This window comes from Crotalus tigris, unplaced genomic scaffold (assembly GCF_016545835.1).
Source record: "Crotalus tigris isolate CLP2741 ecotype Arizona unplaced genomic scaffold, ASM1654583v1 scf7180000019784.587516, whole genome shotgun sequence".
Taxonomy (NCBI): Eukaryota; Metazoa; Chordata; class Lepidosauria; order Squamata; family Viperidae; genus Crotalus; species Crotalus tigris.
Genome location: NW_024097706.1, coordinates 22,135 through 133,119, shown reverse-complemented (window position 1 = coordinate 133,119; position 110,985 = coordinate 22,135). Strand labels below are relative to the sequence as shown.

General features: G+C 35.9%; 1 protein-coding gene across 4 annotated transcripts; it reads left to right on the top strand.

Moving 5' to 3' along the window:
- The first annotated feature begins 2,197 nt into the window (after window positions 1–2,197).
- DMXL1 (Dmx like 1) lies at window positions 2,198–107,598 on the top strand. 4 transcript variants are annotated; one of them, XM_039364527.1, is made up of 45 exons: window positions 2,198–2,558; window positions 8,832–8,957; window positions 10,429–10,506; window positions 12,102–12,180; window positions 13,656–13,782; window positions 16,192–16,258; window positions 17,723–17,898; window positions 20,166–20,352; window positions 20,575–20,740; window positions 21,573–21,785; window positions 25,589–25,830; window positions 25,927–26,581; window positions 26,834–26,955; window positions 28,796–28,885; window positions 35,172–35,274; window positions 37,741–37,857; window positions 38,559–38,783; window positions 39,097–40,746; window positions 41,665–41,775; window positions 42,287–42,456; window positions 43,947–44,044; window positions 47,608–47,773; window positions 50,416–50,668; window positions 51,266–52,332; window positions 52,910–53,101; window positions 53,314–53,390; window positions 56,061–56,188; window positions 58,270–58,518; window positions 59,611–59,724; window positions 68,355–68,530; window positions 68,908–69,041; window positions 70,537–70,622; window positions 71,639–71,840; window positions 78,319–78,436; window positions 79,239–79,301; window positions 80,930–81,016; window positions 82,434–82,555; window positions 85,523–85,664; window positions 87,810–87,870; window positions 90,590–90,717; window positions 92,238–92,330; window positions 92,847–92,938; window positions 94,759–94,811; window positions 103,882–104,099; window positions 104,713–107,598. In XM_039364527.1, exons 1-45 carry the CDS (start codon window positions 2,472–2,474, stop codon window positions 104,935–104,937), a joined length of 9,135 nt encoding a protein of 3,044 aa, XP_039220461.1. In that variant the 5' UTR covers window positions 2,198–2,471; the 3' UTR covers window positions 104,938–107,598. The 4 variants fall into 4 exon arrangements, with proteins under 4 accessions (XP_039220461.1, XP_039220460.1, XP_039220457.1 ...); XM_039364526.1 differs by lacking the exon at window positions 59,611–59,724 and adding an exon at window positions 87,505–87,555 and having other exon boundaries at window positions 2,203–2,558; window positions 38,625–38,783; XM_039364523.1 differs by lacking the exon at window positions 59,611–59,724 and adding an exon at window positions 87,505–87,555 and having other exon boundaries at window positions 2,203–2,558.
- Window positions 107,599–110,985: the final 3,387 nt, after the last annotated feature.

Here is a 110,985-nt window from a genome sequence, read left to right as displayed (position 1 = left end):
TACTTCCATTCTACTCTATACAAAATATTTTTCAAAAGGCAGGCACAGCCACACTTCTCTGTGCATTAATGATTCATCTGTGGAGATGGTTACCAGCATCAAATTCCTGGGTGTGCAGCTAATGAGTAGGCTGGCTTGGTCGCTCAACAGCGAGACACTGGTGAAGCAGGCACAGCAGCACCTGAATTTTCTGCGTCGCATGAGAAAAGCACATCTTCCTTCTATCCTTACCACTTTCTATAGGGGAATGATCGAGAGCATCCTGTCATACAGCATCACAGTCTGGTTTGGAAGCATCACTGCTTCAGACAAGAAGGCAGTGCAGAGAGTGACGTGGATGGCCGAAAAGATCATTGGCACTTCCTTCCCATCCAGGACATAGCACAGAAGTGTTGCTTGAGCAGGGTCCATTATCTTCACAAGCTATTTTCCTTGTTACCTTCTGGGAGCAGGCTTCGTGGTATCCGTAGCAGAGCATCCACATTCAGCCATAGTTTCATTCCGTACAGCTTTAACCTTGTGAACTCTCAAGCTTCCTCCTTCTGTTATATATTCAAGATGGACAGTATTTAATATTTATTTGTTATGTATATGTAGGGGTGTGGGTCTATACATATGTTGTATATACTATGTTTAGGTATGTTCATGTATGTGTTTCACTTTGAGAGCGGGCAACTAAATTTCATTTTTGATGTGTGCCGTTGTGCCCACAGTAAAAAAATGACAATAAGGTTATTTTATCTATCTTATCTTACTGTCCTGGAGATTAAAAAAAACATAGCTTAATTTTATGTCTCCATAAATTTCCTTTTCTGAAGCTCCCTAAACAGAACTGTTCAATATGCACAGTACAAAATTCCTAGATTTCATTATCTCATCAAATAAATCTGAAATTACACACTTCACTATACAAAGACATGATTTCCTTTTTATGTCTTAGTATGATATTGTGACCCAACTGTGTGGCTTAACCAAGGTTTATGACTTACGACTGTGTTGTGAACCAGCCAATTAGGTATATATTCATTAAGGTTAAAACCATGGGTTACATTGCTGTGTAAACATAGCCTGGTAGTAGCCTGGTTTCAGTTAGTAAAATTAAGGCAAATTTACTAACTGAAATTATAACCAAAATTGTAATCTTGTAGTTGTTTACTATTGATATGGGAATCCCACTAAGAACTATATGTGAATCACATTTAGGATGCAAAGATACTTACAGCCTGAAAGATCAGATACTACAAATAGGTAGATGTTCCCTCCCATATTTACCTGTTTCCTCACTATATAGACTAGCCTTTCTCAATTTTATAATCTCTGAATACGTCAGACATTAGCACATGTAATTATCAGCTAAAATGGTTGGCTAGGTACGGAAAAATTGACAGCCCACACATACATTTCTAAATAAAATGAGAAAGTATTTCAATTTTCTTTTAGCATTTGCAGTACAATATTTGATTTTTATCCCACCTTGTTTATAAACAACTCAAATGTGATGAATATATCTAATACTCCTTCCTCCTATTTACCCCACAATAACCCTGAGATGTGTTGGATTGAGAGTTCAAAATCAATACCTAACCAGAAACTTACAAGTGCTATGAATCCGAGTAGTTCTCATCTATTTAGTTTTTCAGTAACGTTGTAGCAGACTTAATATAACTCATTTGCTAATCCCAACTAACAGTACACCCATTATACCTACAAAAATAAGCTCCACTGAACTCAATGGGGTTTATTTCTAAGTAAATACGTAAAGGATTGAATATAGGAGGAAGAGAATTCCATTTGTTCTCGCATTATGCCTTCCTGGGTCCTTTGATGTGAACATTGTAACTTTATCGAAATGTAATGGTTCTCACGCTGCACGGAACTAAACTAGCACTGCTATTGTCATACATTTTATCCACTTCACGCGCCTTAATCTGACGTTCATCCTAGAAACAAAAACGTATCAACGCAGATGCACCATAAACTTGTCTTGCCACCTTCACCGACGGCCAAGTGCTGTCGTAAAATATCGCCGCATGTCAATACTACGCATGTCTCAGAGCCCATCCACCGTCTTTCAAAAGAGCGCATGCGTGTGCCTGCTGTCATCCAACCTAATACTGTATGTTAGAGAAAGGGAAAACAAAAATGTTTGTCTGTTAAGGGGGAGACGTCATTGTTTCATTGATCTCGCGATGTTTCCCTTCATGAGTTTTCGGAGCATCCGCTCGGAGTGAGGCCGCCGGAGGAAGGCATCTTGAGGCGGAAGGAGAGCTCGCGTGCGTGGTTAGCCCGAGAGAAGCTCTTGATCTGCCCATGGCGGGGAGGCGCCTCTGAGATGGCCCGCCCCACACTATGTGCGCCGGTCACCTCCTCCTGAGAGACTGATCAGCGGCCGAGTAGCTCACAGAGCCTCGGCGGTGGGATCAGGCGGCTGCGTGGCCGGCCGGCCTGGTGCGGGAAAGGACGGTTCCGCTATGAACCTGCACCAGGTGCTAACGGGGGCTGTGAACCCCGGGGACAATTGCTTCTCTGTGGGAAACGTCGACGGCCACCCATTCACGGTGAGTCTCTGCCTCCCTGCCGGGGCCGGTAACGGATTCCTCCTGTGTCTTCTTCTCGGCTCCTGGCAGGGTTTGGCCTCAGCCTGCGGGGAGCCGGTTCGCAGGCAGCTGGCGTCGGGATGACGTTGGCGGAGATGGAAGGGTGGTGCAGCAGGTGCCTTTTTAATGGGCGCGCGACCTGTCCGTGCGGTGGCGGTGCCCATGTTAGTTTTAAAAACGGGGGGGGGGGGGAATGAATCCTCGTCCTTTCTGTGCTAGGAAATGAGGCTAGTTTGGGAAGGCTTTAGTCCTTTGGTTTCCTCCCTGTCATCCTTTCCCATGTCAGTATTTTTGTTCCTATTCATCCTGAAATCGCCCTCGCTAAATCAGATAATCTAACAGCTGAATACTTCTCCACGCCTAATATAAATATATGAAACATGAATATCAGATTGAAGAGGAGGAAGAGGTACTAAAACTCGAGTTTGTTTAGTTTCTAGCTTCCTTATATCCAGAAAGGAGAATGCTATATGCTCAGACTCATTTTCTGAGTTCACATGATATCCTTTTAGATTATAAACTAATAGACCAGCTTTGCACAAGTACTAGGCTAAATTATCTGGCAAGTTTGTGATTCACTAGCTACATTCACAGTATGCTTAATCTCCAAGCCTGTGTTAAGGAATAGTAGCTGTTACATAGTATGCTATGTCCAAACCAGTAAATCATATTATGGCTTAACATACTGATTTGTTTTACACAGCATGTCAAGCAATGGCTAGGTTTCCCACTGCATTCTCTAAACAACTTATTTCCATTGTAATCTAGCACAGGGTATTGAGTATATGAATCGCTGCATCTTGTGAATACAATTTCTCTCTGTGTGACCCCAATCATTTTATTTAGTCTGATTCTCTATGTCCAAAGACTGACTTATGGTTCTTTATTAAGTTTGTAGTTTATATTTATTTATAATTCATTCTAAGGCCCCTGAAACTCCTTGAAATGACTCTTGGTGTTAAACAGAATTAAAAACAAACAATATCAAACGTGAAATAAAGCAAATGTCCATTAAAAGCTTTTACAGGTGGAGTCCACATCTGTCAATATTGTGAGGTAGTCCAGACAAGAAGCACAACTAGAAGTACCAGCTCTACTATATTGTAAAAATACATTAACAGATTGTTGCCAGTCTGAAAGTACACTTATCTCCCATTACCTTTATAGCCCAAGAAACTATGAAAAATTCTTTCTGAGATGTTTGCCATAGCCAAGTTCTTTTGCTGGCTAAGTCATTGCTTATCTGACCATTGGCCCTGAATATGGATCTTCCCCCTGCCTTCCAGGTCTTTCCTACATGCCATTACAAAACCCCACTTTAGCTTAAAGCTTGGGAAAAGACTCAGTTTCGAGATATGTTTAAGGGGAAATATGCCATTAAATCTGGGGATGCTGATTCAAAGGCAGGTGTCATGATGCAACCAGCATCTCTCATCTTCCATAAAATGAAATTGCTTCTTGGATGAGACTCAGAGTATGCTGACTCTGTCTGATTTTCAGAATGGTCAGAAATAATGGGAGAATTACGGTAATAACTAGGCCTTATGTTAAGGGACTTTGTATATAAGAAGCAACAATTTGAATGGCACCCATAAGCCTACTGGTAGCCATTGCAGCTTTTGCAGGGAAGGTGTTATAAAAATGTACCATTTATTCTTAAGAATAAATGCAAGGGAAGAGAATAGATTTAACACTTCAATAAGATATAAATCAAGGGCAGCACAAAATCACGTATCATCTGTACAGTATGAAAGGTATATACTAATCTCACTGAAAAATTGCAGAATTGCAGTTTATTAGGGAGTTACTTATTTGTTCAGTAACAAATAGACATAGTGATGCTTGAAAGCTACTAGAACTATATTTTCAGTGTTTCTTACATAAGAAATCTTACATAAGATTTCATTTAAGTCTTTATTTGCTTCTTTGTGAAATTGTATCCAGTAGTGAAATAATTCATTAGCAATGCAAGAATATTGCTTATATAGGATAGACAGCAATTATCTTTGTATGTTATCTTAAATATTGGCTATGTAGAAAGAATAACTGTTGCAGTTATTCCTCTTAGAGTAAAATTAGATGGTAGCTGCCAGTATATGCTAATTCCTATTTATCTCTAAGTTGTATAGATTACTATATATAGAAATTGAAAGTGGGATCTTGTGCTTTGGAGAATGTTAAGAATCCTCTACCAGATTTTTATTATGGCGTCATCTTGTATTTTTCAAGCAGAGAAAGAACCTGACAGATCTTGAAGAACCAGTATTTTACGAGCTGAGCTATTGTTTACCAAATAATCCAAGAATATTTAATGTCAACAACTATTATTGATGGGAATACAAGGAAGCTTTTACCTCAGTAATTGCACTTTTGCTTCAGGTGCCTCGGAGGGCATTCTCTTTATTTTAGGTAGAGGTTCTGTTGTGTCTTTCTATTTTCTTTCTATTCTGATAAATTTCTAATAGTACACGCAAAAAGGTAAATATTGCAAGGGAAGAGAATAGATTTAACACTTCAATAAGATACAAATCAAAGAAGATAAGTAAGCTAGTAAATTCAGTATAGTCGGCTATCACCTCAACTGAGAATTACTATATGAATTACTGTAGCTTTAATGTAGAACTGGTCTAAATTGGGTTATAATGCTCAAGATCTCAATATTTTCTAAATGTAATAGTTTAAAGGCTATATATTGGTGATGGCCATATATCAGCACTGCAGCAATGGCCTTGGTAGTAGCCTGGAATAGGCATGTGGGGAAGGCTTTGTATTGGATTGCTCCTATGAATGCTTTCTCTGTGCGGTGATCTTGGGGTGCTCTTTAGTTTTCTCAAAGCTCCAAGAGATGAAACACAGAAACAATGTCTACCGAGCATGTGAGAGCCCATATTCAGACCTATATCATAGCAAATAAGGATGGCAAAACATTGCTATTTCTCCACCCTTGTTGCATCTCCCTATAGCTGCCAGCAGCCCTGTTCAAATGAACCATTCCCTATTGAACGGGTAGGAGGATATAGGAATATTTTTAGGACCATGCTAAGGAATATTGCTATCCAGCAGGGTTCCTCATATTCTCTCAAAAGTTGGACTCGGATTGGTTAAGTCCTATTGAGTTGCCAAGGAATAGTCTTGTGATATTAACTGGACTGAGTATGATTATGTTATGTCCAAGGAAATGAAAAAAGATCCTTTCTCAATCCAGCTATCTATTTATTAGATTTTGGCCACACTTGGTATATTAAAACAGCCAGAAGGTAACTGTGGAATGGGTTCATCCCGTTCTTTTGATTCTTGAGACAAGTGTGAGCCCACCAGACTTGAAGAAAGTAGAGGTATGCCCCCTCCTGAAGAAGTCATGACTGGGCCCTTTCCTTTTGGAGAATTATCAGTCAGTTAATCAGTGGAACAAGTTGCCTCCAGAATTTGTGAATGCTACAACACTGGAAGTTTTCAAAAAGAGATTGGACAACCATTTGTCTGAAATGTTATAGGGTTTTCTACCTATGCAGGGAGTTGGACTAGAAGACCTCCAAGATTTCTTCCAACTCTGTTGTTCTGTTCTGTTCTATTCTCCAATCTTTCTGGTGAAGGTTGTGGAAAAGGTGATTGGATAATAATCAGAGAGGATCTTGGAGGAAACAAATTATATCTGTTTCAGTCTGATTTCAGACCAGAGTATAATACAGAGACAGCATTGGTTAAAGGTCTTTGTCAGAGCCAGGATAGCGGTGGTGCCCTCATTGTAATACTCCTTGATCCTTCCTTAGAAGTCAGTTCCAGTCAGGAGAGGGATTATGTCCGCAGCTCCTCACTAGTGGGGAGCCTGGTTTAGCTGCTCTTCTTGCCATAATGTAATCTTTAATGTAATAATCTACGTTCAAATATCAATGTCTGAATGGTTTTGTTCTTCATCATCTCCCAGTGATGCTATAGATATCTCCTTTGTAGTTTCATTTCCCTAACCTTTTCAGAAAGCCCACTGGGATTGATGAACATGGTGAAGCCATATGAGCACAATCTGATTCAAGACTCCTATCACATATCCATTCCAGGTGAAATGTAAAGCCTCTGGTAGAACTGTGCACCAGTTCCCCAAGAAAAATCCCGAGATGCCTTTGAAGCCCATTTAAGGCCATTGATCACCTTGAATGGACTGAACAGGAGTACCGTGTTTCCCTGAAAATAAAACCCAGCCTTCCTTCCTTCCTTCCTTCCTTCCTTCCTTCCTTCCTTCCTTCCTTCCTTCCTTCCTTCCTTCCTTCCTCCAAAAGAGGCACCACATCTTATTTTGGGGGGGGGTGTCTTTTACACTGACCTCTGGCACCGACAGCTCCGCCCAGCCAGCCCACTTCTTCTGTGGCATCCCCTGGTCTTTCTGGAAGGCCTCTGACTGCAGAATGCAGGCTGGGGGACGCTGCAGAAGAAGTGGGCCGGCGAGGAGAGGCAGGCTGCAATGGTAAGTGGGTGCGGGGCATGTGGGGCAGTCCCACCCCCCCAGCCTCACCCTAGCTTGATTTTTAGGCATGCGCCTTGCCCCCAAACTGGCTTATTTCTGGGGTAGAGCTTATAAAAGGCCCACTGCCCAAAATCAAACTAGGGCTTATTTTCCAGATAGGTCTTGCTTTCGGGGAAACATGGTAGACCATCCCTAGGGCTGGTGACTGCTGGGTCCCACATCAAACTAGATCATATTGTGACCAGCTTTAAGTTGAAGGCATATACCAGTCCAGTATCTGATTTTTTTTAATATAAAAAGTACTGTGTTTCAATGGTTAGATGGCCTAAACATTAATATTTGAACGTAGATCTTTTTGACTTTTATATTTTATTGGGTTCTATTTTGAAATGTTAATTTATATTGCTGGTCCATGTATTTTATGCCATATGCTACATAAATAAATAAATATAATGAGCAGGAAGTCCCACTTCCCTGAGCTGATCAGCTTATGATAAACAATTACATGGCTATAGAAGTGATAATTGTTTATTGAATCTTGAGATTGCACATAATTCTTCTAGTGGTCTGACTTTAGTAGACCACAGTAGAATACAATGTTTTGTAAATGTAGTAGAAAATAGTTTGATGTTTCTTTTTCTCTTCCTTGTTAAGTAGTTGGATCCAATGGCCGATGGCAAATAGGAAAATGTATAGAATGTGTTATATGACATCTCTGTCATGAATTTTATTTTGAATGTATATATACTCATGCATATATGTGTGTATATATATAAATATATATACATTATTTGTATATATATATTATTTGTATAAATGTGGTGTGTGTGTTTAGGTGTATGCAGTGTGTTTAGGTGTGTGTGTTTAGATGTATGCAGTGTGTATCTTTCTGTATACTACTAAAACTCTTGTGTCTGTAACCTTTAACTGGACAAAACAGTACATCATAGGGCAAAATATTTTGAACCAAAGTACCTCAGTGGGCTAACTTACAAAATCCGGGACCCATGACTTCTGTGGAAATGAAATTTGGCAAATTTTATAAAGCATTTTCTGGCATAAAATTATTTTAAAACCATTTATGATGTAATAGAAAATGTCATAAAACTTTTCTTCTGGGTCAACTCTTGATGTTGGACTGTGCTGTATAGTTTAACATGGGCTACTTTCAAGGCAGATCGATGTCTGAATATCTCCCTGGATTTTTAAGAACTTTTCAAGTATATTATAAGCTTTGCCATTATTGAAGGCACTGAGGAATCTTTTCAGAAATGTATCACTGAAATGATAATCCAAGGGTCACGGGTGTGTAGTTGCATTTATAAAAGGACAAAACTAGTCATTCATTATGGCCTGATGATCAAGTGATATGTAAAACCACAGGAATATATGCTCAAATAGTCCCTCCCTCCCTAGTGAGGATCATAAATCTCCAGTGTGAAGACATTTCTTATAAAACAGCTCTATCTCAAGTCTGAGAGTTCATATAAGAAAAGTGTATATGGCTCATAGATTGTAACATTTGTCCTTTATAATTATATCTTAATGAAATTCCTGAGATAAAAATTAAAGGTATTCTGGGAGGAAACATATAAAGTGGCTATCTACATAGCATCTGAAAAACCTTTTTATTCATGTTAATGATAGATTATTGTAATATTCTTTTGCATTATAAACATGACTAAAAATATATGCGCAATTTGATATTATTCCTTTTTTGGGGTGTTAACAAAAAATAAAAAGGACAAACTCAATTTTCCTTTTTTTCCCTGTAGGCTTATGCATCAGGATGTGACATTGTGATATTGGGGACAGATTTTGAAAGATTACAAATAATTCCTGGAGCAAAATACGGAAATATACAAGTGGGGTGTGTAGATTGTTCTATGCAGCAAGGGAAGGTAAGTAATAATGGTACTTAGGTTATATTCTAATTTGCTGTACAATATGATTATAATAATGACATATCAAATTCTGTAAGTACTTGCCATTGGGAGTCATTCACATGGATCTATCTATATATCTATCTATATATATATCTATAGGTATATTTATATATACTTAAGTAGACTTAAATGGATAAATATACTTAAATAGATAACAATTTATAGCAATTGAGTACTCAATTATATTTGTGGCTTCAGATGTCTTTATTAATAATTTATGTATTTATTTATTTATTTATGAGACTTATATACCGCTTTAAGTGCAAGCACTCTCTAAGCGGTGTACACCAGTAAGCAATGTATATATATATTTACATTGCCCCCAACAATCTGGGTCCTCATTTTACCTACCCCGAAAGGATGGAAGGCTGAGTCAACCTGAGCAAAGTGAGGACAAAAGTGCTTCACCACCTTGGTTTTCAAATTACACTGAGACAAAGATTTTTGAGTAAGCCAAAATGGCTGAGTGCATGCAACATAAGCCAAAACCAAACATTGATATTTAGATTATTTAGTATTAATTTAGCTTCTTTTAACATTTTAGTGCTTTAATTTTTTTCAAGCAAATCAATATTAATACTTCAAAACCAGGAAATTTAATTTTATTAATCAATTTTATTTTTAATTTAATTTTGTTCCAGTTAAATGGAACTTAAATATTTGTGGTTTCTTTCCTCTATAGGTTGAATGTAAATTATCACTGGTTTCATTTCAGATTTCTCAAAAGTTATTTTACTACTTGATAGTATGTTGTTTACAGTTTTTCCTTTCAGTTTATGGTACTTTTGTGCTTATTGTATTTACTTTAGATTCTGTGTTATTTGGATGGAATTATAGTTGGCATTTTAGGTCATATTGTATATCGATCATTTAGAATCACATTTTTTCTTGTATTTAATTTTTACAATATATCTTACTACATTTTTCCAATGATTCTGCAAAAATAGCATATGCAATATGTTTTTTAAAAATCAAAGCTGCCTATGAAATAAATTATATGCAAAAGCAGAAGTGAATTCAAGCATCAGCATGAATTTTGGGCCATAGTATTGTGTACAATGTGAAATGAAAGGACTTTTGTTTCTCCATTTATGCTTTAAGGTCCGTTGAAGAAATTTGCATTGATGATTTGATTATTTCAAATTAATATATTAAAATATTTTTTCAGTTTCCTAAAAATGTCTCAGTCTGCTTATTAAACTATTTTTACTATTTTTCATATATAGATATAGATGTATATTGTTTGCCTTTATTTTGTACGCCACCCATAGTCATACTGTTCGAGCTGGACTGTCTTGTAAATATTATAAATAAATCTTTTATTGGCTGATGTTCTTTCAGCCAACAGGACATGACTAAATAAATGTCTGTGTCATATGAAATGGAGATTACAAAAACTACTGACTTAAATTGCAATTTGTTTTAGATTGCAGCTGCTTATGGAAATGTAATTTGCATCTTTGAGCCAGTCAAACATCTAAAGCAGAAGAAGAATCATAATTCTGTAAGTGATTCATCTTTTCTGTCATATTAATTAATTATATACATAATGTTATTTGCTTTGATTATTTCTGAAATCTAGTAAACTTTGGGTTATTAACAGTTACACAGATTTTCCTGAAATCATAATAGAGTGCATTGTACTTAAGACATTAAGAAAAGCTATATTGTTGACTTCAGTTTAAGTTAATGTTTACATGGAGTTTTGGTCAGTCTAATTTATTGATTTTATCCAACATTTGCACTGTTATTTAATAGCAACCGATGGCCATCAGTCCTGAGGCTAGCTTTAGCTCCCATGATTAAAATTTTTATGAGCTACTAGGCAAAATATATATATATATATTATAGAAACCATCCAATTAGCACCAGGCTTTTGTAAAGTGTCTGAAAAAAGTCAGTTTTCTTACAGTAATTTGGTAAAAAAAGAAAAAAGTAGAGTTGTTTGCTGTGTAAATTAAGTTTTTATTCAGACTTAAAGGTAAAAATAATATTGAAAGGAATTAATTTTGTAATGATTACATAGACAGTTTTCATAGCTACCATATGGTATATAATGCTGACTTTAGCATTTTTTTCCTTCTCTGCCTATAGTCCTGGAATTTCCAGCTAGTTTTTCATCAAAGGATTAATTTGGACAGATTACAAGTAGCATTCTAGGAAGTGAAAAGTTTAAGTCACATTTGGTATGACTGACTTATCTTAATATTAAAATGACTGAACATTTTAACCATTTATGTATTTATTCCATAAAAGAGTATTTCTGAAAGTACAAATGACCTTGGATTACAAAGCACTGTGTGATTTATGCAACTGTAGTGTCTTTCATGATGCAATACTGATTATATTTTCAATTACATTTCAAAATTAATTGTCCACATAATGAGTTTCAATGAATTTGCTTGAAAAACACTAAAACAAAATTAGAGTTTTTCAGAGGGAGAAAAAAGAAACCAAAGCCACATATACTAGTATAAAGTAACATGTAAGAACTGAAGATGAATATTTTCCATGTTTACTCATTGAAGCTAGCTAATTGGAGGAAATGGACACTTACCTCTTGAATTGCTTTATACAAGTTTCTTGTTTAAGCAATTCAGGAAATAAGTACTAGCTTGAATGAATATAACTGACACATTATGAAACAAAAGGAACATTACAGCACAATCTTTCATGCTTCATACTGTAAAAAAGTTTATTTAAATCAATGCAACCTATTCTAGGATCAATATATATTGAATTAAAATGATCAAACTTTGCTTTTAATAAGGTTTGTTTTGTGGAATAGATTAATATTTTGTATGATACCTGTTTCATGAATGATCTGCTGTGCAAATCAATAGTTTCTACTTTGCATTGTTAAACTTGGTTTTAGTGTTTTTCTTTCCATAATAATGGCTAACCAGATATATAGTTTATTTCCATTTATACTAAATGTTTACTTTAAAAAGGTACAAATGTTTAAAAACATTCTTTGCCATATTAGTATTCTGGTTTGATAAAAATACTTCTGTTAGATTTATTACAAAGTTCAGCAACAGTTTCAGCTGATTATATGCTGGATTTAAGCATTTCATGTTGTGTTTTATGTGATTTTAGGGATTATCTTATCAATGGCAGAATTCAGATCAGATTTGCTTGGAACATATTGTACATAATTTAACCTGGGATCCCACAGGTAAGGACAGATACTTTGCTTAGTTTTCTCTCTGATCTAGTTCCATTTTAAACATTTCTAGTCACTTTTTAGTATATTTGCAGATGCTCTAAATCAGGGATGTCAAACTGCCGACCCGAGGGCCGGATGTGTCATGAGGAAACTACGCCCACCCCATTGCCGGCAATGGGGAAAAAGCTCCAATATGTCACGCGACGTCACATGACGTTGTGAGTTTGACATGTCTGCTCTAAATTATCAAAGCAAGGCAAGAATATATACTCACACAATAGGACATGCATATGTATATGTATGTATTTCTTTTAACTGTTTACTATTAGCTTACTTTCAATTTGAGATTTCCTCCAGTTCTATAAATTAAAATAGCTCTTCTACTATATAAAGCTATACAAAAGAAAAAGTTAAAATCCATAAGTTAAAAAATTACCAGGAGCAGTTTACTTGTTCATGAAGTATGTGTTCATTTTCAATTACTCAAGTTTTTTAGTTCAGATCTCTCACTTTCTTCACTGCTATACACAGAGACGTTGGTGTTCCTTTGTGTTGTAAATGGATTGTTTTATTTATTCATTTTTATTTTTATCCGATAAAATTATGGTATAATTAAATTATTTTATTATTTTTATAAATAACTAAGGCAATGAACATACCTAATACTACTTCCTTCTATTTTCCCTTCTACAATCCCATGAGGTGGGTTGGGCTGAAAGAGAGAGTGACTGTCCAAGGTCAACCAGATGACTTTCATGTGTAAGGTGGGACTAGAATTTAGTCTCCCAGTTTCTAGCTTAGTGCCTTAACCACCAAAGTGTTATTTATTTACTTAAATATTTTAAGTGTTTATGATGCTTTAGAAGTTTAATTACAGGAAGAGAATATTAGGAAAGTTGGATGTAAAGACTGCAAAATATATATCCGTAAAATAAGCTGGTATTTATATTATTTTAATATATATGTGCTTATAGTGGCATCTTGTATACTATATATTGGAATTTCAGTGCTACTTTATCAGTATTTTAATTTGTAAAAATCCTTTCATTTTTATATTCATATGAGGTAATCTTTTACTCAGGGTTATACTATACATCTGTTTATAAGGCACCTAAAAATTAAATATAATTGAATATGTTATAGTTAAAGCAGTCACATTTTGACAGAATCAAACTATCTTTTATTTTTTTTCCAAATGGTAACCAATATAAATAGAGATTCACATTCCCATTTCATCTAATTGATTATAGTCTACAATTCAAACATTTCCATGGGACAAAAAGGAATAATTTTTAAAGTGATGTTCATTTGCTAGTTTTTTAAAATGTCTGTTCGTCTATCTAACATCTATCTACAGCATGGTATTCTTCATGGTTTCATAGTACATAGTTCAGAGTTTTCATCTAAATATCTTGAATTCCATAGTGGCTTTTTGTCTTATTAGAGTTAAACAACTCTTGTGCTTTTTAATTTGAAAAATCTAGGTTCTCGTCTATTGACTAGTTCCAGTTGTTTACAGCTTTGGTCTAATGTCAGTTTTGAAAATCTATCAGAAGATGAAAATCATGAAAAAGCTGATTCTCAAAACTGGAGAATCATCTGGCAGAGCAAGTAAGAAATATATAAATATTGCCTTAATCATATTTTTAAACTTGATCTGTAGTTTCGTGTAAGATAATATATGTTGCATTTTATAAAATACAGTGAGAAACAGCATTTTATCTTTTAACCTGTAATACTAATAGTTTAGTTTTGTAATATCTCTGAACACATGCATGAAACATTTTTGTTTCACTGTACAAAAAGCAGTGAATTACAGTAATAATAATAACAACAACAACAATACAAAATATCCATTAGAAAGTTGGGGATATCCTAAGATAGAAAGCCCTAAGAGAATCTATTGATCCAACATACTGTTCAGAAGAGGAAGGTCAAGATAAAAAGGTTCAATAAGTAACTCAAGATGCTATAATAGGAATCTTTAAAGGAAGATTCTACTACTATTTCAAGGAAGAAGAATATTCCACAGTGTACTCTGCTTATTTATATGCAAATAATAAATGAAATAATATCTGCTTTTATCTCAGAGAAATGCGTATCTATAACTGCTGTAAGGCATATTACCAATCTTGGCATAAGCAGGAAGACCCCACAGTTTTTGCAGTTGATTGAGGTCTGTAACAGCAAAAGCAGATAATCAGATTTTGTACTGCCATATTGCCTAAGGCAGCAGCCCCAAACCTTTTGGGCACCAGGGAATGGTTCTGTGGAGAGAGGTTTTTCCACGGTCTGGAGGAGGTGTGCCTGCATCCCACAGATGGGGCTTCGCTTGTTTGCACAGCCTGGTGCTGGTCCACGGACCAGGAGTTTGGGACTCCTGGTTTAAGGTTTTAATATATCAAAAGCAACAACTTGAACCTGACTTGGTGACTGATAGCCAGTACAGTTGCTCCAGCAGGTACACATTGTGCAAGGCTAGGTACTCATAAGGCAAATAGCTACTGTGTTTTGCAACTTCCAGAAGAAGAGGTCAATACTAGTATGTGAACCATAGTAACTGGGCTATGCATCTTCAACAAAGGACATACAGTGATTGATATCCCTTCAATAGGTTCTTCTGACCATGAAAGTCATTCTAAGGAAAGTAATGACTTTTAAGAGCAGCCCCAACTATATGCCTCTCATTTCTGAGGCTGGGCAAACTTCATTCAGAATGGGCATTATTGAATCGTAAGATCTTCATCTTGTCCGGATTCAGTCTCAAATTTCAAACTGCCTCTCTATGTTCACTGAACACTGTTCAGAAAATGCAGTCCCTATCCCAGTCCAGATTTATAACGAAGTAGACCCAAATGTCACCAGCATTTTCATAACCCTTATTTGCAAAATTCCTGACATTTTGTCCTGATAGCTTCACATAAATATTAAAAACCATCAGAAACTAAATAGTGTCCTCTGTCAACCCATAGTGTATTGTAGCTGTCAAAATGCAAACATACATTTATTCAGTATTCAGATTTTCTGAGGCCACCCTGGAAGTAGGAATTGGACTACTGTAACATAGTAGCCCCAACCTTTGACACATAAGAGATGGTACAGGAGAATATAATGACTAAGTGTATCAGAAGATGCTGAGAGATTAATAGAATCAAAAGAGTTGCATTCCTTCTGTTGCTCCTGCAGGAAGTCATCTGTTATGCCAGCCAAAGCTGATTCTATTCAGTTCATGAACTGAGACTGAAAAGACTTAAAATAATCTGTATCTTACAAGAACATTTTCCAATATATAGATATTGTTGCTAAGAATGTTGTCTTTAAAAACTTCTGTTTTGTGACTGAGAGATTATTGAAATAATTGGTTATGGAGAGACCATCTTCAGTGTTGTACAGGTCATTGCCTCCCTTATAGCTGGGAACACTGCTTCATCACAAGAATGTTTTCAGCCCTTTCTCATTCAGATAGTGTTCATTTAGCGACTGCTTTGCTTAGGGATCATTCACAGTAAAGACAGTGATAAAAAGTAACTTTACAAGCAATCATTGCATTTATGATCTTCACAAATCTATAAAGGAAAAGAAAGCTGAAATAAGATTGTAAGTATAGTCACAGTTTCATTAAACAGCCACTTTATTTAACAACCAAGTTGCCTGCCCCAATTGTCACTAAATGAGGGCTACCTGTAAACTGTCTTTGGTTAGCTAAAATAAGCCAAGATGCACCCAAAATAGATGGATGGATGAAATTTATTATAGATTGATCTGTGATGTTCTCATGATGAGTCAAAAGGCCATGTGGTAGGCTAGATCTTTAGTTAACTCCACATATTCAGACATCAAAATATGAAAGAAATTTCTTCAAATTAGATCAGTTGCATTTGACACTTAAGTATGTTCCAATCAGAAGCAATATTTATGTTTATGGGAAAAGTGATTATATTCAAAAAGTGTCTAACAAATTTGTCACAACAAATTATTAAGGTTTTGAAATCTCTAATTACCATGCTTTCCTTTTTATAGAACTGCTTCTCAAGTTCATCTAATGATGTTTTCACCAGATGGAGAATTTTTTGCTACTGCAGGGAAGGTATGATATGACTTCATTTTTTGTTTCAATTCATATCAACTTTTTGTGTAGAACAGTTTTATAATAGCAATAATAATAATGGTGAAATAATTGTAGTAGTAATATATTCAAAGCTTTAGTTAGAAATAAAGTAGCAGAAAAAATAAATCAATTGAGGACCATAACAGATTTTTTTCTCTGTGTGAATTATTAATAATAATTTAAAAAGTAAGGAAAAAATAGAAAAAAATATGCTCTAAATTCAACAATACTACCAAATACTAACATTGAAAGTGCTCTTCCTTGCCCCTATGTCAAAAATTATAAAAACTGAAACATTGATAAAACAATAAATCATTCATATTGTAGTTTATAATGCAATCAAATATAAAATACACTATATTAAAATAGAATCCATTCTCTTCAATAAACAAAACCTACTTACAAGTGCATGTAAGAGTGGTAGCAGTAAAAAGCTGTGATCAGTTATTGAAACACTACAAAAATACTGAACAAGTAGTATGACCACTTAGTTCTGATGTCTCAGCAACCCTGTGGTCATATGATCGTGATTCAGACACTTAGCAACCAGCTCACCCTTAACAATGGTTGCAATATCTCACAGTCATGTGATTGGCATTTGAAACCTCCCCAAGCATCTCCTACTCCATAGTGTGTGCGTGCAACCACAGGACCCTTCACTTGCCCTCCAATACTGCACATCCATCCATGCTTGTGTGACGGTGTAAGAGCATTTTCCCACACTCTACAGCAGGGATGTCAAACTGCTGGCCCGCGGGCCAGATGCGTCATGCCAAAACCGTGCCCACCCCATTGCTGGTAATGGGAAGAAAGTCACAACACATCACATGATGTTGCGAGTTTGACACCCATGCTCTACAGCATCACAGCCCTACCTGGCTATGCTTACATAGTGTCACGAAAGCCATTTACATGCCCTCACCTATTTTGCAAAGCCACTCCTGGCTGAGCTACACTTGTGTGGTATTTCAGCTGGCCTTACACAGCCTACAACATTCTAGAGCAGCTATCCCTGGCCTGGCCATGACTGTATGACACCGCAACCGCCATTTATCTGCCCTCCAATCTTGCAAGAACTTGTTTCATATCAGCAAATCCATTCACTTCGCTTGTGGGAAGTTGCAAGAAAATCCTTTCTTAACAACCCACAATCCACAAGGCAAGGAGGGACTAAGTGATGAGGTTACATAACATTGTGCTTATAATTGCATTGCTTAGCAATGGAAATTCCAGTCTCAATTACTATCCTTAAATGTGGATTACTTATATAAGTAATTTCTTGTCATTTTCCTTTCATAAATAGAAATGTTACTGAATTGGACTATAGGCTAGTACATTTTATAAAAAATAATAGATTAAAAAGTGAATTTATGCTATGTTACAGTTGAAAAAAGTTATGTAGAAACTACAGAAATTAAATATATCATTTATTCTTTTATACAGGATGATAGTCTTGTAAAGGTGTGGTATAACACTGATTGCTGGAAATCAGTAATTGCATCACAACATACAGCACCAGAAACCACCATGCAGGAACTCAATTTCTCATTTATTTATCTGGTTCATCCTCGGTCCGTTGACGGTTTTTCATGGCGAAAGACAAGCAACTACATGCCACGGTAAGAATAACTACAAAATAAATAACATTCAGTAAATAAAAGTTGTGATTTCTTTATATTTTCATTTATATGATGTATATATTATAACTTATATTTTCTCTAGCATATGAGCCTGTGCACATGCACATTACTTATCAAACTTCTGCACCCAGGCACATAGAACATTAAATTATTCCAAAATAATAATAATAAACTTAACACCAAAAACCTCATGGCTCATGAGTAGTCCTGCACAAGCTTGCTACTTCAGTTTAATTGCATCAGCAAAATTGTTTGGTGTCACCTCAGTGCAGACAGAGTGGAAGCTCCAGTCTTTTTCCTGCTTTGGAATTGGAGGACTAGCTAGTGACATGTCTGGCACAAGCTCAGAGCTTCCTATACATGAAGAAGTGCCCTCTTCTAAAAAAGGTTTAATTAATTTCCAACTTTCCTCTAACAAATGTTTAATCAAATTCTGTTTAGTTTCAAGCCACATGGTTCAAAATAGCTATTATTTTTTAAACTTTTTTTTCCACACACAGCATTAAAGGGAACATTGATTGTAACCAGTGTGGTTTAATTAGACATTTATGATCAATTAATGCCTTATACCTTTAGAATGAACATATATATGTAATCTCCGACTTACAGCTGGCCGTTAGTGACTGTTCAAAGTTACAACAGACTTCCTCAGGACTACTTAGGAGTCAGAATCAAAGTTGTAATACCCCTTCCTGCAGTGACACGATTTCATTTAGGGCATTCGGCAACTGGCCCACATTCATGGCCACATGCAGCATCCTACGGTCATATGACTGCTTTTTTGTTGTCAGTCATTGTTTATCTGGTCTTTTTGTTTCCTTTTTAGTTTTTTTATTGGCACTTTACGTTGTGCAAATGTGGTTTATATATCCATGTGTGTAGGTTATCTCATAATAAAAACAACAATAATTCATCTTTCTGACTCCTAATTCTTAACTCAGAACTTAGGTTTCCAGATTCACACATTCATTGGGAACTAGCAGTGTGTATATTAGAAATCTAGAATGTACAAGTAGCCCTTGACTCACTACTGTAATGTAGCCTGTCCATTATGATTCCAAGTTATGAAAGTCATTAAGCAAGGTGCCCATGTGATCACCTTGTTTAATGTCCCCAATTCCTGCTGTCCCCATTGTCATTAAGTAGGGTACAGGTGCATCAAAGTTGTGGAAAGGCCCAAAGCTGCACTGCAGCACCTCTCCAGCTCACATGTGGCCTGTCCTGGGCCTCCTAAGGCTTTTCCCAACTCCTGAGGCATCCCATGCTTTACTTCTCATATCACTGGGTCCCACATACCCCTTTCCACTCCCTCTCATAGTTTTGGTCCACTTCCTTTTTCCATAGGTACCCTTTGAAAAATAGTTGCTCCACCACGTAGCCTTGCCAAGTAGAAAGTGTGGTACTGTCCCAGAAGCAGGCACCATTTTGAGCAGTCTAACATGTTGTTTGGAAAAGAGTCAAGTGATCTGCCCCTTAGCTTCCCTATAGAATACAGAGGCCACATGGTTCCTTTCCAGAATTGGTGCCATTTTGAAACAGCCACAATTTTGTGCAGCCACTCCCAAAACTTCGCCTGCTTCTGAGACAATGCTGCACAGTTTCCATGTAGGAAGCCATTCAGTGGAATGGTTGTTTTCCACAGGGTATCAATGGAAAAGTTATGTGACCAAGCTGTAACCGGAATGGGGAAGAAGATGTGGGATCCAGCAGGGTAAGATGGAGGGGGAGATAGATGGGTGGTCCTCTTCAGCGTCCCTGTGATCAGTCATAAGGGTGGGCAGGTTGCCAAGTGCCCAATTTTTTTCAGGTAACCATGGGCGCGCTGCATAACTTCATGTAGGGGTCTTAAGTCTCTTCCTTCAGCGCTGTTGTAATTTTGAATGATCTCTGAATAATCAGTCATAAGTGGACAATTATATGCATGCACTATTATCTTTTTATGAATTCATTAAAATGAATGACACTTTTTATATTTTTTTTGTTTTTTATACTTTGAACCTGCTTGGATTCACTCAGTTGAAATAGTATAAAAATATATGTGATAAATAATAAAATAATAATAAAAGAAAACTGCAATCCTGCATTAAGCATCAATAATGTTTCCAAGAGGTTTTTAAGCATCTGTTGCTTAAAATAATGTATATGAAATCGAAGTATGTAATATTGTAATAACACTGAATAGGATTCAAAAATTCTCTTTCTGAAATTTATATTTTCTTTTTGCTTAACCTGGCTTTCTTTCCTAGTGGTGCTGTGTGTAATGTACTGCTGACCTGCTGCAAAGATAATATATGCCGTCTCTGGGCAGAGACTCTGTTGCCTAACGATAGCCTCTTATATGAAGGTGGATTTAACCATTGGCCTGAGCCAGTGAAATTAAATAACTTTAAGAGGAATGCTTCTAGCAAAGAAAGCATGAAAAATGCTTTAGAGGTAAGAAGTGACATCTACCAGATATTAATAATAGATAAGTCCTGACTTGAATATTTAGTTTGTAAATGAGTTTTTAATCTGTATTTTTAAGAAAGGTAACTATCCAATCCTATAGTATATAAATATAATAAGAAGATTCTTTTCAGAATTATGCAGATGTGTAGAAAATATTTTTCTGCATTTCATTGTGTCATATGAACAATATATTCCTGCTCTCAACAGTTAAATCTAAGACCTTTCCGACGAGGAAGAAGAAGATCAATAGCACTTGCACATACTGGATACTTGCCCCATCAGCAAGACCCTCATGTAGTTCATCGAAACAGTCCATTGCAGTCAAATGCACTTTGCCATTTCCATATTGCTGCCAGCATTAATCCAGCCACAGGTGATTAAGAATAAGCAGACTTAATTCTAGGATAAGTGGGTTCAATTTAGATTTATCTCTATAAAGCACACTATACTATAATGTTTACAAATACTAAAATTATGCTGAAAAAGAGAATATAATTTTAAAGTTGTAAAACCATTCAAAATGTTGCTTTGAAAATTCTCTGTCCTACTGTACCAGTAATTATTAATAGTATTTATGATTGCATTTATTGTGAATTGTTTCATTGTGATTTTATGGATGGTTTTAGCTTCATGTATTGCAAGTGAATTGAAGAGGAATTTGTAGCAATGATACCTTAACATTTAGTAACTTTTGTTATAAATCTTCATACAGATTCATATGAAAAAATGTGTCAGTTTAGTTTTTAAGGTAATTAGTTTAAGGTAAATAGCAAATTGGTCTACTAAAAATCAGTAACCTCACCCAAATGTGTAGATGTAAATACATCAGTATATTCTTTTTTTGCTAAATACTAAATGAAATTATACATTTTTAGATTGCTTTGTTTGGCTTAATTAGCTCCTTCTAAAAGTCCTTTAGAACTTTGCACCAACAAATATGTGTAACACCATTAGTCCTAATTAATTTATTTTTAAAAATAAATTATCTTTTATGTATGCTACTTATGTCTAAAGATTTGAGCCAACGTAGATATAAAGAGCGGGGTCTGATAAATTACTGATTAGTTTCTTTATACCTTCTGCTAGAAAAGAAAAGTATTGGTCCTGTAATCTCTTGTATATGTCTCTTTATGACGTGGTCTATCTACAATGTAAAAATAATTTAAATGTGTGTTTCTGAACAGAATGTATATTTTTATTTGTAGACATTCCCTTGCTCCCTTCTATCATGTCTCTGAGTCTTAATGAAAGTGAAGAAAAAAGTGGTCCTTTTGTTGTGCATTGGCTAAATAATAAAGAATTACATTTTACCCTATCAATGGAGGTTTTTTTACAACAATTTAAAAGAAATTTTGAGCATATTTCCTCGGAAGCCAGCAGTGAAGAACCTAATCAGATGACTTTCAGATCTGATGAAGGTAAAATGCATATTGTTATCTTCTCTCACTGTTTCAAGTTGAATGGAATAATGAATTGGTTCATGTACACTGGCTATTTTAGAATCTGAAAATATTTTCTATATCTTACATAGGGTCTTGTGACCTAAGCAGTATAAACATTTATGAATTATTTATTTATAGAACTTATTTCAATGCTTATATAATGATTCTAGGCATTTCACAAAAAAATAATATAAACAAAATGAGCCTTTCCATCAGGTGCCAGATCAACCCCCCCCCCCATGGTCAACCTAGCCCATTAGGGGAAGAGCTAGATGTTCATAGCCTTCCAGAAAGTTAAAGATAGGAATCCTTTGCAGGTCAGGTAGAAAGCTATTCTAAAAGGCTGGAGTGGCTACTTTGGATGTATGCCTACAAGATCCCATCAAATGACAACATTTAATAGTAGAGATCTGGACCATACCCATAAAGAAGCTGGCTCTGTGCCATATAGGGCTTAAATGTAATAACAAAATACTGTATTTAAATATTTAATCTAGCATAGTAGTTTTTCTAAGATCACTGATCAGCATTTGAAACAATATTTGTAAGAGACTGCAAAGGTATCTAAATAAAATAAAAACATACATTTTCTGGAAAATTAATAGAAATAAAGAAAATACTTCAGACTACTTAACATAGATAAAATACTAAAAAACACAAATAATTAAAAAAAAATGATAAATCAGGGGTCTCCAAAGTTGGCAATTTTAAGATTTGTGGACTTCAATTCCCAGAATTCCTGAGTCAGCCATGAAGAAGTACTTCATGAATAAAATGTTAACATACTGATTTACTGAGGTACTAATTGCATGAGTGTCTGTGAAACTTTATTATGGTTAGTAACAAATGAGATTAAAAGAAAGGTAAAAATATAAATAGAATAAGAAATTTGGTATATTTTTGACGTTCAAAAATTATGAAAAATTTTTCCTGTGTTAAATAATGGTGGCCCAAAGAATTTTTTTGGCTCTCCTGAAAATGTTGGGATTCTTGTCATACAGTAAAAGCAAATTAGATAGTTCTTAGAACAGGTGGAAATTCTTTTTTTTATAATATATTTTATTAATTTTTTAACATGGTCACCTTAATATTCGGTAAACAGTGTGTTGTCTGGGTTTACATTTAAAAAACATTCGCTAACAATTGGTTTCTATGATCTATAATCCACATAATAGCTTTACTTGATTTCCTCTTCTTCCCGTAATGTTCTCTTTTACCAACCTTAAGTTAATACGATTCTTATTGTTTTGATAGATAACAATTGAATATAACATTTTTCTAATATTTCCACAAATAATAATCACATCAATATAATATTTCTTTTCTATGTAGTCATTCTGGTTGCCTCATCATAGATCTCGTTTACAGTTTTTGTTTACATTTGTTTTCGCCGCAATATTCAAGACGTTCTTACTAGTTAAGATTTTCTCAAAGTTGAATACATTTAGATATTTGATTCTATTTTTTCTCATGTAAACCATCCCATAACTGTTACCTTACTTAAGGAATAAATAAGACTAAAAAAAAAAAAAGAGAGAGAAAGAACAAGAGTAAAGAGGGATAGTATACTACTATCAGATAGTATACTACTGAAAGTCCAGGTTTCCCCTAAGCTAATACATATTTATTTCCAAAATCTTTCCATTCTTTTTTTATCATAATTAAAAATATATTTAATCTTTAAATATTCCATTTAATAAATCTAGTCGTCTAGTATTTTAACTCTTATTCAAAACATTTTTTAATCCATTGTAATTTTCTTAAAATTAATCACATTTAAATATCTAAAATATGTCCATATATATATATAAACCATTCTAACTCTTTTATATTACTCATATCAAGAAATAAGAGAAGAAAAGAGAAGAAAGAGAGAGTGCTATATTATTTTAGGGACTCCTCTCTCTTAAAGTAAAATTCATATCCAAAATCTTTCTATTACTCTAATCATATTCAAACAGGTGTTTCTTTTTTAAATATTCTCTCTGATAAGTCCCAGCATCTATTTTCTTAATTTTCACTTTGGCCTTCTTTTGTCCAATACCTTTAATCAATATGTTCTGTTGCATCAAAGAGTCTTTCCATATTCTTGCGGGTGTCACTGTAGATATAAAAAATAAGTCAAGTACAATATCTTTGTAAGAGGCATTTGCTCTTTCATGTTGTTGAAAATCTTTCTTTTTCTCTCTATCTCTTATCATTTTTTGTCTCTCCAGTTTTAGTGGTATTCCTGATGTCTCTGCAATCCATTTTGACCAGTCTTTTTCTTATCCTCAAACTTGTCTTGTAGTCTTAAAGTATAAGTTACCTTTTCCAAAACCAATATTTCTTGTATTTTTTTCCACTTGGTTAAATCATACTTCTTTGTTGTGTTATGTTCCATCTTTGAATCTCTATCCTCAAATTTGTGTTCATTTATCTGTTTTATCTGCTCCTTCTCTTTTATTATTTCCTGAGGATTTTTTTGTTGTAAAGTTAAATTGGAGATGAATTGGTGTATGTTTTCAAAGTTATTTTGGATTTCTTTGTGGTTTGAAGTCATTGTTTGAATTAATTACAGCATCTCATATGTCTCCTCTTGAAAAGTATTTATTTTTTCTTGATAAGTTCTTTCTGCAAGTCTCATTTTCCATAGTGGTCAAGAATCAAGGTATTCTTTTCTCTGCAAATAGTGTTAGAGTCATTGTTTAGTAGATATTTATAATCCAAAAAGGTTTCCTGAAGTTTATAATCCTCTCTTTGTCTGCAACCCAAATTGTTTTCTTTCTTTTTTTGTCACAGCTGTTCTCTATTGTTATAGCTTTGAAGGTCACAAGCACAGATTAGTTTTTTCCAGATTTTGCCAAGTCCTGTATAAAAGCGATAGCTGTCATAGTCTTTATCCACCACTAGATGTCAGCACCAGTTTATTTTTCAAATTATCAAAATAGAAAATTGCCTTTAAAATAAGAATCTTAACCATTCAACAATTCCAAATTTAGGTTTTATATTCATTTCATTTCATTTCTGTATGTTTTGGTCCTCCGTAAAAGGTTTAATTCACCGCTTCTGTTAGTAAAAGGGTGAGGCAAAAATCCCCCTCCTTCACGTTAGGAGGTTTTTTGCTTCTTGGGAATTTTTTTTCCAGGAAAGTTAAGGATAGAGAAAATTGATGATCTTACCCAGATTTAAACGCACTGTTTACAATCAGCTTAAAATGGTGCTTTTGACTTCGGTTGCTTGTAGCTTGGGCTAGACTCTGAAGTTAGGCTAGCCTTTCTTCTGTTGGTTTCTAGAAGGCTTCTGCTGGACCGATCGGGTCGACTGCCATCTCTCCATGGTCCGCAGGACTTCCTCCTCCTTTGCCGCCTTTTCGGGGCGGCTTCTGGCCCATTTAGGGTTCCCTAACAGGAAGAAATTCAGCCAAAGGGCACAGAGCCCCGAAATCCCTTGGCTGCTGCGCTACTGCACAAGACCAGAAGTCAGAACAGGTGGAAATTCTTAACATGTGAAGTTATGAATAAATCTTCAATAGAAAATGATTTCCTACACAGCATGGCTTCATTGGGCAAATAAATACTACCCTAACAAAGGGTTTTATGAAATGAAATGTAACATTTTGAATTCTATAGTTATTTCAAGAAGAATGTTTAATCATATCTAACTAATTTATATCTACCGGTAATTATGGTGATGTCTTTTGCTAGGATTGTTTCAGAGAAACTCAAAAACCCTCTTACCCCTAGATTTAAGTATGTTTTGATTTATAAACCTCTTCACTTTTTATATAATTCTACTAGAAACTGATGACAGTAGAGAAGAACATAGAAGAAATCAAGAACAGAAAGAATTTCCAGTTTTAAATTCAAGCTCCATTCCCTTGTCTTCAAATGTTATTGATCATGAAATTGAAATACAATTAGCTGAATGGAATAAAAATGCAGACATGCTGTTTAGTATTCATCCTATGGATGGATCATTGCTCGTATGGCATGTTGATTGGCTAGATGAATATCAACCAGGCATGTTTCGTCAAGTACAGGTACTACAAATTTCCAGGTACTATGTATTTAAAAATATAATTGTTTTGGAAGCTTGATTCTGAACTTTCTCTCTCTTCTTTTAAAAATATTTTTAGGTGTCATTTGTTTCAAGGATTCCTGTTGCCTTTCCTACTGGTGATGCAAATTCACTTTGCAGAAGTATAGTGATGTATGCTTGTACAAAAAATGTTGACCTTGCTCTTCAGCAAGGCAAACAAAAACCATCTAGCCTTGGTCGCTCCTGCTCTATGTTAATTTCCTCAGGTCATAATAAATCATCCAACAATGTAAAGCTGAGCATCTTCACCCCAAATGTTATGATGATTTCTAAGCATGCAGATGGATCTCTAAACCAATGGCTAGTCAGCTTTGCAGAGGAATCTGCTTTTTCAAATGTTCTCAGTATTTGCCACAAATCACGGTACTGTGGACATCGTTTCCATCTTAATGACTTGGCTTGCCATTCAGTACTTCCATTGCTACTCACAACCTCTCATCACAATGCAGTGAGGATACCAGTTGTTGATAGCACAAAAGAGATATCTCCAGAACATCAAAATAAAAGTTCTGCCTGCGCATCTCAGGATCTTACTGCTGTTTACAGTGAACTTATCCTCTGGAGAGTTGATCCAGTTGGCCCACTGTCTTTTTCTGGTGGAGTTTCTGAACTTGCAAGAATAAATTCTCTTCATGTATCTGCTTTTTCAAATGTGGCATGGTTGCCTTGCCTCATACCTAGTTACTGCTTAGGTATGTTCTCTTCCTTATAAGTAAAATTGGTATATATTATAGAAAATAATCTATGGTTGTACAACATTTACAGGAGATTCTTGGGGATTCTCATATAATATTTGTCAGCAACTCCTTTAAACTGCCTCTCTGAAGCATGTTCAGATATGTACAGCTACATAACCTTTATTAAGCTCTTCATATCTGAAAAAAACATAGGATGAAAGTATTAGAATTCTTTTTTTAGAGTTATATTTTTCTAATTGTCTTTAGATGCATACTGTAATTCACCAAGTGCTTGTTTTGTTGCAAGTGATGGACAACATTTGAGACTCTATCAAGCCATAATAGATGCCAAAAAGCTACTCTGTGAACTGTCAAATCCAGGAATTTCTGTAAGTAAAGCCCAACTACAGTCGTAATATTGCCAGATATACTTATTTTACCTATCTGTTCATTTAACCAGAAAATTAATTTTGATTTATGAGAAATATTTTCTAATCTCAGAATCATAGAACCTCTGAAGAAACTACCATATCTTTTTCTTGAGTAGGATAGGTTTAAATAAATGGAGACTTGGGCAATGTTGCATGAGTATATTATTTTAGGCATCTTAACCATACTGTATTACTGCTGAAGTATATAATCTGTAAACCACCAATGTTGAAGTATGTTCATCATGATCATTTCAAGAGTAAGAATATCTTTAAAAACTTATTAAAGTGTATTAAGTACAAGGAGAATAAATTGCTATCATCGTATAATTTTATTTCCCAGTTCCAGTATTTCATTATTAGCAGAATTAGTGTCAGTGTTCTATTTTTATTTTTTAAGGATAGACATTCTTAATAAAATCATTTTGATTTTTTCAAAAAGACAGTGAGTAGTCTTATAATTGCTTAAACTATGAACTAAAAACTGTCATATATAAAATTAATTAAAACCATTATCAACAGTAGTGGGTTTAATTATTCTTATTTCCCAGATGATTTGCTGCCTTCACAGACTTTGAAAATTTAGAATAAAGTTAAATATATTACATTGTGCCTGAGTTAATTGTTTATTTTAATTTTCATTTCCAAATTCCATCAAAAGTGGAAGTTTAATGCAGAGAAGGAAAGATGACCTGATACTCTTGATGCCTGCCAGTTTGTTAGTTAACGTGATTTTTTTTTTTGTAATACAAAAAGGAAGCTGTTATCAACAACCAGTATCATCTTTACTTACAAGAATTTCTGTGGGATCCAGATGGGTCTCATTACCATTCTTAAAAATAATATGCTCCATGAATGACTGGAGCTAAGGTTTGGAAGGTTATCTGTATACCTCTCTGCCAAAAATAACTCCAAAAAGTTCTATTGAATTATTGCAGTGTAGCAGTTTGCCTTCCGCTAAATGAATACTTTCTGATTTGTTCATAATAATAGTGACATCTATTTTGTAAAATCACTTTTATACTCCATATATACTCACCAGTGTAAAGATACTACACATTCTCATTGAAGGCTACTTGCTAAAAATCTGCTTTGAAAGTTTACCTTTTGCAATAGTGGCACATACCTTTTTCCCTTTTTTCTCTTCTCTCTTACCTTCTCTTTCTAACACTCTCTCTGGACAAAAGCATCTTGAAGGTGGTTTTTTAGGAATTAAAATTCTTGAACATTATCTTATTTTATATGTTCAATTTTGCTGCTGCTCAATTCTGGGCAGTGCACAAAATTAAAAAGTAACATGAAAACAAAATTCAGTAGAGAAGATAGGAGTATCCAGCATCACCTCAATGTCTGTTAGAATCCATTGGAGTTCGGCAACTATAAATTTAAATAAATAAATAGGTTTTATAGCCTTCTGGTTATAGTCAAGTAAAAAAGAAAAGAAAAGGCAATTATGGTTTGTCCTTGTTTTTATAAGGTAAAATGTGATTGTATAAGGTAAATTGTGATTTTACTTAATCTATGTTTAATTAGTTGATTAAATATTCCATGATGTGCAAAATACTTTATTCATTTTGATTCACTTAAGCATTGCATACACAAAACAAAACAAGAAGCAAATAGGTCAATAAAGTTAGTTTTGTTGCTATAAGGAATTACTAGGTTGTTGGTACAAAAAGTAGTTCCTAATAATATACTATGGCTAATTGTATTAAACAGAGTCAGTAAATCAAAATGAAGAAATTAGTGAAATTAATATAATTACATGACAATTAATTACTGGCTTTGTTACTAACTGCAGAAATACGTTGGCAAATTTTTTAACATCATAAGTCAGCAATCTACAGCTAGACCTGGTTGCATTGTAGAACTGAATTCTATTACAGAGCTGGTAAGTATTACCATTATTTTATCTCATTATGCTTTATTTCTTCAATAAAATATTGATGAATAAAAGCCAGCAAAAAACAATGTTAGCCAAGTGTTTATTTTATTTTTTTAATATACATTTGATTGTTTTTTTTAAATTTTAACATCAAAGTGCTCAGGAAAACACCGTGGTGAAAGGGTAATCAATCATAACAAAACAAGTCATATATATATAAAACTAAAAAAATACCTTAAAAAAAATTCTCCCCTCTATTTCCTCACATGATATAACAAATTTAGTTTAATCTATTTCTTCTTAAAATTCAATCAATCCACAGAATCATCCCTAATATTACATCTACATAAATCACTCCTGCTTTTAAGCTCCACTAATTTCAATTAAAATATTCCAATTGATCTTAAACATATTAATAAAATTTTGGGTATCCCTTCTACAACACACATAATATTCCAAGAATAACATTTTAATATTTTCACATATATCCCATCTCTTAATTTAATACATCATTAATTGATACCCTTTCTTCTCTTATCATAGATCTCTCTAATTTTCTGCTATTACAAAATAGTTTGCTATATAAACTGAGTAAAAATAACAAAAAAAATCATTTCGACCTGTTAGGTAAAATTTAACTCTCAACCAAATTAACTATCGTATCTAAGACAAACATATTATTATACCAATTATTATCTTACTGCTTTCATTTACTTAATTAGATTGTCAAATCAATCCAAATTTCTAAAGACTTTTTGACCCAATAATTAAAATTTTAAATCACTCTGGCTTTTTTTCTATACCAAGCTGGTTTCCGTAATGTCGTTTCTATGTTATCAAATCTCAATATTTGAGTACTAATGTTTATCAACAAATCGATCTGATCAAAATTCTCTTCCCCTTCTTCCAGTATCATATATGCAGTATACCCCATTTTATTCTATATTATAATTTCAGCTTGATTATCCAGGTTGTCATAACTTTCAATCAATCGCGTCTGGCTATCAATTCCTGTTAATTTTGGCAATGGGAGAACTTCATTTATAGTCATTATTTTTATCTTTGAAGTTCTCCATTTGTACATAGACTTGTGAAATATCCTCCTCTTAGTAGTTAGTTGATTTATAGAGTAGTTATTTAAGGTCTCAATCTGGGATTTTGGGTCCAGAATTTTTCTAAAGTTCAATTGATCAGTGAGTTTTTCCATCTCAAATTGTGTACACTGTTGCATATAAGCTTCTTCCTGGCCTGTAGATTGGTCTTTTAAAATTTGGGGCTCAGCTTGTGATTCTAGAAGATGGTCTTTAGTTTTTCTCCATGACTTCATCTCCTCTGGCATTTCCAATATTTTTTCCAATATCAGCTCATAATCCAGTCCAGAATTCAATTGATCAGTAACTTCTTCTTCCATCTCAGATTGTGTATACTGTTGCATATTGGCTTCTTCTTGGCCTATAGGTTGATCTTTTAAAGTTTGAGGCTCAGCTTGTGGTTCTGCAAAATAACCTTTCGTTTTTCTCCATAACTTCATCTCCTCTGTCATTTCCAATATTTTTTCCAATATCAGCTCATAGTCAAGCTGTGGGTAAAAGTCTTCTATTTCCATAGTAAAAGAGTCTTTTAAAGTTTTTGTGGAAACTATATTTATTAAGAGTCCATATACATCCGCCTCCACAATTTTTAAATCACAAACACAACCCACAGCTGTTTCCAATCCTTTATCTTTTTTTCTTATTAATTCCTGAAGTAGTGTTCTCCAAACACTATTTTCGCCACAAGATGTCCTCAGTAAGCTACAGAAAGCTTTTTCTTTGCACGTTAAAAGCCTTTATCTCATTAAGAATGACAACGAAAGAGACAGAAAAAAACAAATATCTTCAGTATAGTAAGTAAAATAATGCTCTAAATTAGGAATCTTTCCAGGGATGCCCAATATCCAAAAGGTTCAAAATATAATAAGTGCTGTTCTATAGTTTTGTTTAAAGTATTATTATAATTATTATTATTATTATTATCAATCATCGCACAGTCAGCCAGATGTTCAGACTGGATTTGGCATTTTGTCTACCTATCGAGTCCTTACCCAGGACCTGGGATAGGCAGATGTGGATGTTTGATGGTATTACAGATATCGTCGCAGGATGGAAGCAGTTCCTAATAAGGCCGCCTTTTGCAATTGACTAATAGCGAATTTGTCAATGCCAATGGTGTTCAAGTGGTGCTCCAGTTGTTTTGGGATTGCACCCAAGGAGCCTATGACTATTGGTACTACCCTTGCTTGCTTTTGCCACAGTCTTTCTATTTCTATTTGTAGGTCTTTGTATTTTGTTATCTTCTCCAGTTCTTTCTCTTCTATTCTGCTGTCTCCAGGCACTGCCACGTCCACTATCCAGACTTTTTTGTCTTTCTTATCGACAATTGTTAAGTCTGGGGTGTTATGTTGCAGGTGCTTGTCTGTTTGAATTCTGAAGTCCCAGAGCAGTTTAATTTTATCATTTTCTATGACTTTCTCTATTTTATGATCCCACCAGTTTTTGCTTACAGGCAAATGATATTTTTTGCAGATCTTCCAATGCACCATTGTTGCTACTTTGTCATGCCGCTGCTTGTAATCAGTCTGTGCAATCTTCTTGCAACAGCTTACCAAGTGGTCCACTGTTTCTTCAGCTTCTTTGCATAGGCGGCACTTACTGTCTGTTGCTGTCTTCTCAATTTTGACTTTATATGCATTTGTCCTTAAGGCTTGGTCTTGTGCAGCCAGAATTAGTCCCTCGGTCTCTTTCTTCAATTTTCCTGCTCTTAGCCATTGCCAGGTCTTATTATTATCTGCTTTCCCAGCTATTTTTTTAATGTATTGGCCATGTAGTGCTTTGTCTTCCCATGCCTCTATTCTGTTCTTCATTTGGTCTTTCTTGTAGGCCAGTTTGGTCTCTCCAGTAGTTAGTAAGCCTTCCTGATATACTAATTTCAGTGCATCTTCATCATTGTTCTTCAGATATTCTTCCAAAGCCATTTTTTCTTCTTCAACCATCTGATGTACTTGTAGCATTCCACGCCCACCTATTTGCCTTGGTAGATAAAGTCTATCAATGTCACTGCGTGGATGAAGGGCATGATTCATTGTCATTATTTTTCTGGTCTGCCTATCCATTGCTTTTAGTTCTGCTTGAGTCCAGTCCACTATTCCAGCTGTGTACCTAATGACTGGGATTGCCCAGGTGTTGATTGCCTTTATGGTATTTCCTCCATTGAGTTTGGATTTTAAGATCTTCTTCACTCTCTTGATGTATTCACCTCTAATCTTTTTCTTGACTTCAGTGTGCTTGATGTTGTCAGCTTGAAGGATACCCAAGTATTTGTAGTACTCTTCCTCATCCAGACTCTTAATGTTATTTTCGTGGGGCATCTTGATTCCTTCAGTTTTCACTATTTTTCCTTGTTTGATAGTAAGTGTGGCACATTTGTCCAAGCCAAACTCCATTACAATATCTTGGCTATATATACGGACAGTGTTGAGCAGCGATTCTATTTCAGATGATGTTTTTCCATACAGCTTCAGATCATCCATGTAAAGGAGGTGGGATAGTCTAGCAGATGTTTTTGATGTTTGATAGCCATGTCCTGAGTTATTCAGTATTGTTGACAGAGGAAACAGTGCAATAACAAATAGTAATGGTGATAATGAATCTCCTTGAAATATTCCTCTCTTGATATTAACCTCTCCCAGCTTTTCACCATTGATCTGCAACTGTGTCTTCCATTGTGCCATCGATCTTTGCACAAATTTTCTGATGTTTCTACTGACTCCTGTTATTTCTAGGCACTTGATTATCCAATCATGTGGCAGAGAGTCAAATGCCTTTTTGTAGTCAATCCATGCCACATTCAGGTTGGTCTTCCTTCTCTTGCAGTTTTCCAAGATCATTTTGTCTATTAGGAGTTGATCTTTTGTTCCTCTGCTATTGGGGCGGTTTCCTTTCTGCTCAGGTGGAAAGAGATTGTTTTCAACTAGATGCTGTTGTACTGCATCAGCTACCACACCAGTTAGTAATTTGAAGTTGTTGGTAAGCAGGTAATTGGCCTGTAGTTACCTGGTGTTGCCCCTTTTGCTGGATTTTTCATTATTAGGTAGGTTTTCCCAGTTGTTAGCCACTTTTCAATTTCTCCTCCTTGTAGTATATTGTTGAACTGCTTGGCAATGAGTGGGTGTATAACAGTTAGATGTTTCAACCAAAACCCATGCAGTTCATCTTCACCTGGTGCTGACCAATTTTTGATTTTCTTTGCTCTTTTTTCTACCATTTTTGTTGTTATTACTAGTTCTTTCATTTCAACTTCTGTTTTATTTGCATCCACCTCTTTTAACCAAGCCGCATCCTTGTTGTATTTCTTTGGGTTATCCCATATCTGCTTCCAGAACTGCACTGTTTCTTCCTTGTCAGGTACTGACTGATTCCTTGCAGTTTCTCCATTGATGGATTGGTAGAAACGTTTCTGATTGGATTGAAATTGGAGGTTCTGCCTATAGTTTGCAATTCGAGCTTCATATCTACTGATTTTCCTGGCTATAGCTGTTATTTGTTGCTTTATTATTTCCAGTGCTTCCTTGATCTTCCTTGTTTCTAAGTGGTATTTCTTGATTAGGTATTCTTTGGTCTTCTTGTTCTTCAGCTTCTTTTCTTTCATCTGTTCTAGCTTGCTTGCATGTGATCTTAACTTGCTGATCTTATTTTCTAGTCTAACCTTCCATTTTTCTGGTGCACTGTTTGTTTGTTTTTCTTTTTTGTTGATTTTACATCCCAGGTATTCTGTTATAACTGCAGCTGTGCTGTACATTAGTTGGTTTGTTTCTTGCAGTGAATTGGTGCTTATACTTGCTATTGCAGTATTTGCATCTTTTAATGCTTGTGCTAGCTGTTTCTTTGGAACAAGCTTCAATGCAGGCAGCCTTATTCTGTTGTTTTTGTGCTGTTCTAGATGCTCAGTTATTCTTTGTTTCAATTCTTTTATTTCTTTAGTTAGAGGGTTTTGTTCTTCCTGAGGAAGAGGTGCCTGGTTTCCAAATGAGAACAGTTGTATATCTCTGCTGGATTCCTTCACTGCCAACTCCCCCTGGTTTGCCTCTACATTCTGAATTACTTCTGGTAAGGCTTTGATTTCTTTGCCCTGGGTAAACCTTTGCAGTTCGTCCAATTCTGTTTCTGTGAATACTTTATTTCGTGTTATAAATCGGCGTTGATCTGCTAGTCTCTGTTCTGTTATTTCTGATTCTGGATGCTGTTCTTTCCAGAATTGGTGCATTCGTTTTAGATATCCTCGTCTTGTTGGACTTGATCTGTAGTAACAGATCATTATTTCTTTGTTTTCCATCACTGTGTATCTGCGACGGGTAAACACCTTTTCTTCCAGTAGTTCTGCAGCTGCTGGCCCTGGTTGCTCAGCCAACAGTCCTGAGTCCTGTAACCCATTTTTCACCAGATATCCAGGAACTCCAATATCTAGCGCGGACCTTGTTAACCCGGGCGACGTCCGAGCCGGTATGGCATTCTGAAATTTACGTCTCACCATATTTTTTATGGGAGAGACACTCTTTGTCTGACTCCTCTGATGAGACCTGTCCAGTATGGTTGAACCTCTGGCATAGCTCTCATCTTCCTCAGAGTACACAAGCCCCACAACCACGTCAAGGTAGTGCCTCACTGGGGGATTATTATTATTATTATTATTATTATTATTATTATTATTATTATTATTATTATTCCTCAAACAGACTGAAGTTGCTTTTTTAAAACAGGGAAGTCATCCAAAAAGCAAGCTCTTTGCAGGAAAAATAGTTCAGAATGGAGAGAGGGAGGAAGGGTCTCACCCGGATTTACCACGGTGGTTCTTTATGCTTAGATGATTTTCTGACTTCAGCTAGCACAGCAAAGTGATCGGCCATTTTACTGACCGATCTTCTCCATTGGCCCTACGGAGTTAGCTCGGACTGTAGGGGGAGCCGCTGCTCCATGGCAGCCGAGCAAAAGCCTCCTTGACGGTGGTCACCCCTCTAGGGTGATTTAAGATCCGCATAAGTGTCTACCGGTAGAGAGAAAACAGCCAACAAAGAGCGACAGCTCTTTGTATGGCTGAAAGTGCCATGATCCGGAAGCGAAAGTCCCCAAGTGTTTATTGTTAGCTAAGTATTTAATATTTTATATCATAAACTAATTAACTTGAATCTTTTTTTTACTGTATTTAGATTGTTGCCACTCTGTTTATTATATTTAAAATGTACCTGTTTTTAATTTAGCATGGTGAGAAAATGCAGCTACTTCATGTTTTTCAAGAAGATTTCATTACGAATAAACTTGAGAATAGATTCTCAGAAAAAGAGGCAATACTACTTGATCCTGGTAAGTATAATGTATAAAATGTATTGTGTAATAAGCACTTTGGCTTGTAACATTATGTTTGTAGTAAAATAATACATTTTATAATCAGATACAGACATTTCTTTTTCTACACTAAAATATGAATAATTTAGATACAAATAAGAGTTTTAATTCTACCTTTTCTTTGAAATGGGAAAGTGTTGATATATACAATTTGATCCCTAATTTTAATTGCTGTGTTTTATTTTTAGATTTTATAACTTGCAATTTCTCTTGTGCACTTTGGGAACAGAAAGATAGAAATTTTAATAATATAAATAAATTTTTTCACTTAAAAAAGATTCAATATCCTAGATATTAGGCATGTCTGTCAAAGATTTCCTCCTTCCTAAGTTCATTTTTATTCAAACAACATAGAAAAAGAGTCACACCAGGCAAATATTACCAAACTCAATATGTTATTCTTATGTAAAACTGCAATAATTATCAACAAGAAAGAAGGATGTATGGGTGTGAGCCTAACCAAATAGAACAATGAGAACAGAGAGGATTGTACAACTTCTGATTAAAAATTAAATATGTCATTGTTAAAAATCCTTGAGTTGAAAAGAAAAGAAAAGAATTTCCATGGGAGGAGAAGGAGGAGTTGTCCTTCTGGGACAAATATCCATTTTTAGTTGGTGCCTTGCTATATAAGTTTTATGTTTATGAAGAGTTTATTATGAAGGAAACTTCAGAAGTTGCTTTTGTCTATAATCTGAAATAGTACAATCATTTTATCCTCCCTCTTACCATGTGCTACACATTAGTCAAAAATGAGAAGTATAAATAGGAAGAAGCAACTGATTTTCCTCTGAATGTAAATATAGACATACCCTGTGCTGCAGGTTGCTGCTGTTAGTGTTTTTAAAATTGGTCCAACAGCTACAGCAGCTCCTTTCTCAAATCACATTGACTTCTGGACTAAATTAAAGATAATGCTCTGTGCATAATTAGAAAATTATCAGATTGTTATCAGTTTTAGCTGCAATCTCAATGCAAATTTCATGTAGCAGCAAAATATGCTAAGCCACGAATTGTTTAGTTGTGATTTAGAATCTTATAGGCAGGCAATGTAGCCAATTCATACTTTGTTTTCCTTTAATCTCACTTGCTCTATATCCAATTGGTATTATAAACTTATTTTCAGCATCAAATGATATTTATTATGTTTTTTTACATTTAGTGCAAATGTGGGATTTGGGTTTTTATGTGGAAAATGTTTTTTGCCTGAGTATTTCTGAGAGCATTTGTGATCTCTATGTGTTCAGGAGTTAATTATTTTAAAGGTTTATGTTTTAGCTTTGCAATTTAAAAATAATAAACATAGAAACAAAAAATTTAAAACAGTCTCAGCCACTTTGGGTCTGACAGTTTGTGATTGTACCTTTGAAATGCTTATGTTGTTTTTGAACCAGTTGCACTTTTCTCATCTATATCGTTTATAGTTTTTAAAAAAAAACATTTAGAAATATACAAAGGGAGTAACATGGGTGAAATTTTATTTTATTTTTCAGTGTTGGTCATTGAACTCTATATCAACTATTTCACAACCCTTAAAGTAGGCCCTGCATACAACATAACATAATAATATTAACCATCTGTGAGGAGTTCATACATTAACTTTAACAAGGCCAATTTTCACTAGATAGAGTTCTGTTTAATAATGTTAATTTGATAAATTTAATCTAATCTGATAACGGACATTAAGTCCCATTGATGCCTTTGGACTACTGTAGTTGTACCACTAGTTCCAAGAAGACTTTTGAATTATAAACTGTAGAGAACTATAATTACTGTTGTAATTTCAAACAATAACAGTATTCCAATATCTCAGGGGCTGCCATAAAGAAGAGGGAATTAAGCTATTTTCCAAAGCACCTGAAGGCAGGACAAGAAGCAACGGGTGGAAACTAATCAAGGAGAGAAGCAACCTAGAACTAAGGAGAAACTTCCTGACAGTGAGAACAATTAATCAGTGGAACAGCTTGCCTCCAGAAGCAGTAAATGCTCCAACACTGGAAGTTTTTAAGAAGAGACTGGACAGCCATTTGTCCGAAATGGTGTAGGGTTTCCTGCCCGAGCAGGGGGTTGGACTAGATGACCTCCAAGGTCCCTTCCAACTTTACTACTATTATTATTATAATCACTAAACAATTTGTTATAAGTTGAAGACTACCTGTAATTAAGTTCTGATCAGTATGAACATGTTTCCAAATGCAAGTGCTAGATTACAGCTTCTGAACAGGATTATCTGTGTCTTCAAAAGATGACTATCTTAAATAAACTAACCTGAATGTTCTTGACAACATGTGATTAAATCTGTAAAAATTCGATAATTTCACATATTTAAAATTGGCATAACATACAAAGGAGCAACAGTAAACAGCTGGAGAAATTCTTAATTGCTGTGTTGTACTGAATTTTTTTTTTTTTTTTTTTTTGCAGGATTTCAGAAAAATGGATTTTCTGAAAAATTTTATTTAATTGTAATTGAATATACTCAAAACTGCTCACTGTTACATATGTGGAAATTACATTTGAAATCCCTGCCAGTCTCAGTGGGTATGTTCTAAATATTTGTAAAATATATGTAAGAATTTATACAATATGTTTCTTGAATAATGTATTCATTTGGTAATTGTGGGATAAGTTCATTAAGTATTTATTATTGAATTTCTCAGTTCCATGTTCTATAACTTCTGAATTCTTTTTCAAATACACATAAGTATGGTTTTTAACTGTTCTTTGTCATTGTCGCATAAATTTTACACATTTTGACTAAAGGCACAGGCAAATTATTAATAAAGTAAAATAATATTTCAAAACTCTTTCGTCTCTAAGACTGAATAGACAATGTATACATTAGTATTTGGTGGTGCACTCAGTGCTTTTTTTGTAAAAAAAAAAAAACAAAAAACCCTCACACATATCATACAACCCGCCATGCTACCCTACAAGGTTCCATCCAAAAAAGGTGCCAGAACTCTGTTCTGGGTGTTCAGTGACAAAAAAAAACCTTGGGTGCACTAATCCATAAGAATTAGAAAGTAAAAGGTTATTATAAGCATGTAGAATCCCAAAAGTGCCAATCAAACTTCCATATAGAAAGAGGTAGTAATGAAAGTAGTAGAAGTAGTAGAAAAATAAATATGTTGATGTAAGCACAGAATTTAGTTATTATTGTAATTTCAGAATAACTTGAAATTTCATAGACCTGATTGTATTTTAAATAAACATTAGATAAAATATCCCAATTTTTGTAAATGAAAAAATATCTCCTACGGCTTCTGAAACAGCATCTCAAGAACAACTATATTCTCCTTCTCCAGACCAAGAAAAGCTTCACAGTTCCTTCACAAAGAAATACCAAGTTTGCAGAGATAATCTTCAGAGCACCAGCCAGTTAGTTCTTTCTTCAGAAATTGTCTATAGTCAAGAGTTGAATTTACCAGAAGGAGTGGAGATAGTAAGCATTAAACCATCAGCAGGTTTGTAAATTAAAAAACAAATAGAGTAAGAGGAAATTATGTATTAACTGATTTTCATCTAAGCTTTTCTTCAGAGTTTTCCTTAAATCTTAACAGTAATTTGAAAGCCTAATATTTAAATAAAATTAATATAAAAACAGCTATTAAACTGCTTTAAAGGTTACGCCATGTTACAACAGTAAACTGTTGGATTTATAAACTAAACTTTGCTCTTTTAAGTTTTGACAAAATTGCTTAAAAATCTCATATTCAACTGATTTTTTTCCTCTAAGGATTCTATTCTATTCTAAGGATTTTTATTTTTTAATCTTAGGTCACTTAAGTTCTTCTTCAATTTATCCAGTCTGCCAAACTCCTTATCTTCTTGCAACACTTTGCTCAGATGGGAAAGTTAGGTTTTGGAGGTGTAGAATTACACAGGAAACCGATGTATTATCCAAACCAGAGAGTACTAAGAACAGTGCTACATATGTATGGGAAGAATGGCCATTGCTTATTGAAGATGGACATCTTAGTAGCAGTGCTCTTGAAGTGTCTGGTTTACCTCTTGAAATTAGCTGTGCTCATACAAATCGTTTAGCTGTGGCATACAAGCAAACACCATCCCAAAACAGTAATTCTCAAGATTTTTTTGTGAATGTTGGTATTTTTGAATGTGAATCTTCAGGAGGCTCTTGTTGGAACTTGGAACAAACGCTTCATATAGATGAACTAAACCTAACATTGGATTCTCTGAGTGTCAATAGTAGTTCAGTGGCAATAGGAAATAAGAACTTAACATCCAGAACAAAGCATTTGGTTCATTTAGACTGGATGTCTAGGGAAGATGGCTCTCATATATTAACAGTAAGCATTGGTTCAAAGCTTTATATGTTTGGTCAGTTGGCTGGGAAAATACAGGAACAAAGTGCCAAGGAAATGCTTGTACTGCCAGTATGGGAAAATGCTAAAACCTCTTGTACATCTAGATTTATACTGTTACGATGTGTGGACTTGGTCTCATCAGTAGAGGGGTCACCTCCTTTACCAGTTTCTTTGTCTTGGGTTCGTGATGGCATCCTTGTAGTTGGGATGGATTGTGAAATGCATGTTTATTCTCAATGGCAGCCATTTTCAAAGCAAGATCCCATTACTGCAGACTCTTACAGTGGTAGTACACCATCCATAACAAGTTTAGTTAAACAAAGCCAGTTGTATGGTGTTCCCCCATCAAAACGAACATTAAACAGATCCATGACTAGCTTTGCTCAAAAACTTGGTGGGAAACGAACTGTATTTGATCTGTCACTGGAGATGGAAGATTCTGGTCTTTTTGAAGCAGCTCATTCATTATGTCCTACTTTACCTCAGTATCATCCTGTGCAACTTTTGGAACTCATGGATTTAGGGAAAGTACGTAGAGCAAAGGCCATTTTATCTCATCTAGTCAAATCCATTGCTGGAGAAGTTATTGCTATAAATGATCCCTGCCATGAGAAAAGGTACCGTTCTCTCTCAATCTGTGCTAGTGGGAGCAGTACAAGAGACCCTATGACATTTAACAGATGTGTAATAACAGACTATACAGAAATAGATTCTGTTCCACCTCTTCCTTTGTATGCATTGCTTGCTGCTGATGAAGAATGTTCCTATGCTTGTACTGAAAAGTCAAATACTCCAAAAAACTCTAACAAACATGTGACTGATGAAAATTATGAGGATCTATTTCAAAATTCCAGCCTGTATACAGATGAACTAACTACAATTGAAGTAGATGAAGATGACAAAAAGCCAAAAGTTATTGATCTTTCTCAGTATAATCCAACTTACTTTGGACAAGAGCATGCCCAAGTTCTTTCTCGGCACTTGCTTCACTCTAGCTTACCAGGACTTACCAGGATGGAACAGATGCTATTGATGGCTTTAGCTGATACAATTGCCATTACCAGTACTGATATAGGAGAAAGCAGAGACAGAAGCAAAGGTACGTTTTGTAATAACTAATCCATATTTTCTTTTTAACAGTCCTGTCTATACTTAACTTACCAAATAAATAAATAAATCTTCTAAACCTTATTAGATAGCACTGTTAATAAAGAATACATCAATTAATTATGAAGGCTACTGGCCTATATGAAATTTAACGATATACAGTAGACTAAATTTGGTAATTAGAACTGTAAGCCACACAAAATCACAGGTTGAGATATAGAAATTCAATAAATAAATAAAATGTATTTGATTTGGGAAGTACTCAAAGAAAATTAATACTGTAGTTTAATTAAAAGACACAACAACAACAACAACAATAATATAATAAAGTGTACATAATAATAGAGTTGGAAGGGATCTTGGACGTCTTCTAGTCAAACCCCTGCTCAGGCAGTAAACCCTATACCATTTCAGAAAACCCTATACTATTTCACACTAATATGATTCTCTAAATTCTTTTTCTACCTGTGTTCCATAGTTACTGTTCTTTTTAGCATTAAGTTTGCTACTTCCTAAGAAAGTATTTTACAAATAGAAAGATTTTGTTTAAAGGTTTGAAGTTTGAAAACTAGAAGAGCTACCTTTTTATCTATATGGACTGCAAATTTCCATATACTGCAATAGTTACGGGGCAACCTTTACCTTCACAGCAACATTTTCTTCTGAATTTAGTAATATTGATTTTAAATAAAATAAAATAAATATTGTAGGGCTTTATTTGTCTGCTATAATTATGTTACTAAATATTATGTTAATTGTTGATTGCTTTAAAATCATTTGTTACCCATTCCCTATATTATGAAACTATGTCTAACAAGGCTTAAAATATATAAATAATGGAAAATATGGCAAATGATCATAGACTTTTGTTTAAAGAGTTTCATTTTGTAGACTGAATCTTCATTCATAGGAGGAGAAACACTTGACGAATGTGGTTTGAAGTTTCTTTTGGCAGTTCGTCTTCACACTTTTATGACAACGTCTCTGCCACCTGCTCACAGAGCTCAGCTACTACATCAAGGTAATACTTTCTTCATTCTGTGAGACACTAATGCAAAACAGAACAATATTTTAGACATAACTAGGATTGTTTCTGAACAAATGTGAGCTTCTGAGATGGAAAACCTTTGGAATAGTGCTGATAATGAAGAGATGCAATGAACAATTGAATATTACAGGTTTTTCTGACTGTTAACTCCTTTGGCTCTAGGAGAGGATCATTAATTCTTGTGGGTGTAGGTGTATCTTTAAACAGTTAAGTACGGACCTTAGTTTTTGTTTTAATTTTGGCATACAGGCTTAAATATTTTGTGTTTTACAACTTTTTAAGTGTACCTATTTGCAAGTAATTAATCATGCACATAAATTATGATGACATGATTTTTTTTGTATGCTACTTCATGTCACCAACTTCTTTTTTTAAAAAAATTAAGTATCAGAAAAAGAATCACTAAATATTTTAAAGGTAATATATTTTATTTTATCAATTATAACATAAATAATTATTTCATAATTATTTGTGATTATTTCAGGTTTGTCTTCAAGTCATTTTGCCTGGGCATTTCACTCTATTGCAGAAGAAGAACTTCTAAACATGCTTCCTGCAATACAAAAAGGTGATCCAACATGGTCCGAACTTAGAGCTATGGGAATAGGATGGTGGGTTCGAAATACCCATAATTTGCGCAGATGCATTGAGAAGGTAAAGACAGTTTATAACAAACTAGGTTGTATCTTGCTATATGTTTCATTTAGATATTAGAGTGGATGATATATTTTTCAGATTTTTTTAAGCAGAATGTTTTTTTTTAAATATGGATTAGAAAAAAGATTGAAAAGGAATGTTTCCATGAAATAGCTTCCCATGAGCAATTTTTCTACCTTTATTACTGTTGGCTTGTATATAGTTCATCTTCTGTAGTCACATATTATAATTCTAATATAATTATACAGTATCGCTGCAGATAATATTTTTGTCTGCCAGTTTTACACCTGTTGATTAATATTAAAGGAACATATGTGACAAACACTTTGCCTTTAACAAAACTGAAGTTTGCACTTGAACTATTGACATAACTATATCTGACTTTATTTTTATAAAGAGAGAGATAAAGTAGAAGTAGTAAGTAGAAACATAAATTTTAATTATTTTCAATAGATACATTTTTAAGAAATGGCAGTGAACAACCAGATGAACTAAAGAGGACTTAATATTTTTACTCTTAAAGTGATTCACCCAATGAATTTTGTAAAGTAAAAGTACTGTTCTTTTTGTTAAGCTTGATTTCTGATAACTACATGGACACAGCCATATTGTTTCCTTAACATCAGTACAGAAAAATTGTACTGTTTGTTCCAAAATTCTAATCTACATCCCCAAATGATTTCCTTTACAAGTAAAAACAAGGTGTCACCTGCTTATAGTCAAATCCAAACAAAGTGGACAAAGTAGTGCTACCTGCTGAGATTTCTTACTAGAGTGTCCTACCTAGATAGTTGAAGGAGAGACATACACCTTTTGAACAACCCATTCATGATTTTTCTTAACTTATATGGATATAGAATCTGCAATGTTTACTATGCTTAATTTTTTTAAGCAGCAGAAATGTTAATTGGATTTATTTTAGTAAGATGTTCAACTATTCCTAGATTACTTCAGGTCAGTTAGTGCTCCCCCTGACCAGATATGGAGTCCTCAGCAATTTAAGTACAAGATGAAAATTATAATTATAAATTATATAAATTTATATAACTCTGATGGTAGGTTTCAAAATTACCAGGCATGAATGTATTCAGAGCAAACTTTTGCTTTTCGTATATTTATATCACCCCTTTATTTAAGCAATAGCAGAGTAGCTATGAGCTATTAGAAACTGCATTCACAGGACTGCATGAGATTTCATGCAAGCAGTTGATCAAGGGAAAGGTGTTCTCTAATTTTATATTAAGCCTGAAATCCGAGAAGCTTGCTAGAAGATAAATCTCTTATCCACATACAATATAAAATTTATTTTTTATAAATAATGGTTTCATTTCTAAAGGAAAATCATATATGTTTTATAAATAGAGTTGGTTTAGCTATTTCTGTATATTAAATATAAATTATTTCAGTAATTGCTCAGAATTTTTTCTGAACGTAACTATGACAAAATACTACATTTGTAACCACAGCATTTACTATTATCCTTTCAGGTCGCTAAAGCAGCCTTTCAAAGAAACAATGATCCTTTGGATGCAGCCATTTTCTATCTTGCAATGAAAAAAAAGGCTGTAATTTGGGGACTATACAGGTACAATTTTATAACAGAATTTAATTCAGTACACATTACAACTAGTTTTCTTGCATTCCTACTACTTGGTAGAAGTAATAGATATTCCAGTAGTACATAAAGGATATTAAGGAACAATCTAGAGAGAGAGAGAGAGAGAGAGAGAGAGAGAGAGAGAGAGAGATGATAAATCTATTGAGAGAGAGAAGTTGTTCCTTAATGTCCTTTATGTACTATGAAATACCTACAATGTTTTTCAAGCTCCTCAGGATCTCAATTCTTGAACTCAAGTTAGCTTAGAACTACTACATAATTTATATCAACACTGCTGGGCCCTTTTCAGGGATATAATAATATAATATGACATGACATGACAATATAATTAATATAATATAATAAATATATAGTTCCTCCATGTTCATAATTTCTAGCCTGATGCCTTAACTACTATATCAAGCTAACTCGCCATTGTTAACTACATGCTTCTTCCAACAGTAGACAAATGTTTTACAGCTATCAGAAAAGTACTCCATCTTTTGGCCCTGTCTGTTCTTTTTACATGCTTTCCTCCTTTACATGCTTTGAAACAACAATGAGCAAAGTTCAGAAGTACAAGATGGAAATTTAACTGCAATATGACTGTATTTCATGAGCAATCCATGAGGCATTTCCAAAGTTGAATTTCATCCTCTTCAGCTGCTAGAGTTCCCCAACCTTTTGGGCATCAGGGACCGGTTACATGAAAATTTTTATTTTTTAAAACATACAATCATTTATAAAAATACAATAAAATTTTAAAATAGAGAACCCCCCCTTACCCTCCCTCCCACCCCCACCCCCCCTCCCTTCACTTCCCAGAGCAGAATACAGGGTTAAGAAAAAAAAAGAAAAAGAAAATTATAATAATTAAGAAAAAAGAAAAAAAAAGAGAGAAAGAAAAAAAATATCATAATTAACCTTTAACTCCATAACTTATAAAACAATTCTCTATAATATTTGATATTCATTCATAAAATAAATAAAACTTTTTAATTCCATATTTTTTCTGAATATAATCTATCCACCTTCCCCATACAGTAATATATCTTTCTTGTGTATGATCCTTTAAATAAGCAGAAATTTTTGCCATTTCTGCAAAACTAGATACTTTAAATATCCATTCTTCTAAAGTAGGCAAAGAATCTTTCTTCCAATATAGACCTACTAGTAACCTTGCTGCAGTTAATAAATTCAACATCAAAGTAGTTTCTTTTTCATTTAAGTCAACAAAAATACCAAGTAAAAATAGTTGAGGAGTAAACTTTATCTTCTTTCTAAAAATCTTTTGAATGTTCCACCAAATCATAATCCAAAAAGCCTTTACTTTTTTACAATTCCACCAAATATGAAAGTATGTCGCATCATTATTGCCACATCTCCAACATTTGGGCTGTATGTTGGAATACATACAAGATAATTTTTTAGGATCTAAATGCCATCTATAAAACATTTTATAAAAATTTTCTCTCAAATTTTGAGCTTGTGTAAATTTAACATTTCTTATCCAAATTATCTCCCATAAATCCAATGAGATCGGCTCCTGTATATTCTGAGCCCATTTAATCATACAATCTTTAACCAATTCTGTTTCCGAATCTAACTCTAATAAAACATTATATATTCTTTTTATATGAGCCGGACCTTGGTTTTTAATCTGAATAACCAATTGTCTATCTTCTAGTGTTATTCCCTCTTTCTTGTCTACAGTCCATCTATCCATTATTTGTAAATATTGAAACCATGACTGTAGAATATTTTGCTGCCTTAATACATCTAGGGATTTCAAATGCCAATTCGAACCAGAACAAATTAACAATTCTTTATATGAAATTTTATCAAAATTTGTCCCCTTAGAGGTTCCCTCAATTGCATGTCTGGGAATCCCCCAGATAGGTATTTTATAATTTAATCTATAATAATACTTCTTCCAAACACGAAGTAAAGCATTCCTCAAAATATGTGATTTAAAAGTCCGATCAACTTTCTTATTAAAAATTAAATATGCATGCCAACCATATATTAAATCCCAACCTTCCAAAAAAAGAATATCCATATTTGTTAAATTAAGCCAATCACTCAACCAAGTTAGGGCGGCTGCGTCATAATATAATTTCAAATTGGGTGCCTTAAGTCCCCCTCTTTCTCGAGCATCCTGTAATATCTTAAATTTAACCCTTGGTTTCTTCCCGGCCCATATAAAATTATTGATACCCTTTTGCCATTCCTCCAAATTTGCCTCTTTTTTAAGAATAGGTATCATCTGAAACAAAAAAAGAAACTTTGGTAGAACATTCATTTTTACAGCTGAAATTCTCCCCAACAATGACAATTGCAATTTTTTCCAATCTATTAAATCCTTTTGGACTTTTGCCCATAGTGGTTCATAATTGTTCTTGTACAATTTTCCATTTGAAGCAGTTAGATATACTCCCAAGTATTTAACCTTTTTTACCATCTGAAAACCTGTGGCTTTAATCAAACTTTCCCTTTCTTTAACTGACATATTCTTAGATAATATCTTAGTCTTATAATTATTAACTTTAAAACCAGAAACATTCCCATACTGTGTTATAAGTTCTAATAAACCATCAATCGCCTGATTCGGCTGTTCCAAAATTAAAACCAAATCATCCGCAAATGCCCGCAATTTATACTCATTCTTCCTTATCTTTACACCCTTAATTAACTTCGATTCCCGAATCTGAATCAATAAAATTTAAACCGGTTACATGGATAGGGGTTTTTCTATGGACCAGAGGGGGCATGGTTTTGTGTGCTGCCTGCATCCCATGGATGGGGCTTTGCTTGTGTGGGCCAGTTGCTGGTATGCCACGGCCCAGTCCACAGACCAGGGGTTGGGGACCCCTGTGCTAGACAATCCAGGTTTGATGCCAAGCAACTTCCACATTTTTACTCGAGGCTGTACTTTTGTAGCACTAATAGAAATACAATATAATAAAAGGAAACAATTAGATATAGAACTTCAACTAAAACACAGGCTATCTGCTATCAAGCCAGATATGAGTCACCATATACAAAACAGAAACAGAATAAACAGAATAATCCTCAGTGATACTAAAGAGGTTTCTATGGAGGAACCTACTTGGAGGGGTGCATAAAATTTCAAGTGATAAATAAATACTTAAATTTGGATTGAAATGTTAGAATCAAAGTTTCATTTAAAAGAATATAAATGAAAGGAATGGAAAGACATAAATGAATGTGAAGTCCCATACTCTTAAGGACCAGAATATAGGGGCTTTGTTTACCTGGGCAGTCCTCCCAGCTTCAAAATCTTTTATCAAGGCGTTTATAACTACCAAAAGTTTGAAAAGCATTATTTTATGTGCCTTATTTTTAACATGGCATTTCATATGAGTATTTTTATTGTATCATAAGCAGAGTACCCAAGTTAAATATTGGTCATTTCTAATTGCACATGTAGAATTTTAGCAGCAGCTTGATTTTAAAAATTTGATAAATATAAATTATTCCTTTCTTTCTGTACATCATGACTTAATAGTTATAAATGATTACATTGGCAGGTCCCTAAAAGATACTAAAATGACACAGTTCTTTGGAAACAATTTTACAGAAGACAGATGGCGTAAAGCAGCACTGAAGAATGCTTTTTCACTGCTAGGCAAGCAACGTTTTGAACATTCTACAGCATTTTTTTTATTGGCTGGTCACTTAAAAGATGCCATTGAGGTAAGTAATATGTTTTTTTAGATTATTGAAAGAATTTACAATACATCTAATCATGTATTTACACACACTCGTTGTTTTAATAGTATAAGCAGATTTGAATGTTATGGATGAAGTCCAGTGAGATTCAGTAGTCTGACTACAAGAACAGGTATATGCTTATTAGCATCATCTAAATACGGTTCTGTCAGATATGAATATAAATATTATAGTACCGTATTTTCCAGCGTATAAGATGATTTTCTAAACCATGAAAATCTTCTCAAAAGTTGGGGGTCGTCTTATACGCCCAGTTGCCTTATATGCTGGAAAATACGGTACATCAAAGCAAGCTCCCCCGTATCTTGCGCCCCATGCTCCTCACCCCTTGGTGCGGGGATTGGCTGTCTGGATGAGAGTTTAAGTGTCCCACGCAGCCAAATAGCCCTAGAAAAGTGTCCCTCCGAGAAACAGCCGGGAGGAAGGGGCAAGGTTGGAGTGTTGGCGGACCAATAGTGGGAGAGAAGCGCTGGCGGAGAGCCAGCCAAGTAAGAATGCCCATGTTGGGTCAGTGGCGGGGGCTTCCCGAGAAGAAGTGCCCCTGTCCCCCTTGCTGCCGAAATGCTGCTCAGCGCTCGCAGAAGGCCAGCGATTTCACAGAAGCATCTGCCTCTTGGGCAGGGATCCTGCCCCTCCCAATCTAGGGTGGTGGAGGGAGGCGGTGCAAGCGGGGCTTTTCCTCCCCCGGGGAAATCCCCTCAGCCACCAGCCTCTGCTCGGGTGGGCTGCAGGAGCAGCTGGTGGGAGCTGGCGGGCTGCGCAGTGTGCCGCTTCCTCGGGGTTGACCACACCTAGTGCCGTCGCGCTGAGCACCAGAAGCCCTGGGATCCCGACAGACGGACACTCAGCGTTTCCTCCTCCATGCTCCTCCTTCTTTGGAAACTTGCCGTTGTGGCTGGTGCTCTCACTGTGCACATGACAGAGCGATCCGCCCGCAGGGTGTCGTCACGGAAGCAGTCTGGCAGGCCTCCACCGACAGACTTTAGGATGCGCCACCTTTGCCAGCCTCACCTGGCGTGGGCAGCCTTGGGGGTTGGGCAAGTGGCAGTAGAGGGTGTTTTCAGATCTCACGGAGAAAATGGATCCAAAGTCTCTACCTGTTGGACAGCTGGGCTTGGTTAGCACTGCAACCTGCTTTCCTCCTCCCTCCCGCTCTCCTTTAGTCCTCCCTGATCGGCACCTGGAAGAATGACCTCAACTCCACCATGGAGATCAACAGCGTCGGTAACACGGGGGTGTTCAGCAGACTCTACAAAATGGCAGTCTTGGCCTCCGACAATCCCATCGGGCCATCCCCGCTGCAGGGCATCCATTACCAGGGGCCCCAGACAACCTTTGGCTTAACCGTCAACTGGAACTTCTGGCTCTGCCAGAAGGCCAGGATTATGTTTTGTGTGTTGGGGGGGGGGAATTTCACCTCTGATGGTAGAATATTCTGGAGGGGGCACAGCAGAAATCTTCTCCTGGAGCCCAGCAGCAGAAATTCTTTGGTCAGTGGGATCCAAATTAGGCTGCTTCCACTTGAACGAGAGGGGCCAGCTAGTCCCATTGGGGTGAGGCAGTTCCTCATATACTGCAAAGCTTCACAAGTGCATCCCCATGCTTATTATGGGATGTTACCCAGCTACATTTGTCTTCAGCAGATCAGGAACAAGCGATGAAATATAATGAAATGCTAATGTGTTTAAGACTTACATTACTTTTATTAGAAAGTTAAGGTACCCATATTTTCCGGAGTATAAGATGACTTGCTAAACCATGAAAAACTTCTCAAAAGTTGGGGGTCGTCTTATATGCCCAGTCGTCTTATACGCCGGAACATACAGTACACTTAAACTGATTGAAAACAGGAATAGCCTTGTCCAATGTCTATACAAAACAAAAGGAGCTGAGAATACTATAGAATGCTAAACTATGTTTTAATACAGAATGGAGAAAAGGACGAATTTGCAATCTAAGGGGCCCTGTATTGCAATATTGTAGGCTAACTCTGCTCATAGCCTGAAGTTTGATTGTGGTTGATTCAGTCTTCTATCCTTCTGAAGTTGGTAAAATGAGGAGCCAGGTTGTTGGGGGCAGTATGCTCAGAGAGTGCTGTAAAGCACTATGGAGTGGTATATAAGTCTAAGTGCTATTGCTATAGGCTGAGTATAATTGTGATGCCATCAAATCAAGCGTGAGCCATCTTACTTAAGTAAGCCTATGTACTATTTTAACAGCTATATATGAAAAACAACACAATAAAGCGGGAAAGGTGCATAAGAGGGTAACCAAAATGATATAGGGGTCTTGAACATTTTTCCTATGAGAAAAGGCAAGCATATCTGGGACACTGGGGAAAAGGGGGTAGGAGAAATTCATGAAGGATAGGTCTCTCAAGATGAAGATGCAATGTTATGTCTAGGCTGCAAGTATCATGCCCCCAAAAACCAGTAGTAAAGGAACAACAGCAGAAAAAGGTTAAGCCTCCATATTATCTGTAAAAATACTCCAGAGGTATCTGGATTGCTGCATACATAATCCTGAACTAAAATAAGCCTGTGTTTCTTATTTCTGATTGGATCTTTTTTTTAAAAAAACAACACTCCTTTGTTTGTTTTAATTAGGTCTGCCTAGAGAAATTAAATGATATTCAGCTAGCTCTTGTAATTGCAAGACTATATGAATCAGAATTTGAAATATCTGGTACTTACAAATCAATTCTTCAGAAGAAAATTCTGGGAAGTAAGCCTCATTCCACTGAAAGTCCATCAAAACCACATTTTGATCCTTTTCTCCGAAGTATGGCTTATTGGATTTTGGAAAAATATGGTCATGCTCTTGATACTCTTTTAAACCATCCCATTTTGAATGATGAAGGTAAGCTGAGGCAATTTAAATTTACCTTTGGAATATGTGCATGTTAAATTAGCTTTAAAATGTTAAATAAACTCTTCTAGTAGTATGTAATATTGTACATATTGTCATGGGTAGTTCTCATGTATGGTGAGGAATTGTGGCCTCCAAACCAACTAATGGTGATTTTGAAATGATTAAGTGTCATCTAAACGAAGGACACTACTTGAAGCACAAAACATTATAGGTACTGATTTCTCTCATTAGCTGAAGTTTGTTTTTATTATGTTTATTAATATTGTTATCCCAAAGCATCATCTTGAAGCTTTCTGTGATTATTGCAACAATTAATGTTAAGGAATCATACTGAGATGGAATAAAATATAAGAAATATAGGGAAAAGACTTAAATATTTCATGATAAATCATTTTGTCACTTTAAGAAGCAGAGTAGATATATTGAACAAGATGATTAGACTTTTTGTGTTCTTACAATTCAATGGGAATCTGTGTTGCCTTAGGGTATAAATGTTGTGTCATAATATTGATAGCAAGACAATATCTGATTTATTTCTTTTAAAAAATAAATTTTTCGTTATTCTTTCATGTGATATTTTTATAGATGAAGGAAGCTTCTCAAACTGTAGCCCTTCGGTATTCAATTTTTATAATTATCTAAGGACACATCCTTTATTGCTGAGACGCCATTTTGGGTCTTCTGAATTATCTTCCACAAGGATATGTGTAACAGGAGAAAAAGGACTTGCAGATGAAATCAATTTAGAGGAAAGAAAATTATTCTTTACTGCAGCATATACTCATTTGAAATCTGGCTGTCCGATGTTGGCTTTAGAAGTATTATCGAAGATGCCTAAAGTGGTCAAAAAATCAAAGTGTTTAAGAAGAACATTTAGTTTAAGGAACACTAGTAAAGAATATTCACCTTCTTCTCCAAAGCCGGTAGAATCAAAGGATGACCAGTTTTTCAGTACTGACAGGACAGAACCAGTACTAAATGGTTTAGGGCCATTATCAGATGTTTCATCAGACAAATATTCAAATTCTAATGCTTTGTTTGATTGGAGTCAGCCAGCTGCAGTCTTCCAAGATGACCCATTGGAATTAAAATGGGACAGTGACAAAGATGAGGAAAGTGAGGATTCTTGCCTTGTAATGAAACCTTTGCAGAAGATAGCAGGTGAAAAAACAAATGAAGTTAGTTGCTGCACTGAATCCTACAGTTCAGGAAGTGAAAATGATGTCTTAGCTTCATCAGAAGACATCATTTGTGTACAACTGAAATTTAGGGCATGCCTGAAGATTCTTACAGAGGAACTTCGAACATTATCCACTGGCTATGAAGTAGATGGCGGAAAATTAAGATACCAGCTATATAATTGGCTTGAAAGGGAGGTGGTAGCCCTTCAGAAGACATGTGAATACAATATTGAAGCAGATGATTCTCAGGCAGAAATCATCCCACTAATCGGTGAAAATTCTTTAAATGAAAGAACTGAAGACCTGTCAGATATACAACTAAAAGAAAATATTCAAAGAAGACACTGGCTTATAAAATACCAGTCACTTTTGCGAATGTTTCTTAGTTACTGCATCCTCCATGGATCTCATGGTGGAGGCTTGGCATCTGTACGAATGGAACTCATTTTGCTTCTGCAAGAATCCCAACAGGTAAATAGAGGGGGGTTTTTCCTGATTGATTGGCCTTGGCCTTAAATATTAATACATAATAATTGAAATAAATTACTAGCCAACTATTTTTAGCTTATACCAATTTAATCATATATTTCTGGCCCTACACCTAGAATGCTTGATTGTTTGAGCTATATCTTTATAATTTTGTTTTCAGAGAAAAACCAGTAAATTCCAGATTTTCTCTTTAAAAAGGTTTTAGGTTCGTACTTCCAGTATTTGAACTTCCAGTTTTCTAAAAATGGAAACTGAAGTGGAAGTTTGGGGGAAAAAAGCTTAGTAGAGCAACTAATGAAACCTTGGCCTAGAAAAATCAAAGTCATGCAGCCTGTTAGTCACTGGACCTAGACTTTATTGTAATTTAAACAAACATTTCCCCACAAGAAATTTGGATTCCTTGTTTTCTTCCACCTTTACTGACATTTCTGGGTGATAAAAGAGAATTATTCCAATTAACATTGTGTCAATGTGTATGTGTGGGTATAGAAGCAAACTCATCTTTGTAAGAAATTTGAAAATCAAATTATACTCTTTATTTTCCATCCTATTTATAAAGGAATTTTCAGAGCAATCGTATAGTAATATTGTATCTGAGCAGAGTGCAATACCTCTTCTTTTTGCCTGTACCGCAAGTGCCAAAACGGTGGTGGCCAATCCATTATTGCATCTTAGTAACCTGACACATGATATACTACATGCTATCATTTCTCTTGACTCTCCGCCCCATCCAGATGTACAGAATAATCAGGCAAGTATTTATAATTTGACAGTCTTTTACTGAACTTTTTTTTAAAAAAATATTACATTAATTACTATAATGATGGCCATATTAATATTTATATGTATATTGGGAGTTGTTTACTTTATGTTTAAATGAATAGCTTTCTCGAGCAAGTAAAATGAAAACAAGGGATTCAAGATAATCTGAATAATTTTGTCTGAAATGTGTGTTTCTTCCAGATACAGGTAATGCACACATTAGCAGCATCTTTATCAGCTTGCATATACCAGTCTCTCTGTGGGGGTCATAACTGCAGGTAATTTTTATTTTTCCCTTCTATCAGGTACAATCAAAATTTGGTATAAAAATGCATAAAATGTTAACCTCTTATTATATCTTTGCTTGTACAGGTAGTACTTGACTTACAACAGTTCATTTAGGGACTGTCCAAAGTTACAACAGCATTGAAAAAAGTGACATGACCATTTTTTCACAATTACAACCATTGCAGCATCCCAGTGTTCATGTGATCAAAATTCAGATGCTTGGCAACTGGTTCATATTTATCACCATTGCTGTGTCTCAGGGTCATGTGATCACCTTTTGCAACCCCTGACAAGCAAAATCAGTGTGGAAACCAGATTAATTTAACAACTGGGTTACTAAATTAATGATTCACTTAACAAGAAAGAAAAGAAAAGTCATGGCAAGAAAAGTCGTAAAATAGGACAAAACTTATTTAACAAATGTCTCACTTAGTAACATATATTTTGGGCTCAATTGTGGTCATAAATTGAGAACTACCTGTATTCTTCAAAAATGGGGTTAGTTATTCTCTGATAATCTAAAGTACTACGACCTCAATATAAGAAAAGGTGTAATTCAACAGCACTATAGTTAATGTATGATATGATATTCATTAAAGATTATTACCATTTTTGTCGCCTGTATCTTCATCTCCACATTACATTTTTATAGTTTGGGAATCAATATTCGTATTTAACTAACTATAATACTGACAAATACATTTATTTTAGATTGTTAGCTTAATCAGGGTCTACTTATCTAATGTTAAATTGGCTAACTTAGTTAAATTAGAAATATAAGAAAAGCTAAAAAATTCTCAGATCAGACATAAAAAGCAACTGATTAATGAAGTAGACCTGGCTCACAGATATCCCATGCTGATTTTTTCTCATAATTAGACTTCGCTGTTTCCTGATCGCTTCTGCTAATATCATATTACTTGTATTAGAAATCATTATGTATCTGAGAATTGACAAGCATGTGGAAGGGTCTTTATTCCATTTCTAGTTTCTTCTGATAAGGCTGCAAACATTGTCTGAAAGTTGAAATAATTATATTGCCAATATAGGATTAGGTGTACTGGCTCACTCAAACATAGTTTGAATCTGCTTGTTATTTGCTATTGAAGAAATGAGATGTAAAATTCATACATTTCAAGCAAACATATAAGCTGGGAATTTTTTTTTTCTTTTTGTGACGTTTTACAAAGCAGTATGGACCAGCTTATTAAATATTTTCTTTCAATCTGCTTGGAAAATGTTCTTAACAAAGGATTAAGGTTCTATGTCATAACTATGAATAACATGAGCAAATATTAATACAAATTTGGATTCTTTTATTTCCTAATATTTTGACAATTTCACAAGAGATTTCATGAGATTTAGTATTTTGAAGGTTATTTAGGCTGTAATGTGAGAGCTCATTTGATGCAGTGGTTAAGGCATAAGACTAAAAACCAGAAGATTTCTGATCCTGCCTTAGGCACAAAACCAGGCGGATAACTTGGGGCCAGTCACTTTCTCTCACCCCTAGGAAGAGACGATAGCAAAACACCTTGCCAAGAAAACTGCAGGGACTTCTCCAAGCAGTCTTCAAGAACAATCACAATAAAACAGGAAAAAAACAGCTGCCATGTAACTATAAGATTAGTTGTCAGTATTTTAGGGCACAGTTCCCTAACCTGTGGGCAACAGCCCGGTACCGAGCCGTGGTCTGTTGGCTACCAGGCTGCGGGAATGGCTGGTGAGTGTTTGCACGTGTGCATGCGCCCTCCCCATTTGCCCTAGTGCCACCGCGTGGGTGCCAATGGCCCCATTTATGTGTGCATGGGACGCTAGCACCACTGCCAGCATCATGCTGGCACTAGCAGCCTGTTTGTGCATGCGTGCATGCGTTGCCGCCACTGTGGGTGCTCATGGCCTGATTTCACAGGCATGTGGTTGATAGGGCCACTGCCATGCAGGTGCCTGTTTTGCACATGCATGCACGCATGTGCGCATGTACATTTTCCTGTTCCCTTTCACTCCAGGCCGCCAACATGGAAAGGTTGGGGAGCTCTGTTTTAGAATTCCTGCATAATAAATGTGTGTACGGAGAATAGGGGTCCCCAAACCTCGGTCTGTGGACTGGCACCAGACTGTAGTATGCCAGCAAGCAAGCCACACAAAAAAGCAAAGCTCCATCCTCAGGATGCAGGCAGTATTCAAAACCATATCCCCTCTGGTCCGCATAAAAACCTTTCTCCATGGCATTGGTCCCTAGTGCCCAAAAGATTGGGGACCTCTGCTGTAGAACCATCCATAATCCTATTTCTACATGACCATTTCTAATGCCATCTTTCTCCACAAAAGTGAAGAAGAAGCAAGGAAGTCCAAAAATTAAGTCAGATACTTTATGTTTCTGAATGTTAAGCTTCCCTGATCTTAGTAATAGTTGTAAATCACTAATGTATTCAGTAATCAATCTCACTTTGAAGCTGACTTTAAATAGCAGGTTGCCTAATAATAGATCATAATGCAAAAATGTAGCTCTTTAACAGCTAATGTTATTAACACTCTTGATTAGAATATGTATAAAATGGCTAAGCTAAGTAAAATGTGATTCACCATTATAGTCAAACAAAATACCTGAAAATCCATCATTAATTTTTACAACTTTTGTTGTTGTTTTAAAAAAATAGTTTATTGCAAGCAAACCAGTTCACTGGAATGATTTATCAGACATTGCTGCTCTCTCATCGGCATTCTCTAAGAACAGCAAGTTCAGATGAAACAGTAACACCAAATACTACACCAGCTCAATGGCCAGGTAATCGACATTTAATTTTTTTCATGGAGTTTTGAGCTGCCTGGCTTCTTTGAAGTACAGTATATTGTTCTGTGTTACAACAGTACATTTAAAATAGTTTCCTTTCCTGTTTCTTCTTCTAGTATGACCCTCTGGCTATTAGTAATATTTTCTTCCACTTTAGATTGAATACAGTATTAGATAACCTCATGGTGATTAATGGTCTTTAATAATTAAGTCCTAATTCAAAGATAAATATAAGGCATAATGTGATTGTTTTTAACCTGCTTGTTTAGCTATTTTGGGGTGTATAGTTAAGTTTAATTTCATTCAAATTAATTTATCTAAAGCCTGTTCTCATTAAGTTTAACCAGATTCACCAAGCTAACAAAATTCCCTCTGCCTTGGCTAATGAATAATTATGGAAAAAAAAAACCTTTTGACTTTAGTATTCACTATGAATGCAGCCCATGACCATATGCAGCCCATATACAGTACAAAGAGATATTTTAATTTGACTTATTGTGTCCTTCAGAACTAGAAGTATGATCAAGATGAATTCTGGTGAAAAGCTTTTAATATGAGCCTGTAATCATGATTTTGTTCTTGGTTAAACAACAATAGTTACGATTTTCTATATTATCTAAATGAATGAAAGTTGGGTTATTTCATCCATTTCCTTTGACATTGCGATAGTGAGCATATCAGGTCAATTTTTTAATCTTCAATAACACTGAGAAAGTCAGATGATTTTAAATGATTTTAAAAAGAGAACTTAAGATATGGAATTTTGTAGTTCGAAATAAAGCATAAGTCATAATAAAATGATTAATAAATAAAAATTGTTAAATCATAATAAAGGATATTTCAGAAAGAAAAAGAAAAACTCCAACTATTGCATATAAATTTAAATCAAGAAATAATTTGTGCTCTGTGGAGAAAAAAGCAATCACTTAAAGAAGTTCAACACAGCATGGTATGTTTCTCTGTTTGGGAAAGAGTGTAAAGAATGCTCAGAGAGTTTATAAGAAACCTGGAAACATATTTGAATCTCCAGGAAATCCTCTTTTGTCCCACCCACCACCCAGTGTTTCTTTAATCTTGGTATGACTTTCAGATTTGTGGATTTTGACTTCCAGAATTCTCAGTAATGGTCATATTGTCTGGGAATTCTGGAGGTTAGTTAATACATCTGCAGTTGCCAAGATTGAGAAATGGTTGAAATGAATATTTGTATAAATGTGTTTATTTCTTAGTGATATAGGTAGGCATGAGATACTGTTTCTTGTTGGCCAACTTTATTTCTGATGTCACCACCAAATAAGCTGGTCACCACCACTCTGGAGTCTTATTAGATATTAGTTATGATTTAAAGTATACCAGTTGAAACTAATATTACATTGTTGGGATTTTACAGTACTAATTTCTTAATTCTGTCACTCTGAGTCTTAATTTCTTTATGCATATAGAATCTCCTGGCAATTGCTGAATGACAGGCTTTCTAAGGTGGCAAAACACATATTTATGTATGTGTACATGTATTTTTATCCCCATTTCACTTTTCACAAGGTTAATCATAATTTAAAGCAACTCCACAATTTATTAACAATTTTTGTTGAATGTAAACTAAAATTCATAACCAAGATGGAAATATGGGTGATATAAAGTACATAAATGCACAGTTTAAAATTGTAATATAGATGTTCCCAGACAACATGATTCAATCTCTGATTTAGTATGTAATAAAAATGTGAAGTTATTTGCATTATTTATAGGAAAATTGCTTTATTACAATATATTGGTTTAGAACTACAAATTTAAGAATTCATTTTCATTTGTGAAGAAATATTTTGGGAGATGGGACTATTATGTTAAATATATTTTCTTCAACAGACTCTAGACCACTCATTCCCATTGATTTAGATTTGATTGTAGTTTTCACTTCAGGATTCATCAAAGAGTCAGTTAGCCTAAAAATCTTACACTAATATTATCAATGTCTCTTTATAGTTCTTTAGTGTTCCTGGAGATAATTGCAAATGGTTTCTCTTGTCTTTCCTTTTATGTGATTTATTACTATATGGCACTTCCTGTCTATCCAGGAATAATGGATTTAATACAATTACTGAATCAAGCTGGAGAAGAAGCTCAGTCTGGAATCACAATTTTGCTCTGTGAAATTCTTACGGCAGTCTACCTTAGTCTCTTCATTCATGGTCTAGCAACACATTCCAGCAATGAATTATTCAGGATTGTGGCCCATCCCCTTAATGACAAAATGTGGTTTGCTGTCTTCGGTGGTGGTGCAAAGATTCCCAAGAAAGGACCAATTCAAGAAACAACCAAGATGGGTTAGTACATTCCATATTTTTTCTTTATGTAAATATTTACCGAACTCAATTTCTTTCTAGTTTTTATACTGAATATGTTATCAGGATAGCGTTGTGGCTCAGCAGTAAAGACACTGCACTTGTTGGCTGGAAAGCTGGCAGCCTAGGTTCAAAACTCTTGTGCCACATAATAGGGTGAATTCCTCTCCTTGCCCCAGCTCCTGCCAACCTAGCAGTTCAAAAGCATGCAAATGCGAGTAAATAAATAGGTACCACTTCAGTGGGAAGTTAACAGCACTCTATAACATGGTTGCCACAGGACCACAGAAATATCTTCGAACAGTGATGGCTCAATGGCCCTGAAAGGGAGATGGGCACCACCCCCTGTAGTTGACAATGACTAGTGGAGTAAAATCCACAGGGACTTTTTTAATGTTATCATACAGTGACAGAATTCCTATATAATACTAAATCTTAACTATCATTACATACATGAGCAGGAATAATGTTATATAAAAATTGAACTTTTGTATTTTGCACATCCATCTCTTCCTTCCAATTTAATGAAAAATATAAATCAGAATTTGGTTTCACTTTATTAAAGTGTTGATTTATTCCTTTTGAACAAGAAAATAAATGTGGAAAAAAATCTTGATTAAACAAGTTGGCAGTAAGACATACTACCTGTTGCTGGCTTGTTTAGCAATGATAGTATTAGAATTTTGTGAAAAGAACTTACAAATAAAAGAGTGAAAGATCAAATTCCAATCCATGATGGTTTTTATTTGTGCACATGGCTTAAATATTAGGTATAATATTCCCATTGTCAAAAAAATAATATAACTGTTCACTTTTAATGCATGCCTACTTATAGGAATACACTTTCTTATATTCAGGAATCTAGTGCAGTAGTAAATAATCATAAATAAAGAGCCCTAAATAAATGTTAAAAAGGTTCTGTTTGGAAAATCAAAATCATTTAATGTCTGTAACTTTGTAATGTTGACCACATACCAGCCGAACATTTTTAGAAATGTTGAAAAGTTTGTTTTCTAATATGTATGACAGCAATATTCTATCTAAGCGTAGTCTTATGTTTTCTCTCTTTGGCAGGTAGGCACTTCCCTTTGCCTAGCCCACATCAGGTAGTAGTATTTTCTATGGAATGCGTGGGGTTTACCAAATCTCTAACAACCATCAGTTCTCATAGTCCTACCAAACTTGCAGGCAAGATGCTAGCTTCACTTCTAGGCATTTGAATCTAGTGTTGATATGTGATGTGACCTTGCATAAAAAAGTACTGTAATCAAGCAAAAGCAATTTGTTTGTAAGTCATGATCTCTGATTTAATTGTGATTTATAATGTCAGAAAAAATAACCAAAATTTCAACAATTACAAATCACGTAGTTGGTTATTTTCATACTAAATTATCTTTAATAATGAAAGAAGACCATGACTTGCAATTATCAGAAATATTCCAATATATTTTTGTCCATCAAGCTGCTTGTTTGTGTCACATGACTGTATGCATGTGGCTATGAATTTTTGTTAGCTTAGCAATATCTGTAATTTTTAATGAAAAAGCATTTACCGTATTAATTGAAAATAGTGTAGGCTAGCAAATAATAGAAACATATAACTTGGTATTTCCAAATGATAGGCTTATACAATTAATTTTATTTTGACTGAATTAATAATTAGATTTGTAATTAGCAAGTCTGACACCAAGAGATCTTGGGAGAGATTATTCTGTAATAGGCTCTATAATTTTGTGTTGAATGTTTTACTAAAGTAAAAATAGTATAGTACAGTTTCCACAATAAATGTAAACATTTAAAATAGAAACTGTTATCAGTTTTCTTTGTGGATTTAGACAAAGGTGTCAGGATGAAATACATAAAATTGATTTCAGTGAATTTCAGATAAAATAAATAAATCTGTTAATAGGTTTTCTTTGGACTGTTTCAGAGGAGGAGGAGGCATAATTGATTTATACATTTAATTTGGATTTGAATTTTTGGTAGAACGTTTCTGAGCGTTTGTGTTTGGATAGAGACAAATAGAAAATAATATAACTTTTGAGAATATTGTTGCTAAGTGAAACAGTTGTTAAGTGAGTTTTGTCTCATTTTACAACCTTTCTTACCACTGTTAAATGAATCACCGCAATTTTTAAATTAACAGGGTTGTTAAGTGAATCTGACTTCCCCATTGATTTTGCTTGTTCTGCAAAAGGTGGTCACCCTGGGACATGCAACCATTATAAATGTGAACCAGTTGCCAAGCATCCAAATTTTAATCACATGACCATGGGGATGCTGCAACGGTTGTAAGTATGAAAAACTATCATAAGTCACTTTTTTCAGTGCCATTGTAACTTCAAACGGTCACAAACAAATGGTTGTAAGTCAAGCACTACCTCTATATAGTTTCGTGCACTGGTTTGTTCAGTGAATCAGACATTCTAAAAATGAGAATAAAAATTATTCCTTTTAAGTTAGCTTGCATTATTTTGGGTTGCAAGAGTGGTTAAGATGCTGGGTTAAATATAACGACTGTGAATTATAGGCATGCCTTACTCATGAAAGCCAGCTGAATGACTTTTGAGTCAGTCACTCTCTCTTAGCCCAACCTCACAGGATTGGGTGGAAAATAGGTGAAGGATTATTAAGGATGTTTACCATCTTGAGTTTGTGTATAGGTATGTGTTTGTGTGTGTGTGTGGAAAGAGAGAGACAGAAAGAAAGGAAAGAAAGAAAAGGAAAAGAAAGAGAGAAAGAATAGATAGAAAAAATATATTTCTATTGATTACTTGTTTTTGAAATATTTATGTAGTTAAAATATAAGTAACTAGGTATGGTTGGCCTAAAAAGATAGACTTTTTAAAGATGCCCAAGATACACAAGCGTTGAGTTTTAGTATACTAAAGAGAAGAAATCAGTAAATTAAAATGCACTATCTTCTCCAAAATTTCAGCTTTGGAGAAAGCTAATATTACTACAGGCTTTATTTGATATGAAACCTAATCCCAATTATTTAGGGATATCATCTGGATTGATAGTGGATTAGCATTCTGGTTGTATAGAGTAACGTAATCATGCTTAAGTTGAAATTGAGATTTCATTGCTTTCATAAAATACTGACCTAAATCTGCCAGAAGCAACCGCCTTTACTAGTAGCGCAGAATGCTGATGTGACACATGTATGACTAAGACTGGTAATCTAACGTACATCATTTCTATTCCATCTTACTAAAAGCCATTATATAAAAACCTCAGTTAACTTAACCCATAAGTATCAATGCTGATGAGCCCATCTAGTGATGATCAGAGCATGTAGAATATCATTATTTGGAATATAGGTGGAATAAATGACAAAGAATATTCATTAATGAATGAAATAAAACAAAGTTTATGCAATTGTGAATACAAGAAATGAAAAGAATTTAACGATCTAAACAAAAATGTCCTGGTCTTTTGGAATGGATTTGATTAAAATAAAGAGCTAAATATATCTCACAAAGTTTGAATTGGCATTATCTTGATTTGTGGGAGCATGTGAAAATAGGAATTCATAGGTTAGTGATAGTTGACTATTGTGATGAATAATAATAATGAAAGATCTCAGGATGAGAGTTATAATAGGATAATTGGAGAAATGTTAATAAAATAAAGATGTAGGGTTTGTTTATTGAGTGGTCTTGGTCTTGTTTAATGCATGTGTGAAGACCACATCTCTGCCTGATGACTAGAAGAATGCTCTTGTTGTCCGTTGTATAAAAGGAAAGGTAGCAAGAATGAATGCAAAAACTATAGAAGAATTAATTTGTCAAGTGTGCCTGGAAAGGTGTTTGACAGAATTTTGGTTGAAAAGATACGGGTGGTGACAGTGAGCAATATTTGGGGGAGAGGAAATGCATAGACTAGGTTTTTCTCCTTCAGCAATAATTGAGAAATATATGATAAAAACAAGTTTATGTTATATGATTCAAAAAAAGTATCTAAATAATCTTGAATAATGCAAAGTTTTGTTAGAAAATGTATTGACCTGGAGATTGCTTGTTCAATTTGATAAGAACAATATGTGAAAGAAGTAAAGCATGCATAAGAACCATAGGAATGCTTAGTGAATGGTTCAGTATTGTGCAAGGGGAAAAAACAAAGATATGTGACATCTGCATAATGCAATTATGGTTGGATAAATAAGGAATATAGAAGCTTGTGGTGTAGATCAGAACTGTATTGGGTGGAATACGAATGTGTTTTTTATTTCAGTATGCAAGTTATGCCATGTTGTTGGCTGAAAACCCAAATAATTTGCAATACATGTACAATGCAACAAGGAACATGGATCTGAAAATTAATGTGTCAAAGACCAAAGTAGCTATGTTTGAAATGAAAGTGGAGTGATCAGTTGTAATAGTTGTACATTGAATTAAAAAATCTGAAGAAAAAAAATAGTTTGTGTAATCTACAAAAAAATTTTTTTTCCTTACTAAGGTTATTCCTCTGCTATAGACTTAAGCATTCTCGTACCACTTTTTAGATTTTGCCGAAGTCATATACAGTGTGTCTTACTTCATTGAAACAATTATTGGTATTTCTAAGTAGAGGGAAGGAGTGGAATAACAGAATCAATATTCAGAATTCATACTGGCAGACTATATGACAAATGAATATATAATTTCCTGAGAATTAAATTGTAGTAAGAATGAAAATATAATGGCAAAACCTTTTTTTATATAAATGAAATTTTTTAAATATGTTCTTAGCAAATAAATTAGCATAAATTCTATATACCTTACTATTTTGTGAGAGGACATTTGTAAAATGATGATACAGATTACAGAAGGATATAGTATATTTAGATTTACATATATATTGCAAGCCAATATATCAGTAATTATGAATGCTGGATATTTAACTGGGAAGATATATCCATTTAAAACGTTGCATACATGAAGAAATCTACCATTCTTTCAAGTAATAACATTTTACAGAATAAATTTGTAGTTTACTTTTTTTAAAAAAAGCACTAATATAAAACCACGATTTAATTTAATTCTTTTATTTCCCAGTATGTTAAAAAAAGGCATGTCATACCAAAATAGTTCTGTGATAGCTTTCAACTAAAAATTGGTCAAGCTAATGGAATGCAAATTATAATGATTGTTGCAACTTTCCATTGCAAGCTGTGGAATGCTCAAAATGTTGCTGCTTGTGCAAAACATGATACAGTTTATGGGTTTACCTACTAAGACAGTATTATTTCAGAATGCTTTTTAATTATTTTTATTTTAGTATTTGTAATAATGTTTGATTGAATTGGCTTGAACAACTTCTGTAGGCTTGGGGCCATAACTCAGATTTTTTTTCCATTCTCTGTTATGTCATTCTTTTAGAAAGATAAAACATCATGATTTCACATCCTTAATTTTTCCTCTCTCAAAATGACAGAGTCGAAAATCATGTCAAGTAAATGTAGCACCCATCTGCAAGTACATAAATCATATGTGTCTTTCAGATGGTCATATGATTGCTATGGAAAGCAATTACACAATTCTTGGAAAGAACCATTTGTTTTAAGGGCTTGTAGATAGTACTCCACACATTTTAAAGAACATTTTTGTCTTTGACAAACATAAACCGTTCCACATCTTTACACTGTAAGAGTTCTTGTAACTTCAAAATAAAATGGTAAACCATGTCTAAAGTGTATTTCTTAAAAAAAAAACAATGGGATTTTCATTTTTTATAACATGGTTAAAGTTTGTTGATAATTGTACAGTTAATTTGTTAATAATATTGCCTGCTTAAGTAGCAGATTTATTTCACAATAGGGAAGGTTGAATGGGAATTAAAAATAAGCATATTTTTTAGCCTCTGTATCATGTAACATTTTGTTCAGCTTATTTTCTGCCTCCATTTCAGCATAAGAGTAAGCTTTATTTTATTTAGTTCAAAAACTAATGTTCCGTAGTAAGCAACGCATGTGCATGCTTGTTGTTCTGGCTAAAAGACTTTAAACTGTAATATGTAATATTTGATATAACTTTAGCATTAAGGTAAGTGAGATTTTCATATTTATTCATTAAATAGTTTGATGACTATTTTGAAATAACATTTATTTTCGGTAGAAATGTTTATATATAGACCTAATACAGAGCATTGAAAAAAGACAAAACTTGTATACCAGCAATATGTTTCTAGTTTCTATTATAGTGCATCTCTAAGAATTTATACAATTAAATAAATATTTGTAGCATGAACATTGAATATTTCCAGTCTCATATTTATGCAAAAATAATGATTATGTATTATTTGTTTAAAATGCATCTCAGATATTCTTGGAAACATAACCAAAACGTTACAGGCGAGAATAAAAGCTAGCCATGTTATTGTTTAATTGCAACAATTAAACATAACAGGCATTGATTGATAGTACTTGTTTGTTTTTGTTATAATTAAGTACATAGGTTATAATTGATTTGAAAGATGATATCCTTCATAGATGATGTTGTTGTTAATTGCGAAGTCGTGTCCGACCCGTCGCGACCCCATGGACAATGTTCCTCCAGGTCTTCCTGTCCTCTACCATCTTCTGGAGTCCATTTAAATTCACACATACTGCTTCAGTGACTCCATCCAACCATCTCATTCTCTGTCGTCCCCTTCTGCTATTGCCCTCAATCTTTTCCAACATTAGGCTCTTCTCCAGTGAATCCTTCCTTCTCATTAGGTGGCCAAAGTACTTGAGTTTCAACTTCAGGATCTGGCCTTCTAAAGAGCAGTCGGGGTTGATCTCTTCTAGGACTGACCGGTTTGAACGCCTTGCAGTCCAAGGGACTCGCAGGAGTCTTCTCCAGCACCATAGTTCAAAGGCCTCAATTCTTTGGCGCTCAGCCTTTCTTATGGTCCAACTTTCACAGCCATACATTGCAACTGGGAAAACCATGGCCTGGACTATACGCACTTTTGTTGGCAGGGTGATGTCTCTGCTTTTTAGAATGCTGTCTAGATTTGCCATAGCTTTCCTCCCCAGGAGCAAGCGTCTTTTAATTTCTTGGCTGCAGTCCCCATCTGAGGTGATCTTTGAGCCCAGAAAAATAAAATCTGTCACTACCTCCATTTCTTCCCCATCTATTTGCCAGGAATTGAGAGGGCCGGATGCCATGATTTTGGTTTTCTTAATGTTGAGTTTCAAGCCAACTTTTGCACTCTCCTTCTTCACCCGCATCAAGAGGCTCTTTAGTTCCTCTTCACTTTCTGCCATTAGAGTGGTATCATCTGCATATCTTAGGTTGTTGATATTTCTCCCGGCAATCTTAATTCCAACTTTTGATTCATCTAGCCCTGCCTTTCTCATGATGTGCTCTGCATATAAGTTAAATAGGCAGGGCGACAGTATACAGCCTTGCCGGACTCCTTTTCCAATTTTGAACCAATCAGTGGTTCCGTGTCAGTTCTCACTGTTGCTTCTTGACCCGCATATAGGTTTCTCAAGAGACAAATGAGATGGTCTGGTACTCCCATCTCTTTAAGAACTTGCCACAATTTGTTGTGATCCACACAATCAAAGGCTTTTGCATAGTCAATGAAGCAGAAGTAGATGTTTTTCTGGAACTCCCTAGCTTTCTCCATGATCCAGCGTATGTTGGCAATTTGATCTCTAGTTCCTCTGCCTCTTCGAAATCCTGCCTGTACTTCTGGTAGTTCTCGATCCACATACTGCTGGAGTCTAGCTTGTAGGATTTTAAGCATAACTTTACTAGCATGTGAAATGAGTGCAATGGTGCGATAGTTTGAACATTCTTTGGCATTGCCTTTCTTTGGAATTGGAATGTAAACTGACCTTTTCCAATCCTGTGGCCACTGTTGAGTTTTCCAAATTTGCTGGCAAATTGAGTGTAGCACTTTTACTGCATCGTCTTTTAAGATTTTGAATAGCTCAGCTGGAATACTGTCACCTCCACTAGCTTTGTTGTTGCTCAGATTTTCTAAGGCCCATTTCACTTCACATTCTAGGATGTCTGGTTCGAGGTCATGACCATCTCATTGTGGTTATCTGGGATGTTAAGCTCATTCTTGTATAGTTCTTCTGTGTAGTTTTGCCATCTCTTCTTAATCTCTCTGTCTGTTAGGTCTCTAAGCTCATTCTTGTATAGTTCTTCTTTGCCATCTCTTCATCTCTTCTGCCTCTGTTAGGCTGCCATTTTGGTCCTTTATCATGCCCATCTTTGCATGAAACGTTCCCTTCATATCTCCAATTTTCTTGAAGAGATCTCTGGTCCTCCCTATTCTGTTGTTTTCTTCTATTTCTTTGCACTGTTCATTTAAGAAGGTATTCTTATCTCTTCTAGCCATTCTCTGGAATTCTGTATTCAATTGGGTGTATCTTTCTCTTTCTCCTTTGCCTTTCGCTTCCCTTCTTTCCTCAGCTATTTGCAAAGCTTCCTCAGACAGCCATTTTGCTTTCTTGCATTTCTTTTTCTTTGGGATGGTTTTAGTTGCTACCTCTTGTACAATGTTGCGAACTTCCATCCATAGTTCTTCAGGCACTCTGTCTATCAGATCCATTCCTTAAATCTATTTGTCACCTCTACTGTATATTCATCAGGAATATGATTTAGTTCATACCTGAGTGGCCTAGTGCTTTTCCCTACTTTTTTCAATTTAAGCCTAAATTTTGCAACGAGAAGCTCATGATCTGAGCCACAGTCAGCTCCTGGTCTTGTTTTTACTGACTGTATAGAGCTTCTCCATCTTTGGCTGCAGAGCACATAGTCAATCTGATTTCTATGTTGACCGTCTGGTGATGTCCATGTGTAGAGCCGTCTCTTGGGTTGTTGGAAAAGAGTGTTTGTTATGACCATCGTATTCTCTTGACAAAATTCTATTAGTCTGTGCCCTGCTTCATTTTGTACTCCAAGGCCAAACTTGCCTGTTATTCCGGTTATCTTTTGGCTTCCTACCTTAGCATTCCAATCCCCCATGATGATAAGGACATCATTTTTGGGTGTTAATTCTATAAGGTGCTGTAGGGCTTCATAGAACCGGTCAATTTCATCCTCTTCAGCACCAGTGGTTGGGGCATAGATTTGGACTATTGTGATATTGAATGGTTTGCCTTGGATTCGAATTGAGATCATTCTGTCATTTTGGGGATTGTATCCCAGTATTGCTTTTCCTATTCTTTTATTGACTATGAAGGCTACTCCATTTCTTCTGAGGGATTCTTGCCCACAGTAGTATACCTGATGGTCATCTGAGTTAAATTCACCCATTCCTATCCATTTTAGTTCGCTGATTCCTAAGATGTCGATGTTCATTCTTGTCATCTCTTTTTTGACTACGTCTAGCTTGCCTTGATTCATGGATCTTACATTCCAGGTTCCTATGGAGAAAAAATCTTTACAGCATCGGACTTTCCTTTCACCACCAGATATATCCACAGCTGAGCGTCCTTTCGGCTTTGGCCCAGTCGCTTCATTCTTTCTGGCGCTACTAGTACTAGCCCTCTGCTCTTCCCCAGTAGCATATTGGACACCTTCCGACCTGAGGGGCTCATCTTCCAGCGTCATATCTTTTTTCCTTTTAGTACTGTCCATGGGGTTTTCATGGCAAAGATACTGGAGTGGTTTGCCATTTCCTTCTCCAGTGGATCACATTTTGTCAGAACTCTCTGCTATAACCTGTCCGTCTTGGGTGGCCCTGCACGGCATAGCTTATAGCTTCATTGAGTTACGCAAGCCCCTTCGCCACGACAAGGCAGTAATCCATAAATGATACCCTTCATTTATTTGATGTTTCATTGTCCTATGGTTTTGTTTTGTTTTTTGTTTGTTTTTGTTTTGTAGCCTCTTCTCCTATAGATGATGGTGAGAAGCAAAATAAGCGGTTTAGACTGACATCAAAATCATCATCGAAAGAAAATTCACCTACTACTTTACCTGGAAAAGAACAAGACTGTTCAATTTACAAAGAGAAATTTATTCCTCCTGAACTTAGTATTTGGGACTACTTTATAGCAAAGGTATTTTTTTATGTTGTTAGAAATAAAATTATCCTATTGTCCTTGACAAATGGCGAATCAATCTCTGAGTCATCTCCTTCTTCAAACTTGTACACCTACGAATGATAATCTTTTCAAATATATCCTAATCTCTGCTGAGAAATATTAGGATTAAGCTTGCATTCTTACATTATGCTAAGCCAAAACTGCTTTTGAAGATAATAAAATAAAACATGCTTTGGCCAGTTCTTATGTATTGTTATTATTTTTTTGTTCTGTTTTAATAGTGAGCCCCTAACCAACAATATATATATAATAAATCATATTTAAATAGTAGATATTATTTATTATTTAACCAAATATGTTATGTTTTTTCTTAATCTGTTTTCTTGTTTTAGCCATATCTTGCATCATCTCAAACTAGATTTGAATATGATTCAGATGAAAGTCAGGATAGCAGTGATGAAGATGAAGATGGAGTATTCTTATCAGATTCAAAACTTCAGGAACACTCTAATCCAAATTCATTTAGGTATAAATTATTACTGAATTATATCTACAGTTTTTTTCTTTACACCATTCAAAACAATTTTGCAGGCATGTTTTCATTCATTTTCTTACATTAGGTCATGTTTTGTATGACGCTAATTTAGAGTTTCCCCTAACTTTTGGTTAAGACAGCAGACTAGTAGGAAGAAATCCCTCGGCAGCTTTTGATATTTCAGCAATGTATTGTATATATTCCTTGAATCCTGCAAATTTAACACATTACAGCATTCTCTAGAGAAAATAAAGGTGCAATTTTCAGGTTCTAACTTAGCATAGGCATAAATTTTAATGCAGAAGAAATCATGTAATCCTTTCCCAAAGCTAAAGCTTCTCAAAATTTGTATTGCCATGATTTCTTAAAATTATTAATATATAGGTTTGACTTCTATCCCCTATTCCATGGATAAAACTAATGATTTTATTAGAGTTAGGGTTGGGCAAGAATTAAATATATACTTTTAATAGTTGTACTTCAATGTATATATTAAATAAAATTACTGAAACTTAGAAGTTTATAAACTAAAATTGTTTCATTGGAAATAAATTTGAAAACAAATTTAAAACCACATTTTAATGATAAGGATGAGTTGTCTTACTTTTGCATAATTCCTGAAATCTAGATTTTAATTCATATTTATTTTGGATTATTATTTGTTCTTTGTAGCAGGAACTGTGGAAAATCCAAATTTTGCTGTCAGTTTTTCCAGAAAGAGCAGGTGTGAGTAACTGACAGCAATCCAACTTTGTATGTTCAAATAATAATAAAAAAACAGTGTGTCCCTCCTAAAATTTTTACACAAACTCTTAAAGAGATAATGAGTTTGAGAACTCATATTTTTAGAGTAATAATGAAGAGTATATGGAATGAATTAGAAATTCATTGTTCAAATCTTATTTCAAGAGTGGCCTTGCCTAATTACAATGTTTTATCCAAAAAGAAATTGAACAGCTACTTTATAGGGTTGAAGTATATATGGGGCAGAGGATTCCAGAAGCATTATAATTAGTATTAAATTTAAAATAAATTATTAATTATTTGTGTCTTGATTTGCTCTTATAATGAATTTAGAATAGCATATGCTGCCTTGTAATAGAGCAGCGGTTCTCAACCTATGGGTCGCGACCCCATTTGGGGTCGATCGACCATTTTTCGGGGGTCGCCAAAGGTGGCGATCCGCCATTTTTTGCGGCGCGGTGCACGCGCACCGCGCACGGGGGCGGCGCCGCACATGCGCCGCCACGCATGCGCACTGCGCACGGGGGCGGCACGCACGTCGCGCATGGGGCGGCGCCGTGCACGCGCAGAACGCGCATGGGGGTCGCCGTCACACAAACGTTGAGAAGCACTGTAATAGAGAATGATGTTTACAGTAATAAGTGAAAAAGGAAAACAAGTCTTAGCTAAATAGTTAAATACGCAATATTTTCGGTCTTCAGCAACATTGCTGGAAGAACAATAACATTTTTTTGTCGTTTAGTTGGTTATTGATGCGCTTGGCTATGGTTCAGCTAGTTCTCCGTAATTTGAAAAGTTTCTACCCATTGGCTGGACATGATCTTACAGGTAATTAATTTATTTTTGAGTGTTGATAGACATCATTGTCTGCTTTTATATGGGCACATCACTGTATTCATATAAACTAGAGGTAGAGGTACTGTATGCCAGATATTTTGAGTCTTTTGATAGGTGTGGTCATTTGAAATGACCCAGTTTGATTTGAAATATCGTGTCAAGCTTGTCATGCACATTTTTGAGCTGGGGACAGTGATGGGATTCAGCAAGTTTGCACCAGTTCGGTAGAACCAGTAGCTAACTTTTTGTTGCCCAGGCCCAGAATGGACTTCGGAAGCGGTATCCACACAGAGAACTGGTTGTTCACATATTTGAATCCCATTACTGCTGGGGATCATTCAGAATGATGACAGCCAAGATGGAACATTTGTCAGTAGAATTCAGAACACCTGATATATGATATACATATATGATAATAGATTGTAGGAATATATTAACTGCAAATGTTTAAATTCAGATGGGCTGTCTATTTATTCTCTACAACTTCAGCAGACATTGTTTTCAGACACAACTGCCAATTTACAAACAGCTTCACAATTCATGCAGGGGTGAGATGGGGTGGGTGAGGTGAGGTGAGAAGAGAAATAGGCATTTCTCCCCCTCTCTCAACAATGCTGCTGCAGATGGCAATGTTTCTAGTTCAAGAACTGCTAGGAATTGGGAAAATTTATTTTTCTTTAGAACATTACTAATAGCTGATGCAGACAACCTAAGCATACTTAATGAGAAACTAAATCCTTTTTAACTCAGTAAAATGTTTCTGTTTAGTCTGAAGAGTTCTTACATTGTTTTTCATTCAACGGTATGTTTACTAACTTCAATTTTGATATACATAGCTACTTTTGAAGTTCACAGATATCTTAATGACAAAACATGTCTAGAAGGTTTTTAGTGTTATTAATGTTCTGACAACAGCAACAATTGTGGAAACTGTGGTATAAAACATTCAGAAAATATAATATACTTTAAAGAAAATACTATATTGAATAAAAAAAATCTATCCTTAGAACTTCCAGTTTGTTCACCGCTGTGCCATGCGGTTCTAAAGGCTCTTCAGCGCTGGGAACAAGTTCTTCTCAGACGACTTGAAATGCATGGAGGTCCACCAGAAAACTATATTTCTGTTCACATTTTACAAGATGCCTCATCTTCAGGCCCTGCGCTACTTCGCCACAAAGCTTTGCTAGAGCCAACAAACACTCCTTTCAAGTAAGTTTATACCTTGAACAGATAAAATGCAATTATATTTCCTGTCTATTATTTAGTGAAGTATATGGAATCTCTTGGGAATGCTTATTTTTCATTCACAAATTCACAATTTAGCTCTGCCATTTGTAATCTTATAACTTTTCATTACCATGAACAATGCAAATTATTAAGCTTTGGTTAAGTCACGGCTCAGCAACCCATGTCTCTGGAGCCGCATGCAGCTCTTTGGGCCTTCTCCTGCAGCTCCGGAACTTCCTCCGCCATTTGCAGAGAGAGAGAGAGAGAGAGAGAGGCACTTGTGCTTCCCTTCTTTCTCTCTCCCTCCCTCCCTCCCTCCCTCCCTCCCTCTCTCTCTCTCTCTCGCTCTCTCTGACTTGCGACCTCGTGAGGTCCTGATTGGCCCTGCGGCCAGGCGCCCCGCCCCCTGGGAGAAGTGCAGCCAGGAAGTCCCTTTCCTGGGCTGGCCCTGTCCGAGACGCATATGGCCAGGGAGACTCGCAGGGCAGTTCTGCGATCCCCCCTGGGAACGGCCTGCTGGAGCCTCTGCTGAGCAGGCCGACGCTCCCGCAAGCTGCGGCCCCAGGAAAGGGGTCTGACCCGTTTAGGCTCAGCGTTGCTCTGTCTCCCAAGCCCTGAAGGCGCACGGCTCGCTTTGAACAGGAAGGCCCTCGAAGTCCCGCGCTTCCCCCTGAAGCCCACCGGGAGATGGGAGGGGAGGCAACGGCAGCTGCACTCTCAAGGGACCTCTCGCCAGCCCAGTGGATCTGCTGGGGCTGGCGATCCCCACTCGGAAAAGGGAGGTAGACAATGATCCCCTGCGGGGGAAGCTTGCTCTGTCCTTCCTGTTTCTGAAAAGAGGAGGTTACCCAACTGGAGCGGGATGACCCCTCCCCAGCCCATCCCCACACCTGCCGGGGTCCCACGGCTTCCTGCCCCTCGGGCACTGTAGAGCCCCAGAGCCAGAGGGAAGAAGGACCACCTGGAAGGATCGGCGCATGTTGGCCAGGGGAGTTCCTCTCCTTGGGGTAAGGGGTCCTGAGAGCCTGGCTCCCCCCACGGCCCGGTGCTGGGCTTTCCCCCCCCTGAGTATCCTGCAGGCTGGTTTGCAGAGGGGACTGTGATGGGGTCTCCAGATGGGCAGGGTAGGGAATTGGGTCTGGGCTGGGTCTTCTGTCAGACCCCAGGCCGGGTGTCCCAGAAAACTGCGGTGTCTCCAAGTCCGTTGATTTACCAGCGAGCCACCGCCTCCTTGTCTCCTGCCCTTGCTGCATCTCCTGTGGAGACGCATTTGCGTCTCTGTGTCTCTCTCTGCCACTCAAAGCCATCTTGCAGCTCAATCCTTGAAGCGGTTTCAAGGCCCCTTCATTGCCAAGCATCCCCATGGAAGTCAGTGGAGGTCCGCGGCAACTCGAAAGGCCAAGGGACCCACCTGGCTGAGTTTGGACAAAAGATCAGGCAAGATCCCGTTCCAACCATTGCTACTTTGACCAGGAGAGACCCGCACTAATCAATCCTCCTGCTCATTGATCTGTGTTGATGCCAAAGCCGAGGAGGCAAAGGCGGTGGCTTGCCGGTAAAACCAAAGGACTCGGAAGCGCCACGGCTGGCCTTTTGAGTCGCTGTGGACGTCCATTGAGTTCCATGGGGACACTTGGCAATGAAGGGGCCGATTGAAATTGCTTCAATGATCGAGCTGCAGTATGGCTATGAGTGGGAGAGAGAGAGAGACACAGAGAGTCGCAAATGCATCTCCACAGGAGATGCAGCAAGGGCAGGAGATGAGGAGGAGTCAGCTATGTCTGTGCACAAGACCCAAAAGCTTTCTTCCTCTCCCTGATCTTGCCTTTCTTGCTCTTGCTGGGTTTCCTCAACCTCCACCCCGTTTTATTTCAACTCCACCACCGCCTCCCTCTTTTGCAAAGTTGACATTCCGGGAACACAGAGCTCGCTTCGCTTTTGGAATCATTTGGTAAAGTTTGAAGGAGAGGCCGCCTGCTCCCACCTTCCACAGAGCAGAACTGCTGCTTCCTCACTCTCCCAGCGAGAAAACCCTAGAGAGCTGGAAGAAATCCTTTCTCCCACTTTCCGCTTCTCATTCTCTCTTTTCCGAGCACCCCTCCCAGAGTGAGCCAGAAGCCTCAACTCCAGCCTCCTGTAGCAGGCTGAGATAGGCGAGCCCGAGTAGCCGTTTGCTACCGCCTCGGAAGATTTGCCGCAGCAGCTCCTTCTCCCCATCGGCCTCCTCCTCCGCTCCCTGGGAACCTTCACGCCAAAAGGCAGAAAGAAGAAAGTCACAGAAAGGGAGAGCGCGGGGAGGGGAGGAGAAACCAGGACAGCAGAGCCATCCATACCAGAGCTGGATGGGGGGGCAGGGCCGGTGCATGTCTCGCCTTAAGCTCCACTCTTCAATCAAGCCCCTTGTTTTGCGTGTGCACGCGCACGCACACACATATTTTGCAGCTCCCAGATTTTTTTTGTGTGGGGGAAACGGGTACAAGTGGCTCTTTCACTGTTTCAGGTTACCGACCCCTGGGTTAAGTAATTAAACGAAAACATAAGAGATATAAAACTAGGGCCTTGAAAATGATAAGGAAGGAGTTCTTTGACTGAAAACAAGTCTTCCATCAAGAGCAACCATGGATAACGGAGTAGAATTAAGAGGGGGAAAAAAATCGACTTTGAGATTGACAAGACCTCCAAAAGAAGGTTGAATGCTTGAGTGATTCCCACAACAAGAAATATATATTTTTATAATTTTTATAAATTATAAATTTTATAATTTTCAGATTTTAGGTAACCAAGTTTTCCCATCTCAATTCATAACAGATTCTAATATCCAAAATACTCCTTTTATCTATTTGAATATAATCTTGTTCTATTTCCTAAAAGTTATCCATTTCCCACCATATTAAATCATCTACTTAATAATACAATATCCCCTTTAATAAATCAAAACCATTGTATATATTACCTGGGTTAATCAATAAATCAAACATATTCATGATAATTATTTTTTCTTTTAGGTCTAATTTTTAAATATTAAACAGATAAAATCCTTATTTTCAGCTAATTTCCAGATATTTTATATCTAATGACCAGAATTCCCCTTATCTCAACTTCTCTCTTTAATCCTCTAATTAATAATATGAAATCCCCTCTAATAAATCAAAACCCCAATTTTCTTCAGCCTTATTCTGGCTTTCTTTGCCAACTAGGCTTCCATATCAGTGCTTTTAGATCAGCGATTCTCAATCTTTGTGTGACGGCGACCCCGTCACACGAACGCACCACGCATGCGCGGCGTGCCGCGCATGCGCGGCGCCGCCCCCTGGGGGGAAAATAGCGGATCGCGTTGTTTCGCGACCCCTGTAAAATGGTCGATCGCGACCCATAGGTTGAGAACCGCTGTTTTAGATCGTCAAATAGATCTCCCTCTATTATTATATATATTATTTGAAATAAAGGAGACCATTTAATTGCCATTTTTTTTGAAGGACTAGCCCATTTGTATTCATAAAGTTGTCTCCCTATTATTCCAATTCCCCATGATTGCCCTGATATGTTTATTTTCCATTCAATCTGTTCTTCTTCTTTTTCAAATTTCTTCTGATTTATATAGAAAGTCTTTTCCATTTTCAGTGTTGTCACTCCCTTTTCTGAATTTTCCATTAACGGAATTAATGGAATTTGTTGGTCAATTGAGTCTTCTGTCTTAATATTTGATTGTTCCACTTCTTCTGTTATCTTCTGCATTGTTAGTTCTTTGGTTGTAGTCAAAGTATGAGTTTGTGTATCTAAGTTGGCGTCTTGATCTTTTATGTTAGGTTTTATTTTATCACAAGCTGAAAGAATGGTTTCATCTATTGCTTTTAACATGGAAAGGTTCTTTTCCTGGTCTTCATCCATCTCTTTCACGTGTTTATAAATAGTCTTTATAGTAGAAGTCGTTTGTCAAGCAAGATTTTATAGTGCAAGGTATTTCATCATCTCATATAGTAACCAATATTCCTCAAATAAAGAGATAGGAAGGCAATTCCCCGCATATAACTCTGAAAGCCAGTAAAGGTTTACATTCATAGTTCAAGTAGGCCAGTTATGCCGCCCAGCTGTTCTCTTACAGCTGAGTTTCTCACAGGTGGTACCAAGGTCAAAAGAGTCTTATCTAAGATCTGGACTTCAAGCCAAGTCTCTGTTAGGAAATAAAAAGTTGTAATACCAAACTTCGCCACAATATGTCACTGATGCCATTTAAGATTTTTTAAGTCCAAATTTTTTCCAATTTTATTTCTTTTTTGTAGATAAAAGCAAACGTCTCCAATAAAAATAGGAAAATTTTTGGTCCCCAAGTTTCAGGAATATATAAATCCAATTAGATTAAAGTTCTTTTAATACTTTAATTCCCCTGGGTAGTCAGTCACCACTATTCTTAGAAGGTGGGATAAAAATTCTCTTCCCTCTCTTCTCACAGGGGGAAAGATACTTCAGGCAGCTTTTACAGGAAAAGAAAGTACTTAGGATCTCACCCAGTTTCATCCATATTGCTTTCAAAGTGCTTGGTGGTAAGTTTGACTTTGGTTGTCTGCAGCCTAGTAACAGGCCATATTACTATGGCTGGTCTTTCCTCCGCCAGTTTGGAGGGCTGCCCCAGATCAAGTGGAAGGGCTGCCACCCTCTCAAGATCAAGCAGGGGTCTCCTCCTTGCTCATCACCCCTACAGGGCGACTTTTGACCCTCTCCAGGGTCCCTCAGCGGAGCGAAACCAAAGTCAAAGTTTGCTTCCAGCGGCCGCAACGATCGCAATGGCAAACCTGAAGCCCTTGCAAACTCAATTTTTGTTCGTTTGTCTAATTCATTTTTATTTCCCTTACTGGCAAACAGACAATTTTCTTTGTAAAAACTTAAATTTGATGGGTAATATCTATATACTCTAAAACAGTGATGGCGAACCTATGGCACGGATGCCGGAGGCGGCATTCAGAGCCCTCTCTGTGGACACATGCGCCATTCGCCTCAGTTCTAGGCCTTCGGCTGGGTTTTATAAAATCTTTTCGCTTTAGGCCTCCGCCGCCATGTGCAAAAAAAAAAAGTTCAATCAGTCAATTTCAACTTTTCACGGGGGAACAAAAGTTCTTGCAAAGTTGGAATTGATTGATTGAACTTTTTAGTCCCACCCAGTCTGCCGTTACCACCGCAGTCATGCCCACCCAATGGGCCACACCCAGCCCATGGGCCACACCCACTCGGCACCCTACAATGCATAAGTGGGTTTTCGGTTGCAGTTTGGCACTCAGTCTCTAAAAAGTTCGCCACCACTGTTCTAAAAGCTTCTTTAATTCTTGGAAGCTTCTCTTATTCGTATAAACATTTTTGAATTGTATAGCAAAATAGATCGTGTTTTAGGTAACATTTATGTAGAAATATCATAGATATATAAAACACTGGCAGCCATGTAAAAGAGGATGAGTTAAGAGCTAAAGCGTTTAGTTCAGAATCTCTGAGTGAGCTTTGGCGCAGTGGTTAGAATGCAGTATTGCAGGCTAATTCTGCTGACTGCTAGCAGTTTGATTCTTACCGGCTCAAGGTTGACTCAGCCTTACATCTTTCCGAGGTCGGTAAAATGAGGACCCAGATGTTGGGAGCAATATGCTGACTATAAACTGCTTAGAGGGGACTGTAAAGCTCTATGAAGCAATATATAAGTCCAAGTGCAATTGCTACTGCTATTTTAAGGATTAAATGAGAGTTTTGTGATCCTTACCCAGTCCTTAAGCACACTATTATTCTAATTTAAAACATGAGTCATGCTTTCAGCTTCCACCATTTAATCAATAGATATCAGTAAAAAGCAGCTGCTGGGAAAACAGTTTTAATTATTTCTTCCTGAGTATTCTTTGACCATTTCTAAAACTATTCAATAATTGCTATTAATGGGAGCTGAACAGAAAAGATGATTATGTATGTTGGCTTATAAAATACATTACTTAAGTAAATTTCTTTAGTCTCACAACCATCCGATTTTGCATGTTATAAATTAATTATGTCATATACAGTATACAAACATTTTTGTAGTTCTTCAATAAAATAATTCAGTTGGATCAGCAGACTCTGCTTATGCTGTACTTATTACAATTATAGAAATTATTGTTGAGAAGAATAAAATAGATGATGTACTGGATAATGTCAGATATATTAAGTTTTACTTGCATTTGTGCTATTTCCTTTCTATGTCTGAGGAATATTTGCAACAGGTATCTTCAACCTAAATGTCATTGTTCTCTAAAACACTGAGAATTTTATTCAAGAAGTGTGTATATAGCAGAATACCTGTTAGAATGAAGAAGTTAATGTTTCTCATTAAAATTTCTGATTTTACAGTTTTCTGCTTTCAATTATCAATACATATACGAATGTATATAAAATTTATCAACTGTATTTGTTTGAAATTATATCACATGTTAAAAATGATTCTCATTTTTAGATCCAAAAGTCATTATGCATTATCTGTAAAAAGACTTTGGCAATACCTCATTAAACAAGAAATGGTCCAAGAAACCTTCATCAGAAACATATTTGCCAAAAGAAAGTGTTTAAATGAGGTTAGTGTTATATGTTTATGTAGAAATTAAAATCCATTAATTACAATTTAATTAAGCTACTCTTTTTTTTCCAGATTTAAAATTTTACTACTGTTCTATAGAAATAAATTCCAAAACATTTTCCCCTAGGAATCTTGTAATAGAAAAGGCAAAGATATTGCATATAACTAATTGCAATCCTCTGTGGTTTATTGAATCATTGGATTATATTATTGGCAATTACGAAAAAGAAATATTCATGTTAGCTATCTCTATAACGTGATACAAAATAATATATGATTGACTACTTTGTCTGCTGTTTTCATGCATTATCTTTTTGGTTTATTCCAAGTAAACAAAAGACACCAGTAATAACTTCATCAGCTATTCCCCTTTCCTTTTTTTCATGGCTGCTGTACGATCCATGCTATGATTAATAATTCTTGACTCATTGGTTATAGTATCTGAGCTTTTGCCTCTTTAATTCAGTGTTCAGCACAGATCTAATTATGTCTGGTTTTGGGGGAAAAAAGGACAGAATTCTATTTTTCTTTAAAAAAATTTGAACCGTCATACATGTAAAATTCTAGCCAGATTATAGCTGCGTAACCTCTGAAAAAGCTAGTACATATATTATCTACATGTAAAGATACTTATTTAACTATTTTAAAAAATGGGGGAAATTACGCTGACTATAGGTAATTTCAAAAATGGGTTCTACTATATATGTTTACCTTGCATATTGTTCCATATTATTAATATATCAATTTTTAATTTTTCATCTAGTTCTTTCTGTTGTTGTTTTTTTTCCTTTTGGATTTAGTCATTAGAAGACCAAGCTGAACTTACCAAAACTAGTTCAGGAGAAGAATCGGGAATTAATAAGGTATGTATCATAATAATAAGAGATGTATGTTAATTATCCTAAAAGGTTTCTAGAAAATCTTTTAGTATCTTATATATAATATATTAATCAAACCAAATTTGCTAAAATCTACAATCAACTGGCTTTTTATCTAAGCAGTATACTAGTGTGCAGATAGTCCTCCACTTACAATCATTTATTTAGCGACTATTCAAAGTTACAATGGCACTGAAAAAAGTGACTTTTGACCAGTTTTTACACTTACGATCATTGCAGCATCCCTATCATCATATGATGGAAATTCAGGCTCTTGGAAACTAGCATGCCTTTATGACAGTTGCACTGCCTTGGGGTCATGTGATCACCATTTGTAACATTCCCAGCTGGCTTCCTCCAAGCAAAGTCAATGGGGGAAGCCACATTTGCTTAAGCACCATCTTGATTCACTTAACAACTGCAGTGATTCACTTTTACAATAATGGCAAAAAAGATTGTAAAATGGGGTACAATTCATTTAACTGCCTTGCTCAGCAATAGAAATTTTGGGCTCAATTGTTGTTAAGTTGAGGAATAAATACCTGTACAGAATTGTACAATATTCATTAAGGCCATGAAGACCTAGTTATATGTCTGGCCCTGATCCCCGAATGTGTTTAGAATCCCATATCTTAGTTTATCAATATGTATGGCAATATTTTTACTCAGAGACCATGTACATTTAATAATAATAATAATAATAATAATAATAATAATAATAATAAAGTTGGAAGGGACCTTGGAGGTCATCGAGTCCAACCTCCTGCTCAGGCAGGAACCTTACACCATTTCAGACAAATGGCTGTCCAGTCTCTTCTTAAAAACTTCCAGTGTTGGAGCTTCACCGCTTCTGGAGGCAGGTTGTTCCATTAGTTAATTGTTCTAACTGTCAGGAAGTTTCTCCTTAGTTCTAAGTTGTTTCTCTCCTTGATCAGTTTTCATCCGTTGTTTCTCGTCCTGCCTTCAGGCGCCTTGGAGAATAGCTTGACTCCCTCTTCTTTGTGGCAGCCCCTGAGATATTGGAAGACTGCTTGTCCTTCTCTTCGTTAAACTAGACATACCCAATTCCAGCAACCGTTCCTTTATGTTTTAGCCTCCAGTCCCCTAATCATCTTTGTTGCTCTACTCTGTACTCTTTCTAGAATCTCAGCATCTTTTTTACATCGTGGTGACCAAAACTGCAGTATTCCAACATGGCTTTTTACTGTTTTGTATTTTTATGATACACGCCACCAGAGTCACTTGTTGAGATGGGTGACTAGAGAAATTAAATAAATATTGTACTTAACAAATTTCAAGCACTTACATGATTAGTGCTAAGTAATAAATGAGATATTTCTTAGCCTCAGCTTATATTTTAGGAATTTTCACTACCATTTTCTAGTTTTTTAGGTCAACGAACTGAATTTAATCTGAATGAATGATTACATAGAGGTAGGATCCCCACCAAAATGTTTTTATTAGTCTATCTTGAATTTATAATTATGTTTAATTAGGATAGATATATTACTGATTAATATTTATCATTTAGTTTTTGGCATGATCTAAAAGATCAAAGCTTATTGTTGTGTTGTATTGTGCATGCTACCCTTTCAATTTTCTTTTTAACACAGATAGAGAATGATGCAGGATCTCCTGCAAGTAAAGCAAGAATTATCCATAAAGAGTCTGACATTATTACTGCCTTTGCTGTCAATAAGGTATACACAAATGGAGTTGGGGGAATACTCCTTGAATATTTTGAAATGTTGTAACTTACATCCATATGAAGGAAATGCTACTGAACTTGCAACTAGAGGATCTACATTAAATTATTACTTCGTAGTAAAGATTTTTGGTTCTACAACACAAAAGGGCACTGACATCTTCCTTGAATATAGTTTTTATTTTTATTGTTTACATTGTTTACATTTAGAAACCACCCACCTCCCTCACAGAGGGACCCTGAGTGATATACAAATGGAATGTTAAAAATATATAAAATATTATAAACACAGAAACTGAATACTGTATAAATATTTAACACAGGGCAAGAATATATTTACGAAATTAGCAGCAGGACAAAAATTAGTGTAGTTGAACTATATGGGGAATTTTAAGTGGGAAGTAATTTATGTTTAAAAAATTATAAAACTGATAATTTATATTATAACTAGGTATCGTCAGTGAGCTGGAGATGCCATGGAAATTTTAGGAACTATTCTTAGGAACCATTTCATTAAATTAAATTCTATATGATAAGAGTTTCTGTTTGTCAGTAAACTTTGGGCAGAACTGATAACATCAGTCCTGCTAGTTAACTCTAGATGTAAGTCATGTTACCCCTGAAGAAAGTGGCTCATGATTTGGGGTCTTGTGGAATTTATACCCATAATTGAGCAGCTTATGGAAGCCCTTGTAATAGCTGGTATGCCAGTTACAACCTTATTTAGATGTCCTGGCAACAGTAACACATACCCAGATCACCATCCAGTAGTGTATTTTACGTAAGGCTGATGCCTTGGAGACAGTTCAGAAACCTCAGCTATTCAGCCTTATTTTAATTTCATATTATGTATATTAAATATTATATTTATAATATATTATATTATAAAAACTGTTGATAGGACAATCTCACAATTGCAGAATAACATCAATTTAAAAATATTGCATAGATTGATAATAGTATTGTGTGCCTCTTCAAATTGCTGACCATTACTTAAAAGCCCAACATAATACAGGAATAAGCTATATCAGGAATTGTCTTGCTGAAATTTAATCTGCCATTCTTGCTGATCCCATTAATTCTTTAATGCTAGGTGGCAGGCCTTTCCAACAGTAGAAATGAGAATGTGTTTCTCAAATGTATTTGGTCCCATCCTTCATAGCAGTTCCCAAGGCTGTTTAAAGTGTTATTCAAATGTGCCTTTAGTCCAAGTTGACTATGTACCTATTGTAGCTTTGTATAATTCTGCTTTCAGTATACCTTAGTTGATTCTCTGGTTTCTCTTCAGATTGTATAGATCTTTTGTCCTTTTACGTTAATTGATTCTTGATTTTATTCTTGCCTTGAGTCTGGATATGCAGATTGGGGCCATATACAGACATTGTGAAAAAATATGTATTTGTGCATTTTAGGCCAACAGGAATTGTATTGCAATAGCCTCAAGCCATGAAATTCAAGAACTAGATGTTTCTGGAATTTTAGCAACTCAGATCTACACTTGGGTTGATGATGACATTGAAGTGGAAGCTAAAGGGTATTTCTTTTTATTGTATTTTTTGCCATATCAATGATATCCTATTGAAATACTGACATAAATAATGATCTACAGTATCTTCTGTTTTTTTGTAAAACTTTTGAATCTCATGTCCATTTCTTTAGTAAACTTCAGCTCATACATCATTCTGTTTGTCTTACTAACCTTAACTTCCTGATAACTAGATCTGACTTACTGTGTTATTAAAAACACTTCTTTTGTTTCTGAATCCAATTTTATCAACTCATTATAAATTCTTTTAATATGAGCAAATTTCTGATCTTTAATCTGAATTACCAAATTTTCATCTGTTAAAGTAATTCCCACCTTCTTATCTACCCTCCATCTCTCCATTATTTGTAAATATTGAAACCTTGATTGTAAAATATTTTCTTTCCTTAGCAAATCAAAAGATTTTAATTGCCAATCTGTACCTGACCAAATGAGCAACTCTTTGTAGGAAATATTGTCAAAATTCACCCCTTTAGAAACCCCTTGAATTGCCTGTCCAGGAATCCCCGAAATGGGTATTTTATAGTTCAGTTTATAATGATACTTCCTCCAGACACGGAGTATGGCATTTCTTAAAATATGTGACTTAAACACCCAATCTACTTTCTTATCAAAAACTAAATATGCGTGCCAACCAAATAATAAGTCCCAGCCTTCAAGAACCAAAATATTTTTGTTTGTTAAATTGAGCCAATCACTTACTAAAGTTAAAATGGCCGCATCATAATATAATTTCAGATTAGGTGCTTTAAGTCCACCCCTTTCTCTAGCATCTTGTAAAATCTTAAACTTAACCCTTGGTTTCTTGCCACCCCATATAAATTTATTAATACCCTTCTTAGTAAAAGATTGTATGATCAAATGGGCCCAGAATATACAGGAACCAATCTTAATGGATTCTTGGGAGATAATCTGGGTTAGAAATGTTAAATTTACTCAAGCACAAAATTTGAGGGAAAACTTTTATAAAATGTTTTATAGATGGCATTTGGATCCTAAAAAGTTATCTTGTATGTATCCGAATTTGCAACCCAAATGTTGGAGATGTGGTTCCTTGGATGCAACTTATTTTTATGTTTGGTGGACTTACAAAAATATTAAAGCTTTTTGGATTATGATTTGGTGGAACATTCAAAAGGTTTTTAAAAGGAAAATTAAATTTACTCCCCAATTATTTCTTTTGGGTATTTTTGTGGATTTTGATGTTAAAGAAACTATTTTAATGCTGAATTTAATAACAGCAGCAAGACTATTGGTGGGTCAGTATTGGAAAAAAGATTCTCTGCCTTCTTTGGAAGAATGGGTGTTCAAGGTTTCTAACTTAGCAGAAATGGCTAAAATTTCTGCTTACTTAAAGGACCATTCACAAAAGAGATATGTTTCTGTATGGAGAAGATGGATAGAATATATTCAGAAGAAGTATGGAACAACAAAGTTTCATTTATTTTATGAATAATGGATTTTTATTAAATTATGAATTCAAGTTTGCAGAGAGTTAAGGGTTATTAGGATTTCGGTTATTGTATAAGTAGTAAATTTAAGTTGACTATGTTTAGTTTTCTTTTTTTTTTCTTCTTTTTTTTGTAACCCTGTACTGAGCTCTGGGAAGTCGGGGGGGGAAAGGGGGAGGGGGGAGGGGAGAGTATGGGTAGTATGTTCAATAGTTCAGATTTTGGTGATAGAGGATTGCTCGGGCATTTTCCCTCAGACCGCATCCGATTGAGAAGAAGAGGAGAGGGATAAGTAAGTAGAAAGATGGAGGAGAGAGGGAGGGGAGGAGAGGAGGAGGAGGTACAAGGAAGGGGAAAGTGAAGAGATGAGAGGGGGATGCGTTCTGGGGGGAAATGGGTGAGCAATGTCGGAATTTGTGTGATTTTAATTTCTTATGTATCTGAATTTTTTTTTCTTATGATTGTAATGAAAATAAAATAATAAAAATTGATAAAAAAATAAAAAAAAATAAATAAATCCTTCATTTGTCTAATAGAGCATGATAATGGTACCAAAATCACACCAAAAATAAAATAAAGGATGTTTTTCAAAGTTAAAAAAAACAAAAAAACCACTTCTTTTGACTGACAGACAGCATTTCTCTTCTCTTCAACCACTAACCGGTTTTCTTTGAAGCTTCCTCTGATTGGCTATGTAGATATTACAGCTCATAAGAAATTCTGAAGTGCAAATGCATCACAAATCAGATAAATTATTGCCAATAACTCATGGAATATCAAATGAGAATTCATGGATATATGTACCTAAGCAGCTTTGAATTAGAATATGACATTTGTAGGTACTCTGCATTTCCTGTGTCAGATGAGGAGAGCACATCTTTCTCCTTCTGTCCTGGCCACTTTTTACAGAGGCATGATCGAGAGTATTTTAACAAACTGCATCACTGTTTGGTTTGGTGGTAACAAAGCCTCAGAGCCTCAGTTAGAAGGTCCATACAGAGAGTGGCCAGCTAAGATTATAGGAAGCTCGCTCCCGTTATTTGGGATGCTGCTTACAAGCACGATGTACTTACAACTCGAAGCATTGTTAGAGACCCCACACACACCCAATTCACAGTCTGTTTCTGTTGGTCACCTCTGGAAGGAGGTTTCGAAGTATTTCTAGCAGGACTATTAGATTCTGCAACAGCTTTGTTCCTTATACCACCTGTCTTGCAAATTCGCAGGATTCTTTTTTCTCGCCGTGTATATGTATACATCCTAAATGGACTGTGTTGTTGCTCTGTGTTGTATATATGTGTGTTTGTGGGTATATCCATAATCTTTTGTCATGTTTATGTAGTGTATAATGGAGGTAGTTACCTTTTGGGGGCTAAATGCAACAAAAATTCATTTTAATGTATGCTGATTAGTGTACATTTAAAGTGGCAATAAAGTTATTCTATTCTTCTATTCTACTCTAGTAATTCATGGCCAATATTCATTTGAACATTTTATTTTATAGAGCTGATGACTTCTTAGTTATACATACTCGTGATGACTTGGGAAACATTCAAGGAACTACTCCTTATACACACAGCACTCTTGGAACACCAATCAATATGCCATGGCTTGGCAGCACTCAGACTGGCAGAGGTGCTGCTATGGTGAGTCACGTTATTGAGAAATAATGATCTTCAGCATTTATATTTCAGTGGCTTTTATTTTATTTAGAATACATACTTCTAAATAATCTGTTAAGATTTAACAAATACTTTGAATATTAATATTAATTTAAATCAATCTTAACATGTTTATTTGAGCAATTTTGAATGTGAGGTTAGATGTTTAAACTTCTTTTTAGAACTTCTTTGTGTTTTCTATGCACTGTAGCCTAGATAGGAAAGTGAAACCTAGAGGAGGGTTTTCCCATCTAAATGTTTTAGTATTTTCTTATCAGGCAACACATAGACTAAGTGAAGAAAGGAAACAAAACCAAATAAATTCTCATGCTTTCCTTGATACTTGATTTATAAGAAACTCATCTGGAATTTACTCTTTCTTTGCTTTCTTTTGAAGCACCCTTATGCTTTTTTTCAATGTCACTGTCACTGTCTTTTGGTTTGGGCAAGACTTATTTATTTCTTTAGGTTACATTTGTGAATGCCTCATGCTTTAATTACAGTTATCATCTGGAATTTTTGAAGTTTCTTAGGTTGATTTTGTGCTGGTAGTTTATAATGAGATATTGTTTCTGAGACTTCTCAGGCATTTTTAAATAATGTATTGATTTATGAAATGCAATATAGAATGTTTTTTAAATTAGAACATAAAGTTTTCTTATATTTTTATTATTTACATTTTTGTCATGCAACAATGGCAACATTTTCCTCAACCTAAGTTACAATATAATGCATGATTTTTGATAGAAACAATTAAGTTGTAATATGTATTCATTGTCACAATTTTTATTGGCACCCTTCTACTAAGTCTGCTAATCATTATATTTTAGCTTGCTCTGCTTTTCACAACTTAATCATCCCAGTTTATACTATAAACTACTATCATATATTTCATTGCTTAACAGATTTTCCCTAATATAGTTTTTTTTCCTTTTAATAAGACAGTATAATCAGCATTTACATACTGCTGTATAGAGTGTTCAAAGTACATCACAACATTATACTATAATTCTTACTGTAACTTGGCATAATAAATAGATGTTATACTCATTTTGGAAACAGATGGAAGAGATCTGACAAAAACGTACCAGAGAACAGCCAATGTCTTCTTATTTGACTTTCCGCTTTTCATTTAGATTTCCATTATCTCCTCAATCAAATGATTCTAGCAACAAACTTTAAACTTCTCCCCCTCCCGAGCTCTGTTTTGTTATTAATTATATTGTGTTCCTTCTCTCCCTAGAACTCATGTGACTTTCTCATTCAGGACTAATACTTCTATCACTTTCTCACATAAGTATTCCTGAAAAACTTTGCTTGTTTTCATTATTCAGCACAAAATCTGAGGCATGTCAGCTCAATCACTAAAACTTAGCTTCAGTGTTATCTTAGTCTGTTATAGGCCTGTAACCTTAAAGAAAAAAAGCCAGACATAATTAAATTGCTGAAATACATTTAAAAATTTCTGTCACTTTTATCACTTTACCTTACACAAATGGGTTGCTATTTATTTCTATTTACATACATCTTTCATACATCATTTTAGATAAAAATAATCTTGTAGTACAGACTGATTAAAAAAATCAGATTATAAAATAAATTATGGCTATACTACATCTTAGCGTTTGCTACAATTTTGCTTTGTCACCTAGCATTCATTACATAAATCTTTTTCCAACCAATGTATTTCACACCTAAATCTTCTGTGGATGATTAAATACAAAGCATAGTTTCTTCACTCCTGCTTATTTTTGTAAAAGTTTGTTTGACTCTCTCTTACATGCCTCTGCTTCTGCCTTTGTCTTACTTACCTTACAATATACAGGAATATTCCAATAAATTTAATGGAATCAGAAAGGAATTGGCAAGAAAAGAGGTAAGATTGAAATCTAGTGTATGTGTTTAGCAAACCTTAGATTTATGGACCAAAAGCTTCCAAGAACCTGGATTTAGATTCTGTTGATAAACACTGTAGGAAGCGTTTCGTCATTGATTGCCATCCATTTCTCAAACCCCAAATCACGAAGGGAAGCAAACATAGTAGTGTCTGCGTTTTATCTACTAATAATTTTAAATGAATATATTTCTGAATAATTCTAAATGGATCTTTTAATCTTGGACATTTAATAGATGATCAAGAAGAATCTCAATAATGTCCGAAGAATGGCTTCTCATCCAACACTACCCTATTGTAAGTTTTTTATTTCTAATTTATAACTTTGTTGTAATTTATAAGATAAAAAATAGTAGAAAAAAATTGTGGCAAAAGAACCTTATTCAGAAAGTCAAATTATAAATAACCATAGTTAGTTATTTGCAATTATCTTGTTTGCAATAATATTTATTTATTTACAAATATTTATATGCCGCCCAATCCCAAAGGACTCAGGGTGGCGTACAAGGTTAAAAACAGTCATAAAAGAATAAAATAATCCAGTCATACCGAGAGTCCGATCATATCCCGGGCCCCCGGGGACATCAGCCCCAGGCCTGCCGGAACAGGAGAGTTTTAACAGCTTTCTTAAAGGCTGGCAGGGTGGGAGTAGTTCGAACCTCGGGGGGAAGTTGATTCCACCAGGTCAGAGCCACCACAGAAAAGGCCCTTCCCCGAGGGCCCACCAGCCGACATTGTCTGGCCGACGGGACCTGAAGGAGGCCCAATCTATGGGACCTCACCCGTCTCTGGGAGCTGTGCGGCAGAATGCGGTCCTGTAAGTAACCTGGCCCTATGCCATGAAGGGCTTTGAAGGTGATAACCAACACTTTGAATTGCGTCCGGAGACCCACAGGAAGCCAGTGCAGCTCGCGGAGGATAGGTGACACGTGGGCGTACCTTGGCGCGGCCACAATCGCTCTCACGGCTGCGTTCTGAACCAACTGCAGTCTCCGAACGCCCTTCAAGGGTAGCCCCATGTAGAGCACGTTACAGTAATCCAGTCTTGAGGTGACAAGGGCATGAGTGACTGTGAGTAAAGCCTCCCAGTCCAAATAAGGCCGCAACTGGTGCACTAGGCGAACCTGTGCAAAAGTCCCCCTGGCCACAGCCGATAGATGTTGTTCCAAATTTAGCTGTGAGTCCAGGAGGACACCTAAGTTGCGTGCCTGCACTGAGGGAGGTAAATTTGCCCCCCCCCCAGGACTAAAGATGGACCATCCAGTTGGCCTTTGGGAGGCAAGACCCAGAGCCACTCAGTCTTGTCAGGGTTGAGTCTAAGCCTGTTCACTCCCATCCAGACCCTCACATCTTCCAGGCACCGGCACATCACGTCTACTGCTTCACTGAAAGGACACGGGGCGGAGATATACAATTGGGTATCATCCGCATACTGATGATACCTCACCCCGTGTCGCCGAATGATCTCACCCAGCGGTTTCATGTAGATGTTAAAAAGGAGGGGGGACAGGACCGAGCCCTGAGGCACCCCATAATCGAGGCGCCTAGGGGTCGATCTCTGTCCGCCTGCCAACACCGACTGCGACCTGTCAGAGAGGTAGGAGGAGAACCACCGCAATACGGTGCCGCCCACCCCCACCTCTCCGAGACGACGCAGAAGGATACCATGGTCGATGGTATCGAAAGCCGCTGAGAGGTCAAGAAGCACCAGGATAGAGGAATAACCCCTATCCCGGGCTCGCCAGAGGTCATCGGTCAGTGCGACCAAAGCAGTCTCAGTGCTGTAGCCGGGCCTGAAACCAGATTGAAAAGGGTCCAGATAATTGGTTTCATCCAAGGATCGCAAGAGTTGAGACGCCACCACCTTCTCTACAACCTTCCCCACAAAGGGGAGGTTGGAGACGGGACGAAAGTTCTTCAAAACAGCTGGGTCCAGGGAAGGCTTCTTGAGGAGGGGCCTCACCACCGCTTCCTTTAAAGGTTGCGGGAAAGACCCCTCCATCAAGGAGGCGTTATCGCCTGGAGCCAGCCTCGTGTCACCTCCCTACTGGCAGAAACCAGCCAGGAGGGGCACGGGTCCAATAAACAGGTGGCGGCATTCATTGCCCTCACGGCCTTGTCCACTTCATCAGGGGTCACAGGCTCAAACTCGCTCCAGATAACATGACTAAGACCAGCCCCTGGCAACTCGGCTGGCACTGCCCAGTCGGAGTCCAGGTCTCTCTGAATCTGAGCGATTTTGTCCGAACAGAAACTGAACAAACTCCTCAGCTCTCCCCTGCAAGGGTTCCTCCGCCTCCTCCACTTTAAGAAGGGAGCGGGTCACCCTAAACAAGGCGGCCTGGCGAGATTCTGCGGACGCAATAAGTGCGGAAAAGTGAACACGCTTTGCCGCCGTTATCGCCACTAAATAAGTCCTAAGATAGGCTCTTAATAGTGATCGGTCAGATTCAGAGTTACTGGCCCTCCAACATCGCTCTAGACGTCTCTTGTGGCGCTTCATCTCCCGGAGCTCCTCAGTAAACCAAGGGGCCCTCCGGGGACCACCACCACAGAGAGGTCGCAAAGGTGCAATTCGATCCAGGGCCCCGGACGCCGCCTCATTCCAGGTCGCAACCAGGGACCCGGACGAGTTGTAGACAAGGGAGTCAGGTATTTCCCCAAGCTCCTCCTGGAATCGATCTGGGTCCATTAGGCGCCTGGGGCGGAACCACCTAATGGACTGATTTGGCTGGGCTTGAATGAGTTAAGAATTTTCCTTATATATGCTAAAATCTTTAATGTAATACAGATCAAAGTATGCCCTTAATAGTAAAGAGCCAGTAATTATTATTTGTAAAATACAAGCAAAAGAACAATAATTGAAGAATTTTTATTTTAATAATTTAGGAGTATACTTCTAAATGATTATAATTGCTAATCTGTGTTGAAAATAATTCTTCAGTTCTTTTTTTAGTTTGTTGTAAGTACTTTTTCCTTTTTTTAAGTTTCAAAGTTATCTATTTTTCTATTGCAGATTTGACAGGAGCCCAGGATGGCAGTGTGAGAATGTTTGAATGGGGCCATTCTCAACAACTTGCCTGTTTTCGATCTGGTGGTAACTCCAGGATTACACGGATGAGGTTTAATTATCAAGGGAATAAGGTACCCTCCTTTTATCTCTTATAAGACCAAAAGAAATATATTTAAATGACACTTATAGCTCTATATTCCTTTAATTAAGGCTCACAAAAATATTTGCAGATTTCTAAATAAGTTTATAAATTTACAAATTGCTTATTTGTTGTTCCTTTCCAAAATTTATATTGTTTTTTTTATTATTAAAAATAATCCAACTATTATAAACATCACAAATGAATATTCACATTTCTTTTTGTTTTGGAAAACATAGTAAATTAGACATTAGCTATTGCCTTAATCCAATGGCTAATATCTCTGTTTTTACTCAATATATAAGATCCTCTAAATTCAAATAGCTTGTGTGCCTAGCAAAGAAGATTGAACTGAAATTTCTGTCACTGCTCATGTGATTGTAAGAATTTTCAATGATCGTTATTTGATTTAGACTTTTAACTTATCATGTCTAGGGCTTTCATATACCTGGTGCCTTAACAACTAAACCAAAGTGGCTCTTAACATAGGCATACGATACCATATGCAATTAAATTTAAAGATTAAAGTTATTTTAATTATTAATAGGATTTGATTATACGGTGATTGTTATAGCTAGAGGGATTATAGAATAAGAGACATACCTTGTTTTCTTTTGTTTTCAAGTGACAAGGATTGTCTGTTTATAAAACTATGGCATCATTTGCATAAGTTCCCTAATTGCTCTATATTGCAAGCTATCTTTTGCACAATATGATAGTATTTTTAATCTTTTAAATTGCACACACCACACTACAATATCAATGTTTACACCTTTATTAATTACCTATTTTCTTTTGTAAGGGATTAAAAAAGGTGAAAAAGGGGTTTGGTTTTTTACATTATTCAAAATTATAAGATAGAGAAAATATCTCTCATAGAAAAATGTCTCCTGTTTCATTTTTGAGGTTCTTTTCTCTGTCCATTAACAAATGCAATTTCATGAGCAAAGGTACAGAATGAATGTTTCTGGTTGTGAAATTATAAAAGTATTTTTTCCAATACTTTAATACAGTGGTTCTCAACCTTTCTAATGCCGTGACTCCATAATACAGTTCCCCATGTTGTGGTGACCCCCAACCACTTATACATCACCGTGTGCCAGGGGCGTGGCCAAAGAAAAGGGGAAAAAAATGGCGGATAGCCTTGTTTGGCAACCCCCGTGAAATGGTCGTTCGACCCCAAATGGGGTCCCGACCCACAGGTTGAGAACCACTGCTTTAATAGATTCCAATGTCTTGTATATACATAAAATTTTGTATTTTAAACTAGTTGGATCCTGTTGTGTTATTCTGCAAAAATATAATGTTACACAAAAATATACTTATAATGAATGAATGAGGAGGCTCTTGTTCATGCAAATTCCAGTTACATTCAGTTCTTCCAGATATGCTAGGAATTGCTAATGATTTAATATACATACATATCCACACACATCTGGAAGAGCTTAACTATGAAGGAATCAAATAATTAAGTATTAATATAATATAAAAACATGTATCTACTTTCTTTAGTTTGGGATCGTTGATGGTGATGGACATATAAGTTTGTATCAAACAAACTGTAAAGGTTGCCTATATAATGGAAGCACACCCAAACCATACCTGGTAAGTCAGAATATTTTCTAGTTCTTTTAATTTACCTTTTTATATAACCACACAACTAAGTCCTTACTTTAATTTGTTACATTGCTGTATATAGGACAAATACACTTGGTCGAAAATTGCATGTATACCAAATTTTCATTATATTTTTTATTTGGGGAAGGAAGAAAAGAATTTCCAAGCAAAAATAGGACTTTCACACTTCAAACATTTTTCTTCATAGATTTAATCCTCTTGAAAAAATCATTTGAAATCTGTAAACTAACTGTGCTTTAAGATTATAGTATTTTATGCAGTCCAGGGAGTTGTTATAATCCATAAACTAGAGATTAAGATTCAGTTACTAACCGAATTGGAGGTTCTGCTATTCTGTGAAAAAAAATAATTGGGGAAAAATTCTGCTAAGTATACTGTAGCAAGCTTCAACCTTAAATTAATATATCATTTTCTAGGTAAATAAGCTCTAACGTTAAATTAACCATATTTTTGTTGCTTTACTATATTTTTTGTTATTTTTAGACATGGCAATGCCATAACAAAACAGCTAGTGATTTTGTGTTCATCAGTTCTTCATCTTTGATAGCTACTGCTGGGTTATCTACTGACAACAGGTATTAAAAATTATTTAAGATCATAACAATAAACGTATAAATAAATTGATTACTAGTACTGTAGTGATTTTATACAAAAAAAAAATGATTCCCGGTGTTCATTCCTTTTTAAACCATATTATTCTGTGGAGAACAGCTTTTTATAATAAATTGAGCAAGGAGCAAGTGTATCTTGACACGGAAGTAAAAATTGTATGTATTAAGTACAAAATTTATATTAGATGCAGTCTATTTTTGTCCTTGTTCCCCATAAAGCACTTCAGGGCATAAGACTGTTTACTTTAGGAATGGCCTTTCTCCCTTAATATATGTCTGGTCAATTTGATCCTGCAGAGTTGGCATACTACAGATTCCTTCAAATAAATAATATCATCTCTTAGGATCTCAGAAGCATACCTTCTCAATAGCGTCTGACCTTTGGAAGAAGGTTACCCCCTGAAATTTGGATGCCCTCCTCTCTTGTATTGTTTAGAGGAGTTATGTAACTCTTCACCCTGGCTTGTGGTGAGGGAAAATGAGGCCTTTACTTCATCGTGCTTGCCATATTTTATTCTTACTTTTTATGTTTTATTTATTTAACTGTAATTTCTTTGTTGTGAACCACCCAGAGTCGGATGGCATAGAAGTTTAATAATAAGTGATTAAGGTACAAGCCTGGAAATCAGGAGACTATGAGTTGTCGTTCCACCTTAGGCCTGAAAACTGTTTGGATGACTTTGGGCTAGTCACTCTCTCAACCCAATCTACCTCACTGGGTTGTTTTAGGAAAAATGGAAGCAGGCAATTTTATTATTTAAGTTCACAGCTTTGAGTTACTAATAAAGCAACAAAAGCATGATAAAATTCTAATAAATAATAATAAAACAGCCATTTTGATCCCAGAGATTATTGGCATACTAAGCGCTTTACTAAAAAATCTTGGATGGCACTTAGAAAATCTGAACATTGACAAAATTTCTATATGTCAGTTATAAAAGGCCACATTGCTAGAATCTGCACATAAGCTGTATTACGTTGATCATTACAACATTCTAAATTCTTGGGAAGAACTTGATACATATGAAGGCCAAGACAAGCTAAAGAACCAACAGCTATTACTTCACATTTTTATGTGTAATAATAACAATAATAATATCTGCCTATCCCAGGTCCTTGGGAAAGACTTGATTGGTGAATAAAAATGCCAACTCTGGTCTAAACCTTTGACTGACTATGCATTCAAGTGTAATAATAAACATTGTGTCTATATTCAATAGCTTTGATTTGAAGTATAATCATACCTGCCTATATCTGCATTATAATACAGGTAGTCCTCGACTTATAACAGTTCGTTTAGTGACCAAAGTTAAAACATCACTAAAAAAAATAACTTATGACCGTTTTTCACACTTATAACTTTTGCTGCATCTCGCTGATCATGTGATCAAAATTCAGTGTTTGGCAACTGGTTTCTTATTTATGATCATTGCTGTGTCCTAGAGTCAGGTGATCACCTTTTGCAACCTTCTAATGAGCAAAATCAATGGGAACGCCAGATTCATTTAACAACCATATTACTAACTTAACACCTGCAGTGATTCACTTAACAACTGTGGCAAGAAGGGTCATAAAATGGGGCAAAACTCACTTGACAGATATCTCACCTAACAGTATAAATTTTGGGCTCAATTGTGATCGTAAGTCGAGGATTACCTGTATTTAAATCATTATCTATCTATCTATCTTTCAAAGAAATTATTTGATGCTTTTAAAATTTTAATTACTAATTCAGTTTGTTCTTTATCATATATATTAAAGTGGATGTGTTTGGTTTTTTTTAGAAATATTTGTCTGTGGGATACTTTGGTTGCCCCTTCTAGTAGCTTGGTTCATGGTAAGCTTAACTAGCATCTATCTATCTATCTATCTATACACTAACATAAAAGTCTAAAATAGTTTTGAAGATACGAGTCTCAGGTATATTCATATTCAAAAACTAATACACAGATCACTGAGACTAAAAATTTATTTAAAAATTTAGTGACATCGTCAAGTTCTAGCCAGGATTGAGAATCACGTTCTTATAGTCTCTGTAACGCCAAGTGTTTGGCTAACTGTGTTGCCGGTCTATTCAGCTACCTCCCCCCTGTAATTAATTGCTGGGTTGTTTCTATCATACTCGTTGACAGCTGTTTAAATTTAGACACCCTGCTCCTCTCCTCACGCCCCGCCCGTGTGGAGTGTGTATTCTGCCGTGCGCAGTCATCTCGCTGCTTTTCTGGTGTTTGCATATGTGATGCTGCCGTTTTAGCTAGCTGTTCCTTCTTGCTGTCATCGTCCCTGTCCATGTTGGCTCTAAGTCCCCTGCTGTCACACATAAAAGTATACATAGATCGTAATATGGGTTTGCTTAGAGAAGATGAAAATCTTTTTAAACAAGTAAAAGACCAAAGGCGAACTCATATTAAGAGAATTTATGGGGTGCTAGTAGAACTGGATTCAGAACCAGAACTAATTAAAGAATGTATGATTAAATGGGCACAAAATTTTGGTGAACCAGTTCTACTAGATACCTGGGAAACCATCTGGGTGAGGAATGTTAAATTTACACAAGCCCAGAACTTAAGGGAGAATTTTTACAAAATGTTTTATAGATGGCACCTTGATCCACAAAAAATGTCTCGTATGTATCCTGACTTACAGCCTAAATGTTGAAGATGTGGTTGTTTGGATGCTACTTATTATCATATTTGATGGTCGTGTAAAAATATAAAAGCTTTTTGGATTAAGATATGGTGGAATATTCAAAGAATTTTTAGAAGGAGGGTAAAATTTACCCCACAATTGTTTTTCTTGGGTATCGTTACTGATTGTGATGCTAAGGAGGTTATACTGATGTTAAATTTAATCACAGCCGCAAGGTTGTTAGTAGGGCAATACTGGAAGAAGGAATCTTTGCCTACCTTGCAAGAATGGTTTTTTAAAGTTTCTTATTTGGCGGAAATGGCAAAGATTTTGGCTTTTTTAAAGGATCAATCGCAAGAGAAGTTTTTTGCGGTATGGGAAAAATGGATAGATTTTATACAACATAAGTTGGATATAAAAAAATATTACTTGGTTTTTTAATAACTTATATATAAATCTTAATATTTTATAGATTGTATTTTTTTTCTTCTTCTCTTTCCTTATATTTCTTATTTTTATTTTATCTTATTTTACTTCTTTTTTTATATATATATATATATACATCTTTTCTTCTTTCTTTTCTTTTTTATTCTTTCTTTTTAAGCATTTTTCTTTTTTAATATTTATGCTTTTTTACATATATATTATTGTTAATTATCTTATAAGTTTATGTAATGTATTTAGATATATTTATGGTTTATACTTTTTTAATCTTTTTTAAAGATTTTTAGAAATTTTAATTAAGCCTATATTCAGCTCTGGGAAGGTTGGGGGGATGGAGTGGGAGGGTTGGGGTGGTTGGGTAGGGTTGTTTTTTGTTTTTTGTCTTTTCTTTTCCCTATTTGTAAAAATTTTAAAAATTTTCAATAAAAAAAAAGTATACATTTTTTTAAGGTTTAAAATCTTAAATTATACTTCAGCTACCTATTGAAAAATAAGATTTTGGTTAAAATTAGTCATTTTGCTAATATAACATTATGCACTTGTACATGCAATCAAGATAATAGTACTTGATAAAAGTTCTATCTATTTTTCTTCACATATATAGTAATGCTAAATAAGGGATGTATTTCAAAATTTGAATTTTGAAAAGTTTTAACATTTGAAAAATTTTGAAAAGTTTCAAAATTTGAAACATTTGGATTTCAAAACAGTGGTTTTGAATTTGAAGCAGGTTGTCTCAACCTCACATGATGTGTTCTAACACTTTTTCGGTCACTGTAGAAGTGTTTAAATTTGGAACAACTCTCTCAAAATAGTCCAAGTTGTGATCACGTGGTAAGCCATGACAATATAACTCGGCCAAGAATAAACTATAACATTTATATAAGCTATATATATTGGTTGAATAAATAAAAAATAGATGAATAAATAATCTACAGCTATAATTTACGACTTCTCACATCAGATGTTTTTTGGTTTAAACAATATACTGAATTTTACCGTAATATATTGATAATATGTTTTGTGAACTAGACCTTAATGAAAATAGTGTTAGAACTAAACATCTTGCTATGGGACTTTTCCTGCAAGTAACAAAATAACAGAGTTGGAAGGGACCTTGGAGTTCTTCTAGTCCAACTTCCCCATTCAGGTAGGAAGCCCTATACCACTTCAGACCAATGGTTGTCCAATCTCTTCTTAAAAACTTCCAGTGTTGAAGCATTCACAACGTGTTCCACTGATTAATTGTTCTAATTGTCAGGAAATTTCTCCTTAGTTCTAGGTTGTTTCTCTCCTTGATTAGTTTACATCCATTGCTTCTTGTGCTGTCTTTTTTTTTTTTTTTGTATAGATTTTATTAGTTTTTATAGGGTTAGGAATAAGGTAGGGTTGGGATTAGGATTTGGGTTAGAATTAGGTTTGGGGTTGGAGTTGGGGTTTTTCCAAATAACATTCTCCATATTTAGCTAACAGCATAATGTCTGGGTTCATGTGTTGAACAAACAATAATAGATAATAGTTAATTATCATAAACAATATGTTAATTAATCACTAAATAGCCTTCTTCTTGCTTATATTCAAAATTACATATCACATTCCTTTCTAACTCGTTTTTCTAGCCATTGATAAAAATTATCCCATATTCTAAAGTACATTGAGTCTTTTTTCTCTTTTCTCTTTAAAGTTAATCTATCCATTTCTGCACTCTAGAATTTTCTTAATTAGTACTTCTTCAGCTGGTAAATTTTCATTTTTCCAATGTTGGGCAAAAACAATTCTTGCTGCCGTTAATATGTGTAGTATTATTCTTGTCTTGTCTTCAGGTGCTTTGAAGAATAGTTTGACTCCCTCTTCTTTGTGGCGATCCCTTAGATATTGGAACACTGCTATCATGTCACTCCTAGTTCTTCTTTTCATTAAACTAGACAGACCTAGTTCCTGCAATGGTTCTTTATATGTTTCAGCCTCCAGTCCCCTAATCATCTGTGTTGTTCTTTTCTGCACTGTTTCTAGAGTCTCAACATCTTTTTTACATAGGGGCAACCAAAACTGGATGGATTCCAAGTGTAGTCCTACCAATACATTACAAAGTGGTATTAACACTTCATGTGATCTTGATTCTATCCCTTTGTTAATGCAACCCAGAACTGCATTGGCTTTTTTAGCACCCGCAGCACACTGCTAGCTCATATTTAAGTGATTGTCACTAGGACTCCAAGATCCCTCTCACAATTACTACTATTGAGCTAGGTACCATCTATACCAGTGGTTCTCAACCTTCCTAATACCGCGACCCTTTAATACAGTTCCTCATGTTGTGGTGACCCCCAACCCCCCATCCAGCTGGCCGGGGGGTATCAAAAACTTGACCCCCCCCCAAAAAAAGGAAAAAGTAGGAAAATATAGGTAGTTTTCGACTTACAACAATTCTATTAGTGACTGTTTGAAGTTACAACAGCACTGAAAAAGCGAATTATGATCATTTTTCACACTTATGATTGTTGCAGCATCCCCAGGGTCATGTGATTTACATTCAGATGATTGACAACTGATTCATACTTATGACGTTCACAGTGTCCCAGGGTCACGTGATCAATGGCCGGGGGCATGGCCAGCTGATCACTCAGGTTGCAGAGTGCCTGTGGGGGGGAATCTGTGGGTCTCTGGGATGGGGTGGGTGCCTGCCTTCCTTCCCTCCCTTCTCTCCCCTTGTCCCTTCCTTCCTTCTTTTCTTCCTTTCCTACACCTCCATCTTAGTCTCTTCCTCCTTCCCTCCCTCTCCCGTTGTCCCTTTTTTTCTTCCTTTTCTTCACCTCGCTTAGTCTCTTCCGCCTTCCCTCCCTCTTTCCCATTGTCCCTTCCTTCTTTCCTTCCTTCACTCTTCTTAGTCTCTTCCTCCTTCCCTCCCTCTTTCCCATTGTCCCTTCCTTCTTTCCTTCCTTTCTTTCACCTCCCTTAGTCTCTTCCTCCTTCCCTCCCTCTCTCCCATTGTCCCTTCTTTCCTTCCTTTCCTTCACCTCCCTTAGTCTCTTCCTCCTTCCCTCCCTCTCCCATTGTCCCTTCTTTTCTTCCTTTTCTTCACCTCGCTTAGTCTCTTCCGCCTTCCCTCCCTCTTTCCCATTGTCCCTTCCTTCTTTCCTTCCTTTCCTTCACCTCCTTAGTTTCTTCCTCCTTCCCTCCCTCTCCCATTGTCCCTTCCTTCCTTTTCCTTCCTTTCCTTCACCTCCCTTAGTCTCTTCCTCCTTTTCTTCCTCTTTCCCATTGTCCCTTCCTTCTTTCCTTCCTTTCCTTCCCCTCCCTCTTAGTTCCTTCCTTCCTTCCCTCTTTGTCCCTTCCTTCCCTCTCTCATTGTCCCTTCCTTCCCTCCCTCTTCGTCCCTTCTTTCCTCCCCCCCTCCATCCCCAGGAAGGGACAAGGGGAGGGGGACAGGCTGTCAGAGGCAGAGGAGAGCTCCGCCCAGCTCACTTGCTCAGCTTCGCCAGAAAACAAGCTGCTTGCTAAGTTAGCAAAAGCCCCAGGATCAGCGCCAAGCTACAGCTGATTCGCGCTTCTGCTAAATTAGCAAGCGGCACATTTTCTAGCTCGAGCAAGTTTGCTGGGCAGGAGCCAAGGAGAGCTGCTACAGCTGACCTGCTTCTTGGCTGCTCTGTAAAAGCGCGGAACAGCTGTAGAGGTTCGCCCCGATCTGGACAAGAGGGAAGGAAGGAAGGAAGGAAGGAAGGAAGGAAGGAAGGAAGGAAGGAAGGAAGGAAGGAAGGAAGGAAGGAAGGAAGGGAGGGACAAGGGGAAAGAGGGAGGGAAGGAGGGACAAAGAGGGAGGCAAAGGGAAGGAAGGAAGGAAGGAAGGAAGGAAGGAAGGAAGGAAGGAAGGAAGGAAGGAAGGGACAATGAGAGGGGGAGGGAAGGAGGAAGAGACCAAGAGGGAGGGAAGGAAAGGAAGTTCCAGCCAGCAGAGGCTTGGCAGCCTGGCTGCCGAGGAACAGAAGAGTGCAAAGCCAAGGAGAAGAAGGTGGCGGTTTCCTCCCAAATGGGGCTCCTTTTCTCCACCCCTTCCCTGGGTTTGTGGGGAATTTCTCATCACCAATGCTGACAGGTGCACTTTCGAGCCCGCCATAAGCTTTCTCGCCCCTTTTGCTTCTCCCTCCCCCCGCTTTCGTGAGGATTGTGGCGCCCTTGGGAAGCCGATCGTGCTTTGAAGCTTAGGAGAGGAGGAAGAGTCCCTTCCTCCTTCCCTCCCTCTCTCCCTGTCAAGCCCCGGCGGGCTCAACATGAATGAGCGGAGGAGGAGTCGAGGACAGGCAGGGTGGCAAAGGAGACTGGCAGCTGTTGACAGACCTCCCGGCTGACAAGCGCAAGTTCGGGGGTCGCCAGCTGACGGGCGCAGGAGTTGGGTACTGCAGCGACCTCCCCTTCGCTGACCTGCATGCACGAGAAGAAGTCAATCCGGTTGCTGCACAATGAGTCTCTGAGGAGGGCGGGGCCTTGCTCTGCGCCTGCACTCTTCATGCGCCCCCTGCAGGGCACATTTGGTAGAGTTCGCGTAGACTGCCGCCAAGCAGCATATTTTCCACAAACAAGTGAGGTGGAGCGGAGGACGGGAGGGAGAGAAGGCGGTTGACAAGCCCTACCTAAGACCATCGGGAATATATATTTTCCGATGGTCTTAGGTGACTCCTGTGAAAAGCTCGAGCGACCCCCAAAAGGGTCGCGACCCACAGGTTGAGAATCGCTGATCTATACTATACTTGTACATTTGTTTTTTCTTGCCTAAATTTAGAACCTTACTTTTTTCACCATTGAATTTCACTTTGTTAGATAGGACCCAGTGTTCAAATTTGTCAAGATCCTTCTGATTTTAAGCTTATTTTCTAGAGTGTTGGCTATTCCTGCCAGCTTGGTGTCCTCTGCAAATTAGATGAGTTACCCATTTATCCCCTCATATAAATAATTGATTAAGATATTGAAGAGTACTGGACCTAGGACAGAACCTTGGGGTACCCACTGCATACTTCCCTCCATGTAGATGTGGTTCCATTGAGGACTACATGTTGAGTGTTGGTCTGTCAGTTATGAATCCATCTGGTGCTGATGCTGTTCAACCCACATTTTTCTATCTTATCAAGTAGTTAGGTTGTGGCCTACTTTAGCAAATGCCTTACTGAAGTTCAAGTAAATTATATCCACAGCATTTCTGTCATTTTGTCAAATAATGCAGTAAGATTTATCTGGCATGAACTGGGGTAGAAGTTGAACAGATTGACTTAGTTCACATACAACAGTTAGTCATAATTTGTTTTGGTCTACCATAATATATTAGCCGCCCAATGATTCAGCTCTTTGATTCCTCAACAAATTATAATTTTTAAAAAGTTGGATTAATTTTGAGTACAAATACAGATGAAGAATGTATTTGGCCTACTGTTCCTGTTGTGTGAAATTATTGTATATATGATTATTATATAATACAAATTAACTTGTTTAGGAAAGGTAATTATTTCAATTATATACAGTTGTGCTTAAAGGTTTGTGTGCTCTTCTGAACTTTCATATTTCTTCATAAATAGGACCTAAAACATGATCTATTCTCCATATAATTCCTAAAACTAGATAAAGAGAACTCAGTTAAACAAATTAAACAAACTTGTTTATTTACTTATTGAGGAAAATGGTCAAAAGCTACATATTTGTGTGTGCTAAAAGTATGTGAACCGTTGCTTTTAGTATTTTCTTTATTTAATCACATTTTTAAACCTCCCATTTCTTTCACAGCAGGAATATGTGCCTCTGTTAGGTAAAAATAATTGCAACTAAATGTTTCTGAAAACTGTTGATAAGTTCTACACATCAGTCTGGAGGAATTCTAGCCTATTCCTTCTTACAGAACACATGAATTGGCTGCTTCAGGTCCTTCCATAACATTTCTATAGGATTAAGATCAGAACTTTGACTTGGCCACTACAAAACATTAACTATCTTCTTTAACCATTCTATGCTTGAGAATTTATCTCAGTGCATGAACCACTTTCTCTTTGAGCTTCATTAACAGACAGATATCCTGACATTTGTCTGTAGAATTTGCTGGTACAATTCAAAATTCATAGTACATAAGCAAGCCATTATGGTATAGAGGCAGCAAAGTAGGCCCTAAACCATAATATTGCTACCACCATGTTACTCAGATGAGGTAAGGTTCTTTTGCTGTTATGCAGTGGTTGTCAAATACAACATTTTTCATTCAAAGTTATGTTTTTGGTCTCGTGTCCATAGAACATTCTTTCAATAGACTTCTGGCTTATCCATGTTCTTTCATAAACTGTAGATGAGTAGCAATTTTCTTTTAGAGAGTACTGGCTTTCTCTTTGCAAACCTATCATGCACACTTTTTATTTAGTCTTCTCTTGATGGTGGTCTCATGAGCACTGGCAATCAACAATGCAAGAGGGTTTGTAGTTCCCTAAACGTTACCCTGAAGGTTTTTTTAATCCCCTAAAATATTACACACCTTGCTCTTAGCATGATCTTGGTTGAACAATCTTTCTTGGGAAGGGTAACAATGGTGCTGAATTGCCCCCATTTGAACAGATCTGCCTGAATAGAGTATGGGAGCCCTACGTCTTTGTGAGGTTTTTTTTTAACTATTTCTAACATGGTATCAACAAATGTTTTTGAGAGGCTTTCAAAATTGTTAGCCTTGTGTGAATTGAGAAACAATACTAGCTCTACCTAAATTGTAAGGTATTTCATTATTAAAGTATTAATGTTATATTGTAAGGTATTAATAATATTAACAGGATCTTGCAAGTCTAAAAGTGCCCTTCCTGTCTATCACTTTTACACTCCGCAAAACTAGGGAAGGTCTCTACTGAGATGTTTTGCCACCCCTGTGACAAGAGTTGTAGCTCTTCCTCCCAATTCCCAAGGTCATTCCCACATACCATTATAGAAATCCTTGTTCAAGAAGCCATGACTCATTTCCACATATATATGTGTGCCACGATTAGACAACAATTCAGAATTCTGTTCTTAAGATAAAGCAGAACCTCCCACACTCATTCTTGAGCATCCTCCCTTTGACTGAAACACCTGGCTCTAATTTCCCCTTCAACTGAACTGATAGTCAGAGAGGTTTGCCACACACAAGTAGCTTTGAATCATTTCCCTCAATAAATAAATGAATAATATAATGCTTTTGACTCATTTTATTGGGTTTCTATTATCTAATTTTAAGCTTGCAGGAAGACCGGATCACATTTTAGATAATTATTATGCAGAAATATTAAAAATTCAAATGGATTCACAAAGTTTTAAGCATCACTGTCACTGATTTTCATCAGTGCTCTTCATGTGGAGTCTTCCTTTAGCCATTTACAAAGATACAAGATTAAAATGTCAGTTTTTGCTCACTATTAAGTAAATTATTTGGAAGTTACATCAGTTACTGTAGCACACGGGTGTCAAACTTGCTGCGTCACATGACGTGTCACGACATATCATGACTTTTTTCACATTGCCAGAGCTGGGGGTGCTGTCTCCACATGATGCAGCCGGCCCATAGGCCGGTTGTTTGACACTCCTGCTGTAGCACATATAGTTATGTATGGGATGAGAAGCTTTTGAAAGTGAGATCCATAAATAGTCAATGTCAAAAAGAGTTTTTTGCCTACTTCTAACAAATGTTTCCCATTGGTCTAATTCAAAATCAAATGGATTCATCCAAATAATTCAGTATGGATGCTTTACTTCTTTAACAATATCATATAATAAAATGATTGAAATTCAGTAGTAATAGAATATTACTTACATTGTAATTTCTTTTAAATTTGTTTGAATTTCAGCTTTTACCTGTCATGATACTGGAGCAACTGTTTTGGCATATGCCCCCAAACACCAACTATTAATATCTGGTGGAAGAAGAGGCTACACTTGCTTAATAGATCTTCGTCAAAAGCAACAGAGACAGTTTTTCCAAAGTCATGATTCTCCAGTTAAAGCAATTGCTGTTGATCCTACAGAAGAATATTTTGTTACAGGATCTGCAGAAGGAAATATCAAGGTCATACATTACAAAATTCCATCTTGTTAATTTGGATAAGTAGTAGTTTCTTATATGTTCATTATAACATTTCTGAGAACTATTTATTTTATTTAAATATTTATATCACTTTCCACCTTATATAAACTTTGGGCAGCTTCCAGTCAAAAGTTAAAATAACATAATATCCTTATTAAAACTATAAAAACACAGCAACCTGGCTCCAAATCAAGCATCTGATGTGCATTCACCTCATCCCAATACTGGGGAGGGGGAAGCCTGCTGAACTTCAGAAGGAATATGTCCATGAACAGGAGTTCCCACAAAAATGGCATGCTTCCTAGCTTCCATAAAATGTCAATATTTAAAGGAAGGGACGAGAAATGTGCTCACTCTGTCTAACCTGGTAGGATAGATATATGTCCTATTTAAAATGTGTTCTAAATTGTTTTATTCTTAGCCTTAACTTTTTAAAAATACTACTTATTTAAGTATTCATGTTTAATTTCCATTCTTAACTGAACTCAAAAAGAACCATAATTAAAGCATCTGAGTGTTAATTGAAGCATATTTATCAGACTGGAAATCAACTCAAAACCATAATCCATTTTTTCCCTTTCTGTTTGTGTTTTAGGTATGGAGTCTGTCTGGTTTCAGTCTTCTTCATACTTTCCTCAATGAACATTCTAGGCAATCTATTTTCAGAAATCTTGGGACAGGTGTCATGCAGATTGAGACAGGACCAGCTAATCACATATTCTCCTGTGGAGCTGATGGGACAGTGAAGATGAGAATTTTGCCCGATCGATTTAATTCATTTGGTGAAGTCTTGAAAACTGATGTGAAATATGTATTCTAAAGTGCTGTTAGCACTTGTAAAATATTATAGAATATTATCAAGCATAATTGTACAGATAGCACTATAGTAATATTTCCTGATGTTTATATTTATTTCTTGGAGATATAGTCCTTAATGCACTAATGCCTTAAAGGTTAGCAAATTCCTTCTTATTCTGCATAAGAATAGTTTTTGATGATTCAGTAAATATTTATTATGTATTTTGTTGAGTACTGTTTGTTCTTAATTGAAAATAATGCCTCATTCCATGTTAAGCATGGTCTTTATCACTTAATTTCTAAAGACCATTCCATAAAGAAGCCTCATAATATTATCTATTTTAGCTTGACAAAACAATCAGTTGCCAAATTCCTTATTCTAACTGTATATGGGTTGTAGTTGTGTAAAATAAACATACTTGACATAAGTAGATACCCATGCTATAGTGAGATTTGCTATAGGAAGAAATGCTAATAGATGAGCCACCATGGATAATATTTTCCTGAGATCTAGTTTGTTCACTTTTCCAACTTGGTCTTTAGTGTGAAGAATTAAAAGATAAAAATTTGTCTTGGAACTTTTCATGCTTAATGACTGCTATCAGGATGGCAGTCTTTTTCTTAAACCAAGAGATATAAAGAAAATATATATAATTGAATCCTTATTTAAAATAGCCAAATATAGTATGAATATCTAGCACTGATTGTTTTAAGAATTATATTTAAAAATAATACATAACATTTAAAATCCATGAAACTGAATTTAAGTATATGTTGCATAGGATAATTGAATAATCTGGGTGGGGGTTATAAAATATGCTTAAATCATTTGGTAAAACACACGAAATCGACATATAATGTTATTTTCTCAGTAAATTTTGTTTTCATTTAAGCCAAACGTGCTTATTTTTCCACTGGCACTTAAATCATAGCATTTAGCTTTCATTTCTGAAGTAAACAAAATAAGAAAAGGTTGCAAAAGAAAACTATTCTAATGTATGATAAATAGTATAGATTTATATTTTTTTAAAAAAATCAAGAGTTTGAAATTTGGTTTTGTTAAATGTAATAACTGTGTACACTTAATTTTTTTTGACCAAAATATAAAAATGTAAAAAGCTTTCAAAATTTTCTGTGTGCTAAAATAGGCCATGTAGTGTAATAATTTTGAACTTCTCTTATTTTACTCATGTAAAAGTCTCGGAAAATAATTGGATTAGAGATAGATTACTTAAATGCAAATTATAAACAGTTTGCTAAAATATTTTTGTGGAAAAACTATCAATACAATTTCATGTGAAACAGATTTTGTCTGGGAATAGATGCTGTAAATAAAACAAAAATGAAGGGCTTGTATAATTAATTTTGTACTATTCTCAGGACACTACTTTTAAAAGTAACATTTCTTACTTTTATATAGAATTTTAATGTAATTTTAGCATATTTCTATGCAAATCTTAACAAAACAAGTGTTAACATAATCAAAAATACATTTGTGCAATAACCTATGTTATTCTTCTAAAGAAGAAATACATAGCAGCATATTAAAGAGCTAGTGCAGCTGTTCAATACAGTGAATTAAAAATCTGAATCAGTTTACAGGTAATGCAGAGGGAAGAATATAAATTGCAATGCTCAATCACAATAATTACTCTATGAAAATAGTTTTATACACTTTAGGTCTGTTGCACATATATTGAGTTGCTTGCCTGGAAGGTATATGTTTAATAGTCCAATCCTATAATTGCTTAGGGTATATGTATACACTTGGGGTCCTGAGCCATCAACAACAGTAATGCTCTGCTATGTTTGTAGGAAAATTATACTGTCATAACAGCTAGTATGTAGAAAGATATATTAAACGTTAGTGCTATAACCATTTATTTCATTTAAGAATATTAAAACAAATTATGTTGCCCTTCATACTTCATTCAGAAGATTAATGTGAAAAAAATCATTTCAATGCTTAGCATATGGACCAATTTACTGAATTTTATATCTGAATTGCAAAATCAGAAATTATATCAAAGTCTTGAGAATTTAGCTTACTTGTAACTCAAGCTCCTTTAATTAGATTTAACATGGGATTTTGAGAAAGACTATCATCTTTAGTAAACTTTTTGATAAGTTGCACTAAGTTTAAGACTCCAATATTGTGTAAAGCTCTGCATTTTGACTAGAACGACTAGTGTATTCATTAAGAAGATTCTTAATCTGATATTTTTAAGAGTCATGTATTTAGTACATACCTACACAAACAACCATGTACTACTTTTATGATGCCATAGTTGGTCAACATTTTATTTGAAGACTTAAAGATTTAAGTAATATTAAAATGTTATGTGCCTCTCTTTCATCCAGTTAGTATCTAGAGAATATTTTCCCATTAATGTTCTTCAACATTCTCTTTTGTTAGTATACCAAATGAAGTAGCTGGAATTTTCCATTTTTCTAAAAGCATATTAGAGATTCAATTTATTTCTTCTATAATTAAAAAGGCAAAATAATCAAATGCTTAAGCATTCTACCACCAGTAACTGGTCAAAAAATAGATAAGGGTGGTGCAATTGTCAATATTATAGTTTCCATTATTATGATTCTATATGTTTCTGTGTGTACAAAACAAATTACAAAGCATATGGATAGGTTTAGAACCCCCAAATAAAAGTTATCATTAGCTAATTAGTTCTGTTTATGTTTGCTTTTTAAATGGTACACAATTTCAGAAAAATAAACTTCTAACACATATTAATGTTCTATGGAAGAAATGCTCTAGTAGACTGATTGTATTGGAACCTTCTGCTGATTTACCCTAAAATGTAATTATTTTTGTTTTGTGGGGGCCAGTATATCCTAGTTTTTCACTGGACTACTTTTGAAATATATGTCAATAATATTTATGTTACCTGTATTCATCCTGAAATCAAGTCATATCTTTATTTTTAATTACTATAATGGGGTCCATTGTTTCTTAAAATCAGCTTAATACTGTTTAAAAGACATTATAGAATAAAACAGAATTCTCCATAGAATTTATGGGGAATTCATGGCATGGTATTAGAATATCAATAATGTGCCATGAATTACCCATAAATTCCTCTTAAAATATAATTTGAGAACATGCCATGGTTTATAATTCATATTTGTACTAGTTGTGCAATTAAATAGATCTTAATTCAAATATAATTTGAAGATAAAAGAAGTTTCTGCTTACCACATGCCTGAGCAAGGGGACTAGATGATCTCCAAGGTCCCTTCCAGCTATTATTATTATTATTCCCTTTCATTCATATAAGCGGAAATTATGTTTGTCAGAATAAATTCCTGGATTGCTTAGAAAACAGTAAAAAGGTAATTTTGCCTACTCACGTTAACTTGCAGATAACTTAATATTGGAAATTACTATCCTGGATTGCTTCACTCTATAGAATTTTTAAAAAGTAGCCATCACATATTGCTACATATAATTGTAATGGCTCCTGCCATTTTTTTGTGCTCTCTCATAGAAATGTAGAGTTTCTGCATTTTTATGCTACTTGAGTACAAAAATACTATAAACACTGGTATAAAAATTGTGTTTATTATGCTTGTCTCTGTGCACACTCTCCAAGCTAAAACCTGTCAGCTCATAAGCCTTTGGGAAGATAGAAAATGTATATATATATATTTACATACTTGATTGTTGGTCTTGATATTAATCTATGCTCATCTGGGTGTTCAACAATTAAAAGCAAATCAAGAAGTAAATAATACCAAGAAGTAAATAATCAATGAACTGCCAAACAAGCTAACAGCAAATAGCCCAACCAAAGAACCTCCAAAACCACTAACACTGACAGGGCAAGCCACTAGAATATAAGCAGAATGTAAACCCCGTTCTTTACTAGCATTGATGTTACCTAGTTTGAGCAATGAAACATTTGCAAGAAAACAACCAAGCTCAGCACCAAGGACCCTTCATTTCAACCCTGAACTACAAATATTTTCCTGTATAGGTGCATACAGCCGTTTCCTATGTGTTACATAGTATTATCATGTAATTCTAGCTTGCTATAGGGGGGAGGTCATAAATATTCCACTGATGAATAATGTGAACTTCAGGCCCTATATGTAAAACAGTTGCCTCAGTAGTGTATCTTGGTACCAGCCTTTTCTAATTGGGAAGTCAACGGAATAGCAGAAAAAGATAATAGCAAACTTTTTGTAATGTTTTTGAGAAAACCACCAAGTGTGTGGTATCTAGGACAACACTTTTTAAGGTTATTTCTGCCTTTTTGCCGAGTTTTTCAGCACTGATGTTAAATACCTTTATTAAGCCTTTATATTCCAGCTTGAGTTCCTGAGCAAGAGTTGTAATATGTCAATCTTCAAATGATTCTAGTCCCCATTAGAAAAAGCACCCCTTTAGATTTTTACAGGCTACTACAATGATTACTTTATAATATTACTCAAGCCTAATGAAATTTAGACCACCATAAATGTGTGAGTCATTGATTTTGCACTATGTATTGTCCAATTTAGCCATCTAATTTAGCCTAGCAAGGTGTGCAAATCCTAGCCTTGTTATATATTTGTGTCTTGCCATTTTCTAAAACTGAATTGAGTAAACCATAGATAATGCTTGTCATGAGAATAGCTTACATTTATTGATATTAATATGGAAAATATGCTGTACAGAACAAGCTTTGGATGGGCAGAATCCTCTATTATACTACTCAGTTAACCAATATATTCTTGAAACAACTATGTGCATACAAATCAAACATGCTTTTATATACATAGTGAGAGATACTACATCTAGCATCTGGCACATAAACAAGAATGTGCAAACAGAAAAGAGAGAAATGACTACACCATTAAAAGGCCTACAAGAACAAATAAGGAGTGCTCCGTTGTCAGCCAGATTGTTCAAAACGGGTAATTGTGAGTCACTCCCAACTGATACGGAATTGATAAAAACAAGAATGGGCTGGATGTCCATTACACCCACGTTTTGAACTCCTTTTACAAAGGAAACCATTGAGAAATCCTTTTCAGATGGTTACCCAATCTAACATTGCTCATCACGCGCTCTCTAGCAAAAGTGAAAAATAGTCTCGCAGAGCCTTCACGATGATCAGATCAGCCTCTTTCGGGCCTTCGGGGGATGAAGTGAGCTGTGCTCTGGGAAAGCTGCAGCGCCGACCACGATCCCTGCTGTCATCCTAGGATAAGCGGCTGCTTTGCGCTGGAGTGGCCGCACGATCTAAAGCTGATGGAACCGATCCGGCACACCTGGAAACCACGCGAACTCCTTCTCTCGCTGCCCCCCCCCGCTCAACACCCGCCTCTTTGATCCTTTTCCCGACAATTATTGGCCCGAAGTCTCTAGCATAGCCTCCTTTTCTTCTTATGCCCCGCCTCCCTCTCTTCCCTCCTCTCTTCCGAGACACGGAGAGACTTGGAACTATCTTAAATTGTTGGCATATGCGTTGGGACCTCCGGCGTCCGCGGAGCACATAGTAAGCTGTTTTAAAGGGGTGGGTTTATCTCTGCCCGGCGCGCTGGGGCGCAGCAAGAGTTGGTGGAGCTGTGGGAGAGGGGGGGCAGAGAATGCCTTGAGTCTAGCACTAAGGCGGAGACGAGTGGGTGCGCTCGCTCTGCGGGGTGGTCCTCGCCCAAAGCTTTGGCTGGCTGAGGGTGAGACTTTTCACAAGCAGCCAAGTCTCCGTTTTCAGGCTAAATTCTTCCTTGTTTAAGTCTTTGGTTCTTAGCTTTGTGATTAATTACAATTTGTTATATGTTATTAGTGTTCCCCACGTTACAGATGCATAGTGTGCTTTTTCCCTAGAACTAAGAATAGGACTAAGAAAGTGGGGAAGGAGGAGAAAGCTCCCCCTATGTAGAAGTGCAGTCCGGGCTAGATCTTCAAAACCAAATGCTGCCAATATGGAGAGTCAATCTGATGTAACGATTAGAGTGCTGGTCTAAAAACCTGGAGACTTGAGTTCTAATGGCGACTTTTGAGCCAGTCACTTTCACCCACCCAACTCACCTCAGGGTTTTTGTCGGGAAAATAGGGATTATTGTG

What these genes read in the sequence shown, in the direction of transcription:
- DMXL1 (XM_039364527.1), top strand. Translation starts at nt 2,472, where the DNA reads ATGAACCTGCACCAGGTGCTAACGGGGGCTGTGAACCCCGGGGACAAT. An exon ending in TCCCATTTTGAATGATGAAG is followed by an intron (nt 50,669 to 51,265) that starts GTAAGCTGAGGC and finishes ATATTTTTATAG; the next exon opens with ATGAAGGAAGCTTCTCAAAC. An exon ending in CTGGCAGAGGTGCTGCTATG is followed by an intron (nt 85,665 to 87,809) that starts GTGAGTCACGTT and finishes GACATTTAATAG; the next exon opens with ATGATCAAGAAGAATCTCAA.